Below are 102011 nucleotides of genomic sequence, written 5' to 3' on the forward strand. Positions count from 1 at the left end.
ATATATAGATGTATATATTATCTAATACTGCGATAAAATATATTTTCTCCGTCTCATATTGATTACCATTTTTACTTTTGACAGTTTAGTTGGTATAATTCCAATTTACAATAAAATCATACATTATGTGTTTGTTTGTTCTGTGTTTTGAAACATATATTATATATATTAAAAATCATATCGAAATTTTTTTTATTGGAAGAACAAACCCTACTCATAAATTTGGATGATGGACAGAATATAAATATATATAAAAAAATGCAAAATGAACAACCCAATTTAATGCGTAAATAATGAAAAGTTACAAAAGTTTTGATATATCTCGAATTAAAAATAATAGGAAAAGATTTGAGACGAATAAAATATAATAATAGTTATAATTTCAACTTTATCGATATTCCATGCATAGTTCATTAGTCGTCCGATCTTTAACGCTAAAAGTTAATGTGGTCCTAAAACGTCCCATTAAGACCTAACAATAAAAAAATTAGCCTCGTATTTAACCTTTCGAGAGCTCTAAACGAGCAACATTTGATTACTTTTAATTAATTAATTAACTAATTTTATTTCCAATAAATAAATAAAAATGCCTAAGTACAAAAATAATTGTAAGTATATGTTAGGTAAGCCCACTTCGATTTCGCAACAAGACAGTTGTGTAGCATCATATACCATCTGGATTTGCTCATCAAAATTATAATATTTTAATTCGATATTATTAACTTGTATTTTAATTAATTTTATTTTTAAAAAATAGTTCTGATATGCTCTCTTTATTTTTATTTTTTTATGTAATTTTTTATTTTATAAAATATTATATTCAAATTTCTATATTTTAAACTAAAATTAAACCATATACAAACCAAACACACCATATAGGGTTATGTTTAAATTTTTTACATTGTGGAAATAAATCTTAGCTAAAAGAGAATGATAATTTTAACTAAACTATATGGGTGCATAATGTAATTCATTCTATGATTTTTTTATTTTTTTATTTCTTATTTTTTATGGTTTTATTTTGGTCTTAAAAATCATAATATTTTAATTTTTTTCATCTTGAAATTTAGATATTACATTTTAGTCGTGTGAAATCTCGAGATGCAAAAGACCAAATATGGATGTACAAAATTTAGGATAAAAGTTAATATATTATAAAAATTACGCGTGTTTGCTTATATTTTCAATTCTATTTTTGCAACTTAAAATTTATGTATATATATATATATATATTTTCCTTTAAAAACTATCAAATCCCTCGCTTATAAATTCAAATTCCCGTGAGTTCATGGATTCAAAATATGTCGACATCCTCTTGATCTTACATGTAGCAATGAGCTTGTCTTATATGTATCTTATATTGTTGACGTAGTTTGCAGACTATTGCATTCGACCAAAAGTTTACACAAATTTACACTCTTAAATATAATAGATGCAGGTTATCAAGTTATTAAAAGATAATAAAAATTTCAAAATATTGCAAACACTTCAAAAAACACCAATGGAAACATCTTTCAAGATGTTCCTACTTTTTATTACTTTCTAGTACATTTTTTACTTGCATTTTTGTTGTTATTGCACTATAAGAAATTATCAATTTTGTAACGAGGTTTTTTCGTTTCTAAATTCACTTTTTCCATTACTAATGATATTAGAGAAGAAATTAGAAATGAAATTACGTTAATTACGTGAACTTTAGGAATAAAATTCTGTTACAAATATATTATTTTCTTTTAGTGTTGTTGTTTTATTTATTATTATTTTCTCGTTTTTTAATTTTAATATTTTTAAAGTAAAACAGTTATTAATTGTAATTTTAGTAAAATATAAATATTAAATATGATATTTTTATAATAAAGTTGATAGATTGAAAAAAATAAAAAGTAAACAAAGAAGTCCTTTTCAACCACTTGATGTTATTTGATGTCCCATAAGAAATAACGTAGTAGTGTATGGAGTGAACTTATGACTGTTAGGTTATGTGTTTAAATTATCGATATTTCTAAGTATTGCCTGATAGATATTCATATGCCAATGACGCGCAAACGATATCAGTCCTCTAATTATAACTTTGGTTATTGCCCTAAAGTGAAGCGCTATTACTATCGCATTTTAGGACACATACTATACAAGATTATCCTACTCGTCTGTCTCGATTTGGATCTAATTTAAGGTCTCGATACACTCATGGATCCTCTAAATTTAGTACCTCATTTGCCATAACTTTTGCCATATCTATGTTTGCGCCTCCTATATTGTCATATACATATATATACTTGTATATTTAATTGTATATATTTGTGTTAGGTCATCATATATATCCAATGTAATCCTAATTTTTAATTGGAAAATATATTCATTTCTCATTTGAAGTATCTTGGAAAATTAATCACATAATTAGTTCCACATTGCTATTGTAATCATATGTCCTTCAATCACACGAATGACTTACTATAAATATATATATATATATATATGTATATATATCAATGCCTAAAAAAAATATTGGCAAGCTATGTCAGTTTTACTATGTTATATCGACTCATGTAATTGGCTCGAGTAATATTCAATAGAAGTGATACTAAGACTGGATTAATTAGATAGAAGTTTTTTTTTTTTTTTTTTTTTTTTTTTTTTTTTTTTAAGTTTTGAAAATTTTAAAAATTTTGAGAATGATAAAAAATTATATATTTTATATAATATTTTGTGAAAAAGATATATTTATTGTGATGTTTTTTTTTTTTTTTTTTTTTCTAAATATTGGTAATGAACAATACAAAATTTTAAAGATAAATATGTATATAAACAAAGCCTAAATCATGGGCGGTTGTGAACCAGTTATAAATTTACTTTCGAATGATTTACATATGGAACTAAACTTCAAATGTGTTTTTTTGAACTTTCGATCTTGTTTTTATAGTAGGGTAAACTGTTTTTTTTTTTTTAGTTCCGTAACTGGACCCCCTTATCATTTTAGTCCCGTAAGTGGAGCCTGTCACAAATTAGTCCTATAAATGAAAAATTTTTGCTGTTTTAGTTCTACGGTGCCGGAGACGCCCGCGTGGCTCGCCGGAGGTGACGTGTCCGGACACGTGGATTTTTTTTTTAATTGGACGAAATAAAAAATTAAAAAAATGGAAATAAAATTAACAATAAGTTTTAAAAAAAATTTAAAAAAATGAAAAAAAAAAATAAAAAATCTACGTGTCCGCTAGGTGTTGCTGACCTGGCGGACACGTCACCTCCGGTGAGCCACGCGGGCGTCTCCGGCGCCGGAGGACTAAAACAGCGAAAATTTTTCACTTATGAGATTAATTTGCGACAGACTCCACTTACGGGACTAAAATGATAAGGGGGTCCAGTTATGGGACTAAAAAAATAGTTTACCCAAATAGTAATTTTTGTATAGGTAATTGTGAGACTTAGTATAGTAAAAACTTTGAAATCAAACTTCAACTAAACCATGTTAGTTTTCATTACATATATATTATGTATATATATATATATATATTTATTTAAATAATCAGATTTAAAAATATTTTATATAAAAGAAAAAATAAACACAAAATGTTGAAACGTTTCTCATAACAAAAACAATTATTGCAAAACATTCGAAACGTTTACGGATATACATAGCACATAATGCATCAGAATCCATTTTCCATCTCTTTAACATTTTTAATAACACAAAAGCAAATCCACATTATAATATTTTGTAATAATTTTGAGTACGTCATTTTTATTTGAAAAAAAGGAATAAAAAAAAATTAATAAAGTTGCGATTAATTATGTTTGGAGAGTATTTTGGAGTTTTAGGATAATGTGACATAAATACACATGGTATATGATTGATTTGTTCACCTAATAATTTTTTTTACTTATATAATTTTTTAGAAATATTACAAAAAATATAATATTTACACGTAAAAACAATCATAAAAAAAATATATCATTTATTTATTCACAAGAAAATCAATAATTCAAAACAAATTATCATCTTTATATTACAATAGGAATTTCATATTTAATATATATACTATATTTATCTAAAAATACAAAATAAACACGCATTTTGCATAGAGAGTATATTTTAGTATGAATAGTATGAATTGACAATAAATAATAATAGTTCACAAAATATATACCATAATTGATCTAAAAAAATAAATATTAATATAACACAAATACATAATTTTAATTGGCAAAAAATAAAAGGGCATACTTGTACTTTCCTACAAAAATAGATAAACAATATATTAAATTTAAATATATTTCCAATTCGAAGTTTTATTACTTTGATTAATCATAATTTATTACAAATAATTAACAAAAGACATGAGGGTTTAAGCTTTTCTTTTTACCATAATGCTGTTGCCTTTCCCTTTCCATTATTAGTAAAATTTTCACATTAGTGTCTCCCAAATAAGAAAGTCCTTGTAAGCATTCCAATTTATGTGTAATTAAATATATTCTCTCTCTCTCTCTCTCTCTCTCTATATATATATATATATATATATCAATGTATATGAATTTATGCAATAATTTTATGTACATTTTGTATTATTATTTTCAAAAGGTTCGAATTTAGTTTTGTACTATATTTCTCATCGTATGCTCCAACTAAAGATTCCACATGTGTGATTATTTATCAATGAAAAAAAAAATTCTTTCATATTTTATAGTGAAAAAAAATATGTATCGATTGTACGAAGAATGCAAAATAATGGATTACAGCAAAAAAAATGTGATAGTAGTTGTACAAAATACTTTATTTAATAAATAGTATCTCAATAAAGTTGAAAGAGAATAAAAGATCGTATCGATTATTAGCTGTATTCAAAATTGTCTAGTGTTGAACATTAGATACCTTCAGACAGTTTTGTTAGTTTTTTTTTTTAATGAGAAATAATTTTTGAATAATATAAGCGTACTTTAATCGATGAATTGGAATTGAAATAATTAATTACACAAAAAAAGTTTAATAGTCCTACAAATATTTTATTTAATAAATAGCATATGAATAAAGTTAAAAGAGAATAAAAGCCACTATCGATTATTAGATGTATCCAAAATTGTCAACTGTCAAGTATTAGATTAACTAAGTTTTTTTTTTTTTTTTTTTTTTTCTATTTTATTTTGTGGTGAGAAATATTTATTGATGATATAAGCTTACATTAACAGATGAATCGATGTTACTAGAAATAATGAAAAATAATAATGTACACCAAAAAAGTGTAATAGTTGTACAAATATTTTATTTAATCAATAGTATCTGAATAAAGTTGAAAGAGAATAAAAGACGGTATCGATTATTAGCTGTAACTAAATTATCTATTAAATTATCTAAGTGTCAACTATTAGATAAGTCGAGTGCGTCCTTGTAATAAAAAATCTTTACTGAATTACATTAATTTACATTAATCGATCGATTCAAGTGAGGTTAGTTTTATTTTAGCAGCTCAATTGTAATATACTATCCGAGTTTATGTCATAATTAAATAATTAATAATCAAATTAACTGCGGATAAAAATATTTTATTGAATTGTTAAACTATAATACTAAACTTCTTAAAAATATGTAGAACTGCAAAATTCAACATATTATCGAATTTAGTAAAAAACATCTAGAGGAAAAAAAAATTATAAATAGCATCTAATTTCATATAATATGAGATTTTTACGGAAGTTTACAAAAAACAAGTTTATATAAATTTGGTTCAAAACAGACAATGACATATTAATTTATCTGAGTCGTTAATAAGAAAAATTCTTTACAAAAATGTTAACAATAATTGAATTTCATCGAGGAATATAGAAGATTGGCGCGTGATTAAGAAAAAAATAGGCAATTAATAACAATAAAATTTAAGATGTAATAATAATAATAATAATAATAATAATAATAATACTCCCTTAGTCATACCAATGTGTGTTTATTTGACCGGGCACGAGTTTTAATAAAAGTGAGTAATAATTGTTACTTTTTCCTTTTATAGTAAAAAAAATGTACAAAAATATAATAATTTTTTTCTTAAAAAGGTAACGAGAAAGTGAGTATAAATTTAAATGACGAGTGAGTAATAATTTGTAAAATGTAAAATTAAAAGTTTCAAAGTTCTTGAGCCCATGAAAGCGATTTTAAGGTACGTACGAGGTTTTAGCTTTTCCATAAAAAGGCAATTGGTGTGCTAAGAATAATAAGTACAATAAATAAATAAATGCATTTTGAATAATATATATATGGAGACAGCTTTTACAATTAATTAATTGTAATAAATATTAAGAAAAAATAATTATAAAATTAACCGAAAGTAAACAGACAAATAGAATCTGGACAGAAAATTATAACGGTACTAATTTCCAAGAATAGCAGCTTTAAAGTGTCACCTTACTAAATCAAACAAAAATTATTTATTTATTTTTTCTTTATATATGTTGTCATTTATGCTGATGTTATTTTTTTCTAAGTTACATTATTGTACATTATTTTCTTACACTACTCACAATTTATAAAATATTAGATGTATATGTTTTGTTATTTTTAAAATAAAAAAAAATAGTAGTATGATTTTTACGAAATAGATAAACTAAAATATTTTTTATGACAATTTTAAAAAAGTAAACATTTGAATGACCGGGAGATTAATATTTTTAAATCTAGGTAGATAAAATAAACGGATACATATTAGAAAGGGATAATTAAATTAAAATTTTCATCTCATTTTATGAACTTCAATTCTCATCTAAAAATATTTTATATGACAATTTTAAAGAAACAAACATTGGAATAATTTTTTTTATAACGTAGGAACCCACAGTTGCTACCCGAAAGTGCGCACTGGGTAAACTCCGGCCGAATCTAATAGCCTGCAAACTAGTCCCGACAAGTCAAGTCGCACTATGAGAATCATGTGCATGGAAAATCTGAAGGCATTGGGGTTTGAACTCATGACCTCACGGTCACGAGTTGTTCTGAGAATTTTTTATTTTATTTTTTTGATAATATGGAAACTCGCAACCGCTACTCGACAAGTGTGTTTTGGGTAAACCCCCGGCTCAACCTACTACTCTGCAAACTACGCCCGACAAGGCAAGTCACACTAGACGAACCATGTATGACAGGTTCATTTATTATGTATCTTCTTTTTCTTTATACATTTATTGCTATGCCATCTTTCTTTCTACTTTCACCTTCTAATTGTGATACGACCAGACTGTGTATAATTATGCTCATAATAATTTCTTTAATTATAAAGTTCAATATAACCAATGGATTCAAAATATGGATGAAAGAAGAGATAATGAAAAAGAAAGATAGTGCATAAAATGTGAATTAACATGGATGATAACCAAACTACGAGAATAAGTCTCGGGCTTGAAATCAAAATCATATGTTAAAACACAAACAATAGGCTAAATCCCACTGCAAATGATTGGAAGCCACAGACCGATGAATCACTTCGAAAACCCAATTTGAAATATTTAAGTGAGAGAAATCACATTCTAGCACTAGACAAATATTAAGATGAACAATAAAGAAATTTTATTCAAGATCATGGGTTCAAACCCCCAACGCCTCAGGTTACTTGTCACACATGGTTCGCTTAGTGTGACTTGCCTGTCGGGCCTAGTTTGCAAGGTATTAGGTTCGGCCGAGGTACCCAATGCGCACTTTTGGGTAGCGGCTGGGTTCCCACGTCATAAAAAAAAAAAAAAATAGTAGGCAATGATATTGTATATAGGTCTTAAGGAAAATAAAAGACAACAAGTAGTATATGAAATAAATGTAAAGGTAAGTCCGCAAGGAAACAAATAATAAGAAAATTTATATATATGAAATTATACTATATGAAAAATTATAATAAAATATATTATATAATAAGGTAACTTGTTGGCTTAGTCTTGAAGTCCCGGTTCTTGTGATTCTGACCTCGTGATGACTTGGTTGGGTGACCTTTGAGTCGGATACAAAAAAATTGTAATGTTTTGCAAGTTCATCTTCAATAATTTTTTCTATTTTAGAGCTTGGACGGCTGCGTCATATTGGCTCAATCGAAAGAATTTGTCAATCATCTTTAATAGGCATTAGTTTACTTTGAATATGAAAACATTAGAAAAATAATTTTACAACGGTAAACTTTGTGTTTACACTTTTTATCCTTAGAAAATTAAATTTACATTTAGCCTTTTTTGCAATGTTATCATGTCGAAGTTCTTCATCGTTTGAAGGTTTGTTTGAGATATAAAATAGATGTGTTCTTTTTGTATTTTGTTTTGGGTTTTGTGTTTGGTTTAAATAATATTTTCATTTAATATTTTATTAGAAAGAATAATGTATTTTCAGAGGAAATTTGAAGGTTGAATAGTAAAAAGATTGAAGTGACATGTAAATTATTAACCATCTTTTAATAGCTTAAATTTCAAAATTGAGGCCAATTACTATCGAACTATTAAGGTCTCGAGGCAATCCAAAAAGCCCACTATTGATCTCATGATAAAATGTTTAAAATTGAAAATTATAGCTATGGAAAGTTGATAAATAAAGGTGTGCCGAATGAAACAATTAAATTGGAATTCGAAAGAAATTGAATAACTACATGATTCAAAGGTGGAAAATTTAAAAAATAAATACAAAACAAAAAGAACGGGATGCTTGTTTTAGAAAGTTTTTACGGTAGATTTTAAAAAGATGTACTACATCTGTCCGTCTCTAATGATTACATTTATCTTTTACGTCATTGTATTTAACATTAAAAATATTCTTATGTTTGTATATTTTATTTTTTTTTTATAAATATCAGTGTATTAGTATTATAAAATACTAATAGAAATACTTTTGCCATTTTTTCCCTTAATTTGTACTATGTTTTGATATAATAATTAATATTCAAATATCTAACACATAAAAATAAATAAATAAATAAATGTGTTCCTTCAAACAGGACAAAAGGAGCATTATAACAATGAATAAGTTTGTGTAAGATGAAAAATATTTAGTTAAAGGAAAGTAAAGAGTAAAATGATATTTAGGTAAATAAAGGTAAAAATAACTGATAATTGAGTAGGTAATATAAAATTATAGGCAAAATAGTAAAAAATCACAATGTGGTTTTACAAATTCGCCGAAAACCCCCCGGTGGTTCTAAAATTCCAAAAAACCTACTTGTGCTTTCCAAAATGTTGCACACTCTCCCCCCTCTTTAAATTTGACTAACAGACTGTTAAATTTTTATCAAATTTGACAGTTATACCCTTACTTATATATTTTTTAATTTATTTCTCTCTCTTCTTTTGTTCTTTCTTTTTCTGTTCATTTTCTTCTCTTCTCCCCTAACTTCTTTCTTCCATCTTCTTTTCTTCCCCAAATTCTTTTCACACATCTTTTTCCTCAATTCTTTTTTCTTTTTCTCTAATTCTTTTTCACGCCGCAGTTTCCACCCGGTTCTTTCTTTTCTTCTTTTTCCCCTAATTTCTTTTTTTTTTCTTCTTCATCTCCAATTCTTCTTTGAAGAATGAAGAATTGAAAAATAATAAGAATAGAAAGAAGATGACGGGCATAAGCGGCTGGAGTAGGGAAGAAAGAAGGAATGAAGAAAAGAAAGAGAAGAAAGAAGAGAAGGAAAAGAAGAAGAGGAGAAAGAAGGGGTTGGACACCAGTTTTTTTTTTTCTCCAATTTTTTTTTTTTCCTCAATTTTCTTTCTTCTTTATTTTTTCTCTCCAATTCTTCCGTACGTCGTTGCAACTAGAAGCAAGCAGGTTTTTCTTTCTTATTTCTCTATCTCTTTTTCTCCAATTTTCTTTTTTCTTTATTTTTTTCTCCCAAATTCTTCCGTACGCCGTTGCAACCACCAGCAGCATGTTCTTTCTTTCTTTATAGATTGATTTCAAATCTTGATGTCAAATTGATTTCTTAAATTTTTGGGTTTGCTAAAACAAAAGAAGAATGTTTCTGCGTCTTGTAAACACAAGAAGAAATATTTTTGGGTTTGGTAAAATAGAAGAAGATCCATGTCTGGTTGATTAATTGTGATAAATTTGGGATCGGTTTCAAATTTGGTTGTGTTTAGCAGATTTTAAATAAAAAAAAATGAATTGAGATTAAATTCTGAAAGTATGGATAACAATAAGAAAGAAGAAGAATAAGGAAGTAGAAGAATGAGGAAGAAGAAGAATGAGGGTATTTTAATAATTTTACACAAAAATATATCACTTTATGGACCAAAAATCGCATTTCAGGCGCGTGATATACAACTGCTGTTAAATCCTAACGGATGAGGGATTTTTTGCAACATTTTGGATGGAGAATTTTTTGCAACATTTTGGAAACCACAAGTAGGTTTTTGGAGTTTTAGAACCACGAGGAGTTTTCAGCAATTTCGAAAAACCACAGGGGTTTTTTTCGCTATTTTGCCTAAAATATAAATGAAAAGTGACTATTTAGGTGAGAGAATCCTAAATAGTACTCCATCCGTCTCAAACACTGTGCAACATTTAATTTTTGATATGTCTAAACACTCTGCAATATTTCTAAATTAGGAAATAATTAATTATATTTAATCTATATCCCCACATTTTATCCTATCACATCACTCTAATAATAAAAATATATATATACACTTCTCTCTTCATCACATCACTTAATTACTCAATTATCCTACTTAATACTTCTCACCTAAAATCTCGTGCCCAACTTAAATGTAGCACCTTGTTTGGAACGGATGGAGTAATAAATAGAACAAAATAGGTGGAACATCGATAGTATTCAAAATTCATTTTTGTAGAATTTTGCCTTGGATGGTAAAAATTGGTATCACAATTTTAGAGTATGTTTCGTTCCAAGTTGGAAGTTCGATTTTATAATAACAAGATGTTTGGTTGTAACTTAAATAACGATATAATCTACATGATTAAACATAATTTTAAATATTTGTTTGTGGATTTGAGATTTTGGGTTTAGATTTTTGAATAGTAAAAAATTAAATTTGAATAGTTATTTGATATTATATGAATATATATTTATGTGATTTTTTTAATATAAAATAAATTTGTAATATAATATAAAAAAAAGAATTGTTTGATGTGATATTTTTTAAGAGAAAGAAGAATTTGAATAGTAAAAACTTCTATCAAACCCACAAAAAACACAACTATACTATTGGGTTGGAGCATCCGGGCTAGCGATATGAATTTATGCGGACAACATATGCCCCATTGTATCCCATATGTCCCGATAAAACAACTAAAATACATCGAATATCAAACCAAGTCCAAATTAGACGAGGATTGTAAAACTTAGCGCAAGCAATCGCACGAAGCTATTCAATCTTTATTTATATGAAATCCGAGTTCTTGAATAATAGATAGTTTTCTCCCATGCTCTATTGTATGCTTGTTTGGTTTTCAAGATTTGAGTAAAGGTTATATTAGTACCATTTTCAAGTTTTAGTTAGAAGTTGTTAGGCTGCACAGAACGTGTTTGTGGATGAATGATTAGGTCTACGGCATAAGGGGAATGCGAACAAAAAAAAGGAAATAAAGAATGCATCTAGATCCCAATATTGGGTCATTTAAAGAGATCAAAGTTCCTACAAGAACACACGGTACTAGATCTTTAAAGACCGATTACAAATATCATAAATCGAAACCTAAAAAAGCTGTGCTTGATCGATCATGAGTTTCTTTTTGGCAAAATTGTATAGATTGTAAGGAGCCACACATTGAACATTGGATGTATGATCAAGACATGGCAAGAAATGCATTTTCTTCCTCGTTGATCCTTTATGAACTTCCACGCGAAATCAAACTCACATTGCGCCCAATTTCATTTCACAATTTTGTTTCTTAATCAATTTCAAAGTCACATTCAAATAATTCGATAAGATACCGGTGGTGAAATTAATTCAACACCTTCTTTGCCAATACTAGCACTATTCATCAATAAAACTATGTCGCCGCCTCACACAAAATACCATTGTTGAACACTAACACGGTCACTTGTTGATCGTGCCCTCCATTCCAAGGTAACATTCTCACAAAATTTTGTTGCGAAGCTATCCGTGGTGAAACACATGTCATCAATCGTATACCTAGCCAAATAATCAAGAAAAAGAACTATTGTGACAAAGGAAAGACGAGCAATAAGCAATGAATAACAAACCATTCGGCAACGAGAAGGCCAATTGAAAGAATTTCTAAGAACTATCATCACAATAAGAATGTATAATTAAATGTAGAGTCGTCAAAATCCAAATATCATCTAAATCCATTTCATTGCGCAAAAGAATCGATCCATTTATAAGCTTAGAAGAAAGAACCCAAAAGTCACGTTGACTTACTCGAAGCGCAATGCAATTTTATAAACAAGCGTAAGGACAAAATCAAGACTAGGTTTAAAATAAAGCTTAGCACAAGATAACCAAAGATTGCAATTCGTTATCAATTTCATGATTCATGAGCATGTTTTTCTAGATAGAAAAATACAACAAGGAAAAATGACATAAAAATAAAAGCATAAGGAACTATCGCGGCTCAATATATAAAATTGCAATCATGCTTTGGAAGTAAAATTTGAAGGGATGGAACATACCGATTAGGAAACAAATCGTATTACATCACCTTTCTACGATCATAGAGAGCATTTCATATTTTTCGAATTATGACTTGAGCATCTTCCCTTTTTCGGATCTCTTCTTCATCCCCAAGTACTTACAATCCAATACCTCATCCTCATCATCAGTGTCCACTTGTTTCGTGGACGGCAGCCTTGTTTGAAGACTCAAACGATCGGGAACATAGACATTAAAGTAGTAGCTAACAATGCCTTTACGGCATTTGTTGGGAAAATGCCTCAAGGCACGCCTCACAAAGTCCCTCCCCTCAGATGTTGGCTTCATTTTAACTATTGATTCAAAAGTTTTGCGATCCTTCATCGACCATGACTTTGAAACTCGTTCACCCATCTCATCAAACTTCCAAGTAAAAAATACGCCCCCCAACTCGCGCTTCAAAAGTAGCCTTCTTTCCAATATATGATGTTTGATGCAATCAACCGATCCCGGGAGGGCGCAAGAACATGAGTTGGGCCTCCCCTCGCCAATTTCTTTCTCGGTGGTTGTCATATTACGAGAGCCAATTGGCCAAACACGGGAACCCAACCACTTGGAATTATCATCATCCCATTTATATCCAAGAAGAAGACGACTTTTGTTAATTGCGCCCTCCCATTTGGGAACATTGACTTGGAAACGAGGGCCAACTGGGATAACATTTTTTATCGGATCATGGTTTATGCAATTGAGTAGCCAAGTCGACGGTTTAGTAAGTTCAGAGCGTCTCTTACGTGTACCATTTGACATTGGCGAGTTCAAAGGTGAATGGGATCACTAATTTCCAAAGAGAATGCTTTATCGAGCATTAGCTTCTCTAGCTTAATGGGGTTTGAATTATTTACTTGTTCGGTAGAATCTAATGCCCAAGATAAAAATTGGTAGAATCACCTGAATCGAGCAAACACATTGCTGACGAGACATTACATATTAGCCGCTTCCTCGCTTTTGTTGAATTTTGATGTTTTGGTAAAACAAAGCCAAGGCTCCAAGTTTATCTTCGAACAACTGAAAATAATGCCATTTTGCACGAAAGTATCATGGCAAAGATCCAGCAGCATATGAAAACGAAGCAGATAAAGATTACAAAGTAAATTTTCACCAAAAAAGGTAGCAATTTTCACACTTATGCATGCTAAAACATGACCTTTAACAACAATTGGCCATTTTTTAGATTAATGTCTCTTAAGGTATGCAATCCAAAATGATTTTATTTTCAAATGGTTAGTTGTGTTTTCGTTTCCATTTTCTTACTATTAAATCGACATTCGACAATGCATTTCCGTTTTCCTTAAATGTTACATCTAACACATTTTTTTACTTAAAATTTTAAACCGAACAAACTTAATGAATGTGTTCAATGTTTTATTTCTATAAGACGAATTCAAAAAAATACAATATATACGCATAACAATAAATGCCAACTAAAAACACAAAATCATCATTTTCACATTTTCACAATTTCACGAATTCATCTATATCTAATAACAAAAGTACCTAAAAGCTAAAATCTATAAGGTATGGGGTGCTAAGTTTGAATTTCAAATCCAAATGATCGTAATACTATTTAAACCAAAAATTCAAATAAAATACCAAAATCAAGCTAAAACCAAATAAACCCTCACTGTTTAAATATCTATCCATTTGTCAAATGTTTGTTTTTATCCCACTGGGTAGAAACGGGGGCGGAGGCGGACACGGGACCCGCCCGCCCAAAACCAGCCGGATCCGGGTTGGACCCGACCGGATCAAATTGATACCAGAAACAGAGAACAGTAAACACGCAAAATTCTTGGAAGACATTCGCAATTGCTTCTCTTTAATCCGTAAAACAACAAATTCGAATGGAAATAGCAAAACAGCAAGCACGAAAATAACCAAATTGCAAATTGCAGTGAATGATCGAAAATTTCTCGTACTTTTTTACGCGTATAAGATTAAACAGGTTTTAAAAGGGAGGAACTGAACTTACAGAATTGATGGTGCTGTGTAAATAGTAGCAGAAGATGCCAATGGATGAAGTTACGAAGATTCGTGAAGAAGAAAAGAAGACGGAGTGTGAAGTCGCCTGCGGGAAATCGGAAGCGCCATTGAAATTACAGATTTATAGTGGAAGACGGAAGTTTGTGTGTAAACCTAAACCTTCTCATTTTTTAAAAATATATATTCTCGTATGTAACTATAAAAATATTTATTTTTTATGCATAAAAATATAAAAAATCATCTTATCTTTTTACTTACTAATTAAATGATTATCATTTTTTAATTTAGTATGAAAACAAAAAAAAAATATGGAAATAAGGGTGTAACCTTGTTGCAAAACCTTCTACAAATATAATCATATAATAAAAACAGTTATTAATTTCAACTTCTACAAATATAATCATATAATAAAAACAGTTATTAATTTCAACTCTGGAAATATATTTATACAACACATATATTAATATGAATCCAAAAAAATTATTTTACTCGATATAACAAGTACTGTGTTTAATAAAATCAAATGTTATATGTCAGATGTACATGAGTTGAACTGCAACAAATTAACATGATATTGATTTGTTTCGGTTAATATAGCAACAACCATAATATATACAATATGGGTGTTTGTAAAAGGAAAATTGGACCTTACCAAAAAGAGAAATAACTACATTATTTATCCGGTATGGGTTTGGATTTGGGTCGAAAAAGTCGACTTCAATTGCTATTTCTAGTGGGATGAATTCAAATCCAGAAAAAGGCACGTTTGAAAAAAATAATAATAATAAAAATAAAAAAAATCCCATATGACACTTCGATACTTTTGTTATAACTCATATAGTATGTAATTGTAATATAGTCTTAGCCAATCTTATACGAGTTTGAGTTTTTTCGTCACCCTTTATCTTTTATGCATTTGGGAAACTTGTTGGTACCAAGTGGTTGGTTTTGTATTATGAGTAGTTGAAAGTCGGCGTGTGTATTAATTCAATCGAGGTGGAGAAGGAATGTAGACGGAAATTGAAAAATGCCACGGCAAGTGAAGGCTCGTGGAGCGTTTGGCAAGGTTGTTTCTCACAAGTGAATGTGTTGCTGATATCAATAGTAACTATATTGCTTTAAGATCTATGAGTTGAGTGATAGTCATTTTGTCTAAGAACACTTTGGATTTCTTTAGTGAGTCTATTGTTGGATAAATTGTGAATTATTTATTTGCTGTGTGCAAAGGCAAATATTAAATTTGACATAATTGACAGAAAAAGGAAAGAAAAATTCAGATTTGCACAACCTAGCTAGTCATGACCATGACTAACTACATCCTCTTGATATGAGAAATTAACTAAAGGCCCAAAAGCTCATCTACAAAATAATTAGGGCAAAAATTAAATAAAAGATAGGGGAACACACGCCTATTTGGCAAGAGAGAACGGCTAGGGCAGAAACGCTGACAGATTCATAGATCGCGCAGGATTTCCCCCTCCCACTATAACTTTCTCTTTTGTTCTCTGTTATTTGATTATGGAGTAGATACTTTTCTGATTTGAGGGGTGATAATGTTTTGGTTATTTTGTTTCGGAGATTCTTGATTTTCTTTATAAAAGTTCTTTTTGATTATCAATATTTGTCTAATTTTGAGAATAACGTTTGTAATTATTAGATTGATTGAATATTTTGGTACCGATATTTAAATTAGTCTGATAATCTAAAGTCAATTCAGGTAGGATATCTGTAATTGTATTCGCACTTGAATAGGTGACAACCGGGTTGAATAGTTCCTTCCCGGGGGTTAGACAATCAAATCTAATTGTTGTTTTGAATTGGGTTTTTTTAGATTACAAAGCGGTTAGGCAATATTCTTATGGGCGCACCTAGATTTGTTGATAATTATAACCAATTTATTGATTTTAATAAGAATTAACTTTATTGAATTAATGATAAAACACAAGTGCCATAATTGCATCATCCTTTGAGCGAGACATCCTCTTCATACTCCATTCCCCTTAATTTAATTCATTTGTTATTTTATTTTCATTAGATAATAAAAGAAAATTCTTCTTTTATTTACTCCATTAAAACACGAAAGAGTGAATCACACAATCCCAATTGATTGACCGGCGCGACAGGTCAGTTATCCTCCCGTATCACCAAAGTACTTTAGTTTTTCTTCTCACACATCCTCTCATTTTCTTCCCCAATAATCAACTTCATTTCTGGTATGCAAGTGTGACTTTATTTTCATTTTTGTTAAATCCATTCTACGTACAAGAATTTAGGTGTGCAAGTTTTCCATCTTGTTTTCATGTAATAGGCTTTTAATTAAAGCTAACGTAATAGGCTTTTCATGAAAATAATATTTATATTATTAGCATGGGCGCTGATTTTAAAACAACACCCCTCAATCCTCTCTCCCCCAAAAAAATATACTATTCATAATTGACCTCTGCAAACAACGAAACACATATTAAGATTACATATGTCGAGAATATTTGTAATTGTTATTTCTTTCTGGCCAATAAATAGTGTCTTATTATCCCAGATGTATGAATTTCACTGTGCGTCCATCTATTGGCTTGATGCAATTTAGAAAATATATATGGCTAATAACGAATTTCATCCATAAGATATTTTTGAGCATCTATAAAATTACTCTAAATTGACCTAATTACTTAACGCCTAAACATCTAACAACATTAAGCACTCGATGAATTTGCCTAAATATTGTCTCCAGCTGTGAGAATATGTTAGGCGGCGTACCCGGGCGTGTGGCCTAACCTGCAAAAAGGGACGCGGATCCCATGTTGATCGGGTCAAATCAATACAGTGCTAATTTGATCAGATCAACATGTGATCCATACCCTCCAAAAAGCCTAGTCTGGCTTGGCTTGTTTATTAAAAAAAAATAATCCAAATTTAGATTTTATTTATTTGAAACCGTTTTTTTTTTAATTAAATAGCACCAAAAAAAAAAAAAAAGTTGAAATTTAGCTACAAAATATTTCGTAGCAAAAGGTAATGAATTCATAGCAAAAATATTTTTGCGTAACAAAAAATACATTTTTTTGCAATAAAAGTTAAGAAAAAAGATATAGTTATGAATATATGATTTCGTAGTTAAAGCTTTTTACTATAAAAATAAAATTTATAACAAAAAATTTTAGCAACAAAATATGCATGATTTTTTTAGCCAAATAGTTTTAACTATAAAAAATAATTTTGTAGTTAAAACTCATTTGTTAGAAAATAGAATTTTCTAGCAAAAATATTTTAGCGTCAAAATTAATTTGTAATACATAATTTATTTTTAGCTATTAAATTAAGTTTTGTTGTTAAATGACATATTTTAACTATAAAAATATTTTATAATTAAAAATATTGTAGCTAATTAGATACTTTTTTGTAGTGAGTCTCGGCGGTGATGGAGATAGCGTGCAAACCGGACTGGAGCTCGCTGGATAGGAGTTCGTAAACCATACGGTGTTGTTTCACAAGGTTCAGACCTTCGAAATTTGGGGACACGATTTTCACATTGAAATGCATCTCATTATAGCGACGCCGCCCTCCATGGCTTTGACGGCGGTGGCTGAGTCGAGGGTGGGTCTGCGCGCGGCAGGGGAGCTCGAACCGGAGGAAAAACGGCGGCAGCTGGGATGGCGGAGGGAGAGGCGGCCGAATGCCCAGTCGGTCTCGTGGTGCGTGGCGGCTGGCACCGGCGATTCATGGCTGAGGAAGGAGCTGCGCCATGTGACCAGTGGCGTAACTACATGGAGGCTCCAGCCCGCCCCCCATTTAATTTTTTTTTATTATAATTTATATAATTTTAAAATTATATATATTAAAAAAGTATTAAAAAATTTAATAAAAATTATTTTAAAAAATACTGAAATTTTAGTATATTACTACCTCCGTCCCACATACCGTGTCTGCTACACTGTAGACACGGTATTTTAGGAGGAGTGTAATTAGTAGATAATTAAGAATGTATTAGTAAAAATAATTATTCTATAATATAAATAATTATAAATTAAGATTAAGATAACTAATTAGTTTAATTAAAATTTTAAAAAAATAAAATTAAAAAGTTTTTAAAATGAGATTAAAGTGTATAATCATTTTCCAAAAAATGAAAGTGACATGGTATATGGGACGGACAGAAACGGCAACGTAGACATGGTATGTGGGACGGAGGGAGTAAAATTTTTGGCTTGATCAAATATCATATTGAAATTTTTTAGTAACGTAATAATATATAATTTGATATTTTTATTATATTTGTATATACAAATAATTTAATATATTGATACCAAAATTAATATTTTAAATTTTAGTATTTGGGTATAAAATAGTATACATCAATATTGTACTAAAATTTCGGTACGTATCAGTATATATATTTATCGTACCAATTTTTCAGTATATCGAATATTCAAAAGAAAAATTAGCCCTCCCCCCCCCCCTCCGCCCCCTTATTTGAGTTCTGGTTCCGCCGCTGGATGTGACTAAAATCGGCGGAGAAGGGTGGAGCTCACGGTGGTGGAGAAAGAAAAAGATGACGCCGGTGGGTGGTGGTTGGTGGCTGCTGGTGCGCGGTGGACGGCGCGAGTTGGCAGAGAGAGAAAGGGGGAGGCGATGGCGTCGGTGAGAAAGAGGGTTACTATAGAGAGAGATAGAAAGATGTGGATTTGAGAATTTAATTTGAGATTAAAGTTTAATTTTGAGATTTAATTTAGAATTAAGATAGGGGCGTAACTGTCAGTTTATGTAAATGTTTAACACCGTCAGTACGGTTTGAAAGGAATGATGAGTGTGCAACGTTATAAAAATTATAAGTAGATTTTATGAAAATTTCGGATCATGTGAGGTTTTCAGCAAACTACAATAGATTTTATGCTATTTTATCTTATTATTTTTATAAAAATATTCCCTCGTTGTCATTTGTCAAGAATAATTTTATACTCTATATTTATGATGATGTATATAAAAATATAAGGCAAAATTAGTCCTAACTTACTTGTAATTTAAATATAATGTACAATTCTCCCACATAATTTAAAAACTCATCAACCTATTGTGTTTTAGAAAACATTTCATACAATACTTTTTTAGGGATTTTTGTACAATATTTTTGAAAATACAAAAGAGTCTCACCTAATTTTTAGGGAATTTTGTACAATAGTTTTCTTAAAACACAGAAGGGTTTCATACAATTTTTAAATTACAAGAAAGAATAGTGCAAACTTTCCAAACTACGAGTTATAAATAATATATCAAAAAAAAATAATACTAACAATAATAATAGAAAACTATTTTTTTTAGTTTCGTAACTGGAGTCTGTATAAGAATACTCTCGTAAATAAATCTTTTTTTGCACAATTGGTCATTTGATGCCGGAAATGCGCACATGGCAGCCGCGTGGCATGCCGGAGCACACGGTCCGCTAGATGACGCTACCTGGTCAACACGTGGAAATTTATTTTTAGAAACTAAAAACATAAATTACTTTAGGCAAAATACCATAAAATCCTCATGTAGATTCCGTAATTTGCTAAAACCCCTCCTGGTTCTAAAATTATATTTTCATAGAAAAAAGTTTTAGCTAGAAAAGCATCCTTGATGGCTAAAACCAGTTGACTAAAAAACTCAGGCATATTTTGTTGCTAAAATTCTTTTATTATGAAATTTATTTTTATATTAAAAGGATTTTAACTATGAAATCATATTTTCATAGTTGTTTTAATTTTAAGGGTAAATTGTTTTTTTAGTCTCGTAACTGAACTCTCTTATCATTTTAGTCCCGTAAGTGGAGCATGTCGCAAATTAGTCCCATAAGTAAAAAATTTTCGTTGTTTTAGTCCTCCGGCGCCAGAGATACCCGCATGGTTCGCCGGATGTGACGTGTCCGCCAGGTGTCGCTGACCTGGCGGACACGTGGATTTTTTTTTTCATTTTTTAAATTTTTTTTAAAACTTATTTTTAATTTATTTTAAATTTTATTTGTATTTTTTTTATTTGGTCCAATTAAAAAAATAAAATAAATTAAAAAATTAAAAAAAAAATCCACGTGTTCGCTAGGTGTCGCTGACTTGGCAGGACACCTGGCGGACACGTCACCTCCGGCGAGCCACGCGGGCGTCTCCGGTGCCAGGACTAAAACAACGAAAATTTCACTTATGGGACTAGTTTATGACAGGCTCCACTTAAAGGACTAAAATGATAAATGGGTCAAGTTACGGGACTAAAAAAACAATTTACCCTAATTTTAATTACAATAAATTTATCTTTCGTTTCGAAAGTCAAATTTGTCATCAAAGACTTTTACCAACGCAGTATAGACGACGAAACTCATTTCATCGAAAAAAATTTTTTGCTACGAATTCATTACCTTTTGCTACAAATTTTTTTACAGCTAAATTTTAACTTTTTTGTAAAATGCATTTCACTCATTGTCCAACTAAATTGAATTGAATTCCAATTGTAGTATATCTCGCCGAAATCCTTCTTAGCAATATCCTCCTTCTTCTCTAATTCGATTTAGTTCGATCCAGAGCCCATACAGTAATAATGGAGAGCAGCAGCAGCAAGGAGGGCGCGGAAGTGCAGCAGCTGTACATCCGGAAGCGGCCAGACCTGGCATCGTGCATGGTGGCCACCGTCTTACGGTTCTCAAGATGAAATTACCCAAACTCACTTCCTGCCCAAAAAAAAAAAAATTCCTACATCGTCTCGCAAGGGATGGCCTGATGATGTAGAGGTTGGACGTAGGTCACCTGCCACACATAGTTCGTTGTGACTTGCCTGTCAGGCTTAGTTTGCAGGGTATTAGGTTCGGCCGGTAGTTTACCCAGTGCGCACTTTCGGATAGCGGCTGCGAGTTCCCACATCATAAAAAAAAAAAAAAAAAAGAAATTTCCTACATCGACCAAACTCAAACCGGTTGTTCTAAACACACACACAAATTACCTTTGAAACAGATTCTTAACAAAAATTTAATCACAATTTACCGAACCCACTTCTTCACCGTGAAATATCGCAAACTTAAAATATTTTCTTAACAGTTTCAGATGAAATTGGAGGGGTACCCGAAGAACCGAGCTCCGATTTTGTTAAACAAAAAAACAAAAAAATTAACAATAAATTAACAAAACCCAAATAAAAGAAATGAACTACTGTTCGAAACTGACATAACCGAAGGATCTGAACACTTTGACTCCGGAGAAGGCAATGGAAACCCACGAGCTCGGACCTTCAATGACTTCACAGGCAGGATTGTAGGGGTGAAGAAGGAAAATACTTTAAATAATACCCGGGAGGGTATTTTCGTAACTTCAACCCCTTTTATATAGAATTTTGTTCTAAAACTCGCAGTTGAGGCGCATCTATTACAATAGCCACTAAATACTAATAGAAGGGGATTTTTTTTTTTCAATACTTTTTGAACCACAAGTAGGGAAAATAAAATTTTAAAACTATGGTCCCGTAAGGAATGGATCGGTGGTGTAGGAGTTGGACTTGTGATCTTGAGGTCATGAGTTCAAACCCCTGACGCCTCAAGTCACCTGCCACACATGATTCGTCTAGTGTGACTTTCCCGTCGGGCCTAGTTTGCACAATTCTTAGCCTTCCACGCCTACCATTGCAAGATGAGGTACTATATAGTAATATGCTTATTTGTATTTTCATCGCAAAACATGTTTGGATTTTGTTGGCGTTGGTGGAGAAATTAGCGGACATGGCTGAAAATAGGGCAACGGATGATGGCAATCAGAAAAGTAAAGATCAAAATAATAATAGAAAATTTGGTTGGTATTTTGGATTTTAATTCCGATTCCAATAGTTGATGTAAATTGTTTTTAGTTGTATTATGTATTGTTTAATTTTCCTTAAAATAAATTTTGTTCTAAAGTTGATAAAATATTACATTGAATTTTTCCAATAATAAACTTACATATACTTTTAAACAAATAAATTTATTTTAGGACCCTTTTTTCAAAATTTTGTCCCAGGCCCCGACATGTCAGGAACGGGCCTGCTCCGGAGTGCCACGCAGGTGTCACTTGCACATCTCTGCCGCCGGAAGACCAATTGTGCCAAAACAATTCACTCATAGGACGATTTATATATAAGCTCTAGTTATGAGACTAACATAATAAGACAGTTACGAGACTAAAAAATAACTTTCTCTAATAATTTTAACTCTAAATTTATTTCTCCTTACGTCTTAACTGGAAGTATTATTTATATCATTCTGTTTTGTCTCACTCAAAAGTATTCATTTCTTATTATAATAAAAGTAATCACACGCTAATAATAAAATTACAAAACTATATATAATTCATTTGTGGTTTAAAAAGTCTGCACTATTCTTCCCTATGATTTAGAAACTGCTTGAGCTTCATTGTATTTTAGAAAATATTATACAAAATTCTCTAAAAAGTGCGCAAAACTCCTTCGTATTTTCAAAAATATTGCACATAAACCCGTAAAAAAGATTTTGTGCAATTTGTTTTAAAAATACAAGGCAGTTTCACATACATGTTGGTTATAAGCAATTTTACCTACTAAAATACAACTTTTACATAAATTACAAACATACTATTACATATACAATTATTTTATAATTAAGTACAAATAACAAAAATATCAAAATCATCTTACACACTTCTATTAACCAATAAAATATTTTTATTTATTAATCTATTATAAAACTCAAGTGGGTACTTTGGAATGAGACGGAAATAATATTAAAAATAAAAGAAACTTTTACCCTAAGTTGTTGTATACAAGTGCACATCTTCTTACCTTTTTTTTTTTTTTTTTTTTCTTCTTCTTCTTCCCCTATTCTTTTTCTTCACCCCCATCTTGCAACTATGGCTTCTTCCTCTTTCTTATCTTCTCAAAATACCACAACCTCATTATACATTTGTGCCCTCAAAATACCATTTTACTTCATCTATCAAAAGTGTGTTCATACCGTATTTAGTTAGGAAATATAATATCTCTTTAAATTTCTATCACTATTTTCCATCACTTTACATTATTGTCACCAATGGACCCTTCATATTCTTTTTACGCTCAATCTACTTTAATTCAAAATTTACATTACTAATTCTATTAAAATTCCATTTTTTAACCCTAAAAAACATTAAACTATTGGACCCCCTTATCATTTTAGTCCCGTAAGTGAAGTCTGTCGCAAACTAGTCCCATAAGTGAAAAAATTTCGCTGTTTTAGTCCTCCGGCACCGGAGACGCTCGCGTAGCTCGCCGGAGGCCACATGTCCGCCAGGTCAGCGACACCTGGCGGACACGTGGATTTTATTTTTTATTTTTATTTTTTAATTTTTTAAAAAATTTATTTATTTGGTCCATTATAAAAGAATTAAAAAAAATTAAAAAAAATGAAAAAAAATTAAAATCTACGTGTCCACCAGGTGTCGCTGACCTGGTGGGACACTAGCGGACACGTGGCTTCCAGCGAGCCACGCGGGCGCCTCCGGCACCAGAGGATTAAAACAACGAAAATTTTTCACTTATGGGACTAGTTTGCGACATGCTCCACTTACGAGACTAAAATGATAAGAGGGTCCAATTACGGGATTAAAAAAACAGTTTACTCATGACTATTATATCAAAACGTAGTACAAATTAAGAAAAAATTGCAAAAATACTTCAATTAGTGTCTTATAATACTAATCGAAGGACATTTGTACAAAAAATCATACAAATATAAAAATATTTTAATATTAAGTACAATGATGCAAAAGATAAATGTGACTTTTAAAGACGGACGGAAAAAGTATAATAGTTTATAAGAAAAATAATTATTTCAAAATAATATTTGAAAAACTTATGGTAGATAATACCTTAGTAAATTAAAAATATATGTAAACAAATGTAAATCATTAGATTAAAATAGTGAGGAGCACTATCACATAAGCATTAAAATCATTTATAGCACATGTTATTATAGTACTTGGTACTTACCAAAGAGATTACTCATCCTAGCATTACTCACGCCCAAGCACTCATAAAATTCATTTCTATAAGAGAGCACTTCTTTTGTTCTTTCTAGAGGTCACTCATCCTAGAATTACTCTCGCCCAAGCACTCATAAAATTCATTTCTATAAGAGGCCAACTTAAGGAAACATGTGTTCACATCTTTTAATTTTTTGCCCTTTGAGAAGCCAACTACCAAATGATATATATAGAAGTGTGGCTCTAAAATTTTTGAAAGCTAAAAAGGAAAAGATTGGCAACAAGAAACGAATTTGCCATTCATCAACCAAAAGATCATTTGAAAACATTAAGAACTATCATCAAGATAAGAATTCGCCAAAGATGGTTACTTAACAATTATCCAAACATAATCTAAAGCCATTGATAACACAAAAGGAAATTCAATTAATTATAAGCTCAAGAAGAGCACTCATTTGTCGCTAAGACAAGGTCGAAGCACGGTATAACTTTACCAACAAACACAAGGACAAACAAACAACACATGGTTTTAAATGAAGCTTAACATAAGATAATCAACAATTGAAAGAACAACCTCTCATTACAACTATCATGATTTGCGAGCAAAATTTAATGCATGTTTTTCTCTATATATCATACAATAAGCAAAGGATAGTCTAAAAAAGGAATCAAAATATAAATTTGCAAATCATGCTTTTGAAGTAAACAAACCTTGTGTTGGAACTTATGTCGGAATGTCAATTTGGGCATCTTCTTCTCCTTATGATTGTAGATAGCGTTAGTCTCTTACAAATTATGACTTGCGCATCTTCCCTTTTCTAGGTTTTTTCTTCATACCCAAATACTTACAATCCATTACCTCATCTTCATCATCAGTGTCCACTTCGGTTATGGATGGCATCCTTGTTTGAAGGCTCAAGCGATAGGGAACACAAACATTAAAATAATAGCTAACAATGTCTTTACGACCTTTGTTAGGAAAACGCCTCAAGGCACGCCACACAAAGTCCTTCTCGTCAGATGATGGCTTCATTCTAACTATTGATTCAAATGCTTTGCGATCCTTCATTGACCATGATTTTGAAACTTGTTCACCCATCTCATCGAATTTCCAAGTAAAAAATGCGGATCCCAACTCACGTTTCAAAAGTAGCCTTTTTTCCAATATATGGCGTTTGATACAATCAACCGATCCTGGGAGGGCACAAGAACATGAGTTGGGCCGCCCATCACCAATTGCTTTCTCGGTGATTGTCTTATTAGGAATGTCAATTGGCCAAATATGGGAACCCAACCACTTGGAATTATTATAATCCCTTTTATATGCATCAAGAAGACGACTTTTGTCAATTGTGCCCTCCCATTTGGGAACATCAACTTGGAAACGAGGGCCAATTGGGATTACATTTTTTTTAGGATCATGTCTTATGCAACTGAGTAGCCAAGTTGACGGCTTAGTAAGTTCGGAGTGTCTCTTACGTGTACCATTCGACATTGATGAGCTCAAAGGGTGAATTGGATCGCTATTTTTTAATGAGAATGCTTTATCAAGCATTAGCTTCTCTAGATTAATGGGGTTTGAATTATTGTATAGTCAACAAGATTGAGAAACCCCGAGAAACACCGATAGTGATGAGGCATTAGATATTAGCCATTTCCCCAATTTTGTTGGATTTTGACATTTAGGCAAAACAAAGCCAAGGTCTCCGAGCTTATCTTTGAACAATCACTCAAGTTTCCGCTTCCTCTGTAAGAAAATAAATGCCATTTTCGTGCAAGTATCATTAGAAAAGTCGCCCACACATAAAAATGAAGTAGATAAAAAAAAAAAAAAAAATCATTGTCACGTTCTTAACCAACAATTTACTTAAGTTGGGAAAGAGGCAATCAAGGAACAAGTTCACCAAAAAAATCGAGCTACTTTCATCATCATGCACACAAAAATGACCTTAAAAATACTTGGTTATATCAAATTTTCACGTAAGACTTAAAAATTACCCATTTAACCCTTAGACTTATTTATGCTAATGATATGTTAAGGTATGAAATGATAAGACCAACTCAACTTACTATAGTTAGCTTTTGTGTTCGAATGGCATTGAATCTAAGCTAACTCAAACCTTGACCATGTACTTGTCAACTCAACTTACTATAGTTAGCTTTTGTGTTCGAATGGCATTGAATCTAAGCTAACTCAAAGCTTGACCGTGTACTTGTCAACTCAACTTACTATAGTTAGTTTTTTGTTCAAATGGCATTGGATCTAGGCTAACTCAAAACTTAACCGTGTAATTGTCCCCTTTAACGCAAAAGCAAAACTCTAATTGAAAACTAAGAGAGGCTTGTTGTGTTTTCAACTTTGTTTTCACACTATGCAACCTAAAGTTAAGACACTTCTTCTCTACAAATATCACATCCTACAGCTATTTTCTATTTAAAACGTCACATACGACACCTACTTTATATTAAAAAAAAATCAAATCCAAAACACCACAAAGTATTCCCATGACAACCAAACACACATAACATCAAGTTGGGAAATCTTCTATGTTATGCTGAAAAGTCTTTAACGGCGTGTTTGAATGGGGTTTCTGAAGGATTCAATATTCATTAATTCTTCCTCCTAAAACAAATCAAATCAAGTATCTATGTTTTATATTAGAGTCAAAAGTAATTTTACATTCAAAATATCACATCAATACACATTTGTATTACATCAAACAATTATTTAAATTCAAAATTTAATTATTCAAAACCCAACCTCAAACCAAAATCCAAACTCCAAACAAATACTTATTTTGATTCTCCTTCCTTCATTTTCCTTGAAAACACCCAAAGTAGCTGTTAGTATATTAAAACAATAGATAAATACATAAAAAGAAAAATATACAATCTCAAAGTAATGCCTAAATGACGATAAAGAAAATTGAACATTTAAGGTTTGTTCTTTCATAAACTTTTTCTATTTCATCACTAGGCAATTCCTACGCTCCCCAAAAAATGAACTATTCCCTCTCAAAACATCAAATCAAGCTGCTATGCAAACCTACCTAATTTCGACTTCAACCGCTAATGGGATAGGGTGGAAATGAGGCTTGCATCATATGCTAAAGTGAAGATGCTTCTCAACAATATATCACTATTGGCCAACAAAAATAACAAAATTCAGCTTCTCAACAAGGTGTCAAGGTCAATCAATTCAACTACAACTATTTCAGCTCGGCTGAATTCAAAGTCCAATTTTGAATTGGTGATTAGGTCCGGTAACGTGCATCAAATGGATTAGTTAATCTGACCCATGGAGTAATAGGTTTAACTTAGATAAGGTTAGCTCGATTAAGGAAGGTCTCAACAGAGTAATAAGTTGAGTTTCGAGTTTTATCAAATCATCGCCCAATTTCATGAGCTATAATTAGTTAAGCTAGTGTCAAGGACTTATAGCCAATTCTAATCTATGGAACATAGAGCATTGGATTACAAAATATTCTTGCAAAGTCGATACAAGAATCAACAATGAGGAATTAATAATGTAGGTTCATTGAAGCATTAGAACCTTCACAACATTAGATGATCCCTTTCTATTCATAGCATTTTTTTTTCAGCCATCTTTATTTTGTATTGAAAATCAATTTCCATTTTCCTGCTCCAAAAGCACCGATCCCAACCCAACTTGCAAACAGAATGTTAACGTTATTCCCATTGTCAAATGCTTGTAACCACTGGGTGGAGACGCACCGGACACGGGCCCCGCCCGACCAAAACCCTCCGGGTCCGGGTCGGACCCGAAAGCAAAAACACGTCAAAGTAATTGAAAGATTCTCAGAATTGCTTCTCTTTATTCAATAAGACAGCAAAATCGAACGGAAATAGTAACAAAACTGTAAACACGTCATAAACCAAAATTGCAGTGAATGATTAAAGATTCGCACTTGCTTCTCTTTTAGCCATACAAAGATTGAAACCGATTAAAAGGGAGAGAGGGTCAGAACTTACAATCTTGATTGCGCTGTAAATTGCAGCAGAAGACGGTAGGGGAAGAAGTCGCTGAAGATTTTTGAAGAAGAGGAAGAGCCGCTTGTGTGTAAATTCGATTAAGGGAAATGGGAAGGGCAAATGGAATTAGGGATATATATAGAAGGGGGGTTGGGCTCGGGCTCGGATTCGGATTCGGATTCGGGCTCAAGCTCGAACTATAAAATTAGGGATGACAATTAGGACTGTTCTTGGCTTTCGAAAGACTGGGCGAAATAAAAATAAGAGCCCTTAAATATATATATATAATATTTTTTATTTATAATAAAATATAAATAAAAAAAATATTTGTTTAGCATAAATTTAATTTCGAAATTTAGTATAAATTTTTTATATACTTTACAAATTGCGTAACACTCTCTTATATTTTAATAAACGTTGTATGAAATTCCGCCGTGCAAAAACTATAGATAAAAAGTCATATTCTTATCACCAAAAATATATAAAAATGAATTTTATTGAATGTTTTTTTAAAATATAAGGGGGTTCATGTCATTTTTAAAGTATACAGAGGATTTACACTGAGTTTCGAAATCATAAATGAGTTATTGATAATTTTGCCTAATAATAATAATAATAATAATAATTTGTCTAATATTTATTATTTTCTTAGTGCAAAAAGATAATTAAAACAAAAATAAAAGACTCCTAAATATATATAAATGATCTACTCCGATTTCTTTTACTTATAATAGAATATAAATTATTAAATAAAATAAATTTCGTAATATTTTTATAGGGAAAATTGCAAAAAATATCCCACATGTATACCCCATTATCACTTTTGTCCTGTATTTATCTGGCAAAATATATTCCACATGTTTGCAAAAGTCGTTATTTCTATCCTTTGGCCGATCACGCGCGTAAGGCCATCGGAACCATACTTCCTACAGCTAAGATGTGTCCTGCCCTGCGGCAACGCGCAGCGCAAACGAACATGAGCTGTTATACCGAATCCCCTGCTGGCCATCAGGGACCGAGTGGAAAAGCCATCGTCAAACATCCGCCGCCTACCGTACGTTTTAAATTTTGAAGGTATTTAGGTTTGAATCTAAACCTAAAAGAGAATGTAGATAGAATTTAACTACTAATCATACTCTTTTATTAATACATTAATATCAAATAATTTATATATAACATAAATAAATAATGAGCCTCAATTTAAATTGGGCCTTGAGCGGACGCTCTTTTCGCTCGGGCCCAGGGACGCCCGGATGACAATGAAGCGGATTTAATTTTGAAACAGACCGGCTTTAGTGCTAATAGATTGGATTTGGATTTTATATTTTATAGTATAATGGATTGGGCTTGGGTAATGAATATAAATTCTAAATAAATTATAAATTTGATAAAAAAAAATACTTGCTTAGAATTCAATTACAAATTTCTCTAAATTAATAATTTTAAAAATTAATAAATAAATTATACTATCTTCGTCTTGCTCTGAGGTCTCAATTATTTTTCTGCGTGTTGATCTTTAAATATTAATTATATATGAAAACGTAACACAAATTAAGGAAAAATGACAAAAATATTTCTATTAGTGTATTGTAATACTATTATAATGATATTTGTGCAAAAAAAATTATACAAATATAAGAATATTTTTAACGTTAAATACAACAACACAAAAGGTAAATGAAAATCTTAGAGCCGGACGGATGAAGGAGTATAACATCATCTTGTATTTCAGTAAAAATGTTATTGTGTGAAATTCTTGTATGTTAAATTAAAATATGCACAAAACTATCATTTTGTCCAAAATGGGGGTTTGATTATAAATATTGGACCTAAATTATGTAACTTTCATACAAATAAAACATACTTCATTCGTCTATCTCTAACGGTCATATTTATCTTTTATATTTTTGTATTTGATATTAAAAATATCTTTATATTTATATATTTTTTTACAAATGTCATTTTATTAGTATTATAAGACAATAATTGAAATATTTTTGCAATTTTTTCTTAATTAATACTACGTTTTGATATAATAATTAATATTCAAATATCAACAGACAAAAAGTAAACAAGACCCTTAGAACCGGATGGAGGTAGTATAAGATATTTTTAAATAGTCTTTCTGGATAAAACAAATAAATAATTGGTCAATCCTTCTATTTTTAGAGTCTTTGTAAAAATAAGATAATTTTTTTTAAAAAAAATTATAAAATGAATGATTAATCAATTATTTATCTATTTATTTTATTTAAAAAAGACTATTTAATATTTTTACCTCTTTTATATATATAAAACTTGCCTAATGAAGTTCATATTAACATCAAAACATTAGATTTGGATAAAAAGGGTATTTTGTGCAAATTTTAATTCAACACAAAAAAATTTCATTCAATAAATAAAATAAAAGGTGTTTTGTTTATTTTTTCCGGTACCCTCCGGTGTGATATGGATAAACCATGGTTGAACATAATAGCATGCAAACTTCCGACAATGCAAGTAAAACTAGGCGAATCATGTGTGACAGACAAAATCTAGAGGCATCGGGTTTGTACATTTTTACTAAAATACAAATGGTATTATATAATTTACCCAAAATTAATATTACCTCCGTCCCATAAAAATGATATCATTGACTTTTTGCTTATACATTTTTTAATATTAATTATTATATTAATACGTAGTACATATAAAAAGCAAAAAATAAAATACATCTATTAGTCTATTATTATACAAATACAATAATATTTGTAAAGTAAATTATACAAATATAAAAATATTTTTAATATTAAGTACAATGAAGCAAAATGCAATTAGTACCCTTCTTATGGTACAGATGTAATATTATACTATTTTATATTTGTTTGTATTATTTAAATTTATATTTTTATCTTTTTCATTGTTTCTTATTTTCTCAATATTTTATCTATCATTATTTTACTAGTCAATATTTCTTGCACCAATCTCAAATCCGATGGATTCAAGGCGGGACAGGTATTGAGACATAGCCGGTTTCAGGACTTGAGATTTTCAGGCAATGCCATTACTGGAAACTGTAGAACTCGTCCAGAACCCACCCCATTACTATCTCTGCTTGAAGTTGATGAATATACATATAAATATATATGTTTCGGTTACAATGCTGACTTGAATTCAACCAATATATCTATACAATACAATTATATAATTTACACGACACATATTTATATATAATACTAACATTATGTAATGCTGATTTGACTCAGTCATTTGAGCAAATACCGCCGAAAATATATATATACATACATCCATATATGTATGCATATATAAAGGAAAATTGGGCCTAAGTCTTAAAAATAAATGAATGTATTATCTAATGAGATGGTTCTGAATTTGGGCATGAGAAAAAAAGTCTATCTCAGTTAGAGATATATAAAATATCAAAATTTTCATACAAAAAATACGAAATTTACAGGTATACAAATAAATATAGTACCAAATGTTAGCCATATCAAATATTGAACTTTTCGTATTGAAAACTATCAAAATTACCAAATTCTTAGGTACACCGAGATTTTTGGTACAATATGGTTATCGTATCGAAGAGTTTGTTATGGTATCAAAGTACAAAATTTAAAATTCTATATATTATACCGTACCGATATAAACAACACAATACCAATGTATAATTTGGGTGTACTATAAAGATCTCTATACTTAAGTTTTTTGTGAGGTGTCAATATAAAATGTGTTATACATAACTTTTAATACGATAAATGATACTTCTTAAAATTTTTGGTATGTTTTATCAAATTGTACATAATCTTCATCTTTGATGCTAATGAAAAGATTTGGATCCAAAGAAAGAAAACAAGTTCAAGAGACAATATGCCAAACACTCTAGGATATGATTAGTTACAATGCCGACTAGAAAAAATCAACACCATACCAACTTTTCCAAACAACACATATTGTGTTATTTGAAAATATATATTATTTGTTCATATTTATAGAGTGTGTTGTATGAATATATACCATTTGTTAAGATCAATAATAATATATGTTATGTAGATTATTGTCATGTATTTTTAGTTCATATGTTATATTTGTATTATATAACATGTATTATGAGTAATCTATCATCGTATAATTTAGCATAGTAACTTATGATACCCTCGGATTTGGACCGTTGCTAGACCAACTTCCGTGTACGAATGAGCCGATGCTAAGCTATTCGAGATAAAATAAACTACTTATATCAACAATGTTCACATTTTTTTGTTGGAGTCTACTTGAAGGACTTCTAAAGTTAAACATCCTTGTTCTAAAATAATTTGATAATCGGTGCCCCCCTAGAAAATCTTCTAGAATGCGTGAGTGAGAACAAAGTGCATTAGAAATACTCGTATTGACCTGTATGACCAATCTAATCCCGACACATCTACTTTGCGTGGCTTGCAAACTGGAGTGTTACATAACTACAACCCTCCAAGACTTGTATAGCAAGTCAGGGGACGAAGGATTCCAACAGTGCATATTTCATGAGTATTATGGTAGAGAGGTGAATGGTGTAGAGGACTAAGGATCCCAACTCTTTATTTCAAAAGATTACAAACTAAACCAAATTAGAAATAACGAAGTTACTTAAGAATGAATCAAACAACTGTGTTTTGTTGTAAAGCTCCACACAAAAGCTTGGAGAAGTATTTTACATCTAGCTCCTTGAACACCATTCGACTTCAATGGTGATGTTGCCGGGGCTTTGAGGAGGGCAAGGGCCTCCCTTGTGGGGGTTGAAGGTTGTGCCCCTAAAAAAAGGATTCATTCGTGTAGTTTTAGATTGCTTGTGATTAGGTTTTACATCAAATATCAATATTTGTTGTATTCTTTCTTAAATTTATATTTCTTAATTCTTATGTGTTTTTTCATCTTGAACTTAATAGACAAACTATGTATGGCATACAAGACCTGAAAGCGTCGGAAGTTTGAACTCATGAACTTACGGTCACGAATTCACCTCCATACCATCAGATTATCTTTTACAGGATGTCAACTTAGCATATATTTTTTTAATGATGTAAAATCTCTCAACCGCTACTTTTCGAGTGCACTTTAGGTAAACCTCCAACCAAACCTAATAGCTTGCAAAGTAAGCCTGACAAGGCAAGTCACACTAGACGAATCATGTGTAGCAGACAAAATTCGGAGGAATTGGAGGTTTGAACCCATGACCTCACGTAGAGGTGTCAAAATTAAACCCGATCCGAATAATTGAACCCTTTCAACCTAAAATTTCTTGGGGGTGTTTGGCAAATAGCTTTCTGAAGAGCTTTTAGCTTATTGAACAGCTTTTAGTTGTTTGACCGGTCAAAAAGCTAATTTAGGTGTTTGGAAAATTAGCTTTTTGGGATAGCTTTTTGGACCCAAAAAACTAATCTCTGAAAAGCTAACTTACCCAGTATTTTGAAATAGCTTTTTCTGTAAAAAAAAATTTTATTTCTTATATGCCCTTAAAAATTTATTATGCATTTTACACAAATAAATACATTTTGATTATTTATTAATTATATTAGAATATTTTATTATATTATAGTTTTACTTGTAAAATATATAAATTTATTAAAATCAACATAAAATAGAAAATATAAATATTAATAATTTATTTTTATATTAAAATTACATTATATAAATTTTATACTAAAAATAAATTAAATAAATTAAATTTATTGAAAATTATAAATATAATGAACTAATCGATAACTAACATAATAAATATATACACGAAAAATTTATTATTTTATATTTTACATCATTTTCAATAGAAAAAACTATTTATATATTTTAATAAAAATATACTATTTTTTAAAATCTAACTGTAATAAAAATAAATACTTTTATAACACTTTTACAATTTTCAATAACTAATAACAAAAATTTTAAACATTCTAAACTCAAAAGAACATAATTGAATATATTAGAAACAAAAATAAAATAGAAATGTCCTCAATTGTCATGTTACGTATATACAGCTAATATCAAACAATTGTTTTACCAAACATTTTAATACAAACAGCTAATCGAATCAGCTAGTCAAACCAGCTAATTGAATCAGCTAACAGCTATCAGCTAATTGAATCAGCTAACAACTAACAACTATCAGCTAATTGCCAAATACGTTCCTTATGTTTGGATTTGGGTGTTTCGAGTTTGCAAAAAATCGGATCGGCCCAAAACTGAAACAAAAGAGATTTATGTCGTATTCAGGTCGAGTTTCAGGTTTTAGTTTCGGGTTGACCCAAAAAAATTATTTCAATTTATAATATTTATATTATATTAAAACTAAAATAATATAAAAATTTTAAATTAGTAAAAAAAATGAAAAATATTAAATCAGGATTTCAGGTCTGTTTTGTATCGGGTTCGTTCGGGTTTTGGGTAACCTGAAACTAAATTAGATTGACCTAAACCCGACCCAAAGAAATTAGTTCCATGTTCGGGTCTAGATTTTTAAGTCAAATTTTGGATTGAAATTAACAATTTTTTTGTTACACCCATAGCTCAATTCGACACAAACACGGTACGAAAATACGAATTGACACACCTATCATCACAGTCACGAGTTCACTCCAACACCCCCAATTATATGAAAAAAAACAATATATAATATATATACACACATTAACATAATACATGCATATAATATCTACCTTTTATCTATTCACAAAAGGTCCATAATTTAACACAAAATATATTTTTTTAATATTATCGACACAACTTCTTATAGCTAACATTAAAAATAAAAAATAAAAAATACATTCCTGTAAGGAATGTCTTCATGATGTGAGGTAAATTCATGACGTTAAGGTAATGAGTTTAAATCTCCAACGTCTTACACTCAATTGTGGGTCCCAAGTTATTAAAATTATTATATATTCATCCAATAACACAAAATGAACGCATTAAATATCTATTTTTAATGTTTATATTATATCCAAAAATTAATTTTCGTTCAAATAATTACATGAATATTTTATTATATCACATCAAATAATTATATCAATTTAAATTTTACTATTCAAAATTCAAATTTAAAATCAAAACCGTCAAACAAAACACAGGTTTAAGTATTCTCCTAACCCTTTATAATATTCAGGACCGTCCTGATTTCACTCCAGCCGTCTGATCAATTTTTTCGGCAATCCAACGATTGATTTTAATTGAGAGTATTTTAGGTATTAAAAAAGGTAATTGAATGCTAAATGATTTTTTTAAAATTTAAATATGTTAACTAAATACGTTATATTTAAAAACATTAATCTACACAAATTAGAATTGTCTGCAATTATATACTTTCTAAATAATATACATTCGAAAAAGTAATGATGTATAGATTTTCCATATATGTTGTCATCGTAATACTATTATGATGTATAAAGGTAAACTAAATGATATTTATACAATCAATCACAATATGATGCAAAATATGATGCAATATTTTCAACACCGAAATATTCATTATAATAGGTATGTTTGACTTTTTTATTTCAAAATACAAGATATACTTATGAATTAAATTTAATCTCAATTTAAAAATTATTTTTCGCATTAATCACCTTGTTTCGTTAATATTATTTTACATAAATTAAAAATATCTGCAATTAGATACTTTTCAAATCATACATATTTAAAAAAAGTAATATTGTGTAGATCTTCCACGTATGTTCTGATCATAACACTATTATTATCTATAGTACTATAATTTGCTTTTAAGTAATATGACATTATAATGTCAATTTAATATAAACATTGTGTAATTAAATACTTACCATACTTTTCTTTACCCATCGTCTGACAGTATAATTATTCTATATGATTGTTTTACTTTCCTTGTCCGCCTCTAAGGGTCACATTTACGTTTTGCGTCATCGTACTTAATATTAAAAATATTTTTATATTTTTATAATTTTTTATGCAAATATCATTCTATTAGTATTATAAAATATTAATGAAAGTATTTTTGCAATTTTTTCTTAATTTGTATTACATAGCCTCTTAGAACTGAACAAAGGTAGTATATTATAATAATAATAATAAAAGTGAATTTGATTTATACGACAATACAAATCACACTAGGCGAATCATGTGTGATACGTGGACCTAGAGACGTCGGGGGTTTGAACTTGTTCAAAGAGAAAATATGATGTAAAATAAATTCGCCACTGCGTTACCTTCATAATAAATGAAAAAAAAAAAAAAAAACCTTACTATGTTAGAGATTTTCTTGAATTTTATCTTTGATCAGGTATGAGTTCACGAATATATTTTCTTGGGTTGATTGATGTCGGCAAAGAACGTATAATTCTCTATTCTATTTTTATTATTAGGGTAAACATTTTTCTTTTTCTTGTATCGGACCCTTTTATCGTTTTAGGATTGTAAGTAGACTATGTTTGAAAATGGTCTCGTAAATAAATTTTTTTCACTAAAATGATCCTCCGATGCCAAACTCGCCACGTTGGGCCACCGTTGCTGACGTGGCGCTGACGTGGCTGACTCATCGCCACGTAGATGCTACATCAACGACATGTGAAATTTTTTATTTTACGAAATATCTTGATAAACTATTTTTTAGTCTCGTATATGACCTCCTTTTTATCATTTTTAAGACATTTAAATGAAGTCTGTTTGAAAATAGTCACGCAATTAAAAAAATTTCGCTAAAATGATCATCCGACATGGCATCTACGTGGTAATGACATGTCATCCGCATCAGCGCCACGTCAGCAATGGATGCCAGCGTGGTTAGTCCAACACCGGAGGAACATTTTAGTGAAAAAAATTACTTATGAAACTATTTTCAACATGAATTACTTAAAGTTCTAAAATGGTCAGTTACAAACTAAAAAAAAATAGTTTATCTTTATTATATTATTGTTTTATAATCCAACTTGGATTTGTAATCACAACCACAATTAAAAAATAGGGTAAATTAAACACCATGTGTTTTAGTAATTGTCGTAAAACCCTCTTGTGCTAATGTAAAATTTCACAAATCACCCTCCTTATTCAAAATTGATGTTCGGTTCTAAATAAAAACCTAAATTATGAAAGTTTTATATAAATAAAAAATATAAAATATCCTAAATAGTTGTTTTGAATAAAATAAATAAATAAATAATTAATTAATCTTTCATGTTATAGTTTTTGGAGACAAATTGTTATTTAAGATATTTTATTTTTTTATTTGTATAAAACTTGCATAATTTAGGTTTTTATTTAAAACAAAACATCAGTTTTGGACAATGAGGGTGTTTTGTGCAAATTTTACATTAACACAAAGAGATTTCACACAATAAATAAAACAAAGAGTATTTTGTACCTTTTTACTAAAAATACAATGGAGTGTTATATAATTTATCTTAAAAAAATATTATATCTATATATATATATGCATTTTCTTAATTTATGCATAAATTTATAATTATCTTATTTATTATATAATACAAATTATCTATACACCGCTCCTTACAATCTTGAGCGTTCATCTTTCATTCAATCTCACGACTATGATGCAATAAGGAGGGTCGTGATTTTATGGTTCAAGACCATACTAGAACCCAACAAAACATATTTAGGTCTTGTTTGCCACATATAATTCATTAAACGTAACTTGCCTTGTTGAATCTAGTTTGTAAACTATTAAGTTCGATTAAAGTTTACCAAGAGTGCACCCGAAAGATAACGGCCGCAGATTTTCATAATTTTATTTTTTTTTATAAAAGAAAAGTCATCTTTGGTAATAAATATAGACCTTATACATAGATTTGATCGTAATCAAACTAATCGCCACATCATGTTTATATCAACTTCTTCTTAGTTCTTAACCTATTTTTCATAAATTCACTTCATTGTTTATTCAATCAAACTAATATATTTCTTCAAAAATAAAAAAATTCTATCAAAATTTTACCAAATTAATCAAATTAACAGATAATGCAAGCACAAATATGTCAAGCAAACAATACAAAATTCACAGTGAAATACTTTCTCACCAACAATATTACATTCAAAATCTATTTTCCAGTTAAACCATGCCATCAAACACCAAATTTCATTAAAAACATAAACATCCAAAAACACCAAAAAAAAAAAAAAAGAACTTAAAATCATTCCAAACACACAAATAACCACACTTCAGGTTAGTTCAAGTACCAAAAATGACAGTTTTAGCGTACCTAGTGCCAGAATTCCGATATCATTCCCAAAAGTAAAACGATTTCGTAACCAAAATCTTGCTCGATCAATAACATTACTCTTCTCGATCGATGTCAAGGTTCTTGACTTTAGCTTCCAACTCGTCGTTGTCTTCATCTCTATCCCCTTCTTCATCCCCCGACTCGTCATAATCTTCTCCATCGGGATCATTATCATCCAACGGGCCGAGTTTCTCGGGACATCCTTTAAAGAAATCCTTCAACTCATCAATACCTTCCTCGGAAATGAAGTTTCCGTTTAAATTCAAAAGGGCCGTCAACCGAATCACAGCCTGCGCTAGTGTCCTCGCCCCGGCCCTCCTTACGGAATTCTGACTCATGTCGACTTCCTTAAGAGATTCTTCGACCAACGCTTTGCTTATCTCAATTGCGCCGTCATCTTTAAAATCATTTTCCGACAAGTTCAATCGCACAAGAAATTTTTTATTAGAAATGCAAGCGGCGAGGCTAGGAGCAGCTTTGGCCGTGATATCGTTTCCGGCCATCTCCAAAACCTCAAGCGATGGCGACGAGTTCTTGAGCGCATTAGCTATCGCTATCGCTCCATCGTCTTCGAGATTTAAATAGCTCAGGTAAATTTCTTTGAGATTTTCGAATTTAACGAGCGCCTCACTCAGCTTTACGCCAGCATCCGCGCCGAACATGTTATCCCGGAGATCGAGTTTCTTCAGATTCTTACACTGTCGAAGCGCTTCGCTTAATTCAACGCCTCCTTCAGATCCGACCCGGGTAGACGAGCAGCGAAAATCCTCCAACTTCGGACAACGTTTGAGAATCTCGGAAATCGCAATGGCTCCTTCGTCTCCCGTCATATTGTTGTGGAAGTGAAGGACTTTAAGCTTCTCCGTGCGACGAACCAACTCACAAACAGCTTGCGCAGCTTCTGTAGATATCCCGTCGTTCATCAGATAAAGTTCCTCCAAGCTATTTTGCGACTGCAATAGCTTCCCAAATGCTCGAACTCCTTTCTCGCCTAAGGCATTGTCGGAGATATTCAAATATTTCAAATCCGAACCTTCGAGAGCTTCGGAAAAAAATTTCATGACATCGAGAGCTTCCGCCTCTGGTCTTCCTGCGACAAAGTCGGACAGATCCACTTCCTTAAGCTGGTTTTTAATGGACGATAAAATAGGTCCGGCAACCTCAGCTGCACCTAATCCAAAGCTTCGATTGCTAAAGCATATTTTAGTAAACGAATTATCCGGCTCCTTCAGGAGATTCAAAAGCTTTTTAGCTTCATCTGCCTCTATGAAAGCCCGCGGACCTTTAGAAATATCAAAAACTGTTTCTCGAACAGCAGAGTTAATCTCGGATTTTAGTCCCTCGGTTTGCTCTAATTTCGAGCCTCCCTTGAGAACTTCCAATATTAGCTTACTGCATTCCTTAGCGTATAATTGCACAGCAGAAGAACCGTCGCTTTCAGGTTCTTGTTCATAATGATTAGTTGCAGCGGAAAATGCGGATTCCTCAATTTGGTTGGCATGTTTTGACGCCTCGGCGTTACTGAGAGTGCCGTACTTGCTGGTGAAAATTGTTGGAGTTGACAGATTTTTGGTCATTCGCTCGACTAGCATTTGACGTGTGTTGTCGCTTGGTGGCCAGAGTTTGATGGAGCTGTACCGGGATTCTCCATTTTCCATTTTTCCATCCATTGCAATCAAATCAAAAACCTGTAAACATTACAATCATAGCATGAACAGCACATTAGTATAAACAACAAAGCTTTCGGAACAGATAATCCATTAACAAGTAGGATAAAGATAACTACAAAATCGTCACTAACATTGCATATGGAAAATAGCTGGGACGATTAGCTAATCCAACAAAATTAGAGAGGGAGCATTTCTTGTAAGAACGGTAACAAACTAGTTCTAAAATCCAAACTGCACTTACAACTGAGATTTTTCAGAAATCCAACAACAGAAAACATCATAAATGTAAATTCATGACTTGATAAATTGATGGAAAACTAAAACAAAATCACCCTAGAAACTACATCAAAACAACCACATAATTAATTTTGTAGTGAAAGCTTATTTTCCAGAAATTCTTTCGGTACTTGGATTTAGGGAAGTCGAAAAGAGCCTTGTTTGATACCGAAATCTCAGATAGCAACAAAGCTCTGCATAGTAATTAGAAGATATTTTATCTAACCTCAAATGGTCTAATGACATGAAAAAGGAAAATTCAAATTTAAAGATCAAACATATATGAACACTGCTACACCCAAACAAAATTTCAATTTGCTCATTAGAATAAGTGTTCTTGGCTGTTTATGCAATTCAAATGAAGGTATGACAACACTCAATAATCTAATAGCACCAAAACTTCCATTATCCTAAAATTGCTATTTTGTCTAGTAAAAAAATCAATTGAATTTACGTTTTCAGTATTCAATCATACCGTCTCCCTTGGACAAACCTAATAGATTCGAAAAAAAAAAAAACCGAAATGGAGCATGAAACAGTGCAATTAATACTTGAAAAGAAAGCAACAAATAACACCTCAAATGATCTAACGCAGCAAAACCAGCAAATAATTTCCCAAGAACGACGATTCCACTTGCGCAAACGAAGCTTGGAAAAAGAAACTCAAGAACCCTAAAATTGGCCGGCGGTTCAATAAAATCGGCGAAAACAAAGGCGTGACTACATAGATAGGCGTAAATGAGGAAATGTAATTACCAATTTCTTGAGGATTTGGGATTTTCCGGCGGTGAACGGTAGGTTTCCGGCTGTTCGAATTTCGAATGTTTCTCTGCAACAACACCGCACGTCTCACAGAATCTTGGAATTGTCGACAGAAAAGGAATTGGGGGGAAAATGAAAATAAAGCAACTTTTACGGTGAATTTGAATTTTGAATTAGCCACAAAGGCCCAGTACAATTATAAAGAACCAAGTGGGCTTAATTGCAAATAACCCATTTATTATTGGAAATTTGATATTGGGCCGTCAGAAAAATATAATAGCCCATCATATATTTGGGCTTTTGGAAATAGCCCACACAATTAATTATGCAGTAAAGATTGGAATTATTTCAACCACATAATTATCCTGCTTCATTTAAATAGGGATTTTTCGAGTTTTGAAATTAAATAAATATTTAATATAATATTTTTTAAAATTTTACTATCAATAAATAATATCAAAAATTTTAAAGTATCTCATTGATCTATGCTAATAAGAAAATACTTTCTCGAAATGTTAAAAAAAAGATTTGTTTTGTTTATAAACAATACCCCCCTGTCTCTCTCTATATATATACATATTGTATGTATACAGTAAGAACATTATAGATGGTTCTAGGTGCATCTTTTGTCATATAATAGGACAAAGAGTAGACAAACAAAAGTTTGTTGGTAAGAAATTGCATTTTCTTTTTCTTTTTTTTGTTATCACTGTTAAATATTTCATTGTCACCTTTAGTCTCGTGTCCATTATTTATTCGTCATTCCGTCGTCCAAATGTGTGTGCTCATTTATAAAAGTGAGTAATAATAATTATTTTTTTAGTAAAAAAAATACAAAAATATAATAATTTCTAATGACAATTCAAAAAAAAAATGAACATATATTTGAACGACGGATGGAGTATTGTTTTTTTTATGACGTCGTTCTTACTCTTTTTAGTACGTACTTTTATCATTATAATTAACTATATCAAAAAAATAAACTCGATAATGAAATACCAAGGCATTTCAATATTTACAATACTATTATCCTTATAATATATATATAGATAATTTTATTTATTGTATCTTTTTTGAAAAAATGAATGACAAGGACAACTAAACATACCCTAAAATATTGTCCAATTGTTACAATTATTATATATAATTCTTTTTTTTATTATTATTATTACTACTATTATTTAAAATTCAGTGATAACATTGAACTAATGCAGTGTGTAAATAATAAAACTTACAGAAACCTCACTGATCCACCGAAAATGGCCGCCGCCGCCGCTGCCGTCAAAGAAATCGACACTGATCTATCTCCGGTCATCAGGCGCTACACCGACGGAACAATCGAACGCCTCATGGGCTCCCGTCACGTCCCGCCGTCGCAGGAGGACCCCGCCACCGGCGTCGCCACCACTGACGTCGCCGCCACCGCCGTAACCCCCGCCGTCCGCCTCCACCTCCCCAAACTCACTTCTCCGCCGCCGCCGGAGAAACTCCCCATCCTCCTCTACTTCCACGGCGGCGGATTCTGCGTCGAATCCGCCTTCTCCTTCCTCCACCACCGCTACACCACCACCCTCTCCGCCGCCGCCACCGCCGTCGTCGTCTCCGTCGAGTACCGCCTCGCGCCGGAGCACCCCCTCCCGGCGGCTTACGACGACGCCTGGGCCGCCCTCACCTGGATCGCCGCCGGCAACAACCACCCCTGGATCGCCGGCCACGGCGATCTCACCCGTCTCTTCGTCGGCGGCGACAGCGCCGGTGGGAACATCGCCCACAATTTATTGATTCGGGCCGGGTCGGAGCCCCTACCCGGATCCGTCAAAATCGCGGGAGCAATTCTCTGTCATCCTTTCTTCTGGGGTTCGAATCCCATCGGAACGGAGCCGCGGGAGAACGTCGATCGGAGCTTCTGCTACAGACTTTGGAAATTCGTTTTTCCGGCGGCGGAGGGAGGGATCGACTGCCCGATGATAAATCCGGTGGGCGGCGGGTCGCGGAGGCTGGCCGGGCTGGGTTGCCGGAGATTGGCGGTGTGCGTGGCGGAGAAGGACGTGCTGGCCGGGAGGGCGGTGGCGTACGCGGCGGAGGTGAGGGAGAGCGGGTGGGAAGGGGAGGTGGAGGTCGAAAATGTCGCCGGAGAAGAACACTGCTTTCAGGTGGATAATCCGGCGACGGAGAAGGCCGGAAAACTCATTGCCTGGATAGCTGATTTTATCCGGCGCTGCAATTAATGCTATTTCAGTCTTATTTTAATTGTTAGTTGCTTTCTGCTGCAATAATTTTAATAATCTTTTAATTGTTTTGTATAAATAAAACAATATATAATGTATTTTCCAAATAATATAAATAAAAAATAGCAAAAAAAAAAAAAAACTAGAAAAAAAGTTACAATGAGTTTATATATATATATATATATACACTAGTATTGTATAAAATTTGTATATACTCAGTCTATCTACGTCTGTAATTTGATAATTCGTCTCAAACACCCTGCAATATTTGTGTTTGGCACGGAAATTTAGGAAAGAGTATTAAGTATGGTAATTTGAGATAATTTGGATATTAAGTTATGTGATTGGAGAGAGAAATAATTATTTGTTTTTTTTATTTGAGTGATGTGATGAGATAAAGTGAAATATATATCAATATATGTATATAAATATTAGTAATTATTTATAAATTTAGAAATATTACAGTGAGTTTAATACAAACAAGAAAAAAAAATATTGTAAGATGTTTGGTACGAAGAGGATATTTCTTTAGAAAAATAAATTAATAAATAATAAAAATCTTGTAAAATTTACCAAAGGAACACTTCTTCACGTTGTGTGTTGGGATGTAATATAAATATTATAAAAAATACAATATATCCACATTAATACAATATATATATATAATACTACCATCTCCTATAAAATGAGCAATATTTGTGTTTTGAGTCATCGTACCTAAAGTTTGAAAATATTTTTATATTTGTATAATTTACTCCACAAATTTCATTGTATTTGTATTTTTGTCATTTTCTTTTATTTTGACTATCTATTGATATAATAATTAATATTTAAATATCAACATGTAAAACTCTTCTTATAGGACGGGGTAGTATGTTTTATCTACTAAAATAATTAACAATTTAACATAAAATATTATTATTTATTACCAACATAATTCATCATATATAATATAAAAAATATATTCATCTAAAAATACAAAATAAACACACGCCCCGACATTTTATTGCAAAACTCCCTAGTAAACACAAGAATTATTCCAACATAAATTTCAAATTAAAAAGGATACCTTAATCGATATATTAATGTAATGGGAAGGGATTGATCTTCCTATGGGGTACATTAATAGGCACATTGCCCACAGGCATTATCCTTATGTTAGAACAATTTAATCTCTCACTCTTCTTTGAATCTCTTACATTTTTCTCTTTGTATCTCATACTTCTTTCTCTACAATCCCTTGATGATGAAATCTCAGCCGTCGATCTTCCCCTAAACGATGAAGAAGACGATCCTCCAGATGACGAGAAAGATGAAGAAGAAGAAGAAGAGGACGAAAATGCTTGTTTTAAATGCGAAGGCCGTTTGCCCAATTTGAACAACTCCTTCAATAAAATCGAACATTTAGGTGGTCTAGGGGACGGATCATCCTCAAAAACTATCCAATTTATTCTAGTATTGTTGTCATTATCGATACGCCTAGGTTGTAAGAAGGGCGGCGGCGGAGGTAGTTTCCTTTCTGGTTTAATTGAAATATTCTCGATTTTTTGGACAGGGTGCGTCAGATTATAAGAGGGAAGTATTTTACCTTTGGAGAATAATTTATCCGCAGTTGCCATGTCAGTAAATTTTCCTGAGTGAAATTCGAATTCATCGTTGCCATTGGGCTTGGTGGTTATTTTGGCGGCTATCCCTTCGTCAAGAAGGGAGTCGAGACTACTTGTTCTAAAATTTTTGGGAATAAGCATGTTGGAAGAAAACGAAAATCGAGGACTCGAAGACAAGGAGATGTCATAATTTGAAGACTCCATGATGGAAGAAAGAACAAGAGAGAATTAGGGTTTGGAAATTTGTTGGAAAGAAACAACTAAGAATTTGTATATATATGCAAGAAATAATTTTTGCAAGACTATATAAAGAGGAAATTGTAATAAATGTTTTGAATTATAATAATGCCTATACAAATAGCCACGAGTATCTCAAAATAGAATATATATTCTTGGGTTACTATATTGATTAAGAGAAATCAGCATCGATTTATTCGAACAGTACAAATAAAAAGTGCAAAATAAGAATATGCGTTATATGTTCATATTTAAAATGTATATTTTATATTATGATGTATTTTATATGAGTATGTGTGTGCTAAACATTTAAAATGTGTGCTCTAGAAAGTATGTCATGTTTTCTTTTTATCATTCTAAATATAATTTATAAAATATTTTTTTTTAAAAAAAAACTAATTAAAATTATAGAAATTAATACATTGTGCTAAACTTAAAATTAGCATAGAAAGAATATTATTTTTTCGAAATAATATTTAAGTAGTGGGCAAATTAAATAAGATAAAAGAAAAAAAAAAAAAAAACAAAACAAAACAAAACAAATCTCTCCACTTATAAACTATAAATGATATAATTCATATACATATTTTTAAAAAAAAAAATTATGAAAAGAAATATTTTTTTTTTATATAATTCAATTCTTATTATTTCTCGTAAGAATATATTCCCTCCGTCTCACATTGTATGTCCGGATTACTGTAAACACGAGAATTTATAATAACTATAATTAGTATATAATTAAGAATATATTATTCTATAATATAAATAATTATAAATTAAGATTAAAATACTTAATTAGTTTAATTAAAATAAAAAAAATAAATTATAATATTTAAAATTAAATTAAAGTGTATAATCATTTTTAAAAAAATCAAAATGACATGAGATGTGAACGAACAAAAACGGCAATGTGGACATAGGTGAGACGGATGGAGCATTTTTTTTCTTTATAAAATATTCCTTCCAATTATTCTTATTATTTTATAACTCTTGGAATATGTATTAAATAAATTTATCACAATTACAAATTTACCCATCACTGCAACTTAGCTAAATAATATTATATAATTAAAAAACCTCACTATTAAGATTTGTAATTTTTTTAATTTAAATTAAAAATATATATAATTACTCAATTCACACAATTTCTAATAAATATTTATTATTTTTCACAAAATATCAATTCAAAATATTATTTAAATCAAAACTCAAACTAAAAAGTAAAATTAAAAAACCCCTAAATGTTATCTCAATAGTAACTAATTTTCAAGCATAAAATTATTTGCCAAAAAAAAAAATATTGGTACAATTATAAATAGAGTAGGATGGACATTATTGGAATGTAATTGCAAGAAAATTAAACACTAAATAAAAGAGACAACTTCTTAAAAGAACTAAAAATAGTTTCAAAAATATAATTAGGGTTTGTCCTCGTAGCTATAGGGTTATTGCAAACTGTTCATTATATATGATGATGATATAATTAATATTTGAACTTATAAAAAAAGAATTATTTCATAACATTTATTGATCTTTGGATTTATGACTTCATTATTATTATGTACCTCCATTTATTCAATAAGAAAATTTAAAATAAAAAACAATAATAGAATCATATACTCTCTCTCCGTCTCATTGAAAAGTTACCATTTTCTATTTTCGTTTCTCTCAAAAAAATATTACAATTTCCTAATTTAGTAATTGTATTACTTACTTAACATAATAAATACCCTTCCAACTTACAATATATTACATAAATGTCATTACTTTTATATTGCACAATACTAACAGAAATATTTTTGTCTTTTTTACTATAATCCAATATAATACTAATATTCAAAAATTTACGTGCAAAAGTTAGACGACAATCTTGCAATGGGATGGATAGAGAATAATGAAATATATATATATATATATATGTTGTGCACAAAATTATTAAGCAAGCTGTTGAAATTAATTAAATTCAATTATTGGAGACTTTTATGGGTATAATTCTGTACTATAGGCTACTATTAGTGAAGGGATTCACCCTATTTTTGGTAGGTATTCCGTACAATTAATTGATTAGCATATTAAATAATAATGATAATAATAATAAATAATATTTCCTCTGTCCCATAAATATAGTCTTAATTGGGTTGGATACGGAATTTAAGGAATATTGATATTATATTGGTAGTTGGTAAAAAGTATGGATAAAAAACTTTTTTGCCCTTGTGAGTATATTAGTGTAAAAAGTAGTGACAATTATGTAATAAAAAAAATAGGGGTAGTTTTACGGTGATATTGATATTTATGAAAATAAGACTATTTTTTTAGAATGGACAAAAATGGTAAACAAGACTATTATATTGAAACGGAAGGAGTAATAATAATAATCTTTACGAATTTAATTTTATTTATTTTTTCATTTTAATCCGTTTAAAATCAATATATATATATTTTTTTTTTCGAGTAATTAGGTTTTCGTATATATTAAAAAAATATTACTCCTACATTTTACTTACTACCGCAATATAATCAAAATATATTAATTATATTATAAAATATTCATAGATATAAAATTGTACATTTATCTTTGTTGGGAGCTCTCGGATAAATGAATTAATGATGAGTTCTGTTTTTAGGTGCGATGTGTGTAAGTTTCTCATACCTCCACTTACACCTGAGTAGATAATTCTGTCACGAATTTATTATCTATTTTTTTATTTTAATTCCTTCAAAATTAATCTATTTGTTCCCTTTTTAACAATTTTATTTCCCACAAAAAGTTTTATTTGTATATTATTACAAAAATATCATTATTATTATTTAATTAAATTATTTTTAGGGTAAACAAGACCTTTTATCCTTATATTACATTACGTGAAGGAAAAGTAAATCATAGATGCTAACAATAATAACACAATACTCTTAAAAATAATATATTTTTATCGAAAATGATGTAAAATGAATAGTATTATTTGAATTTGAAGTGATAAAAGAACAAACCCCCAAATTGATGAAAAAAAAGTTAATGTTGTTTATTGTATTAATATAAATTTTTTGAACAACTTAAAATAAAAAGTAAACATATGTTTGATGAAAAATGATAACTTTCACACTAACTAATATTATTGTAATGTCTAAATTTATTTTTTCATATATTCATTTCATTCACTTAAAAAATAAATATTTATTTTTTGTACGCAGTTTAATAAATATGTATATTATAATGATAGTTGGTGATAGGTTTGATACTTAAAGAATATTATATCCCTATAATGACTAAAATTGATATGAAATTATTTATATAAATAAGTATAAATGTGAGTGTATTTTTAATGTATAGTTGAATTCATACATACTAAAAGAACTAAATAGATACTACGTACTTACTAAGTGATCGGAAGGAACATTTCTTTAGAGAAAAAAAAAAATTGCCATTGAAATAAAAATTATTCATATTGATTTCAATATGAAAATTCATCAAATTTTATCTTATTATAAACAAATTTAATTACTTTTGAACCTTTCATTCAAAATCTAACAAAAAAATACTGACGTAGACGGGTCTAAAGTAAACTTTATCTAGATCGAACACAATCATATTTAGTAAAAACATAGTTGTGTAATCAACGGCTCGGCGAGCATAATGTCGCCGCTAGGCTTCTACCCCCCTTGAGTCTCTCGCCTAATCGAAATCAATTCATCAATCTATCAATCAAATTGTGACAAATTAAAACTAAAAACATCTGCAATTCGATCGATACAAAAAAAAATAGCTGTCTGTAGAGGACAGAGAAGTCTTCTGTAGCTTTTTGAGAAGAGAATAAGTTGTATAGAATTCGAATATCTTCACCGGCTCATTCTTCGACAGGCACGCGGTCAGGGCCTATCCCCTCCCAATAGAAAACTGAAGAGTAACGGCAGCAAATGCGGATTGCCTGCACCGGGCAGAAAGATCTTATGAAGCTTGACTGTCTCCCTTTACACAAACCATCCGGTGATGTACATGAAGTGTTTCATTAACAACCGCGTTCTAGCAGAGCGACATTCGGCAACTAGTCTTCTGCGGATATAGAAGATCTACGGAATGCTAGGATAGTGTGCGCCCTTGATGCCGCTGGCCCAAATAGTTTGTGCCGCCCAATTTGACGCTAAAGCCATCGCAACAGTTCAATTTTTTTATATAGTCGTGATCGATTCAGATCAGATTTTCTTCAGACTTATTATGTTTACATTTGTATTTTTTATTAGATTTTTAATGGAGAGATCAAAAGCTATTAAATTTGTTTATAATGTGATTAAAAATAATAATAATAAATTTTTTATATTGAGACTAAAATTAATTATTTTCTTATTTCGACATAACCCTTTTTTTATTATTTTATCCATTTTTTAAATATATTTTCAAAGTGAAGCCTACTTTATCTGTCTTTCTCATAAATATTATACCCAATTGATGGTACACAAAATGAATTCCGGCCCAAACATACTCTGTTACGTACCGATTTCAATTAATTTTAATATAATGTTAATTTTTTTAATAGTGATTTAGATAAACTGTTTTTTTAGTCCCGACTCTTATCATTTTAGTCTCGTAAGTGGAGTCTATCGCAAACTAGTCCTATAAGTGAAAAGTTTTCGTTGCTTTAGTCCTTTGGCGCTGGAAACGCTCGCGCGACTCGTCGGAGGCCGCTGACCTGGCGGACACGTGGATTTTATTTTATTTTATTTTTATTTTTTAAAATTTTTTAAAAATTTATTTTTAAGTTTATTTGCTTTTTTAATTTTTTTTATTTGGTTCAATTTTAAAAAAAAATTAAAAAATAAAATAAAATCTAAGTGTCCGCCAGGTGTCTAATAAGTGGAAAATTTTCGTTGTTTTAGTCCTCTGGCGCTGGAGACGCCCGCGTGGCTAGTTGGACTAAAACAGCGAAAATTTTCCACTTATTGGACTAGTTTGCGACAAGCTCCACTTACGGAACTAAAATAATAAAGGGTCCAGTTACTGTAATAAAAAAAATAATTTTTCCTAATAATTTTAATATAATTTTTTTACTAAAATTAATTTATTTTACCCAAAATACACCCAAATGATTGCAACAATGTAACAATAATAGTATTAATAATCCGATCAAAGAAATAATAAGTATAAAATTGTCTATTTTTATTTTTATTTTTATTTATCATTGTGAATTTTCCAATACATGTGTAGTTGTCGGAAATTTTGAATTGTAATGCAATTATTGAGTGTGGACCAAAACACTTGTACTATGTATATTAGTAATATATTCACATGATGTTCATCTAGATTTTTAAATATTCGAAATTTAAAAATAAAAATAAAAAGTTTAGTATTCCTTTTGTTTAATCATAGTTTGACATATTTTTCATTTTAACTTAGTTCTATAACAATTGAGACCGTTTCTATTTTTAATAAATTTATCAATATTAAATAAATAAATATTTTTAAAATTTTTATATTTTTATAAAGTTAGTTTATATTAATCATAAATAGATAAATATTTAATTTTTTTTTTTACAAAATAAAATATTTATATTGTATATATTTTAGTGAAATAATAATATCATAATTTACTATCATTAATTTATTAAACTATATTTTCTTAAATATCATGTCACCTAAATATAATCATTTATTTTTTTATCGTAAATTTTAGTATATTAATATTTTATTAGTAATAGTGCAATAGAATAGAAGTTAATTTACTAAGTAAATAAAACAAATATATTAAGGGTGTGTTCATTTAACACATTTTACAAAAAGTTATATTATTCATCAAATTTTTTCCCTAAAAAATAGTATAAAATCAAATACCAATTTCTATTTTTTATTACACTAAAAATTAATTTTACATTAAAAATATCACATCAACACTTATTTATATCATATCATATAATTTTCCAATTCAAAAATTTTACTGTTTTAAATCCAAAATCAAATCCAAACTCCAAACAAATGCACCTTAAGAGTTAATAGAATAAAATAACAATCTGAATACATTGAAAGTAAAGAGAGAATAATATTTTGCAAGAAAAAAAATATATATTTAATTTAATATATCTATTTTAAATATTATTAATAGACAATATCAAAAATTCTAAAAATAAATGTATGTAAAAAAAATAAATCATTGGTGTAAAATCTTGTCACAGTGGAATAAAAATCCATTATGATGTTAAGATCTTGTGTGGAACACCAAATCAAAAATTGATGTTAAAAGAACAAATCAATTAGTCAACAAAATTAATCCCAACAAAATGTCCCTATCTAGAAATAAAAAATAATATTTTCTCCGGTTAATATCAAACCCAAACAGCTGTAATTTGTGGACAATAATAGATATATATATAAAAAAAAAAAATTATTTTCTATTTGTTTGGTTATATTTGGACAATATTTCGATGTATTTAGAAGTAAAAATATTTAATGGTAGTAATTATTTAATGTAAATAAGTATTTGTATAATATTTTAAATTTAAAAATTATATATTAGATTCAATGAAAAATAAATATACATTATAATGTTTTAATAAAAAAAAAACTAAATTATTGTAAATAAATAATATAAATAAGGAATGAAAATAATACAAATTCAACCACAGTTTGAGCCTTGAGGGATATATACTCATTACATACCCAGTTTAAAGATATATATTTATATTGGCTTTTGTTATTATTATTATTATTATTATTATTATTATTATTTATTATCATTTTCTTTCATTTATTTTATAGTGCACTTTAATAAATGTAAATATTTTAGTTAAAGCATACATTATTATCGGCGTGAATCAACTGCTGTCCGCCCAAGTCAACATAGTGCTGATTTAATCGCATGCAATAGAATGACCATTATATATTTCAATATATTTATAATACAATATTATATTATATTATAACTCAACATATATTATCTTAACCCACAATAAGTTGAGATATATATATAAATATATGTTGGCCACTCATATCGTATATGATAATCCGGTTAAATCAGCACAACACAGAATTTGCAGCCTATTATTATATATTTGTTGAGTGCATTTACTTTATGATTTTCTAAATATTTAAAAAAAAAAAAAAAAAAAAAAAAGTCGAGAAGATTGCATATTAAAAATATTGAAAAAATATAGAACGGTATTATATCCATACAAATAAAATATGAACTAATTTTATTTTTTTTTTAATAATGGGTTTTGAGTGAGCATCCTTCACTCTTTTGTACAGTCACTTCTAAAGGCACATATATATATATATAAAACCCGTGATCAATCTAACAAAGCAATATTGGAGAAAATAAATGAAAGAAAAAAAAAAAGATTAAAATCCAAATGAAGAAACCCCTTAAATAATTCGATAACAAACAACACATGAAACAAATCAACATTTTCTACTCATTGCTTTTGGTAAATGGCAACAATTTCTTTCGAACAATGTGTTAGCATGAAATACAAATGTTGGACCAAAAATATATTCGACGACAATTCAATACTTGGACAAACGTTCGACATCATTTTATGCGCATTTCATTCAATTATTCATCTCCACTCTTATTGTTATTTCTACATCCTTGTCCCTACGGTACTTTTAACTCATAATACAACGACGTACATGGAAAATCAACTCTAATTTTAGCGCACATGTGTATAGAAGATGAATAAAGTATGTATTTGAGATGGGAAATGAGTCGATAAGAACTTCTCATTTAATTTAGATATTTTGGCGTTGAGAAAATAATAATAATAATAAAAATTGTGACATGTGTTTTAATTCAATGACCTTTTAGAAGATAAATATAGTATATTTGTGAGATGGGAAATGAGTTGATAACAACTTATTATTTAATTTAGAATTTTGGTATTGAGAAATAAATTGACATATGTTTCAATTCAGCGCCTTTATCCGCTCCCATTCATCGATCCAACCACACATGTCGAGAAATTAAAAAACCATATATGAATTAGATATGGTGGGGGTAGTGAGTTTGGCATCATTTTTGTAACGAAGTTTTTTTTTGTTCCTAAATCTACTTTTTTCGTTACTAATAAAATTATAGACAGAATTGAGGATGGTATTACGTCAGCTATGTGAATTTTAAGGACAAAATTCTGTTACAAATATACTATTTTTTTTTATAGTGATAAGTTGGATTCACCCGCGACTTTTCTTGCTATATGTTCGTTCAAGCCTACATTTATCGTTGCATTAATCATATCGAATGCAATTATTGTAATAGAAAACTCGAGGAAATTATATTGTTTTGTTTACGTGGAGTTTAGTTTTGGATTTTGAGATGAATAATAGTTTATATGTAATGTTTTACAAGATAAAATAATAAACTGAAACGAATTACTTCAAGTAAACATAAGTTTTATTTTATATCTATATACTTAATTATCAATTTGTCTTGTTATTATGCACATTCATATTTTAGTTATGTAAGTCACAAAATTGTAAATTTTAATCATTCGATTAGGGTTTGTCTTTTATTGAAAATATTATATCTAATATCTATTTTTCATTAGAAAAGTTATATTCAAACATATGTTTATTTAATTTTATTTATTTATCAAAATAACTCAAAAACATAAAAAATTGTCATGTAGTGATGATAATAATATCGTAGGGTCTGTCATATATATATATATATATATATATACAATGCATTATTTTAAAATTCAGCATAACCTCACGCTAAAAATCCTTCTCCTACTTAAATACAATAGTATAAGACCTCGTGTTAATTTTAATGTAAGTAAATATGAGCCATAATTTCTCCTGAATTTTAACTTAAAATGGGGGTTTTTTTGGTCAGCCAATTATTATTATATTTTCTTTTATTTTAAAATCAAGCTTAAATACACTCCCCTTCATATAAAAGTTTCGGGAAAAAAAAAATAATAATAGTAAAAAGATAAATATTTTGTGTGATAAAATAAATATTTGATATAATATTTTTTAAGAAAATTACTATTAAATAAATAGTATCGGAATTTACAACAATGTGTATATAAATCCTTGTTTCTTCCCTGAATTAAACATCATATTATAAATGGTGTATTTGTATTTAATAATAGTTAGAAACATAATAATTTATAAGAAATTGTAAGACTGTATAATATAAAAATTTCAAAAAACACAATAACAAAAACAACATAACAAAAAATAGCCTAAATTATATTCTCACATCTATATAAGATGGCAAATGTTTGGAAACACAATGACTACACTAATAATGAAATTCCCTAAAACCTTTGCTACATTATTCTTCACTTTCTTGTTATTTCTTGTCAAAATTCATGGATCCAATCATCCACTTGATCCTCTCACCCCATTTGAACTAAATCAAGTCCAAACCCTAGTGAAAAAATCCCACAAAAATGCAACTTTTCACTATGTAGGATTGGAAGAGCCAAACAAACAAGAGATCCTTACATGGATGTCCCAAACTCACTCGAAAAACTCGGCGCCGAGCAATCGTAAAGCCTATGTGGTCGTGCGCGCCAAGTCCAAGAGCCATGAAATCATCGTAGATTTGTCGAAAAACTCAATTTTATCCGATGAAGTTTACACCGGAAATGGCTTCCCAATGCTCAACAACGAGGAGCAAACCATCGCTAGTAAGTTGCCGCATAAGTACGCGCCATTCCAAGCATCGATTGCGAAAAGAGGGTTAAATTTGAGTGAAGTTTTGTGTGAGGTTTTCACCATGGGATGGTATGGAGAGAAGAGTGATACAAGGAAGGTTAGTGTCCTGTGCTATTACGTCGATGGTGCCGTAAACTTCTACATGAGGCCTATAGAGGGCATCATGGCCATTGCCGATCTTGATAAAATGAAGATCGTGGATTATCGTGATCGCGCCGTGGTTCCTATCCCGAATGCGAAGGGCACCGACTATAGGGAGTCCGAACAAAACCCTCCTTTCGATACTCGGGTTAAGGGTATGACAATATCCCAACCCGATGGACCTAGCTTCGCGCTCGATGGTAACCGAGTGAGGTAATAATATTTTGATTGATAGTTTTTTTAAAAAAGAAAAATACTCGACTGAACTATTTCATCTAAAAGTTTAAGCTACTATAGATATTTGTCATGCTTGATGGTAACCGAGTGGTCCTATTTTGATTCCTAACTTTACCAAAATTTACTCGACTTGTACCTAGTGACGGAATCAACTTTCGATCTGGGGGAGGGGAATGCTGATTTATTTTTACCAATTAGACAACTTTTCTTCTATTTTCTTTGACTCATTAGCAACATGTTAAAAAATATATATATGGGACAAAATAGAATGATCGACTTAAAATTGGGTGAGAGGGAAAATTTAACATAATCATATAATTTTTTTATATTTTACACAAAAAAAAAAAAAAAAATTTAGGGGTTGGGGGTTGGGGGTTGGGGGTAAGTTATTGACTTTCTTCGTTCATTTCATCTAAAAGTTTAAGTTATCGTAGATGTTTGTGGTGTGTATTTATATTTTTGGAAACTTAAAAGTGTTTTTTTGGTTTACAACTAGGTGGGCTAATTGGGATTTCCATATAGCTTTCGACATGAGGGTCGGTCCCGTGATATCGTTGGTGTCGATCTACGATCATGAGAAGGATAAGTACCGTAGTGTTTTGTATAGAGGATATGTATCGGAAATGTTTGTGCCGTACCAAGACATGTCTGAGGAGTGGTACTTTCGAACATTCCTTGACGCCGGGGAGTTTGGTTTCGGCATTGCGGCAATGCCACTCCAACCCTTAACAGATTGTCCCAAGAATGCTGTTTTCATTGACGGTTATTACACCACGCGAGATGGAACTATTGCAAAAACACCGAATGTTCTTTGTATATTTGAACGATATGCCGGAGATATAATGTGGCGCCACAGTGAATCTCAGCTTCCGGAAGAACTAACGGTGAGTTAACTTCAGCTCAAAAGTCGTCTGGTTTTGGTCTCGCACTATATTCATCATGATCAAATTAAATATTTCATTCGAATCGTCACAGTAAATATTATTTTAATTCAAAATTTAATATTTATTAGAGTGAAATTCAAATTTACACCCTAAAGAAACACATTCCACTATAAGAAAATAGTATTATTTTTGTAAAAAAGTTTTTTCGTTCCTAAATTCATATTTTTTGTTACTAATAATATTATAGACGAAATCAGGGATGGAATTTCTTTAGTTAGCTACGTGAACTTTTGACACGGAATTATATTACAAATATACTATTTTTTTTTTTGTAATGTTGGACGTGTTTAGGACAAGAATTGTGGGACTAATTTATGTATTTGTTATGGCTAATGTGTTGTTGTAGGAGGTCAGACCAGATATTACACTTGTTGTAAGAATGGTATCCACTGTGGCTAATTACGACTACATTATTGACTGGGAATTCAAGCAGAGTGGTGCCATCAAAGTCACAGTAAGATTTAATTCTTCACAAACACACAACATATTTATTTAAATTAATAATTTGGGAAAATGATGAGTGTTTGTTTGTGTTTTTCGATCTTTTGAATTGCGAGTTTGAACATTTCTAATGAAAACATATATACTATTTAGATATGAATGGGAAAAATAAGTTTTCACAATAACGTGTTTTAAAATAATAAATATTAGATATAATATTTAGATGTGAATGAGAAATAAGTTTTAGATATAATAAGTTTCAAATAAATCAATAATATTCAGTCATTCTAATAAAAATAAAATAGTTTTTATTTAATTATATGCAGTGAGAAAATTATAATTATCAGTGATAATTTTTTCTTTACTACAGCAACAAAATCATAAAGTTCATGAAATGGTTTATAATATTTATCAATAATAATTTTATAAAAATAGATAACACCAAATACTTTAACTTTATTATTTTCAATTTTTCTTTTAAATTCCAAAACTTACAAACCTCTCATATGAATGGGGAGTCCAAATATCTTATATTTAATGAAATTAAAATGATAATATAAATCAATTATGGAATTAAAGATATTTCTATTTATACATATTTGTAGAAGTTTTGACAGTATTCATCAATATTAATTTTTTAAAAAAGTAAAATACATCACACAAAATACTCAATAAATGTTTCTAAAATTTTTTAAGAACTTAAATCTCTATGGGTGTGTTTCTTTGTGGCTTTGGATATTTGAATGCTAAAAAGTTGAATTTGAAAAGTTGTATGATGTGATATAAAATGGATTTGTAGTATATCGAGATAAGTTTTTCTGATAAATAATGCAAGTTTCCCTTGTAGACTAGTTTATCAGGAATGCTCGGGGCGAAAGCATCGGTGTATACTCACAAGGATCAAATAGAAGATGAAGTATATGGTGCGCGAATATTATCGATAATCCTAACATTACATTCTACGTCGAAAAAAAAAAAATCGAAAAAGAACAAATCCTAACTCCCTCATTCAAAAAAAAAAAAAATCATCATCATAGGTACACTGGTGGCGCAAAATTTGATCGGGGCACGCCACGACCATTTCCTCACATTTTATCTCGACCTAGACATAGACGGTGTGGCCAATTCGCTCGTGAAAAATGAGCTTCAAACGGTGCGCGTGGTGGACGAGACCTCGCCAAGAAAGAGTTACTGGAAGGTTAATAAAGAAGTGGCTAAGACAGAGTCGGAAGGCAAGGTTCAACTAGCCTCGGGGGCGACTGAGATCATAGTGATAAACCCTAACAAGAAGACCAAAATAGGTAACGATATCGGCTACCACTTGGTGCCCGGGCCCATAGTCGGGCCCTTGTTGTGGAAATATGATCACCAACAAATCCGCGGCGCGTTTAGTAACTATAACTTGTGGACAACACCATATAGCAAGGCGCAAAAATGGGCCGGAGGTGCATTTGTCGAACAAGGTCATGGAACCGATACTTTGGCCCAATGGACCCTAAGGTACACATATGTACATATATGTAAATGCATCTTACTTAGTGTCGCAATCGTAGTTTTAATTCAACGTCAAATCCACATCAGCTAACAAAAGTTATTACATTTTGATACATATATATATATAGTTTATAATAAATACGTGCTCTTATCTGCCACACATGATTCAACTAGTTTTGTTGTTAGGTTCAATCAGAGGTTTAATTTAGATATCTTATTTAGTCAACATTCTAATAGGCTTAATAAAAATGTGACTTCTTATAGAGGTTACAGTATTTTTATCTGCCATACATGATTCAACTAATGTTATTAGGTTTGATCGGAGATTTACTTTAGATATTTTTTTTTAATTTGTTGACACGTATTGTATCTTACTCGTCAATATTCTAATAAGTTTAGTTAAAATGCAACATTCTTATAGAAGTTACAGTGCTCTTATCTACTACACATTATTCGACTAGTGCTATTAGATTTGATCGAAGGTCTACTTTAGATATTTTTTTCAATTTTTCTGACATGTATTGTATCTTACTCGTCAATATTCTAATGGATTTAATTAAAATGTGACATTCTTATAGAGGTTACAGTTATCTTAACTATCACACATGATTCGACTAGCACTGGTGTTTGGTTTGATCGAGGGTTTACTTTAGATATTTATTTTCGATCTGTGGACGTGTAGGGATAGGGAGATCGAGGAGAAGGACATAGTGGTGTGGTACACAATGGGTTTTCATCACGTGCCAGTGCAAGAAGACTATCCAATAATGCCCACAGTGAGTATCGACTTCCAGCTGAGGCCTGCAAATTTCTTCGAATACAATCCTGTCCTTAAAGTCAAGTCTGCTAAACCACTCATCAAATGGTCCAACTGCTCTGCGTGACCATCTCAAATTTATCATTTTAATCTAATAATAATAATTCAAGATCATATGTATTGTATGTTTTCTTGAATATATATATATATAGATATATATATAACACTCTTCTTCTGAGTGCTATTTACTTATTGCTTGAGCTTTGTTTATTTGTACTTCATTCGTCTTGTAATAATAGATACATTTTGCTATTTAAATATTAACAGATAGATAGTAAACACATTTTTTTTAAATTAAATAGATAATCATCGAAATAAAAGAGACTAAAAGCGGCCAAAGTTGGTACGAAAATGAACTTGTGACCTCGACTGTCTTAACTTGCTTAGTGTAATTTGCACTCGAAGAATAACAGTGTTTTTGGTTTCATATAATAATAATAATAATAATAATAATAATAGTAACATATATGTGTAAATTAAATAATATTAATATACTGATTTAAGTTAATTATATGTTTATTAAGGACTGTTGTAGGATAGATGTTTAATAATAAAAATTAATAATTTAATATTAGGGATTGACAACGAGATGGGTCCGAAATGAATTTTTCAGGCTTTGGGATCCGTCCTTCTAAAAAATTTTGGGTTCCAGGACCGTCCAGGCCAACCTGCCAAATCCGCCTTTATTTCAAAAAAAAATTAATAAAATATAATTTATTTTAACAATCTAATACTTAAAATAATAATAATAATAATAATAATAATAATAATAATAATAATAATAATAAGTGTTACAAATGCTAAAAATTTATAGTCTCAAAAATAAGAATAATCAAATGTTGGCGGTGGTCGACAATAATAGGCGGAGGGGGCCACGGATGAGGCGACTGCAGTAGTCCCGATTGTAAAGAGAATTGAGCTAAAAAAAACATCAAAACATATTTGATTTAGAAATTAAATTTTTGTTTTATGTTTAAAAATTTTTAAATAATAGTATAATTATATTATATAAATATATATTATTTCTAATAATTATTAATGTATCCAGATTCGGGTCCGAGGTGGGGCAGGGTTTCGATAGAACCCGCAATCCATCTCGAAGTATAGTTTTTTAGACTCTGAATCTGCCTCAAATGTCATCAATCACAATTAAAGATGTATTTCTTTTGCATTAAATTTTCAAATTTTACTATTTAGATTTCGTCTTTTCGAAAAAATATATACAATTGTTCCTCTTGTGAGAGATTCAATCAAACATTATTTTAATATATATATATATTTTTCAGTTAATTCGAATTTAAATTATTAATTGAATGTATTTTTAGATTCTATTTTGTTGTAAATAAAGCAAATATTTAAAATTCAATTAATTGAACATTTTAGGCTGTCTTTTCTAATTTTCTTCCCATGTTTCCAAATAAATTAATATAATACACACATTTATTATTGGTATATTTTCTAAACAATTTTATATACAATAAAATAAAAATCTTTCTAACACTCTCATAAAACAAACATAAGTTAGTGATTCTCAATTTCAAATATTTGATTAATTTAATTAGAATATCAAATTTTCAAATTTTTACAAATAATCTAATAATATCCAGCCCTATAGTAACCATAAAACGCCAAAACTAGGCCCATTTAATATTGGATCTATTAAAAATGGGTTGAACTATATGTTATTATATATACATATAAATTTTTTATGACCACGGTTCCACGATATCAAAATAAATAAATAAATAAATAATAATAATAATAATAATAATAATGTATTCGAAAAACATTTTTATTTAAAACCACATCTAAAATTTAGTTGTTATTAAATACTCTAATTTTATTACTTCAATTTTAAGGTTCAGGCTCCACCACTTGAGCTATATATATATTGATGACGTGAAAATTCGTAACTGTTAACTTTCGAGTGCATTCTGAATAAATATTCAGTCAAATCTAATAATTTGTAAACTAAATTTGGCAAAACAAGTCAAACTAAACGAACTATATGTGACATATATGACTTGAAGGTGTCGGGACAATATATATATATATGACCTCGGCCGACTATATATATATGTGACGTAGAAATCCGCAACCGCTAACCGAAAATGTACACGGGGAAACCCTCAGCCAAATATATATATATATATGTATGTGTGTGTATGATATGTACGTTGAAGCTTAAGGTGGTCCTTTGCAAAATCAAGTGAGGCTGGACGTTGGCATGACACTAAGCCAAATAATTAATTACAATAAGTTTTGTGTAATAATATATATATTTATATACATGTGTGTGTGCTTTCCAATTCATGCCTATTTGGTTATTAATCATTGTAGGATGTGAGTTACAAAATTAACTAAGTGTCTTCAATCATGAATTTCTTGCACTCTAAGCACACATACAAACAAGAATTAAAATTCATCTTCTATTAAAAATAAAAATAAAAATAAAAATAAATAAATAAATAAATAAAATTCATGTACATAATGTAACGAGTGGCTAAGTTAATACAATGTGGTATATTGACTTATGAATTGTCACTCACTGCCAGAAAATTGAACTATGATTGCGGGAAAAAAAATAAAATAAAATAAAAATACAATTTTAATATAAATTAGTGACTTTTTAATGAAAAAAAAAAAAAATCAGTTTTAAGTTATTATGTTCGGCATGAGGAAAAACAAAATGTATGATACAATTTTAATATAAATTAGTGACTTTTTAATAAAAAGAAATCAGTTTTTAAGTTATTATGTTCTGCATGAGGAAAAAAAAATGTATGATACAATGTTAAATTAAAATATCATGGCACGACTCGAATGAAGAAATTAAATTTTAAAAATCTAATTTGTTGACACTACTAGAAAAAATGTTGATAATTGCGAAAATTTGTCGCAAATTTTAATCCGTGACAATTAAAAGTCACGGAAAGTAATTTCATGATAAATTTATGTCACAACTTTTTGTTTTGACTAGTCCGTAAGTAATATTTGCAGAAAAAGCTACAAACAACTTTCTGTGACTATTTAAAATAACGGCTTATGTAACGAAAATATTCAAAATATTTCTATTCCGTGTCTTTTGACTATTTCATCACAAAAATTGTCACGAAATTTTTTATTGACTATTTTAAGTTGCAGCAAAAATAATCAAAATATTTTCAACATTTTAAATTATTACAGAAATTGTCATAATATAATTTTCATGACTTTTTAAAATTAAATGTCACAGCATAAGTAACGAAAACAACTATAAAATTTTCTTATTATTGTTCGTAGTTATTCAAAGTAATAACAAAATAATAAAATTATTTTCAATATCTTTATTCAATATCGTTCGTAGCTATTCAGTTTTTTGTTAAAAATTCTCGATGATTTTGACTATGTTTTGATGGTATAATTTTTCATATGATTATATACTCTTATTTTTATCTTGAAAATGATCATTTATGAATATTTCATTTTAAAATTTAGGAATCAAATTAATGTCATATGATATAACGTATGGAACCATATGACATAATAAAGTTTCATAGATATATGTTATATATATTCAATTAAAATTAAAATTAAAAATTTTCACACACATATATATATATATATATGTGAGGAATTATATGATAAGACTTGTCTACCCTACATCATGTGGATATAAACCTCTTCTTCATCACAACTTGACCTATAGGGTGTGTACATACATCTTTTTTAGTCTCTATTCTTTTATATATATATATATTTATATATACATTATAATTTCCTATAAAAATAATATTTATATTCATATGATATCAAATACTTATTTTTTATTAGATAAAATTTAGACATGAAAAAACACAATTAAGCATACCAATAATGATTTCCTCTCATCAATAGGTCACTTGCCCCATGAAACGAAACGTATATATCTGTACATAGACGGATCTACATAGAGGCTAGGGGGCAACTGAATCCCCAGCCCCCAAAATTTTTTTATCTATTAATTTAAAAAATAATAAAATTATGTTTTTTTTTTTTTTATTGATTTGCTTCCCTAATTTTTAATTTATAGTGTAGAAAATAATAAAAATTTTGCTCATTTATTGATCTATACTTTTAACCTTTAAAATTTATCTTTTTTTTTAGTAAAAAATATTAAATTTTACATAGTTTTGTTCAATTTTCTTCTAAAACATTTAATTTTTTTAATTTTTTTTTCTTTTTTTTACCCGATTGTGCTAGGAGAAATCGAAAAATACAACATTAAATCGATAAAAAAAAAAAAATCAATATATTGTCTCCCCCCCCCCCCCAGCGTGTGTGTGTATATATATATAGTTCAAATAAAAAGAAAAAATTTGATTGGGAAGAAAAGCTAATGGATTCATTTAGGGTTTGTTCATTCATATATATATATATATATATATAAGTATATTTTACTATTCAAACATTTAATTTTGGTTTACAAAAAAATATTTATTTTTCACACAAAATATCACAACTAATTGCTATTTTAGCTTAGAAATAGCAAAACTTGAAATACAAATAAAACATGGCATATAATTTTTATTTTTTATTTTTTATTTGTTGATTTAAAATTGATTTAAAATGGAATGTTGATTTGAGTTTTCGTTTAATTAATATTTTGATGTGATGTTTTGTTTATAAAAAATAATATATTTTTATTAAAAATTGTGTAGAATAAATAGTAGTAGTTATTTGATTTTGGATAAAAAAATAATTAATATTAATATATGTTATGTAACATATATTTTGGATTAAAAAAAAAACTTTGAAACGTAATATAAAATATAAAAATTATAAATTCGATTTAGTATAATTTTAAAAGAAAAAATAATTCATAGATTGTAAAAACTGTCAAAAACCTACAAGCAAACACATTTATATTTAATTTTAATATATAAAATAGGGTCGTGTATGGTCCCAGTCAATCATCTTGAAACTAAAATTGATAAATTTTTCATTTAAATGAGATCAAAATTGATACAAAAATTTTAATGGAACCAATATTTATAATAATGATATTGAATTGGACAAAAATAATTTTTGCTGTAATAATAATACTAATAATTTTTATATAAAATATTCAAATATTTTTTTAAAAGAAAAATTACTCGAAAACATAAACGAATGCCCCATATTTGCACATGTACTAACGATAGTTTGATATGTACTTGTCTTTTACAAGTGTTCGTATGTCCAGTCACCTCAATTCAAGATTCGTCTCCAAACTGCACATTAAATTAAATAAATAATCTTGAAAATTGAAATTACAATAAACACATGCAAGATTCTTACGCAACCCCAAAATTAAATAAATAAAATTCAAATCAATACTAAACCAGAAAATAACTAAGCCCAGATTCATAAACAACGTCGAAGAAATTGCTGATCTCAGTTAATAATTATTTTACATAAATCCAGAAAAACCACAATTTAAAAACAAAAAACAGAAAGCCAAAATTAAATTAGAATATTAATTTTAGTTTTAATTTTAATTTCAATTTCGTCTTCAACTGATCTTGTTCTTGAGCAATGAGTTCTTACAATGTGCAATGGCTCCCTGAATCGCATTCTGCAGCTCTTCCATGGAAGACGAGTCCGAATTCGGCCCACCAGCCCGACCCATTTGCCCCTGCCCCTGCCCCTGCCCGAACCCGTACCCGGTTCGGGTTGGGGATGACATCATCGACGACGGGCAGCTCGAATTGCAGCTTCTCCGTCTTCGAGGGTACCAAAGATTCCCTGAGAACGATAACGGAATATTCGAAGAATCTTTCTGGTGGCTGTTAATTGAAGGCGGCGGCGGTGGCGCCGGAGGCCGGGAAGCTTTGGCCGGCGGCGGAGGGTGCTTCTGAGAGAGCCTTTCGTAGAAAGGCTTCACCTTTTTCAAGTACTTCCGGATGACTTCCTTCGCGGTTGTGCTGACCCGTCTCACGGCGGCGCCTCCGCCGGAGCCGCCGCCGGTCTCCTTGTTGCGGAAGACGGCGGAGAATTTTGATAGAGAGAAGTATTTTGAGGGTTTTCTTACGGCGGCGCCGGTGAGGCGTTTGAATTCGTCGTCGGCGACGGAGCTGGGGCGGGAGGAGTCGCAGAGATCGGCGGCGGAGGAGGAGGAGGAGGAGGAGGCGGTGGAGTCGCGGGAGGCGGTGGTGGTGGTGTCGGAGGAGGAGGAGGTGGAGGCGGAGGAGAGGAGGAGAGTCCGTACCATGGAGAGGCGGGAGGAGAGGTGGAGGGGGAGGAGCTGCCCCTTGTAGAAGAGCTCGTCGGCGGGGCAGAGGGCGGCGGAGGATTTTCGCGGCGAGATGGAAATGGTGAATTCGAAATCGGAGGAGGAGGAGGAGTGGGTGGGGGAGGAGGGGAGGGTCTGGGACATGGCGGAGGTGCGGTGGCGCTTTTGAGATGGGCGGCCCATTGCGGTGGTCCGGTGGCGGCGCCGGCGAGCTACATAGGCGGCGGCGGGCGGCGGATCTGGGGGAGGTGGTTTTAATTGGGGTTTGGGGAATAGGTGAGGACTGGGAGAGCTTAAATAAAATAGTTTATAATTTTATGTCGGTTGTGTAAATTTAATTTTCGTAATAAATTCTTGACTAACCCTAGGCATTGATATTTTTTTATAAATTTGGATTTTTTATTTAAATTATGTGTTTTAAAAATAAATAAATAAAATAGCATTGGTAAACACATGGAATAATTAATTTTGTTCAAAGTTTCAAGAGTCTTGAGCTTACTAGCTAGTCCTAAGCATATTGCACTATTACACATAATATATACTATCACCGTCCCCCGACAATTTATTAATTTTTTTTTATTTTTGTTCATTTCATAACAAAATATTTATTTTTTTAATAATGATATTTTCTACTAACATTAAATATCTTTACAACTTACAAGTAGTGTTACACAGATATCATTACATTTGTATCACATAATACTAATAAAATTATTTTAGCTTTATATACTGCATCCCAATATAATATTAATAATCATAAAACTCTGTGTAAAAAGCAAACAGATAAATAGATAAGGGACGAATAAAGTATATAGTTTGTTTGGTTCTACTTTGAAATTAATTTGATATGAATCGTTGATTTGAATTTTTATTTAAATAATATTTTAATATTATATTTTATAAGAAGAAAAACAATACTGACATATATGGTATTATCTCAGTCCGGAAGGACCACATTTATTTTTTGTGTATTAATATTTAAATATTAATTATTATATTGAGACCGAATACAAATCAAGAGAAATTGGTAAAAATATTTTTATTAGTATCTTATAATACTAACAGAAGAACATTTGTATTAAAAATTATACAAATATAATAATATTTTTAATGTTAAATACAATTATGTAAAAGGTAAATATAACCCTTAGAATCGAATATAAATTATTGTCACATAATATTAATTAATATGTTATATTATATTATATTCATATATATTTAAAAAGAGTATTGTATACATTATAAATGATATATGTATATATATATATTAATTTATATCATGTCTACAAAAATTAAATAAAATTTAATAAGTAGCATAGATGCAGCTGTGATATTTATATAAAGACGAATAAAATAAAATAATATATATATGTTCGGTTTGAATATAAATAATAATTATAAATTAATTAGACAAAAATTATAAGGCAGTGGAAATCAAAATAGAACATTGGAGACTTGTATTATTAGAAAATAATTAGATCAGAAATTCCAAGACAAATTTAGTTAAGTTGTCACATCTTGCTCGGTAGAAAATAAAATAATTAATTTCAATATATATACACATTTCAAATATTACGTGAATGATAAGTCCATTTGATATTTAAAAAATAATAATAATTTATTTTTATTAACAATATAATTGATTAAATAGTACAATTTTTAATTGATATGAAAAATAATTTTTTTTTATTTTTAAAAAAGAGATTCATTTATAATTTTTATTTGTATATTTACTTTAGATAGATATATTTTTCACATTTAATTTTTTTATAAAATAAAGAGTTCCAATTATTCATCTGTCTCACTTATCATTTCTACATTGTCTTTTATGTCGGTTAACATCTCATGTTTTTTTTTTTCAAATAATTACACACTTTAATCTCATTTTATTTTTTTATTTTTAATTAAATTAATTAGTTATGATAAGTTTAATCTATAATTATTTATATTATATGATAATTATTTTTACTAATTTATTTTTAATTATCTACTAATTATATTTATTTTAAATTCTAATGTCTACAGTAATTCAGACATACAATATAAAATGGAGGGAGTACTATTTAAAAAAATGTACTATCAAAAATAAACTTCGCAAATAAAAGGAAGTTTAATATTCCCCTCCGTCCCAATACAATAGTTTTGTTTACTATTTTTGTCCGTCACAACACAATAGTCTTATTTCCATAAATAATAATGTCACTGTAAAACTACCCTTACTCTTTCATTATTATTATACAATTGTCACTACCTTTTACACTAATACACTCACAAGAGCAAAAAAAATTTTTTACCTATATATTTTACTCAGTATCAATATAATATTAATATTCCTTGAATCTCATGTTCAACACAACTAAGACTATAGTTCCGAGACGGAGAGAGTATAATTTTTTTTTTATATATATAATGATATTTATATTGAATAATTTATTAAAATGTAATGTTATAATTATTTAAACACACATGTTTAATTTATTTTAAATAAATATATATTATATTATAAATCAAATATATATATATATATATATAGATCAATATCTCATCCATTCCAACTTTCTACTAACAACCAAACACACCATAGCTGGAATGGGGAGGTCGGTCACGTGGACGGCGCGTGACGGAAGGACGCCGTATTACAGTCGATCCTCAAATCTAAAACTCAACTCTTGATCTTCTGTACGGTCACGTGCTCCGCTTAGCTGTCACGTGCCGTCTACGTGAAATATGGTAGTGGACCATATAACAATATACTATATATATAATTATAAATATATCTCGTCATAAACATAAAAAATAAAAATAAAAAATAAAATTATAAATATATTCACACAAGCTTCTATTCAATTTTCAGGACCGTTGATTGATTCCCACGTCACGACAAAAACCCAAACTATTATTACATTAAATCCAACATCTATTTATTTATTTATTTATTACAACTAGTGACTATCTCGAAGCAGTGTCACGTGCTGCCATGCAAATTAAATTAATTTTTTTTTAAATTTAATTAAACCCTAAAAACTAAAATTAATTAAACACAGCTAATGTACTTTATATCTAAGTCAACATTGTCACAAATCATTTATTAAATACTTCCTCTCCGGGTTTTTGTGTTATTATATTTTAATATTAAAAATATTTTTATATTTGTATATTTTTATTAATAATTTTTTTTTTTAATTTTTTTTAATTTGTACTACGTTTTGATATAATAATTAATATTAAAAAATTAACTCGCAAAAAATAAATGAGACCTTTAAAACCGGACGAAGTTAGTAGAAATAGATATATTCATAATTCATCTAATTACGTCCAATAATTAATGTTTCTTAATATTATTCTTTATCATATATAAATATCTTATATTTTACAATATTAATAAAATATATTATCATTTCACAAAATATCAAAATATAAGCACTATCTAACTAAACATGTACATGCACCAACATAATTAATAAACAAATATATAGTTAGAATTTACATATTTTATATTTTTAATTAAAATGTATTTAATTATGTTGTTCCAAATCACTGATTCTTTTTTTTTTTTTAAAGCAGATTAAAAAATATTACTCCCTCCGTTCCAAATACCGTATCTGCTACACTGTAGACACGGTATTTTAGGAGGGATGTAATTAGTATAGATAATTAAGAATGTATTATGGAAAATAATTATCCTATAATATAAATAATTATAAATTAAGATTAAGATAACTAATTAGTTTAATTAAAATTTTTAAAAAAACATAAAATTTAAAAATTTAAAATGAGATTAAAGTGTATAATCATTTTCCAAAAAAAGGAAAGTGACATGGTATGTGGGACGGACAGAAACGACAACGTGGACATGGTATCTGGGACAGAAGGAGTAATATTTTACTAATTAATACAAATGTATAATATTATTTTTTAACATATAATTATATAGATTTTTTTACAATAATAAAAAATAGATATTTTTGTAAATAAAAATACATTGAATTGAAACGGAAATAGTATAATTTATAATACTCCCTCCGTCTCATTGAAAGGTTACCATTTTTCATTTTCGTCCGTCCCAAAACAAGGTTATCATTTCTTAATTTAGTAATTATACTACCTACTTAACATAATAAATACCCTTTCAACTTACAAAATATTATACAAATGTCATTACTTTTATATTATACCATACTAATAGGGGTATTTTTGTCTTTTTACTATAATCCAATATAATACTAATATTAAAAAATCTACATGCAAAAAGCAAATGCCACCCTTTCAACGAGACGGAGGGAGTATAATTTTGTAATTATTTTAAATATTAGCTAAAAAAATTGTTTATAAAATATCTATATCTACTTACAGCCGGTTGTACGAATAAGCTTTTGCTAATAAAAAAACTCCGTATGGTCTCATTTTAATCGACGCATTTTCTATTTTTATATGTCTTATAAAAATTGATATCTTTTTAGTTTTAGTCAAATTTATTAAATCAAAACATATTTAACAAATATAAATAAACTTAATTAACTACGTAACATATAATATTATATAGGACTCACTTAAAACCCTTTTTATTTCTATCTTTTTACTAAAAACAAAAAAACAAAATATAAAATATTTTTATCTATATTTAAAACTCCATGTTTTTTATAAAATTAGTTTATATTAATTATAAATAAATAAAAATATATTTTTTATTTACTTGTATTATATAAAAAAAAAAATCTTCTATACAAAATAATACTTCATTCATATTTTATGTATATTCTTTATTGCGATATAATTTTAAATATATTTAAATACATATTCTAAATTTTGTAATCATATATATTAAATTTATTTTTAAACTACCAATATTATCAATTACATAATAAAATAATATCATAATTCACTATTATTAACTAATTAAACACTGGTAGTTTAAATACTGTGTTACTGACGAGATTGGTCAATTATTGGTAAATTAAAGAGTAAAATGAATATTATGTATTTAAATCTACCATAAATATACATAAATAAAAATTGGGCACATCAGATTATGTATTTATGTTGGTCCCAAATCAAATTCAATATTATTCAATTAATAAGATTTTAAATAAAAATAGTCTTATTCTTTTAATTAAATATTATACCACAAATTCTTGTCTCATTTTAGATAATAGTATAAAATTTTGGAATTTTAAAAATAATAATATTTGATTTGGTATTTTGTTAGAAAAAATATACAATTAATATAATGTCTTTCCAAAAATTTAATAGTTCCAAAATGTCAAAAGTATTGTATGAACATAGCTTTAGTTATTGAGAATTACAGTATTAAAATTATTATTATGATTAAAGCATTTCATAAAAAATAATAGTTTTATTTATTTATTTAAAATTGTATTAAGTATGTTCAAAATGATAAAAAATAAAATAAAATAATAATAATAATAAATAAATAAATAAATAAATAATTGAAACAAACACAAGATTAGATCCAGCAAAATTTACATAAACGTTATTATGACTTCAAACCTTAAGTGATATAAAAATTATATAAAGGTACTGATGTGAAGTTTCAGGTGTTGTAAGGACCACAAAATTTTTAACATAGAGGGACCACTAAATAATTATTAAAAGAAATTATTATTATTATTATTATTATTATTGTTGTGTTATATATACCTGTGTGTATCTATGGTGTGTTCTTTTCAAAAGATTTTAACAAATTCTAACTATTTATATATATATATATATAAAACATTCATAAAATACAATTAAATACTTATTTTTTTATATTGCATTAAAAATTAATATTACATTAAAAATATTACATCAACATCTATTTATATAACATCGTACAATTCTACAAATTTCAGCTTAAAATCCAAACTTCCAAAATGTTTTTACAATAAATTGTTGTTTAACAAAACAATTTTATTTTCTTTTTTTCATAATTACTATGCAAAAGATGTAATTTATATAAATTGAAAACAACTGTCAAAACAGGGTTGACCGGCGAAAAGCCCACGACACACCATAACCCAACAAACAAACTGATTATTTGCGGGTCAACCCGCAATGAAACGGTCTAAGATTTACGTAATTCAGTCCAACTCACCGGCTGATGACAGGTCAGGCCAACTCACGAGTTTTTAAAAAATATTAACAATATTGTATTTATATATTTAATAGTATAAAATAGTTATATTTTAGAGTTTAAATGATAAATATTTTAAAACAAACATCTAATATAAGTTGATTCAAAATTTTAAATATAATTGATTGTTTTTAAAAAAAAAAAATTGTTAATTGAAATATTTAAATAATATATATGTATTATTCCTATAGATCTTTTAATAAATTTTAAGAGAAAAAAAAATTAAAAGACAAAAAGAGATTAAAATAATAATAAATAAAAAAAAAACGATATCCTGTCATAAAAGAGTGTAATATCACATAGAATATATATTGGTTAATTAGTTAAATATAATATATGAAAGTTTTTAATAAATTAATTATTTGATCTAATTTAATATAAAATATTTTTGAAAATTATAATACAATATAATATTTTATTAATCTCATATATATATATATATATGTTTATTTTTTCATGAAAAATTATGAATATTAATATTAAACAATGATGATGGTTTTTGTTGTAATAATATTTAAATTGTAATAATCTTCTAAATTATATAGTAAGCTCAATTACTAAAAATGAAATAAGTAAATTAATTTTCAACATACTAAAATGTCAAAATAGATAAATTTATTTAAAATATTAAATATATAACATTTTATATTTATATTTATATTTATTTGGCCCACGGGCTAACCCACTTTCAATTTGCAATCCGCGTGGATTGGTTCGTTTACGCCTGCATTTTTACGGGCCTAAAAATTAAATCTCAACCCTCTTTAAAAGGGGGGCCAACCCGACAGACTTAATTTATTTTGATAGCTCTAAATTGAAATCATATATAATTACGATATATAATACATTTTTTTTTATAGCACATCATCTAATTTTATGTAGCAAATAAATGATAGATAAAACGTGATAATTGCTTAATGATTTTTAAATATATTTATAAATACTTTTTGTTAAATTAGAATTTTGAAATTTCAAACAATTTTAGATAATATTTAATTATTTTTGTTGAATGTAGTCAATTTTTTAAAAATGTAATAAATATATAATAAATATATTTCTTATATAAGATAATGAATATTGTTATAATAAAAATTGAAAATAAAAAGATAGAAATAGTCTATAATCTAATTATATTTATCTAATGTATGCACAATGAATGGGCCCCAGCTATTTCTTATTAAAGGTTAAGTCGGGCTGGGTTTTCATTACGGGCCGGACTGGTTTTAAAATTGGGCCAGATTAATCCACTCAATTTGAAATCACGCTGGACCGACTCGAGACTCGACCCGACTAGATAATTTTCAATTTTATTTTTCTGATTTAAAAATTAAATTATATTTTTATTATTATTATTATTTTTTTTTTTGTAACCTTTTTCTTTTTAATAAATTTAGATTAATGGAAACGGTTGAGGAGTTGGAGTTAATAAGTATAGGAAGATGGTCGAAGTTATAAAGATAATGATGGTCGGTCCACATTTAATAAATTAGATGCTTAAATTTTAGAACTAGGGAATTAAAATTTAATAATTACTGTTGTTTTAATGATCGAATAACAAATAGCAAAAAGACACATATTTACATTGTTTACCTATTGACTATGTCCACGGGTACAAACGGAGAAAGGAGAACAGATTTATTTACAACGGTAAAATTATAAATTATAAATTTTATATTTCTATTTAAATAAACTAAGAAATAAAATCAGACGGACTCACTCCAATGCAAATCAAAAGCCCAATAATGCATACCGTTGGGTCACGGACGGCTCAACATGATTCTTTGTGTGCTTTTCTGGATTTGATTTGAAAATTTTTTATTTTTTGTTTTTTATTAAAATAATATTTGATGAATGTTTTGTAAAATATATATATATATATAATAAAAATTCAAAATTTAAAATTTGAGAGTTTTGCAGTAAAGAAATACATCCTCCTCTTTTTAAGGTTGAGTCCTGAATTTTAAGAGTATATTCATTTTTGCCAAGTCTTTGTATATAGTTTGGTTTTGATTCTTTATTTGATTTGATTTTTTTTTTTGTTTAAATAATAATTTTAATTTAATAAATACTTTGTAAGATAAAATATTGAATTTTTACAAAAGATATATTATCATTATTATGATTTTTATTATTTTATCTTAAAACATAAAAATAATATTTCATCTAACATATAAATTTATGTTCTTTTTTTTTTTTTTTTTTTTTCTGTGTTCAGTTAAATAGACATAAGTTTTAACAATGGATAAAGTATATACGGTAAATAAATAAGGTGTGTTTTTTTACATTTATATTTGTGTTTTTTTTTTTTTTGGATGAATATATTTTTTATATTATATATAAAAAATTGTATTAATAATATTTGTGTCAAATTATTGCCTAAAGTATAGTATTATATATTGTATTAATTTGTGTATATTGAATTTTTATTTTTTTTTAAGATACTTATTTGTGAGAAATTGTATACTACCCTAAATTAACAAACCCATAAATTTAAAAATGTAATATATTTTTTCAAAACATTTAAAAATGCAAGATAAAAAAAATATAAAAATAAATAGCACACTAGTCTATTTTTGTAAAAGATTCAACTACAATAATTACAAGATAGATCCTCAAGTTTAATGAGTTCTTGATAGCTTGAAAACTCATACATGGTAGGAATTATGGATACGTAATGGCCCGTCAAATTTCTTTAAAAAAATATTATATTTAATATTTTTTTTTTATTTAAAATATTTTATTAAAGATTTATTTGCTAGTTTCAACATTTTGTTTTCACTATATGTATCTATCACATCATATGTTTATCTTCTAATTTATACCTTGCATACAAATTTTGATTTTTTTTTTTTTTTTCATTTAAAACATCATAACAAATATATACTTATATCATATAAAGAAATTTTAATTAAAAGTTGTTACTATTATAAAAACACACTAAAACCCCGCTAAACAAAATACTTTTTAACTTTTAGTTAAATTACTAACATATTATTACAGATACAATTAATTTATATATAAAGTCAAATGACAAAATGTTAAAACCTTTTTATACTATAATTCATCTTCTATCATTCGCCACTCCATGATATTACTTCTTTTGAATGTCTATTTGGTTGTGTAGATTTTGTTCTTATCTCTTCGTATAAACGCTTTAAATTGAAACATCGTTCTTGTCTATGTTATATATTTTTCACCGTGTCTGAATTTTAAATCTCTTCTATCTCTGGTTCACATTCATTTCTACCTATCACGGCCTCTCTTATATCTTTATATTATTTCATAAAGACTCTGCGACACCATTTTCTTCTTCAGATTTTGTTTCAATTGAGGCTTTTGACCCACCTCCGATCTCATCTTTTGATGTTGATTTCGATTCGATGCCTGAATTGATTTTACCTCGTCGATCGCATCGAGTAAGTCATCCATCTACTTATCTACATGATTATCAATTCTAATCTGTTGTGGCCAAGTTATGTTTAAAGAGTTATAGGATTTGGAGAATAGTCATACATAAGATTTGATTGATCTGCTTCTAAATGAAAACACTTGTCGACTATAAATGAATTTTCGAGATTAAATTAAGATGGATACATTGTGTGTTACATGACTCGTTTAGTTGTAAAATGCTACTCACATAACTATGACCTTTATTATGAAGAGACTTTAGCTTATGTGGCGCGCCTTATTTCTTGTTTCCTAGCATAGTAAGAAGCAAATAGTTGTTTCTCGTTCCAACAGTTAATATGAATGTTGTGCCCTTACTACGCTACTTATTAGCTCTTATTGGCTTCGTTAGTTACTCGGTGATCTTGTGGTACCTCAGTAATCTTTATTGTTATAAATTGCGACAATATAAGTACTATTCAGATTTTGCAATAATGACGTTTTTCATGAGCGCACCAAACACATTGAGAAGCCTAAACAGTACTTCTTTCGTTTCATGAAATTATTCTCATTTTTTAAAAATAATAATTAACAATTAAAATTTTAAATTAAAAATTTAATTATATGTTATAATTGCTAACACTCATATCCCGTGATGGAACTAACTTCTTGACTCCACGGGGTAAAATTGTTCGATTAATTTTTATTTATTTTTGTACTATTCTATTTCAGTTTTAATATATTTCTAATGGTTAAGTTTTTATCAAATAATTATATATTTTTTTAGAATAAAAAGTTATATTCATTATATAATATATTTATAACTAAAATTATTATACTTCTATAATATTTTAAATTAAAATAATAAAATGAGAAATAAAATAGAATAAGTGATTTGGATTACTAGGGCAAAACTATACATAATTAGTTAAAGAAATACTTAAACTTTTTACTTAAAAAAATTGGGTTAGAGGCAGTTGGCCCCGGTCCCCGCCCCTACCTCCTTCCGTGTATAGGTAGACTTGATTTCAAATAAGAAAATTTTAATTTAAATAACTATTTAATATTGTATAAATAATTATTACTGTTATATTTTTAATGTTAAATTAATATTTATTTATTTCCAAATAAGTAAAATTGAAGGATTTTGTGTTAAAGAAATAAAAGAAATGGAAATAACAAAATATTTATATTTAATCTGTATCACTTAATTTGTTCATTTTTTTCATATCCGTTTATCCCACATAAATTATTTTTTTCCTTTTCTAAAATATAATTATACATTTTAGTTTCATTTTAAAATTTATAATTTATAATTTTTTATTTTAATTAAAATATTTAGTCATTTTAATTCTATTCTATAATTATTTTTACATACACTTCTTAATTACTTACTAATTACATGGTACTTAAAAACTTCAGTACTACAATTAAAGTTGACAAATTAGTTGGGACATAGGGAGTATTTAGATGGACAAAAAAGAAAGAAATGAATAATACTCCTACTGTCCCAAAATTATAGGAACATTTGGGATTGAAACGGTAATTAAGAAATAATAGTATTACGTTGATAGTGATGTAAAAATATTTTTAAAAAATCAAAATGTTCCCACTTTATATAATTATCATGAAAAAATATGAATAATTTTATAAAAAAATAAAAAATTTGTTATAAAAATAAAAATTATATTATTATTTTAAAACGGAATGACAAAATAAAAATGAAACAATTATTTTAGTACGAATAAAAAATATAATAAATTCTAAATTCGACTCACTATATACAGACAGAAGAGTACAAAGAGAAGACGGCAGATATGGGTAAAGGTGAAAACAAACGAACCTCCAAACTTCATCCACACCTCCAATGGCGGAATTCGCAACCGACGTACAAAACCTACATTAATTAATTAATTTCATTGCATCCTTCGAAACACACAAAAACATCCTTCCTTGTCCAAACCCCTGCTTGCATTCAACGCTACGTAATACTATAATCATACAGATCCCATACCCTTACCCTTACCCTTACCCATAAACCTTCAAGCTCAATTCCATGAAACTTCGTGCCCCCTTTTTCTTCAACAACCGTCTCTTCTCTTTGTCCGATTAATTCCATTCTCATTATTAAATTTAATTCCTTATTACCGAGGTAGTAATTAAGAAAAAAGGAAATGGATTCCGCCGCCCGCCGCCGCCTCCAAACCGTCGGAAACCACCTCATTGGCGGCGCCGCCGCCGACCGCCCGCCGGGTCTCCGTGCACAACCCGCCGCCGGCGAATTCTTTATCGGTACCAAAATTTGCCTCATTTTCTAGGGTTTCATTTATTTATTTATTTATTTATTTTCCCAATTTTCATTAAATGAAAGAGGCTTTTGTTGTGAACTTTTTTGTTCGGTGATTCATCCCAGATTTGTGATTATTTTTATTTTTATTTTTTAAATAATTAATAAAAAATTAAGTTAGAATTTCTTAATATTTTAATGAAAGTGTGTTCATCTAACAGAGGAGGGATACAGTGTACGGTTGCCTGAGAAATTGCAGACAGGGAAATGGAATGTTTACCGGTCGGAATCTGATCTTTCATTAATATTTTCGTAGATTCCTAGATTAATTAACATCGGATTCTTTTATCTGATTTTTCAATTTCCCAGGAATCGCCGATCCCCTCTGCAACTCGTGACTAAGTTTGTCGATCATCCAAACATTGCTACATTGCACGATAATTTCGTGTAAGAAAACCATTTCTGCAAATTCTCTTTCCTCGTCTTCGATCAAATAATTCAGTTCGAGAAAAATTAATATTTGATATGATATTTTGTCGATAAAAAATGGTGTAATTGATGTAAGATGTAGAAAGTGTTTGTGTAAACAGGGTCTTGTTGTCCTAATTAATGTTGTCGTGGCGCAGGCACGCCGTGGCGACCTATCGCGACTACAAATACTTGGGGTCGCGCGTTCGCAACGATGGAAGTGTCGGCGAGTAAGTTCTTACCGCGTCGATCGAATACTTTAGTTGTCGAGACATGGAGAAAGGCTCCAAATTCTTACATTGTTACTTTAGTTGTCGAGGCATCAAGAAAGGCTCCAAATTCTTACATTGTTTCTTTAGTGGTCGAGACATCGAGAAAGACTCCGAATTCTTACATTGTTACTTTAGTTGTTGAGACATCGAGAAAGGCTCCGAATTCTTACGTTGTTTTGTTGCGAAAGGTACGAATGGATGACGTATGGCGAAGCGGGGACTTCCCGATCAGCAATTGGATCGGGTCTCGTCAACTGCGGCATACCAAAGGCAATGCTCGACTCAAATAATTCGATAAATGCGTGCGATTCCGAAAATGCCATTAATTCGATTTAGTTGTTGTACCTCAGGGAAGCTGCGTGGGGTTGTACTTTATCAACCGGCCCGAGTGGGTAATCATTGATCATGCTTGCTCGGCGTATTCGTTCGTTTCGGTGCCTTTATACGACACACTAGGTCGGTGACGATGAAATCGTTGTCGACGTTTAGGTGTACGTCGATTTTTTCGCTCGCTAAAAATCAGTTTAATTTTACAGGTCCGGAAGCAGTGAAATACATCGCAAATCATGCCTCGATTACGACTATCTTTTGCATGCCGCAAACATTAAATATCGTAAGTTCACGACACGAATTTTTCCGACGCTATTCGTTATTTTCGTTTAAGTAATCGATACTGATTTGTCGCTCGTCTTGAAATGTAGCTTCTCGGGTTCTTATCCGAGATTCCATCCGTCAATTTGATTGTGGTACGTAAAACACGTCCGTGTTCATAATTTTAGCGACGAAAAAACACATAACCGACGATTTTGTTTCGTAGGTCGTTGGAGGCGTCGAAGATCAAATGCTGCCGTCCGCGACTCGAGTTAAGGTCATTCCGTATTCAAAACTACACGGCGAAGTAAGTTACTCATCGTTTCATTTAATTTTTTTCGCCAAAATATATGCGCAAACACAAATGCCCTAATCGAAAATTTACGTACTCCTTTAGGGCCTCGGAAGCCTACAACCTTTTCGCGTGCCGACACCCGATGATATTGCGACGATATGCTATACGAGTGGCACTACGGGAACTCCAAAGGTAATAACGTACAATAAAATTTCTCGGTTACGAAAGCCACAAATTGTTTCGATTTTATCTCTATTTTTTCGTTAGGGGGTCGTGTTAACGCATGGAAGTTTGATTGCCAATGCCGCCGGCATAAGCACCGGAATAAATTTGTATCCGTCGGATTGGTGAGTTCTACGCGATTATTTCAAGTTTCGCCTACTCTTACACTTTTGGCAACTTAAGTTTTCGTAATTTCCTCGTCAGTTACATATCGTATCTGCCATTGGCACACATATACGAGCGAGCTAACCAAATTGTGTTTGCTTATTACGGAGCCGCATCCGGATTTTATCAAGGGGTACTTACATTACTAAAGCATTCAAATTTCCGCATTCTCGATAAAAAAAAATTAAAATTAACGACATTTGTTCTTCCTTCAGGATCATTTAAAATTGCTCGAAGACATGGCTGTGCTAAAGCCCACCGTATTTTGCAGTGTTCCGCGAGTTTACAATCGAATTTATTCGGGGTAAAAATAGCGAAGTGCGATCTTACCAAATACATGTAATAACTTATGCAAAATTCGATTAAAAAGCGTTGTCTGTTGCAGAGTAATGAATGCTGTTAAGGCATCCGGCGTTCTTCGGGAGAGGCTGTTCAATGCCGCCTATAATGCGAAGAAGCAAGCAATATTCAACGGTAATTCGACAAACTCTCAAAAAATGAATCGACGATCGCAACGCCTTGTCTGAAATTTTAAAAATGCCTTTAGGGAAGAAATCATCGCCGATGTGGGACAGATTAGTGTTCAATAAGATTAAAGACAAGTTGGGAGGCCGCGTTCGATACATGGTCTCGGGGGCTTCTCCGTTGTCCCCCGAAGTCATGGACTTTTTACGAGTGTAAGTTATCTTTTACGTTAATGATAAAAAATTGAACTTGAATAGTAAAAAGTTAAATTTGATGTGATATAAATAAATGTTGATGTGATGTTTTGAATATAAAATAAATTTGTAATATACTATAAAAAAAAAATAATTATTTGTTGTGATATTTTTTAAAGAGAAAGAATTTGAAGAGTATGAATAGTAAAAATAAACAGTAAAATTCACGAAAGAACACAATCTAAATTTGCTGATTTTTGCTGTTAGATGCTTTGGCTGCATAATCGCGGAAGGTTACGGTATGACAGAGTCGTCATGTGTTATAAGTGGCATGGACGAATTCGACATTTTGTCCGGCCATGTCGGCGCGCCCAATCCGGCTTGTGGTAAGTTACGGAAAAATCGACCAGATTTATATTTTGAATGTAAAATTAACTGAAGTCCTTTTTCTGTAGAGATTAAGCTTGTCGATGTTCCCGAAATGAACTATACGTCGGAAGATAAACCTTATCCTCGCGGCGAGATTTGCGTTAGGGGCCCCATAGTGTTCCGAGGCTATTATAAAGACGAAGCGCAAACGTACGTTCTTATTTTTATTCGATTTTTTTTTTCTTTCTTTTTTTACTTTCTTTTAGCCAATCAAAGTTAAATGAAATTTCTTAGACGAGAAGTGATCGACGACGATGGATGGCTTCACACGGGAGATATAGGTTTGTGGTTTGACGGAGGCCGGTTGAAGATAATCGATCGGTAATTAACAAGAAGTGTAATTTTTTTTTCAACCATGGTAATTTTTTGAAGGAGTCGTAGTGTTGATGCGTACAATGTTATTTGTTTGTCATGAAATTGACAGGAAGAAGAACATATTCAAGTTAGCTCAAGGAGAGTACATTGCGCCCGAGAAAATAGAAAATGTATACGCGAAATGCGAGTTTGTTGCGCAATGCTTTATTTATGGTAAGAAAAAAACACGATCATGCGTTTGTATGTTGTGTTTTGGACACTAATCAATTCTATCTTGTCGATGTATGTCCGTAGGCGACAGCTTTAACTCTTCCCTCGTCGCCATTGTCGCCGTGGACCATGATGTCCTAAAAGCATGGGCTACGTCTCAAGGGATGGTGAGTTTTCTTTTGTAGTGATAAAACATTTCTTCGCCACCATTTTGAATCATTTGCGCTCTGTTTATATAGAAGTTTTTTACTTTTGAAATTTTTTTGAAAATAATAAAGAATTATCTACTACCTCCGTCCCATAACAATGACACTTTTTATATTCTTATATTTAAATAATTTACTTTACAAATATTATTGTATTTGTATTACAAGAGATAATAGATGTATATTTGTCATTTACTATTGATTTTATATAATAATTAATATTCAAATATCTATATACAAATAACTTAGGGTACTCTTGTTACTAGACAAATGTAGTATTTGATTTAATATTTTGTAAGTGAAAATAATATTTAATATAATTTTTTTAAAAGATATTATTGATGAATCGTATCAATTCTAATAGTATCTATTTCTTATTATTTATTTAAGATGATTTTTCCAATGTCTATCTCATCAAATATCTATTTTCTATGTAATTTTTTATATTTCCAGAACTTTTCAAAATTCCCAAAATACATTCAAAACATATCTAAATAAACCCTCGATTTCTCTTCAGAGTCAAGACATAAGCAAACTATGCGCCGATCCAAGGACAAGGGCAGCTGTCCTCGCTGAAATGAACGCCGTTGCAAGGGAAGCTCAGGTAATAAAATTTAGCGCGATGTCTAAATGGAGACAGTAGAAACACTTTTACGCCCGGCGAGAAAATAACAGCATGCGACTAATGTTTCAGCTCCGAGGTTTCGAATTCGCGAAGGCTGTAACTCTCGTGCCCGAACAGTTCACTTTGGAGAATGATTTGCTTACGCCAACGTTTAAGGTGAGTGCGAAAAATGTATTAACTTTAGAAGGTAAAATATGTTGCCGGTTTTAATGAGATCATATCAATTGATTTTTATTCGAATTTGCGACAGATTAAACGGCCGCAGGCGAAAGCATACTTCGCAAAAGCCATTGCCGATATGTATTCGGAGCTGTCGGAGTCGGATCCAACTGGCTTGAAGTTAGTGTGAAAGCATATTATTTTTTCTTACAAAATATCTTAAAATAAAATAATAAAATCAAACTTTAAAAGAATATATTCACCAAGGACAAGCCCACCCTTGCCCCACCCCTATCCCTATTTTAATAAGTATTTTTACTTATTTAAAAATATATATAATTCAATTATTTGATTTTTTTAATAAAATATTATAGAGAAAAAAAAATTAAAAAAAAAGTGCTGTTGAAATCATAAACAATCAATTTTGATCCCAATATAAATAATTTTAATCATTTTTTATACTGCAGTTAAAAAACTAACGGAAAATAATGACATAAACAACGGATTTAACGTGATAGATGATTTGGATCGAATACAGCTGTGTTCTACATTAAATATGACTGTGTGAGAGATTTAAACACACATTGAGAAGCTAAGACCGAGAAGATCGTCGGCCTTCTCCGGAAAATCGACCACGCTGGCGGCGACCTCTACGAGCACCCCACGCGGCAGATCATCAAGTACATCAAACTTCGTTAGTTCTTTTTACTGTAAAGTTAAAAATGATTTATATTGTGATCAAAACTGATTACTTTTTTATATTATAACTAACATAGATTATTTACGATTTAAACGGGACAATTTATTTTTTTCCAAATTATACTATTTTTTTATTTCAAAAGATATATATATATATATGTGAATATTTACGACATATAGTAACATATATAGTTATTGATATTGATGTAATTTATTAATGTATAATAAATAAAAATAAAATGTATTATTTTATAAAAAAAATTGTAAATTTTAAAAAATAATTACATTATTATTATTATTATTTTATAAAATATTATATATAAATAAAAATTCAAAAAAGAAAAATTAAAGCAAACAAATGGTTTTTTTAGCAAAAAAATGATCAACACATTTTCTAATAAAATAATTAATATATTAAACATTACTTATTTTTATATTACTTATACAATTTTCAATAACTCAACCAAAAAAAAAATCAAATCAAATCAAAACACAAAACAAACAAGCCCTCTATCCATCTATCCTTCATCTTTTTTCTAATATTATACTGATTAATACAAAATCAAACACTAGTCTGTTCATGGATTTGAGATTTAGGTTGTGTTTGTTTTCTATTTTACATACAAATTATTATTATTATTATTATTTTAAATATCATATGAAATATTATTTAAACTAAAATCAAATTAAAATCCAACTCAAATCAAAATCAAACAAAATTTTAAATTTTAAATTGAAATAATTATTTGGTATAATATTTTAAATGTAAAATTAATTTTAAAAATATGATATAAATTATAAAATAATAAAATAAATATTTAATTTATATTTTGTAGGAGAAAAAATTATTGAATAGTTATATTTTTGTGTTTGATTGTAATTTTTTTAAAAAAAATTAGATATTTTTATTAGTAATTGTGTTCGTTGAATAGTAGCATTTTTTTTTTTTCAGTAATGTAATATTATATAAAAAATAATATATTTTTATTTGTAACTGTGTGCTTTGAATAATAGTGTTTTCTATTTTAAATATATATAGTTACGGAACTAGCAGTAGAAGTTCGAGGGTGGTAAAATCGATATTTTTTTTATTGATTCAATGTTATTTTTTATTCATAGTACATTCTGGGAAAAAAAAATTAAATGTTTTAGAAGAAATTTCAATAAAATAACATAAAATTTAAAACTTTTTTTACTATGAAAAATAAAATTTAAAGACTAAATGTATAAATCAACTAACGGATAATATTTTTATGATTTTTTACATTACAAAATAAAAAATTAAAAGTGATAAATTACTATAAAATACATAATTTTATTATTATGTAACATTTAATGTAAATATAATTTCATCACGACACCCATATACAGTAATTTTATTTATTATTTTTTTTTAATAGAAATTGGATAACATATTAAAAAGTTTATATTTGAAGTAAATAGTCGCAATCATGTAACTTTTGGGGGCAATTCAATTTATAAATCTCTTTTCTTTTTATTGATAAAATTGAAATTCGCAGTCGCTGTTCGACGAATACATTCCGGGTAAACTCTGGTTAAACCTAATAACCTTCAAACTAGGTCTGATAATACCGAATCAAATCTCTTAATTAGTTACTAAAAGTGCATAAGATATTTTGATATTTTTACTATTTGATATTTTATGTATAAAAAGTAATTGTATATATAATACTCCCTCCGTCCATTTACAAAGTTAACATTTACTTTTGGCGCGGCGCGGTGTTTAAGAAATAATAGTATTTTAATTATAGTGAGTAGTTAAAAGTAGTGTAATGATATTTTTGCCCTTACTTTTTGTGTAAAAGTAATGATGTAATGTAAAGTAAGGGTATTTGTGGAAAAAACTAGAGTATTTAATGAAATGTTAACTTTGTAATTGGACGTCCCAAAATAGAAATACGTAAACATTGTAAGTGGACGGAGGGAGTAGTATATTTGTAATTTAAATAGAAGTCAATGATATTTTGATATTATTGTATTATTATTTTTATATAAATAAAAATTAAGTACTTTTGAATGAGACGTAAAAAAAAAATATTTTGAATTGAGACGGATAAAAATATTTGTTGGTTTTAATAAAATACTACCAAATATTTCTAATAAAAATCCAAAAACTTTCTCATGAAATATTTTAATAATACTATGATAGTTACTCAATAACTAATAACAAAATACTAAAAAAACAATACAAAATAGAATTATGACATTTTTTTTAGAGTAAAAAAAAAGTATAAAGTAAATGGGGCTAATTTAAATAATAATAATATCTTAATAATAATGAAAATAATATTTTAATAATATTCTGACAGTTACCTAATAACTAATAACCAAATACTCAAAAAACAATAAAAAGTATGATTTTGACATTTTTTTTTAAAGAAAAAAAAAATATAAAGTAAATGGGGCTAATTTTGAAGGTGCGTTTGGTTGTAATTTCTGATTGAAATTAATATTATTCACATGGTATATTTTTTAATTAAAATATATTATTTTGTCTTATGTAATAATTATTTCACAATAAAAGATATAAAAATAGTATTTTGTTCATTTTAATTTAAAGTATAATTTTTATTATTTTTGTGTCCCATTCAAAATTTTTTTTTTTTTATTTTAGTAAAAGTATTATACACTAATACAAAAATATTTTTAATTTTTACTTAAATCATTAACATATTATTACACATATAATTATTTTATATATAAAGTCAAAAGAAAAAATGTCAAAATCTCTTATATATTTTCATCTTAATGTACTACAAAATCCAAATGGATACATCGAAAAGGGGCGAAGCTATATGTTTTATTACTAAAAAAATAATGAGACTTTTTAAGTGATACACAAAAAGAAAGCATGCATAGATGGCAAAAATTAGTACTATTTAAACAAAAATTCAAATTAACATTTTTATGTAAAATAAAATGTTGATTGTAGTTTGAAATTAATTTAAAATAAAATGTTGATTAGAGTTTCTGTTTAAATAATATTTTGATGTGATATTTTGTGAGATAAAATAATGTATTTTTATTAAAAAAAAATGGTGTGTAAAAGCAATATTCTCTCCGGCCCTTAACAAACTATCTATTTTTTCATTTTAGTTAGTCCCATAACAAAATATTTATTTTATTTTTTAGTAATTGTCCTATATACCTAACATTACAAATACTCTTATAACTTACAATATATTACACAATGTCATTATTTTTATATCACACAATATTAATAAAATTATTTTAGTAATTTTTACTTTATTCATACTACATATCAATATAATAGTAATATATTTTAAACTTCATATAAAAGTAAATGAATACCTACTTATGAGACGACGGAAGTATTTTTTGACACAATTTTTCGTGAATATTATAAAAAAATACAATACATACACCCTCTCACATAATATATATACTATATTTATTCATCAAAAAAATCAACAATTCAAAACAAAATATTATTTTATATATTATCAATAGAATATTTCATACTTAATATAAATATATATATATATAATGAATATAATTTAATGTAATGTTTACAAAAATTGAAAATAATTATTTAATAGCCCTTCCATCCGCCTCTAATTATTACAGTTATTTTTTGCGTCATTTGTACTTAACATTAAAAAATTCTTACATATGTATAATTTTTTGTGCAAATGTCATTCTATTAGTATTATAAGACACTAATGAAAGTATTTTTTAAATTTTTTCTTAATTTGTACTACGTTTTGATATAATAATTAATATTCAAATATTAACGTGCAAAAAGTAAGTGAGATCCTTAAAGCTAGATGGAGGTAGTATGATAGTTTTTGATAAATCATTGTTAATCATATCGCTCTGTTTTTTCAACATTAATTTTCAACGGCCAAAGTCCGAACTCATGATTGGACATAAGCTGTTCGACTGAAAAGCTGATCTCCTTGTGATTTTCCAAAAGTAATAATAAATGTTGATTGACTCTATTTGTAGATAAATGGTTAAATAATATCGCATTCTATAAGCTTGAATTTTTAAGTGAGTTGATCATTTACTTTGTCTAACAATAAAAAACACATAATATTTTATACCAAAAAAAAAAAAATTAAAATACTTATTATAAAAAGTTAAAAAAAATCATATATTCAACCTAAAATAATATAATTTATATTTTTTATATAAGTTTTCATATCAAACATAAAAAAATTATTTCATCTTAAAACAGATGAACGAAACCAATATTACCACATCTTTAAAAAATAATTGTATGTAAATAAGTCATATTTTGTTTATTTTTTACTATTTTTTATTTGTAATTTTTATTATTTTGAGGTGAAATTTTTAATTGACATATATATATATATATATGTTTACACGATGCTTTTAAAGAAACTTTTTAAAATCGAATAATAAAGAATTTGGTAATTATATATATTACAAATAAGCAAATTAAGTTAGTACAAAACTTTATCCAATAACATTTTGTGTTTGTTTGGGGGTTTGGATTTTGAATTGGGATTTGAATAGTAAAAATTTTGAATTTGAATAGTTGTATGATGTGATATAAATAGGGTTTGATGTGATGTTTTGAATGTAAAATTGATTTTTAGTATAATATAAAAAATGAAAAATAGGTGTTTGATTTGATGTTTTTGGGGGGAAAAAATTGAATCAATAGTGAAAATCCGCCAAAATCCTTCAAGGGTGTGTTCGTTTGCAAGATTTTGCAAAATTCTTATTATTCATTCAATTTTTTCCCCCAAAAAACATCAAATCAAACACTTATTTTTCATTTTTTATATTATACTAAAAATTAATTTTACATTCAAAACATCACATCAACCCCTATTTATATCACATCATACAACTATTCAAATTCAAAATTTTTACTATTCAAATCCCAACTCAAAATCCAAACCCCCAAACAAACACACCCCAAACAAACACACCCTTAGTACATTTTCATTATCCATTAAAGTATAAATTTAATGTCCAAAAACTTTATCCAAAAACATTACTATGTTACTACAAATACATTTATTGTTCAAAACTTTTGCCAACAATATAATTACGCCACTTACTCATCCACTCAGGGTGTGTTTGTTTGGGGTTTGGATTTTGAGTTGATATTTGAATAGTAAAATATTTGAATTTGAATAATTGTATAATTTGATATAAATAGGTGTTGACATGATGTTGTGAATGTAAAATTAATTTTAATATAATATAAAAAAATAAAAATTAGATGTTTGATTTGATATTTTTTGGGAAAAAAAATTTGAATGAACAGTAAAAGTTTGGGAAAGTCTCCCAAACAAACACACGTGTTTGTGTTTTAACTATGATTAAAATATTCTGAAATACATATATTTTATCTGTTTCAATTCAAAGTACTCATTTTTATCGTATTTTAAAAAATAAAATAATATAGATAGACAGTGCTGACTGTACAATGACAAAACATTGTTATCTAAAATGCATTTTCCAAATCAAATGGAAAATTCTCTTTATTATTTTTGCACGATTTTATAGTGAATTCTCTCCACAAAATGTAATATTTCCTAAAATCTTTTTCAAAATTAAAAAGATTTCAATTATTTTTACCCCTCAATTAATGTATAAAGTAAATCCGATTCACAATAAAAATTTTAGCAAGTATTATATCAACTGCCAATATATATTATTATATTTATCTCACACCATTTTTCTCACTGTCACAAAAATTTCAGACCCGTCCGTACACACATACATACAAAATCTGTATCTATAACTCCTCCCAAATCGCCGCCACCACCGCCGCCGGAAATGGATAGCGCCGCCGGTTCGATGAAATCGAGGTTGACTCCGTACGTTTTCGCCTGTTGGATTCTCGCCGCCTTTGGAGGCCTTATGTTCGGCTATGACATTGGAATTTCAGGCAGACGTTCTTTCTGCTTAATAAATAAATATTTTTTAAAATTTTCGATTCGATTAAAATTATTTGATTTTATTCATTCCTGCAAAAGCTCTTTTTGTCAATAAACAAATATTTTTAAAGTTTTCGATTCGATTAAAATTATTCGATCTTATTAATGTTCGATTGGATTAACTTTGTTGTTCAGGTGGGGTAACGGGAATGGACGATTTCTTACAGAAGTTTTTTCCGCATATTTTGGAGAGGAAAAAACATGCGAATGAAAATAATTATTGCCGATACGATGATCAGTTATTACAGCTGTTCACTTCGTCTCTATACATCGCGGCTCTCGTCGCGAGTTTTTTCGCTTCCGGCGCCTGCACGGCGTTCGGAAGGAAACCTACGATTCTTACAGCCGCCGTGTTCTTTGTCTGCGGCGCCGCCCTTTGCGGCTTCGGACAAGCCCTCTGGATGCTCATCATCGGCCGGATTCTCTTCGGCTTCGGCGTCGGCTTTGGAAATGAGGTCCCATGTAGATATTTATTTATTATGGTTTTGATTTAAATTGCATTTTGTGTGGTTGATTATTATTTATATATGGCTTTATTAAAAAAAATTAATATGTATTTATTTTAAAAAATTAAAATACTACGCATATTTATTATCATTCTTATTAATCATATAATTTTATATATTTTATATAAAAAAAATTCAAACTAAACACAAAACAAATACACTCTTTATTTTTATGAATTTTTTTAAGATATTATTTTAAAAATACAAATGAATGAAATATATAAAAGTCATAGTTAAAAAATTACTATGGTGTATTTAGTTGTGATTTTAAACCAAAATCAAACATTTATTTACTCAGGTATGAATAAAAATATAATATTTTTTTCTCATATATTAAAATACTATTTAAATAAAAAATTAAAATAAATATTTAATTTCAAATAATTTCATCAAACCCACAAAATATTGGCTCTATTAATACACATTTATGATACTACTATTTATCAATTATTAAGGTTGTTTGATTTTAAAAAAAGCTTTTTATACATATTTTTTTCAAAAATATTAATATATTATACACTCATTATTTTTATATAACTTATGCAATTTTATAACATAAAAACAAAAAACTCTTCGAATCAAAACACAAAACAAACACACCATTTTTTTCACAAATATTATATTATATCTTCTTTTTTTAACAAAATATTATATATTTTTTACGGTCCCCAAATTTATATTAATTACTAATTTTGACAAATTTTAATAAATTAATATTTAATTATTATCTTTCAATCAATATTTATTTATAATAAATTTATAATTTTTTCGACATCGTAATGACACGTTATTGCAGGCTGTCCCGTTATTCTTGTCGGAGATAGCGCCGGTACATCAACGAGGCGCCGTAAACATCCTCTTCCAACTCTTCGTAACGATCGGGATTTTAATCGCAAACCTCATAAACTTCGTGACGGCGAAGATCCATCCCAACGGTTGGAGGATTTCGTTAGGCCTCGCGGCCGTTCCCGGAACGATTCTTCTAATCGGCTCCTTGATCATAACCGAAACGCCGCCGAGCCTCGTCCAAAGGAATAAAATGGACCAAGGAAAAAGCGCGCTGAAAAAAATTCGTGGGGTCGAGAACGTCGACTTTGAATTTCGACAAATCGTCGAGTCGTGCGAGCAAGCCCGACAGGTCAAGGACCCTTTTCGGAAATTGTTCCGAAAATCGGGTGTCCCGCCTTTGATCATATCAAACGTTATCCAAATATTTCAACAGCTTACCGGAATCAATGCTATTATGTTCTACGCCCCTGTCTTGTTTCAGACACTCGGGTTTCACTCCGACGCCTCGCTGCTGTCGTCGGTTATTACCGGGTTGGTTAATGTCGGATCGACTTTCGTCTCAATTTTTACTGTGGATAAAATTGGGAGAAGGTTGCTTCTTCTTGAGGCTTGCATTCAAATGTTGATCTCTCAGGTTTGTTTTCATTATTATTTTTTTAATAAGTTTTTATCGTATATATTATTTATTCTCATAAAATATCGTATTCAGTGACTGTTTTGTAGATTAGATTTATTGTAGTGATGTGCAATTGTTTAGTGAAAACTCGTATGAAAATAATTTATGTAGAAATTTTAAAAATTTTGAAAATAGTAAAAAATAAAATATTTGATGTAAAATTTTTTGAATTTGATAAGCCGTGCTAAGATTTCAATTAATCTTTTATGTAGATAAATAATTTTTATGAGTTTTTATAAAAATGTTCTATTTATATTTGTGGAATATTATAGGGTTTGTTTATTTTGTGTTTTGTTTTAAAAGGAAATTTGCTTATGTAAATTATAAGAAACTATAAGTAATATAAAAATAATGAATGTACGTAATATATTAAATTTTTTGAAAAAAATATGTTTATATCAATTTCTAGCAAAAAGAACACTATACTTATTCCTTTATTATAAACACATTGAATAAATTATTGTGAAAACTAAGTAGATTAAAATATCTGTTTAGATAGAAGTTTTAGAATTCTGAACAAAACGATCGAAGATGTTATGATATTTTGTAACAAAAAATTAATATTTGATATGATATTCTTTTGAAAAATCGTAAAAATATTTATGTAAACAGAAATAATCTTTATACTGCGTAGGTTGCGATTGGAGCTATCCTCCACGTACATTTAAAGGACACGGGGTCGTTAAACAAGGGGTGGGCACTGATCGTGGTCGTATTGGTTTGTTCATTTGTTATGTCGTTCGCGTGGTCTTGGGGGCCGATGGGGTGGCTAATCCCGAGCGAGATTTTCCCCGTCGAGACAAAGACGGCGGGATTTGCATTTGCCGTCAGCACCAACATGATCTTCACTTTCTTGATCGCACAGGCGTTTTTGTCGATGATGTGTCATCTCAAAGCTAATATTTTCTTTTTCTTTTCGGCGTGGATCGTGATAATGGGCCTCTTTGTTTTGTTCCTACTTCCCGAGACGAAAGATGTCCCGACGAACGAGATCGAGGAAAGGATTTGGAAGCCCCATCCTCTTTGGAGAAAGTTCTTTTGATGTAATGAAATTTGGGCTTAAGATGTTCTTATCTTTGTACTTCTGGTTGATTGTCTTAATATTGTTTTCGTGTTTTGGATTGTGTTTGGAGATTTTGAAACGGTTATGATTTTGTGAAATAAGATTTGTTATGCGTATCGGCTGTTGTGTTTTTGAAAATTTTACGTAATTTTGCAATATATGTAATAGGGATAGTCGATGTTGTATACTTCCTCCGTCCCAATAGAATATTCTTGCTTACCAGTTTTTATCTGTTTCAAAACAATAGTCTCATTTTAATAAATAATCACATCACTGTAAAACCACTTTTACTCTTTCGTTATTATCACTACTGTTTACACTACTAATATAATATTATTATTCTTTAAATCTCGTGTCAAACACTACTCAGACTATAATTCTGGGACGAGAGGAATATTATTTTTGGTGTTTAGATGCTATTGTTGTTAATTTATGGATTTTAATTGATAATTTTTTAAATATATATATATTGTTATTAAATAGAGTTTGAATTTTGGAAATTTATGTCGGCATTAGTAGTAGCATTGACCCAAATGACTTTTTCCAAAGAGGCCCTATTTTATTTGGGCTTCAAAATGGCCCAATAAGTTTGTAATATTTTTTTCCAAAAAAAAATAAAATATAAGGTATAGTTCGAATTAAATCGACAATATAAACAGAAAATGTGAAACCAAAAAAATACATATAAATTACTATCCAAATAAAAAAAGAAAAAATCAAAATAAAATAATAAAGATGAACTCTAAAAGAATATTCTCAAAACCTATGAGACTACCCGTACACTTCATTAGTAGAAGTATTTTTTAGGTGAATTTATTTTGGGTTTTATTTTATTTATTTTTTAATATTATATTATATTATATTTTTTCTTATTTGTAAAAAATATTGAGTAGAAAATTGGATGAGGGAGTGAGTAATTTTTTATTTTTTATTTTTCATCCCATCCTATAAACTAAAACAAAAGATAGAATGTTAATCGATGCTATGTCTATTATTTCTATTTCTATTTCTTTTTTTTTTTTTTAATGTGGAATCATCAAAATTTTATTATAAAAATATTTTATTTCATTTAATAATTATATTTAAATTACTTTTCTAATAAAACATTAAGATGAAAAATTATGTTAAATTAATTTTCCTTTTATATAATTTTGAATAAAAATAAATTATTTTCTTCGTATAATGCCCTATTAAATTTTTGATTTAAATCAAAAATCAAATTTAAAATATTACTTTTAAATTAAAATTAAACAAACACAAGCCAGTAAATTTTTAATAAAAATACACAATTTTTTTCTTGCAAATTATCATATGAAAATACTATTTAAATAAAAAATTTATTCAAAATTCTATTTCAAACCACAACTTAAAACTCCATTTCAAATTAATATCACATTAAATATTAATGAAAAAAAAAATCAAAACTCTCAAAGTGTGTTTTGTTAGGTATTTTTTATAAAGTAACCGGGGATACAATAATACTACTTACGTCTAGCTCTGCGAGTTCTATTTACTTTATTTTTTTTAAATATTAATTATTATATCAAAACGTAGTACAAATTAAAAAAAATTACAAAATATTTTTATTAGTGTCTTATAATACTAATACAATTATATTTGTACAAAAAACTTATACAAATATACGGATATTTTTAATGTTAAGTATTATAACGCAAAATATAAATGTGACTCTTAGAAGTGGACAGATGAATATATTTTTAAAAAAAATTGTAAAAAAATTGAATTTTATAAAATTGTCAAAATAATTGTCAAAAAAAAAAAAAAAAAAAACTCACAACTCTTATTTAAATTGAGTCTTATGCCTTTTTGCAATTATTTTTCTTGTATGAATGAATCAATGAATTCAAATTCCTAAAAAAGTATAAACATATGTTAGGGATGAGCTAATGATAAAAACCTCCCAATCATGTTTGACAATAAACCCATTTCATATTATATTAAATAATATATATAAATAAATAAATAAAACAATTTTATATTTATAAATATAGACTTCTTTTTCATTAAATAATTGAAAGCAACTCTATCCCACCAAAATATTTTTTTTATTTTTTTAAATAAAAAAAACAATAAAAAATGTTGATTGGTATTTTGTCCACAGCACATAGGCTTTTGGGATCTGATGACTTAAAAATACAAAATAATTATGTTCCTATCCCCACAAATAAATAATATTTTAATATATATGCCAGATGGTCTTGCTCCACTATCAAAATTAAATTAAATAATTTATAATATAATATAATTTATTTTATTTTATTTTATAATAAGTGGGTAAGGTCAAAATGATGCAGATTTCAACAGAATCTATAAAATATTTAATCAAATAGTACAAAGAGTATTAATTTGAATGCAAGTCTTAATTAATTATTTTTATTTAAATATTTGAATGGAAATATAATATTAATTTATGCATTCCCCCATACAAAGTGGTCATGGGACCCACTCTGCTTTTATTTTATTTTATTTTTTATTTTATAGATAAGATCATGTCAGTAGTAACAGTAAAAAAAATTTGTGAATTAAATTATTGCAACTAACCCCTTCTGAAATCTTTTATTGCTTTTTTGGACATTGTAAATTTTGCAGGCATGCCCCACTTGTTAGACTTTTTTATTTTTATATATATTTTTTTATTAATTTAGGAAAGGACTAATTTTCAATCTATTCCTATTTTATATTCTTATGCTTTATTGTACTTATTTTTTATTCATAAAATATATATATATATATTAAAGAAACGTACACAATTAAAATAATAATAATTAAATGCAGATCTAATAATGCTGTTTCAATTTTGTTTTTTTTAGGTATAAATAGTAATTAAATAAAAAAGATTATAATAATACTTTTAATATAAAATATTTTAATTATAATGGTCAGCATATATTTTATAATATAATAGTACATTTTTATTTAAAAATGATAGAAATTGTACCATAAAATATTGAAAAAAATAATCTCAAAAAATATAAACTAAACTTTGAGTAATTAATATTAATATATAATATTTAATTGACAGCTGTTAGGGCAATCGAATATTAAAATATTTATGCATTATAAAATACAATAAAATAAAATATACCTTGTTCAAATTTTGCAATAAAAAAACACCTTGGCTGTTGTGTTAAACAAATCTCAATAAATAATTTCTTTTAAAAATACACACACAGTCCATTCAATTAAAAAATTTGAATGAATACAAATCATTATATTGTATTTATATACATATTAAATGAAATTAAAAATAGGCCTATATTCTCCTTTAACATCTTTTGTTTTTGTTTTTTTTATCTTCTTTATTAAAAAAAAAAAAAAAATTACATAATTTTTTTTATAAAACTAATTATATCAAATTATTATTTAAATAGTACTCCCTCCGTCCCATATACGATGTCTGTTACACTGCGGACACGGTATTTTAGTAGGGGTGTAATTAGTAATAATTAAGAATGTATTAGTGAAAATAATTATTCTATAATATAAATAATTATAAATTAAGATTAAAATAACTAATTAGTTTAATTAAAAAGTTTAAAATGAGATTAAAGTGTGTAACTATTTTTTTAAAAAAAAAGTGACATAGAACGTGGGACGGACAAAATCGACAATGTGGACATAGTATGTGGAACGGATAGAGTATAAAACATAGATACGAAAAATCGTATCGCTGATATAATAAATAATATTCTATGTTAAATTATTAATTTTTATTAAGTATATATATCTTATACATATTGGTTTATTATATGTATATATTGTCATTCTTTTAATAATATTTATACAGAATTGTAGTATTTAAAAATACAATATGAACAGATTTATATATTTTTTTTTTATTTTTTTATTTTTTTTTTGTTTAAAAACTATTTTAGTATGATATTTTATTAAAAAAAATAATATATTTTTTATAAGCGACTATTGAACTGAATACTTACTATTGAAATTTGAAAAGAAACCAAATATTTGTCTTTTTGTAACTTTCTATTTCAGTACTATGAAATTTCATTTGCTTAAAGAAAATTACATCATTTGTTTATCATAAAATCTAAAATCAAATTACTATACAAATATAAAGTACAAACAAAATATTATTATTATATTTTTTTTTGGCTTGTTATTTTAAGTTTGATTCCAATATTTTCATTATATAACAATCCAAATTTCTTATAAATACATTGTATTCTTTCACAAAAATATAAACCTTAAAAAGGTTTGTTCATTTTTTAAAATTTGATAGTAAATTAAAAAATAATAATAGTATATTTTATTGGTTAAATAAAATATGTAAAAATAATATATTTTTCACAAAAAATATATTTTTTTTTGTACTTTTGTGTATACGTGTAATTGTATGTTTGTAATTTAATACTTATTTCATCCGCCTGTAAGGATCACATTTACCTTTTACGTCATTATACTTAACATAAAAAATATTCTTTAAGACATTAATTGAAATATTTTTGCAATTTCTTCTTAATTTATACTACATTTTGATATAATAATTAATATTCAAATATAAACGCGCAAAAAGTTAAAACTAGACGGATATAATACTATTTGTGTATTAATCGTACGATTAATTTTACTATAATAAAAAATTAATACTTTTAAGTGTGACAGATAAAAATAATAATAAAAAGATTAAATTGAAACAAAAAAAAAAAAAGTATTAATTATATGATATAAAATATCATATTTAATAATTATTTTACAGAATATAATAAGGGTCACACAAACCTGCTTGCCAGCCATGTTCAAGCTTTACATACACAAAGTAAGCATCATCTATTGCCCTCTAGATTATATTTTCACCAACCCACCAATTTAATTAAAATAAAAATAAAATTTTAATATATTATAATAATATTAAAAAAAATTAAATTAATTAAATAAAACCCCACATGAGGTTTAGTGTTTAATATTCCAATATGGGCATATTCCCCTATATATATTCAATTCATCTGCATCATCTAAATAATATAATAATAAGTCTGCATTTAATATTGAAATATATATATATATATGTATGTTACACTTTTATAATAATGCAAAATTTAAAATTACATTATTGTCTTCTTATTTAATTATTATCTTATTTAAATAATGATATTTATTAAAATATTGATTTAATTAATTAACCATTGAGATCGAATTCAGTTGAAGCTTCTAACCTCACAACCTAATCCTGTCTATGTAATAATTCAGGTGCATTTGTTTTTAGATTTTTAAATTGTATGTTTTATTTTAATATTTTTAAATTTTAAATATATATATAGTCTTGAGTGTAATATTTAGTACCTAACATTTTTATTGAATTTAATATTAAAACGACATTTGAATGTAACATTTTGTGTGTAATATTGTTATTTAATTAATATTTTCTCCATCCAAATATAATAGTCTTGTTATCATTTTTGTTCATCATAAAATAAAATAATAGTCTCATTTCCATAAATAATTATATCATCATAAAATTATTCATACTTTTTCATTATTATTACACAATTGCCGCTACTTTTTACACTAATATACTCAATAGGGCAAAAAAATCATTTATTCTTACTTTTTACTAACTACCAATATAATATCAATATTTCTTAAATCCAGTGTCCAATACAATAACACTATACTTTTGAGACGGAGGGAGTATTAGATAATAAACTATAGAGAAAATAACAAAAGAATGATTTAATATGTATTTTATATTTATCAATACTTTTATTCAAAATCAAATGTTTAATATTTATTTTGTACTTAATTTGTTATTATCTCAAAAATATATTTATTCACAATTTCTTTTTATTGCATCAAATAATTATTTTAACTTAAAATTTTATTATTCAAAATTTAAATTTAAAAAGTCCGTTTATTATTATTTTTTTCATTAGAGTCCAAATTTCTACTATTTGAATTTTAAGTTTTAGAAAAAATATATTTTTTTTTTCTCACAAAATATTTTATTATACATTATTTAATATTAAAACGAAACTAAATTTTCCTAAAATCCATTAGGGTATGTTTGTACGAAGGATTTATGGTATTTACACCAATTTTTTTCTTCAAAAATATCAAATAAAACATCTATTTTTTTATTTTTATACTGTTATAATAAAAATTTATTTACATTTAAAACATCACATCAATACCTGTTCATATCACGCTATACAACTATTCAAATTCAAAATATTTATCATTCGAATTTCAAATCAAAATCCAATCCGCCAATATACACAAAAGAAACATACCCTGTTTTTATAACTAATCTTAATATTATATAAAAATAAAAACAAAATTAAAAAAAGAGAATACGACCAAAATAATAATGGGTATTTTATTATAATGATTAATATTATTATTGTGTAGGTGTATTGTTATTTTCAGTCAAGCTTCCTTTTGCCCTAAGAAAAAGGTTAATTTAAAAATTAATGCAGCAAGTGCATTGAGACGCGGTTATAGGGGTGGCCACGTGTGCACGGATGACGTCATCGCCGCACGGACACGTGGCGGGCGGCGGCCGGAGTTTGAAATGATAGGAAATTTTGCGGGAAGCGACAAAATCAGTGGCAGTGGTGGGTCAACCATTCCGCGCGTGGGCCCCACGCCGTCCGACGTGGTCACAACCCTATTTTACACGTGGGCCCCACCCCAGACCTGTGGTGGGGTTTTGCTAAAGTGACAGCTCCTGTGACCGAATCTCCGCAACAGTACACGTTAAAAAAATAAATTATATAACACCACCTAGTATTTAATATTTTAGTAAAAATATTTTATTTATTCTATGAAATTCGGCTGTGTTAATGTAAAATCTGCATGTTCTTTTTATCGTAAATTGATATTTAGTTAAAAATAAATATTTAAATTATACAAATTTTATATAAATATAAAATATAAAATATCTTAAATAATTTTTTTAATAAAATACATATATAAATAATTGATCAATCATTTATTTTAATAGTTTTTATAAAAAATCAGATAACAATTTATCTTAAAAATTATAAAATGAAATATTAATAAATTATTTATTAATTTATTTATTATATTAAAAAATTATTTAAGATATTATGTATTTTTTATTTGTATAAAATTTACATAATTTAAATTTTTATTTAAAATTAAATAACAATTGTGGACATAGAAGGAGTTTTGTGTCAATCTTATACTAATTTAAGAGAATTTTATGCAATAAATAAAAGTATTATGCATTTTTATTGAAATAGTATTATATAATTTATTGTAAAAAAAATTATCCATCACCCCTATGCGTAGATACCCACTGCAGTAATTCGCAGTAGATGTGGTCGAGTGGGTCCCACAAAAATATTTTTTATTTTATTTATTTATTTATTTTGAGGTTTAAGCCTAATTGGCTGTATAAAATATCCCGACACTTTTGACAAAATTTATTATTATTATTATTAATTTAAAGGTTGGAAGAGATAATGGTCCTGCCACGTGGAAATTGCGACAATATCTGTTCTGGTCATGAAATTAGGTACCAGTAAAGAAGAAAAGATATTTGAGCTTGGATGAGTGGTCGAAATATTTTAATTATTATTTTATTTAATTAAATGATAAAAGTGGTGGATGACCACTGACCAGTATTCCCAATAATAGCATTTGCAATAAAAATAAAAAATAAAAATACTTATTTTTAATACTACTCCCTCCGTTCTACGTATTACGTTCAAAATAAAAAATAAAATTACTTATTTTTAATACTACTCCCTCCGTTCTACGTATTCCCAACATTGCAAAAGCCGATTCATCATCTACTAAGTCTTTCCCAATTTGATAGTCATTTATTTAGATTGGTTCTTTTCTGGTTATTCTTGTAACTTCTGTTGTGTTTATAGATTTTACGAGGTCTTCTAACTCTGTTTTGTTAAAAAGAAATCCGAGCTTCCAATCTAAAATCAATTGGTGATAGGTGAAGTGATCTTTCACTCTTATAAATCAATGGAGTTCCCACATGTTTATCAATGTAAGACAATATTCAATATTTTTTAGTCAATGGTTCTGTTTTATCTCTTCATTCTTTGATAAATGATCTTCATCTTCCATCCCTTCATCATAAACATTTTTACAGTAAGATTTTCTTATTCCCAAGTCAATATTCACTACTGACTTTACCTTCATATGTATTCTAGTATCACTTTGAATCTTTGTCAAAATTGACATCTCAATTGATGATTATCTTTATAGGGCTAGATTAAGAAATATATATGCATTTGATTTCGATCTCCCACCAAGGAGAACACCTTTGTTGTCTATGTTATGAAGTTTAGTTCTTAGTTGTTTGAGGACAAGCACACACCCAATGCGATCAAATACCCGAAAGTAATCAAAATTTTTATTTATTATGTTCTAACATTTCTTCTAACGCCATGTTATCTAGAACATTTTTGAAATATCTATTTAGTACATAGAATGTCAACTTTGCTGCTTCTCGCCATAAGAACATCGACATTTCCATTTTCACTATAAGATATCTTTTCATGTTTATCATGGTCTGATTCTTACATTTGGTCATTTCGTTTTGTTGGGGACTGTAGGGAAGGGGGGTGTAGGCAATAATCAATTTCTTCTTAATCTCGTGTGTTTTACACAATTGATTGAACTCATTAAAAGTGAACTTTCCTCCTATATATTTTTTTGAATTGAGAATATGCTTCATTTTTTTTTTTTTGCCAAGTGATTGAAAAATTTAAACATTCCAAATGTTTCATTTTTTGTTCAAAAAATATATCAACATTTTGCGTGTAAAAATGTCAATAACTACAAAAATATTATAGTGTTTGATAAACAACATTTTGAATATCTTGTAGAAAATTGTTTGACCAGTTTAGAAACTATTTTAAGTGTTTGGTAAATTAATTTTTTAAAATAAATTATTGGATATCAAAATTATATATCCCACCGTTTCAAAATAACATTTAGATTCTATTTTTTTTATGCTTAATTTACCCATAAACATTAAATTTTTATTCAAATATATATATTAATATATACTCCATTCGTCCTAATTCAAAATATCATTTTTACCATTTTTGTCTATCCTATTTTCAAATTATCTCTTTCTTATTTTAGAAAAAGTAATTATAAACTCATACTAAAATATTCCCAATTTTTACATAAATTACAAACATACCATTTAATATACAATTACTTTATACAAAAAGTCAAAAGACAAATATATCAAAATTTCTTACATATTTCCACTAACGAATAAAATACTATTATCTCTTATCTTACTACAAAACACCAAAGGGCCTTTTTCAAAAGGGACGGAGGGAGTATTTTGTTGTAGTGAAGTAGACTTTGCATGCATTTGTTGTAATAGCGATGATCATTCCCTTCTCTTGTAGTGTCCCACTACTCAACAAATCCGTTGTCAATTCACGTATGAAATAAAAACATGTGATAGTCTTAATTGTATATCTTGCTTTAAATATTAAATTTTTTTTGCCATTTGTCAAGCTCAACGTAATTTTTTCCTCATTCTCCACTAAGACATTCGTCTCGAAAATTTCAAAGACTGTGACACATGTAACATTCAGTGGGAGATTTATTGAAGTTAGATTTTTACCTCTTATTCTCGTTCATCTATGATAACTTCATCTTCTTATTTCTCTACCACAATCGAAACTAAAGTCGCACTTAACCTTTAATACTTGTTCATTATTTTCATTGCGTTATAGTTTTGTTTATGAATTAAAAATTTGACCGTTAAGTTTATCAATACATTTTGACTCATTAGTAGAACATACGACAAAACTGAAATAATTTGTCAGAATTCAAAGGATCTTTTTAACAATATTACATCATTCATATTTTGTTCAGAGTTTCTCCGTTATAACAATCATAACTATGTAAATGGAGAATCAATTTTGTATCTAAAACATGTTATACTGTCTTTAAAAAATGTGTTCAAATTTTTGGACACAAATTTAATATGAATATATAATTTTTTTTACTAATATTTGTTTTTATTAAATATACAATAATAATATTTTAATGCGACAAATATAGAGAAAAAGTGAAAATATTTTTAAAAGATAGAAGTGAATATAAAATTATTGTTTTATTTTTAAAAAAAATACTTTATCCATCCAAAACAAATTATAGTACCATATTCTTTTTATTAGCTAAATTTATTAATAAATTATGTATTAATAATAGCTTTATTCCTCGTCATTTTATTACTTTTATTTTAATAAATAATAATTAATTTATTATTATTTTTTTATTTAGCCAATTCACATTTTAATATATCCATCAAAATAACTTTATTTTATTTTTATCTACATAACTTTTATGTTATAATATTAGTGTC

The 102011-nt window shown here is 28.5% G+C and overlaps 9 protein-coding genes across 14 annotated transcripts; 4 read left to right on the forward strand and 5 right to left on the reverse strand.

Moving 5' to 3' along the window:
* Positions 1-11572: 11572 nt before the first annotated feature.
* On the reverse strand, positions 11573-14729 carry LOC127249970 (AT-rich interactive domain-containing protein 2-like). 3 transcript variants are annotated; one of them, XR_007838507.1, is made up of 3 exons: positions 14579-14729; positions 12588-13614; positions 11573-12087 (listed from the first exon to the last, which is right to left on the reverse strand). XR_007838507.1 is itself a non-coding variant. In XM_051273108.1 (3 exons), the coding sequence occupies exon 2, from the start codon at positions 13354-13356 to the stop codon at positions 12655-12657; it is 702 nt and encodes a 233-aa protein (XP_051129065.1). In that variant the 5' UTR covers positions 13357-13614; positions 14579-14729; the 3' UTR covers positions 11573-12087; positions 12617-12654. The 3 variants fall into 3 exon arrangements, 2 of the variants coding, with proteins under 2 accessions (XP_051129065.1, XP_051129056.1); XM_051273108.1 differs by having other exon boundaries at positions 12617-13614; XM_051273099.1 differs by lacking the exon at positions 11573-12087 and having other exon boundaries at positions 12422-13614.
* A 10395-nt stretch (positions 14730-25124) lies between these two features.
* Positions 25125-28666, reverse strand: LOC127249856 (AT-rich interactive domain-containing protein 2-like). The gene is made up of 2 exons (XM_051272903.1): positions 28557-28666; positions 25125-26310 (listed from the first exon to the last, which is right to left on the reverse strand). Exon 2 carries the CDS (start codon positions 26116-26118, stop codon positions 25357-25359), a length of 762 nt encoding a protein of 253 aa, XP_051128860.1. The 5' UTR covers positions 26119-26310; positions 28557-28666; the 3' UTR covers positions 25125-25356.
* Positions 28667-38588: 9922 nt separating this feature from the next.
* On the reverse strand, positions 38589-43773 carry LOC127250024 (RAN GTPase-activating protein 2-like). The gene is made up of 3 exons (XM_051273173.1): positions 42735-43773; positions 41494-41566; positions 38589-40479 (listed from the first exon to the last, which is right to left on the reverse strand). Exons 1-3 carry the CDS (start codon positions 42812-42814, stop codon positions 38845-38847), a joined length of 1788 nt encoding a protein of 595 aa, XP_051129130.1. The 5' UTR covers positions 42815-43773; the 3' UTR covers positions 38589-38844.
* LOC127248044 (2-hydroxyisoflavanone dehydratase-like) lies at positions 42849-43727 on the forward strand. The gene has a single exon (XM_051270191.1). It carries the CDS (start codon positions 42849-42851, stop codon positions 43725-43727), a length of 879 nt encoding a protein of 292 aa, XP_051126148.1.
* Positions 43774-44809: 1036 nt separating the features above from the next.
* On the reverse strand, positions 44810-45538 carry LOC127248054 (uncharacterized). Its single transcript, XM_051270202.1, has one exon. It carries the CDS (start codon positions 45536-45538, stop codon positions 44810-44812), a length of 729 nt encoding a protein of 242 aa, XP_051126159.1.
* A 9245-nt stretch (positions 45539-54783) lies between these two features.
* Positions 54784-59552, forward strand: LOC127251223 (amine oxidase [copper-containing] alpha 3, peroxisomal-like). The gene is made up of 6 exons (XM_051274834.1): positions 54784-55580; positions 56101-56488; positions 56895-57002; positions 57837-57912; positions 58027-58489; positions 59166-59552. Exons 1-6 carry the CDS (start codon positions 54784-54786, stop codon positions 59365-59367), a joined length of 2034 nt encoding a protein of 677 aa, XP_051130791.1. The 3' UTR covers positions 59368-59552.
* A 5124-nt stretch (positions 59553-64676) lies between these two features.
* Positions 64677-65820, reverse strand: LOC127247561 (probable membrane-associated kinase regulator 1). Its single transcript, XM_051269466.1, has one exon. It carries the CDS (start codon positions 65713-65715, stop codon positions 64813-64815), a length of 903 nt encoding a protein of 300 aa, XP_051125423.1. The 5' UTR covers positions 65716-65820; the 3' UTR covers positions 64677-64812.
* Positions 65821-76869: 11049 nt separating this feature from the next.
* LOC127250560 (long chain acyl-CoA synthetase 6, peroxisomal-like) lies at positions 76870-82717 on the forward strand. 4 transcript variants are annotated; one of them, XM_051273903.1, is made up of 24 exons: positions 76870-77344; positions 77561-77621; positions 77709-77786; positions 77966-78037; positions 78268-78349; positions 78430-78535; positions 78616-78692; positions 78781-78825; positions 78897-78977; positions 79068-79157; positions 79233-79312; positions 79392-79485; positions 79568-79656; positions 79738-79826; positions 79900-80029; positions 80279-80397; positions 80467-80590; positions 80675-80761; positions 80865-80968; positions 81050-81132; positions 81689-81775; positions 81866-81952; positions 82047-82135; positions 82494-82717. In XM_051273903.1, the coding sequence occupies exons 1-24, from the start codon at positions 77227-77229 to the stop codon at positions 82507-82509; spliced, it is 2088 nt and encodes a 695-aa protein (XP_051129860.1). In that variant the 5' UTR covers positions 76870-77226; the 3' UTR covers positions 82510-82717. The 4 variants fall into 4 exon arrangements, with proteins under 4 accessions (XP_051129860.1, XP_051129879.1, XP_051129887.1 ...); XM_051273922.1 differs by having other exon boundaries at positions 82474-82498; XM_051273930.1 differs by lacking the exon at positions 82494-82717 and adding an exon at positions 82423-82441.
* Positions 82718-88268: 5551 nt separating this feature from the next.
* Positions 88269-91767, forward strand: LOC127247601 (sugar transport protein 8). Its single transcript, XM_051269529.1, has 4 exons — positions 88269-88568; positions 88753-89072; positions 89920-90546; positions 91223-91767. Exons 1-4 carry the CDS (start codon positions 88457-88459, stop codon positions 91628-91630), a joined length of 1467 nt encoding a protein of 488 aa, XP_051125486.1. The 5' UTR covers positions 88269-88456; the 3' UTR covers positions 91631-91767.
* Positions 91768-102011: the final 10244 nt, after the last annotated feature.

Source organism: Andrographis paniculata, unplaced genomic scaffold (assembly GCF_009805555.1).
Source record: "Andrographis paniculata isolate CXL003 unplaced genomic scaffold, ASM980555v1 Contig11END, whole genome shotgun sequence".
NCBI lineage: Eukaryota > Viridiplantae > Streptophyta > Magnoliopsida > Lamiales > Acanthaceae > Andrographis > Andrographis paniculata.

Coding starts and splice junctions, on each gene's coding strand:
- LOC127249970 (XM_051273108.1), bottom strand. CDS start 13,356: ATGTCAAATGGTACACGTAAGAGACGCTCTGAACTTACTAAACCGTCG.
- LOC127249856 (XM_051272903.1), bottom strand. CDS start 26,118: ATGCTTGATAAAGCATTCTCATTAAAAAATAGCGATCCAATTCACCCT.
- LOC127250024 (XM_051273173.1), bottom strand. CDS start 42,814: ATGACCGGAGATAGATCAGTGTCGATTTCTTTGACGGCAGCGGCGGCG. Junction 41,567..42,734: donor GGTGGATCAGTGAGGTTTCT/GTAAGTTTTATT, acceptor GTGTTGTTGCAG/AGAAACATTCGAAATTCGAA. Junction 40,480..41,493: donor CCCAAATCCTCAAGAAATTG/GTAATTACATTT, acceptor TAATGTTTACAG/GTTTTTGATTTGATTGCAAT.
- LOC127248044 (XM_051270191.1), top strand. CDS start 42,849: ATGGGCTCCCGTCACGTCCCGCCGTCGCAGGAGGACCCCGCCACCGGC.
- LOC127248054 (XM_051270202.1), bottom strand. CDS start 45,538: ATGGAGTCTTCAAATTATGACATCTCCTTGTCTTCGAGTCCTCGATTT.
- LOC127251223 (XM_051274834.1), top strand. CDS start 54,784: ATGTTTGGAAACACAATGACTACACTAATAATGAAATTCCCTAAAACC. Junction 57,003..57,836: donor GTGGTGCCATCAAAGTCACA/GTAAGATTTAAT, acceptor TTTCCCTTGTAG/ACTAGTTTATCAGGAATGCT. Junction 58,490..59,165: donor TTGGCCCAATGGACCCTAAG/GTACACATATGT, acceptor GTGGACGTGTAG/GGATAGGGAGATCGAGGAGA.
- LOC127247561 (XM_051269466.1), bottom strand. CDS start 65,715: ATGGGCCGCCCATCTCAAAAGCGCCACCGCACCTCCGCCATGTCCCAG.
- LOC127250560 (XM_051273903.1), top strand. CDS start 77,227: ATGGATTCCGCCGCCCGCCGCCGCCTCCAAACCGTCGGAAACCACCTC. Junction 77,622..77,708: donor GGGAAATGGAATGTTTACCG/GTCGGAATCTGA, acceptor TCAATTTCCCAG/GAATCGCCGATCCCCTCTGC. Junction 79,486..79,567: donor CATCCGGATTTTATCAAGGG/GTACTTACATTA, acceptor TTCTTCCTTCAG/GATCATTTAAAATTGCTCGA.
- LOC127247601 (XM_051269529.1), top strand. CDS start 88,457: ATGGATAGCGCCGCCGGTTCGATGAAATCGAGGTTGACTCCGTACGTT. Junction 88,569..88,752: donor CTATGACATTGGAATTTCAG/GCAGACGTTCTT, acceptor TTTGTTGTTCAG/GTGGGGTAACGGGAATGGAC. Junction 90,547..91,222: donor TTCAAATGTTGATCTCTCAG/GTTTGTTTTCAT, acceptor TATACTGCGTAG/GTTGCGATTGGAGCTATCCT.